Genomic DNA, 143596 nt, shown 5'->3' with positions numbered 1-143596 from the left:
CCACCACCTGAATCCCCCAACCTCCCACCCCCGCCCCTTCAAAACCCTCAGATTGTTTTTCAGAGTCCATAGTCAAACTAATGTTAAACATAGACTGTCTGATTTATTACGACTATCCTCAAATGGGAAAAAAAAAATAGCCTACTAATGGCATATGATCCCAGACTGAAATCTCAAGCTTTCCCCACTAGTCAGTGTTGATGTTCTAATCATAATTTACAGTGTACTGGAAAATCCATCCTTCAGAGAAACTATTTTTCTAAGCATTTTTATGGTATAATTAAACACATCTATATCTAGATTATATTTACTTATAAGAGAAATCAATTTTATTTAAAAATAGATTCCTTTCTTCATATATTCAAAAAAAATATATATATTATTTTTTATTTGACAGAGAGAGAGATATCACAAGTAGGCAGAGAGGCAGGCAGAGAGAGAGAGAGGAGGGAGCAGGCTCCCTGCGGAGCAGAGAGTCCAACGCGGGGCTCGATCCCAGGACCCTGGGATCATGACCTGAGCCGAAGGCAGAGGCTTTAACCCACTGAGCCACCCAGGTGCCCCTCAAAATATATTTTTTTGAACCAACTGCTTCCCAGGGCAAAGGTGAATGTGGTTTTCCTGCTCATATTTACCAGTCTTCAGAGTCTTTTTATCTCGCGGCTGGCTTTAGGAGAGAAGTCCTCCAAAGAAAGCACACTCCCCCAGGGGCTGAGTTGGCCTGTTTTTGCTTTTTTTTTTTTTTTTTTCATTAAAAGGGTGATCTTGCTCATGAAACTTTCCAAATTTGAAGGGCAAGGTTGCCATGGCAACCAGTGTAAATGGACAACTCCTATAACGGGATGAAGAGCTGCCTGGAATGGACCTCCCACTGGGGGGCTGCTTTGCACCCCCATCCCTGCAACCATTGCCTTATGGGGGCTTTGCAAGAGCTCAGGTCTATATTCCAACCCCCAAAAAGATCAAACCTAAAGACCCTGTCATTTGCAATGTTGGTACAAAATCTGTGCGTGACTTACATCTAGCATTTTCACCCACAGCTTTTATTGGCATCGCAGTAGAATGCGCCAGCCAGGTAAGACTTGCATGATGGTGGGATCAGTGTTCTACTTGGCGAGATGAAAAACAAAACAAAACAAAACTTTTCTAGACCCATGGGAGCCTGAAGATCCAGAGGAAAAGATGAGTAAAGCTCAAATTTTCTGATGCTTTACCTTTTACAAGATGGATGGCTCTAAAAACACAACCAACTGTACTTACTGATAGGTAGCATGAAGTAGGGACAAGAGCATGGGCAATCGCTCACTTAACAAATGTTTATTGAGCACCTACTATGTGCTGGATGCTGGGGATTCAAGTTTCTGGAGGCTCCAGTTAGCATTTTGCTAACCGTGTGTGAACAAGGGTGCTTTGTGACTTTCTCAGTGGAGAGAGGGCCCTGGAATCCATCTTGTATGGTGTTCTGTACACAGTAGGTCCTTAACAAACATTGCCAATGACAGTCATGAGGGTGAGGAGCAGCAGGCTGAGATAGAAGGAGCGAGGAATTTCAAACCAGGAGGTCTTGGGACCCTAAGCAAGTCACATGGGCTTCTCTGAGCCTGCTTCAACTGTTAAAAAAAAAAAAAAAAAAAAAAAGGAGGGGCGGTAATAATAATATCTCCCTTGCAGAGGTGTTGAGAGAATTTAATAAGATGATCTCCCTGGAAGGGTCTAGTGTTGTGGCTGGCAGGGAGGAGCTCTCTGGAAGGACGTCTGTAAGGCTAGAGCAGGTGCAGAGGGGAGGATAGAGAAGTAGCAGGGGCCAGATCATACAGACCACCAAAGGGGTCATATTAGCCATTTTGTACTTTCTGCTAAAAGCAACTGGGAATCCCCAGAGGGTTCCAAGTGACTGGGACAGGAGTGGCTCTGCCATTTTGGAAGCACCTTTTGGCTGCAATCTGGAGCTGGGCTGGACAGATGGCAGGCTTCTGCCCTGATGCAGATGAGTCGTGATGACAACCTGAGCAAGGTGGTGTGGCCTGGGCTGAAAAGCAGGGGGTGGTATTTAGGTGGGTGCCCTGGGAGGTGGAAGTTGCAGGACTTGGGGTCTGGTAGATAAGGCTGAGAGGAAGGGGCTGTTCCAATGCAGACAGGTCATGCTGGTATCCCGAGTTTTTGCTTGTACAGCGGACTGGAGAGTGGCACCTCCCATCCCAATTGCTGAGTAATGGTGGAGGAATGTGTTTTTTGGACAAAATGTAAACTTTAACCTTTCAACACAGAGTGTGAGGGGTCTGCAGGCTGACCCAAGTGGGAGGCCCAGGAGCTTGCACCAAGCCAATAAGCCCCAAGAGAGAATGTGTTTCTCCAGTGAGTCTGGAGTGGGCTGGTCTGGGCTTGTGTCTCAGCCACATGCTTCACCAGTCCCATTGCCCATGGTCCCACAGATACTATTGAGCACCAAGCCTACAGGGCCACAGGTGAAAGGGACAGATCTGGACCCCCGAGACTTTCTGTTGCAACATGGGAGACATAGAACACACACACGACCAGGATATGGACAGGATAATTTGCCCCCATTTGAGAAGTGGCTGTCAAGAGGTTGGAGTGTTTGACAGTAGCTGGTATGGGTGGGTGGTGGTGTGACTTTATGTAAGGTGGTCAGGGAAGACATTTTAAAATCAGGTCGGAAGAAGGAAAGACCCTGGGCAAGTCACAGTGTCTCCTGGAGCCTCGGGTTCAGCATCTTGTGTGAATGATGGTGCTTTCTTTCAGATCAAAGGATACCATCCATCAGTGCAACTTTAAACTCCACAAACGTGCTGTTACCCAGTAACAGTGGGCGGCGTGGGGAGGTTTGGGCTCTGTCCCAATGTCCTTGAAGGCACTAGAAAGAGAGAGGGGCGTTTGCTTACTGCCCAGCATTTTCCTTAGAATCAGAAGTCCTGGCCTGGTGAAGGAGTCAGGCTTCACGTTAAGACTCTGAACCCCAACTCCTCCGGGACTGGGGTGGGGTGGGGTGGGGTGGAGGGGTGGTTAAGTCCTTGGCTGTACTGTGCTTTGTGGCCACAAGAGGGCTTACAGCCAACAAACGTTTCTTCCAGCAAATCTTTCACATTCTCTTTTGACAGTTTCACTGAATGGGGCCAGATCCAGTAACGTTTGAAATTGCTATTTCATTATGCACAATTGCCAGATGATTATAAGCATTTCTGTAATAGCTAAACATTAACTTTAGCATCATAATTTTATAAATGTTTAAAAGTATTTCTCATGCAGAGTTATTCAAATGCAAAGAATTAAATCAAATGATTGCATTTATAATTTTCTGGAGGTTTTTTTAACTTCCCCATTAAAAGTTTCCTTTTGTTGTACCCTCCAATCAGCTGTTGGTTCACGTTCACGGCAGCAATTGTTCTCTCCCGACCATGTGCACGGTTGTGCCTTCCTCTCAGCCGCTGAATTTCTTAGGCACCTGTATGTGCATAGACTTCTGCTTAATGATTCACTGTGTGATCCTCCAGTGTCAAGCTGGAAATATGCAGGAACAGGACTCTGCAACAGTGGGAACTTCTGGAGATTAGCTATGTGCATCTCGCAAGATTCCACAGTGAGATTTCCAGGTTGGCACAAGTGTAGGCAGGGACATTTGGATGCAGGTCCATCTTTCGCTTAGATGGAAAAAACATTCAATGTTCATGGTGATGTCTACTGTGGATAGGAGGTCAGCAGACGGTTATGTATTTCCCTCTCTTGAGCATACTTTCCTGCGTGGTTCTCCTGAGCATTGGTCATGCTAAGAGGGGTATGCCCAAGGCAGTTACTAGGTGGAGAAGTTTCCAGCCCACTGACTCCAGGAGCATTCAACCATCATTATTGGCCACAGGACCGCCATCACTTACATATCTGGATGGGACTGGGACCTCAAGTTCTCAGAATCCTCCTGAGTATAGGAGGCCTTTACACAAGGTGACACTGGTGACACTGACCCCAAGGAAAAAGACTTAAAGAATGGATGCCTTTTTTTTTTTAAGTATTATTGACATTAGTGTCAGGTGTACAACACAGTGATTGGACAACTCTACATAATTCAGTGTTCACCCCGAGTGCAGCTCCCATCTGTTACCATTGGATGCAACAATGCACAGACTATATTCCCTATGTTGTACCTTTTGTCTCCGTGACTTATTTTTTCCATAACTGGAAGCCTGTGATTCCCATCTGCCCTTGTCCATTTGGCCCATCCTCCCACCCTCCACCTCTCTGGCAATTACCATTTTGTTCTCTATACTTACGGTTCGGTTTCTGTTTCTGTTGGTTTGTTGGCTTGTTGTTTCGATTCCACTATGAGTGAAGTCATGTAGTGTTTGTCTTCCTCCGTCTGACTTACTTTACTTAGCATGATACCCTCCAGGGCCATCCATGTTGTTGCAAATGGCAAGTCTGATTCCTTCCAACAGCTGAGTCTTACTCCCTTGCATATACACCACCTCTTCCGTATCCATTCGTCTATCAGTAGGCACTTGGGTCGCTTCCATACCTTGGCTATTGTAAATAATGCTGCACTAAGCATAGGGGTGGATATATCTTTTTAAACTTTTGGTAAATACAGGAGTAGATTTGCTGGATTGTATGGTATTTCCAATTTTAATATTTTGAGGAACCTCCATTGCTTGTGCCAATTTGCATCCTCATCAACAGAGCACAAGGGTTCCCTTTTGTCACATTGTTGCCAACGTGTGTAATTTATTGTCTTTTTGATGCTCGCCATTCTGACAGGTGTAAGGCGATAGCTCCTTGTGGTTTTGATTTGCATTTCCCTGATGATTCAAGAGGAGATGTCTTTAATGCTTAACTATCTCCTGAAAGAGGCTTGTTGGTGCCCTGCTCACCTGGATACCTTGCTAGCTGTTTTTATGCTTTGGCACCCAGGCTAGCGGGTTGTCAGGACCTTGGCCGACCTGGCACCATGGCGTGCTTGTTCCAGGTGGCCTCAGCAGCTGTTGTGGGTGTTATGAATTTGGGAATGGAAGGGAGAGCATTGTGTGAATCTCGGTGGCAGAAAAGATTCTGCCAGAGATGTAGAAGTTGAAAGAGGGCTTGTCCCTGGCCTAGACTCAGCCAATCGGATACCCTCCCCTGAAGTTGTGACACACTGATGAAGGGACACTTTGAGGTAACTCTCAATCAATGGTAGCTTGGTCAGGGACAAGGTGCAGTTGAGGGTCCAAGGATAATCCAGACCATCCTTTGGGTGTGACAGTGTATTTTCTGTTGCTTCTTTCTCACTTGTTCTCGTCTTTCTTTCTTTCTTTCTTTCTTTCTTTCTTTCTTTCTTTCTTTCTTTCTCTTTCGAGACTGGTTCTTTATCTTTTCTGTCAATGTGATATAATCCATCCAAAGAACTACTTATTAGGTTAGCTAACTTTGCTTTCTGTTCTTTGCAACCAGGACTCTTGTGCTCCGGGTAGAACAGCTCATCTTCTTCACTGCTCAGTTCTTTTTTCTCATCTGAGACAGAGTTCTTTTTCAGCACCAGCAGCAGACCTCAAGTTCCAGCCCTTTTTTGTCTAATGCAGATCAATTTCCTGACCTCCAAACCACAACACTTTCCTAGCACTTAATGAAACTTCCAGCCGATACCTGCTTCCTGGCCCTCCCCGGATACTGTCCATCTTCAGGCCTACATGCTCCCTCTTCCTGGAAACATAGTGCTTGGGAGGGTGGATTTTCAAGTCAGAGTCTCAGGGTTCGACTCCCTCCTCTGCATTCACCTCTGTGTGGTATTGGGCCCAATGCTGAATTTCTTTATGTCTCAATTTCCTCATCTGAAAGATGGGCATAATACTGAGTAGCCCTTCTAGTTGTAATAATAATTAAATTCATGAAGACCTGTAAAGGGCCTAGGACACTGCTTGGCACGTGGGGAGTGCTCGTTAACAATAACCATTTTATTAGCATTGCCTTGTCAGTTTGTTGTGAGGATTAAGGGAGGTGATGGGTGTACTGCGTTCAGCATAGTTCCTGGAACATAGTACTCAGCTATGGTTAGTTATGATTGTCCTTTGTCTGATGTGTCTTTCTCATCCTTCAGATATGGTTCCAGTCACCTCTGTGCAAAGTGTCCCAACTTTACTTGCCACTGGTTGACTTAGCCCAAAGGAACAAGTTGGAAGAAAAATGAAGTGATGGTGGTTTGGGTCAGAAATTCAGATGACATAGAAAAAGACTCTGCCCATTAACTGGGCTCCCTTCAGTCGATGACATCTGTCTTTAGGCAGCTCAGAGAGTTCATTTTAATGGAAAGAAACCAATCAGCAGGTACTTGGTGAGCTTGTTGAGCTGGTTTTCTGGGGTTTGTAGTTTTTTCTCTGATTTGATCATGTTTATTTTCCTTTTTCTCCCACTTTGTCTCTCTCCTTTGGTTTTAGTACAGTTTTGGCTGGAAAATTTCAGCCTGCTTGGGAGGACATAAGGGAAAGGTGTGTGTCCAGGAACAGGAGAGTAGCACGTTTGAAAGGCCAGATCAAGGTGGCTCTGGAAGGGCAAAGGTGAGGAGTTTGGGGAGGGTTGTGGGTGGAGGCAGAGGAGGGTCTGCCTGGGAAGGGTCCCATCCTCCTTCTTCATCCCTGTCCCAGTCCAAACTGTTCTCCTTGCTACCCCATGGGCTCCCCCACTCACTCTCTTCAAAGAGAGCTGGAGAAGGATCTGGCTGCAAGTATCTATTAAAAGGTCATCTCTACATTCTAGGGATCTTCAAAGCCAGGGAGCGATGCTCTAGGATAACAGTAGGGCCATGAGAGGAGGGGTTTGGCCAGGCAGACACATATTTTGAACAAGATGGGCTTGGTCTACACCCTTTGCCTGGGTACCCTCTGACCTGTAGAACTGGAATAACTCTTTTTATCTTAGAATTCCTACTGAGGACATAATCCTTTTAAAATAGTGCTTATCAGGACACCTGGGTTGCTCATTCAGTTACACGTCTGCCTTTGGCTCATGTCACGATCCCAGGGTCCTGGGACTGAGCCCGGAATCTGCTTCTGGCTCCCTGCTCAGCGAGAAGTCTGCTTCTCTCTTTGCCTGCTATTCCCTCTTGTGCTCACTCTCTCTCTGTCTCTCTCAAGCTAATAAATCTTTTAAAAAAAATCTTTAAAAAATCTTAAGAATCTTAAAAAATCTTAAAAAAAACTTCACCTACAATTTAAAAAATAAAATAAAATATTGCTTATCAAATGCTACCCTACCCATAAAGACAATGGCAGGAATAGCACCAGTGTGGACATATCTTGAACAGCGTTCTAAGTGTACTCTCCCCATTTAGTCCAGGTAACACCTAAGAGATTAGTCTCAATATTCCCATTTTGCAGATGTGGAAACTGAGATTTCAAGAGGTTCAGTGACTTGCCCAAGGCCGCATAGGCAGTAAATTGCAGAGCCAGCATTGGATCCCAGGTAGGCTCTTGGAAAGCTAACTGATGGCGGGGAGTGGACATGCAGTTTTCACTGTGGTGTGCACTGTGTTTGCCTGTTCCTTTCTAGTCCAGTCTTCTCAAATCGAGAGTGCTTGCCACAGAACACTGGGCCCTAGTCCACAGTTCTAGATTCAGTAGATCTGGGGTGGGCCTGAAAATGTGCATTTTTCACATGTCCTCAGGTGATGCTGAGCCTGCTAGCCCGGAGACCATGTGGTGAGAACCATCATCCTAGAGCAATATCAGCCCATGACTGTGTGTTGACTGGAATTACTCGATTATAAGGACTTTGTCAGTTTGGACCCAACTTGTAGAGATTCTGCAATCATGTGACTAGGGCTGGGGTATCATTTTGCACAAAAAAATTTAGGTCTTTTCAGTGAGTTAATAGCACACATGACTGTCAAGAAGAGGGGAAAAGAAAAAACCCTGCCCTTAGGTACTCCTAGCCTGGGTGTGCTAAGCACAAAGCAAAAATTTGTCAGTAGGTTCTTTTCCTGAAAGGAACCCTAATTGCACCTTTCGTGGCATTAAATAGCATTGATCCATGAAGTAAGAAAGTTTCTCATTTTACAAATCTCTTTCAGTTCTGGTGATGTCAGTGACATCTGGTGATGCCCTTGAACACTTTCAGAAACTGCTCCTTCATCTCCTCCTGCAACCAAGAGAGAGGAAGCCCGAGGACAGGCCACAGTAACCAGAATTTAATACACTGTTTTTATGGATGTATTTTCTTTTGCCATTAACTCATCTATACTGTATTTAAATAGCTTGGAGCCAGTTATGGTGACAGACTGCCGCGGCTTGACCTAGAACTGCCACTTACCAGCTGTGTGACTGTGGGCAAAGTTCTGAGTGTCTCTGGGCTTCAGTTGCTTTGGTTCTAAATGAGGATAAAAATAGTCTCAGCTTCAGTGTTGTTATAAGGATAAAATGAATTAATATTTATAAAGCACTTAGGAGATTGTCTTGACCACAAAAGTGCTATGTAAGTACTTGTAATTACATAAATCAGCAAATAATTCACAGAGGTGTGAATAGCTTTGTCTTAAAGCAATTCAGCAGCAGAGAAGGGGGGTACTGGAAACCTGAGGCTGTCCTGCCCCTCTCAGCCCGTGTCAGACATTGCAAATCCATGGAGGCCGGTCCTGACTCTGCTTTCCCCTGGCCACAGCCTTCAAGGTATCCACAAACAACCCCTGGTATTTAGACTCAAGATGAAGACCCGTTGGGCCACCCTAGTCCAGACACTCCAGTGGACCTGGAATGGGGGCTCTGGTTGAACAGGGTGTGAATGGGCAGCAGCTTTGGTCAGGGCAACCCCCACAGAGGCAGGGTCAGAGAAGCTGAAGGAGGGCCATTGGCTCCAGCATCCTCTCCAGAACCTTTCCATCTCCCCAAACTGAAACTCTAGTGCTAGGTTGGGTCATGGGGTTTTTTTTTTTTTTTGCCCTCATTAACTGGGTCCTGAGGGAGCAGTGATCTACTGTCCCCCACAAAGCCAACCAGTGGGAGACTCTCAGACACTGGAAGCGGGGAGTTGGGGCATGTTTGCTCCTCACCTGGCCAGTCTGGACATGAGAACCTACGGACTACAAATGAGCTTCATCTTATCTGCCATCTTGCCTCAGTCAGGCCTTCGCTTAATTATCTCTGGGGCTTATTTAATGAAAAGCAGACCCAGGGCCAGCATTCCTTGAAATTCTGATTCAGTAGGTCATTTGTTTCTGCAATAAGCACATTAGTGATTCTGATAAAGGTACTTCATGGAGCACGCTTTTGAAAATCTTGCTTCTGTCTCTTTTTAAAGGGAGCTATTCCTTCGCTTTTATTGTTTTAGGATCTTCTGTGTAATTCTTTGCTGACATAAAAGCCCCTTTGAAAGGAAGAAGGTGAAAAAGATGCCATAGATAGATATGCGTGATGGCATTAAGACAAAGGATGAATTTATAACGTGTAGAGAACTTTAAAACATTGTCCCTTTCTCTGACCGACCTTTTCAATTTCTTCTGTATTATGAGGAATTATATAAATTGGTTATTAACAGGAAGTTGTGTGTGCCTAAAATCTTTAACTAAAAAAAAAAAATCCAGAGCTTTTATTATTCTATATTAAAAAGTTCAGCCCAATATGAGTTTCTATGCCAAAATTTTAAAATAGGAAGCCAAGAGTGTTTGAATATTATAACGGTTTTTGTTTTAAATTTTCCCCCTTTCTTCTTACATCCAGTGGAAAGTCTGCTCCATTGGGGCTTCCAACTTAGAAAAAGTCAGTGGCCAAGGAAGTACACCAGTCAGCTACAGGAAAAAGGAGGTGAGCATGCAAATGAGAATGCAAATGTATGCAAATAAAAATTTAGAATGATGAACAAGATGAGTTTTGGGGGATGCTGGGAATCATTGCTGTGCTTGGTTCTTGGGTTGATGTAAAGAGATTAAATTGTTCCCACAGGGGATTTCTTTTTTGTTGTGGTAACTACAAATAACACAACATTTACTACTTAGATTCTTCCTACACGCACAGTTCTGTGGCATTAAGCATATTCATACAGCTGTACAGTCGTCACAACATCTACTCCAGAAGCTTTTCATCTCCCCACACTGAGACTCTACACCCATTAAACACTACCTTCCCTTTCTCCCCTCCGTAGTCCCCGGCAGCCACCATTCTACTCTCTGACGCCACCAATTTGACTAGTGTAGGGACCTCATTGGAGTAGAGTCCCCCAATACTTTGTCCTTTTGTGTTGGTTCATTTCATTTAACTTCATGGCTTCTAGCTTCATCCATGCTGTAGAGTGAGTATTTCCTTCTTTTTAAGGCTGAATAATCTCACCCCATTTTGCCTACCTGTTCATCCCTGAGTGGATTCTTGCTTCCTTTCACCTCTTGGCTATTGTGGATACCGTTGCTCTGAATGTGGGTCTACCAGTTGTCCAGCAGCTGATTTTATTTTTTTATTTTTATGTTTTATATTTACTGTAGTTTTAATGAGTTAAGCACAAAGCTCTCCCCTATCTTTCAACACATATGTTTACAAACACATATATCTTAAGGAAAGAAGGTTTTACCTGAAAGGTAGATCACACACATTGTCGTTTCACTGAGTTGAGCATATGGCAATTTCCAGATGCTTCTACACTTAAGTTTATAAACACTTATATCTTAATGAAAGAAGATGTTACTTGAGACAATGATTATACACAGTGCAGTTTCAATGAGTTAAGCACTGGGCTGTTGTTCCCATCCAGCAGGGGGTTTTAATAATAAAAAATGATGACTCTCTTCTGCCTCCCTCTGCTGAGTCTGGTCTGGTATTCCAGAGTTGGCAAGGGACTGTCCATTGCTCAGAGACACTCATCAGGAGATGGGCTGACACTCTTTATGGCCAAGCTCTTCATAATTTCACTTGGGGCCAAGTTTTCTTATGAAGTCCTTCAGGCTAGAAGTTCTCAGCTTTTCCCCTGCAAGTAGGCACTTAACAAATCCTGTCAGTGGTGTTTTTTTTGTTTTGTTTTTTTCCCAATTGAATGAATTCCAAGAATTCTATTACATGAAAAAAAAAAAAAATTCCATCAGTCTTTCTGATGGAGGCATAATACTCCATAGTGTATATGGACCACATCTTCCTTATCCATTTGTCCGTTGAAGGGCATCTTGGTTCTTTCCACAGTTTGGCCACTGTGGCCATTGCTGCTATAAACATTGGGGTACAGATGGCCCTTCTTTTCACTACATCTGTATCTTTGGGGTAAATACCCAGTAGTGCAATGGCAGGGTCATAGGGAAGCTCTATTTTTAATTTCTTGAGGAATCTCCACACTGTTCTCCAAAGTGGCTGCACCAACTTGCATTCCCACCAACAGTGGAAGAGGGTTCCCCTTTCTCCACATCCCCTCCAACACATGTTGTTTCCTGTCTTGCTAATTTTGGCCATTCTAACTGGTGTAAGGTGGTATCTCAATGTGGTTTTAATTTGAATCTCCCTGATGGCTAGTGATGATGAACATTTTTTCATGTGTCTGATAGCCATTTGTATGTCTTCATTGGAGAAGTGTCTGTTCATATCTTCTGCCCATTTTTTGATATGATTGTCTGTTTTGTGTGTGTTGAGTTTGAGGAGTTCTTTATAATTCCATCACATGATTTGAAACCAAAGAAAATAATAATAATGGGGATGGGGACAATAATATTATTGTCGGCTTCAGTCTTTTGGGTTAAATGTCACTCCCTGTGTGGGTGTTGTCTTCGCTTTTCTCACAGTGTGTAGTTGCGGTCCACTAAACCATGGTGGAGTGGAAAGGAATTTCTGGTGAATTTTATTTGGTGTGCAAGGGGGAGGCATCTGCTGCTGGCTAACTATCCCATAGATTTATTCTGTCGTAGGTATGAGAGTCACCAGGTAACAGTGACATGCATCATGGAGGTTGGGTTGTTTCTGAACAACCTGTAGGAATTTTCCCCTCCTACCTGCTAATGGCTCTGTAGGAGCAAGAAATCAGATGAGAATCATAGTGTTCTATGCCTCCCTGTTTCCGAGGCTGTGACGGAAAGGAAGGGTCGTCAACCTATTCCGTTTGAAGGGAAGGTTTTCAAAGTTGTAGAACTCTCCAGAACAGTGGTGTGTGGTCAGACCAGAGCACCTGCTTTAAAGGATGAATTTCCTTCTGGTTTTGGCCCCTTCAGGGTGCCTTGATCTCATTCCTCCCTTTAAACTGGCCAACAGAAGCCCCTGCCTCCCCCTCCCCAGGCAGCACTTCCCAGGAGGCTGGGCTGTTTACTAATTCAGGTTTTGAAAAGGGCTTCAAAGACAAAAAAGCAGTGCCTTCTCTTCATGCATCTCCCCTCTTGATTCAGTCTGGTCTCAGCCTCTCCCTAAAACTGGCCTCAGCCGCTGCAGCAGAGATGCTGCGGGCCTGCCCCAGCTGCCCTCTGCCTGGCCTGTGGCTGTGCTAATCCAAGAGGCAAATCAGCCTTCCTCCCCAAAACCATCCCCTTGGGCCTACAGCCATTTCTCTTCTTGAGTTCTGAGCTCACTCAACTGGTTTAGAGCTTCCGTAACGAGCAACCCTCGTTTCCCCAGCTCTGCCGGGGCCTGGATAATCCAGATCATGGAAATAGACTCTTCCAGAGCATGAACTTGGACACTGCTCAGGGTGCTTGTTGGCAGTCTTTCAGCAACCACATTACATGCTTATGTTCCTTCTAAAAGAGGAGCTTTTAAAACTTGATGTGATTACTATCGTGGGGCCTTCGTCGGGAGGCCGAGCAGGCCACAGTGGGGCTGCCCCTGCCTGCCCTCCCTGAGCGCTGACATGTGGGGCGTTTTCTGTGTCTCATCTGCCACGGGATAGAAAACAGAGTAACAGGGTAGTGAACATCGTACATGAGAATGAATATGACTGACATTTGGGGGAGCGACAAGGACAGAGCTTCCCAAGTCTGTTAGCTCTGGGTTTGAGGGCTGGGTCTATGCTGTACGGGATGGCCTCACGGGACTCGTCATTCAATCTCTGTACGCCCCAGTCTTCTCATCTGTAAATTAGGGGTGAGGTTGGCATGAGGATCCCACAAGATGTCGTGGGCAAGGTGTCTGGCACCCAGAACCATTATTAAAATTCATGGAGGGGGAAGTAGCAGGTACTGTCCCAGCCCCCCGACCCCTCCTTACTCACCATCTCTTATGTAATGGGTCTCCTGGCTTCCATCTACAGACACCTGCAAGCCAGTGCTGATGTCTCTCTGGTCGTCGTCGCCTGCTTGGCTAGAGCTCAGAAAAGGCCAGAAGTGCCGAGAAGTACCCTCTTATTGTCCCAGGGATGATGCCAACTGATAGATGGCAGAACCCTGGCTCCCGGGCTGGGTGGGGGTGGGGGCGACTCTGGGACAAGCTGTGTTGGAGTCCCCAACAGGAATTGCCCATAGCGTCACCTGCTTGATGTTAACCTTGCATTGGCTGTCCTCCCTGTTCTAGCCCATGTGCTCACTTTTTCATGGACTTCCTGGGATCACTTCCTAGATAAGCTGCAAGCCCTCAGACCCTTGTCTTGGGGTGGGCTTCTAGAGGAACCCAAACTAACGATGTTATGACTGGTAGATGCTGCCTCGTTTTCCCCTCAGCATCCCACTCACGCTGTGTGTTTTTTGGATTGCACGACAGACAAAATTCTGTTTCTACATGGAAACATAGTTACAAACGCTAACAAGGGATTTTTAAGATCTCACTCTGTGGGAGCTTGGGTGGCTCCTTCAGTAAAGCATCTAATTCTGGATTTTGGCTCAGGTCTTGATCTCAGGGTCATGAGATTGAACGCTGCATCAGATTCTGGGTTCAGTGCTGGGTCTGCATATCCCTCTGCCTCTGCTCCTCCCCCGACTCGTGCTCTCTCTCTCTCTCGGTAAGTACATAAATCCTTAAGATCTCATTGTGCAATCACCGTATTTGTTCTTCAGTTAAACTTCCAGAAGCAGGAGAGATGTTCTGAAAACAGTTCTTGTTTTCAGAACTGAGTCATTAACAAGATCTAATAACGACTTGTTGGGGAAGGCCATCGAGAGGACGTGACCTCAGCTTCACCGGAGAGCAGGACATCGAGAAGGCTCCTCATGCCCTCTCCTGTCATTGGAAGGTGCGTTCTGCATGCTGCCCTCCCAGTGGGGCCCATTTTCAAGAACACAGCCTTGAGAGAAAAGGCACATGTGACTGAGCCCAGTTTGGACCTCTGTGTAAACTTTTTAAGATTCTGGCAGGCCGGTCTGGAGAGCTTCTCCTCTCCCAGCTCCCGAGACGTGGCTGCATGTAAGTTCCTTTGCTTCTCAAACGTGCTGCCCCTTCCTTCCAGCTCGTCCTGCCCTCCAAGGAGTGGGGGCCAGTTTCAGGTTTCAGTGGGAAGCCCTGGAGTTTTGGAACCAACGCCACTTGCACTCCAGAAGTCTTAGTCAAGCAAGAAGGGGTGGAACCTTCTGGAAAATGAGAAACCTACTCTGGCATCAAGGGTTGCCTTGCTGAGACGTCTGTCCAGTTTGCGCGGTGGGAATGCCCGTGCATTCACCTGTCGCTGCCCAGCTGACTCACGGCTGCCAAGTGACAAGGACATGCACGGGGCCGACAGTGGTGTCCTCGTTGGTGCGTTCGGTGCAAAGGGATGTGCAGAGGCCAGAATTTGTAAAACGACCAGCGCAGGGTGCAGCACTCCTAGGCACTGACACCTGCCTGTGCAGGTCAGATGGAAGACGGGGTTTTCCCCAAAGTTTGCATGAAAATGAGCAAATGTGGCAGCAGCAGTTCACACACTGGTTTTCTCCGATGTGTCAAGATTTATTTTATTTTTTCTAAGATTTGAAAGAGCGAGAACGCGCATGAGAGAGAACATGGGCAGGGTGGAGGGGGCAGAGGGAGAGGGAGAAGCAGGGTCTCCACTGAGCAGGGAGCCCAGTGTCACGGGACTCTGTCCCAGAACCCCCAAGATCACGACCAGACCCAAAGGCACACGGCTTAACCCACTGAGCCCCCGCCAGGAGCCCCGGGTGTGTTAAGATGTAGCATGTGACTCAGGGAGGTGTGTGTACTTTCTTATTACAGCTTTCAAAGTGGTTAAAATGTAGTTTAAACCCACACCCATTTGACTGCAGCCCATGAAGTGGAGCCGGGTTTGAGACCCTCACACTTTGGCCGGCGGCCTGCGGAAATGGCAGCCCTGCCCTCCTTCCATCTGCAGCAAACGCCGCTCCGTTTTCCCGGCACTGACCATGAGCCCCGGGAGGTGCTCAGCACTGATGTGCTTCTTCTCACCCGGTGCCCCAAAGGCTGCGCGAGGCAGCTGAAATGACCACAATCATTTTATAAAGACCGAAGCACAGAGAGGTCGGGTCACTTGCCCAAGGTCACACAGCAAAGGAGGGACAGAGCTGAGGTTCAAACCCAGGTCTGTCCCATTCCAAGGCTTCGTCAAAACCACGCCCCTGATGGGCCTCATTGCAAAGTGTGTCCTTTTCCTCCTTCCCTCTGTGAATTTATTAACTGTTCCTAATGGCACAAATGAGGAAAGGCTAAAAATGAGGGACATTGTCCCCTGGGAAGAGCGTGTCTTTTTTGTTGAAGTCATGCAGGTAGGACTTGGTAAAAACTGGTGAAGAATCATGTGCAATCCTCTTCTCTTTCCTTTTTTTTGAACAAGCCATTTGATATGTAGAATCTACAGCATCTTTCTCCCATAGAGGTCCAACCTCCCCCAATTTTTGTCTATTGCCAATAAGTCTTTGGGACTGTGAGTGTTTATAATAGAAACACCAGGGCAGTGGTCACTGGTGCTGGCCAACACCCCATGGCCACCCCATCCCCAAGGGCCCTGCTTTGGAGATGACTCTTAGTGATTACAGGGCCCTCAGGCTGCCCTACCTGGTGACAGAGCTGGGACCTTGGCCTTTCATAGGCCTGTTTCTGCTTACCAGGACAAAACCAGAGAAAGTCTTCTGGGTTGTGGGCCTCTCCCTGTTGTTTTTCCATGTGTATATTAAAGATGTTGTCAGTATTTAGATCTAATGACAAGGAACTTGACAAGGAGGGAGGGCTGTCACCTTGCCACTTGGACAAAGGTTGGGAAGAGGGGAGGTACGGCACCCACTTTCATTAGCATCCTTTGCATGGAGAAGGGGAAAACATCTTGTGAATATCACTTATTACTCAAGTGTCAGAACATCTTGTGTCCTGGAAAGTTGTAAAACAGACCTGTGAATTGAATAAGGAGATGACGTTCAGGTAAAATGGGTAGGGGCCAGCTTTGGGCTGGTGACATCAGTCTCTCCTGCTTTCCTGCACTGCCATTCCTGGTCATGCACATGATTGCTAGAGGCCATGGAGGGATGGAGTCACTCTGGAGTGGGATTTTATTCTATGACTCGTGGATGGAAAGAATAGCCACTTTCAATGATTTTCCCCGTGTGTACCATTTAATGTAGGTCCCAGTCATTAGGTTCTTGCTTTGTGGGTGTTGATCTTGCTTTCCTAACAGAACCCTGGTGGCCTGTCTACCGTCTGTGTCCTCCACATATCCCCCAATGGTCCTTGGCACATGGCATCACACTATGATGGGTATAAAGATTCAATCAGGTCTCAATGACAGGAAAAAAAAAATCCCAATAAAGCTGTCATAAACAAAATTGGGAAGGTGATGGCCCACATAACTGGGAAGTCCAAGTGTTAGCCATGTTAGGCAGAGCTTGTCTCGAGACCTCATAAGATGGCAGAGGTGCTTGGTTCCTCCAAATTTTACCTCCTCTTTCCTCCATGTTAGCTTTGTTTTTGGCATCCCTGTGATGGCAAGATGCCAGCTTTCTGAGAGATAAAAATGCTGTAGCCTCATAGGAAAAGAAACACATATTCCAAACTTTACAAACAATTTATGGGAGTTTCATGTACCACTACAATCCCAACATTAAACATATATCACGATTAGGGAACTTTCTAGCTTTGGGAGTCACCTGTGGAGAAGTTGGCAGAAAGTCAGATAAGGCAGACCTTATTCTCAGGAAGGAGGAAGTTTTGGGTTCTATGTCTAAAAAGACTATACAGATACAGGGCCATAGCTCTGGAAATCCTGAGGCCCATGCTGTTTGGGACCACTGTGTTGAGATGTCTATCTGTCCATCCATCACGGTTGTAAACACATTTTCTCCCTACCGTAGACTGTCCTTAATTTCTTTGAGGGAGAATAGAGAGTGGAAAGCAATTTTTAGAAGCTGGGTTCCAAAATGCACTCAGATATATATGAAGGATATATCTATATATCTATCTATATATATATCTATATCTTTATGAAACTCATTGATGTCACCTGTACCATGACAGAAAATACCATGTTGTCTCCTTTAAGCTCAAGGGGCAAATGGATGTTCAGACAGGTGAGACAGGTGTAGCTGCTGGGTGTAGTCGCAGACCCAACTCTTCCCTAAAATCTGGGTTGTCTGAAGGAAGAGACGAGCAAGACAAAATCATGTAAAACTATAGTTAGCAGATTCCCCCGATGCTTGAAGCTGCATTCACTTATACGTCACTCCACACGACAAATACTGATACTTATGGAGTAGCTACACTGTGCCAGTTATTGTTCAAGGGGACACAGCAGGGAGTGGAAGAACAGTCCTATGCTAATGATGACCATCTTCCAGTGAAATCTATGTGGTGGGCATCTTTTGAAATTTGCCTTCCCAATATCTTTTCACCCAAAGTAATGGACTTTAGCTTAAGGCTTTACTCCTTTTCCACTTTCAATCCTCTTGGTTTGAGAGATGGGTCTATGACTCAGAGTTCTCCTAATCAGCCCAATTACACCCCAGATCTTTAGCCACAATGGTCATGTGACCCACACTGGTCCCATCAGAGCCAGTGTGAGGATTTTTGTGGGAGCTATTGAGACACACAAACACACATACACTTTCTCTTTTATCTCTGCTGAACTTGAAGCTGAGAGCCTGTAAGCTGGAGCCATAGGAGAGAAGAATCTGAGGATGGAGAATAGAAAAGTAGCTCTGAGTGATAGTGCCAGAGACACTGAGGCTTCATATGTTGTTTGAGTTCCTGATCAAGCTGAGCCTGATCCCAGAGTTCCCCTCTGGATACTATCGTCCGGGTCCACTTGAGTGGGGTTTCCTATCAATCACTACTAGAGAAATCATAATTGATTCATCTGCTGGCCTTGAAAACTTGAAGTAGTTTTAGCTACAAGGATATTCTGAGAACCTGGCATACACAAGGTTCTCAGAGAACAGATAAGCCAACCTGTGGGGCAAGTGAACACGGAATTGGTCACCCTTTCCTTCCCATCATCAATCCCTGCTACTTACACCCCAATCCCCCATCCCACGCACCCTTCATCCCTTCCCCAGGCACTGGTCCTGGGTTCCAGGTCCACTCCCCCCACTGGAGAGTGCAGGCCAGGGGCATGTCATGCGGCAAAGGGCACTGACCTCTTATGGGAAAGCTTGCCCTGGGCTTCTACTCTGTGCCTCACTGTCTCAGTGGTCTGGGTGGGTCATGCAACTGCCTGAGTTTCATCTTCCAAAAAAAAAAAAAATGTGGCTCTAACAATAACAACAATGAAACATCTCCCACAGGAGCTGGTGCTGAGGGTCCCAGGAGTCCATGCACAGGGCAGGGCGCTGTAAACAGCAGACTGATAAGGAGAAGACATCTTTGTTCAGCCTAAGGTGTGAGTTCACTTGGGAGAATTTGCTCTTCAAAAGTGGATCTTTGTTTTGTTTTTCTAAGATTTTATTTATTCATTTGAGAGAAGGAGCGAACTCAGAAGCAGGGGTAAGGGCCAGAGGGGGAAGGAAAAGCAGGCCGAGCAGGGAGCCCAAAGTGGGGCTTGATCCCAAAACCTTGATCATGATCTGAGCCGAAGGCAGACACTTAACCAACCGAGCCACCCAGGCGTCCCCGAAAGGGGGTCTTTGAAGAAGAAAACCCTCATCGCTAGAGTCAAGCTAGAATGTGAAATGACAACCTTCGGCAAGGACTCATAAGAGTCAGAGATCCTGCCTACCTCCCCACGCATCCTGTGTGGACACCTACTCCCCCAGCCCTTGCTGACTGGGCGCCACGGCCAACCCCATTCCCAGGAGAGTGGTTATGACCTGGAGCTCCTGCTCCTAAAGGGGAGCACTTTTCTTTCCCTGGGTGCCTGTTTTTGCAGCACTCTTAAGGCAGAGGTGGTGTGGAGGGAAAAGGACTGACAGGATGAATAGGGTGCTTTCCCTTGACACGAGAAGATGAAGGTGACGTGGCGTGGAGCTGTCCATGCCTTCCTCTGAAGGTAGAAAGTTGGCCAGCCCGTGACGATACCAGCAGGAAGATTTCTGGATATCAGGGCTAGGAGCTTGAAAAGACTCCGAGAAACAAATGAAGGTTACAGAAGGGAGGAGGGTGGGGGGATGGGGTAACTGGGTGATGGGTATTAAGGAGGGCAGGTGTTGGGATGACACTGGGTGTTACATGCAACCAGTGAATCGTTGAACACTATGACAAAAACTAGTGCTGTACTTTATGCTGGCTAATTGAACATAATGAAAAATAATGAGGAGTTTTCCCCACAAGAATGGCCGGAAGTACCGAGCTTACGGGTACGATCAGGTCAGCGGTGGGGGCAACGACTTCTACTACGATCGGAGTGCCTCCTTGCAAGGCGCATCGAAGCAGCTTCCCAATATTTCCTAGAAGCAGCACTGCAGTTTTGGTCTTTGAGAGACCACCATGGCGTTTGTTTGTTTGTTTGTTTTGTTTTTTAAGATTTTATTTATTTGACAGACAGATATCACATGTAGGCAGAGAGGCAGGCAGAGAGAGAGGAGGAAGCAGGCTCCCTGCTGAGCAGAGATCCCTATGCGGGGCTCCATCCCAGGACCCCAAGACCATGACCTGAGCCAAAGGCAGAGGCTTAACCCACTGAGCCACCCAGGCGCCCCGGGTTCTGCTGAACGTATCCGACCCCACAGCAGGCAGGGTACTCGGATGAATGAAGGAGTTGGCCCGGTTTGCCTGAGGGATCCCACTGAGTATTTCCTCCATATCCTCTGACCTATTGGTTTTCTTTTGTTCTTCCTCTTAAAAAAAAAAAAGAAAAGAAAAGCCGAGCCCTAACGTACACACGATGAAATACACGCACAGATTTAAAGTGCACAGTTGGATGAAGGCTGACGAATGTGTGCTCCCTTGTATCCAGCATCTCAGCGAAGTACAGACTATTTCTAATACCTGCAAATTCCCCTCGTGCCACTTTCTTGCTTCTACGTAGAGATAAACGCCAGTTTACTTCTATTGCCAGGGCCCAGTTTTGCATGTTCTAGAAGCTCTTATAAATGGAATCATATGGTATGCTCTCTTTCATGTCTGGTTTCTTTTGCTCAAAATTATGCCTTTGAGATTGATTCCTGTATTTGCATGTATCAGTAGCTCCTTCATTTTTATCAGTGAATAGTGAGTATTCCATTGCGTGAACACACCATAATTTATCCATTCTCTTGCTAATGAGCAGGTGTGTTGTTCTCAGTGTTTGGTTAGAGTGAGTCAATCTGCTATGAACATTTGTACACATCCCTTGGGCTTGGCTAGAACAGAGCAGGACCCTGAAGAGATGGGTGGGGGGAATGAAAAGAATCAAGGGGAGCCCACGCAAATCGCCACTTCTCGACAAAGCCGCTAAGGCAATCCATTGTGCAAAGATGGTATTCTTTACAAGTGAGGGAGCCACTGAACGTCCTAAGGGGAAGAGGAACCTCAGCTCTACTTCATGGCATGTGCAAAAAATTAATTCAAGACAGAATATAAACCTAAATATAAAAGCTAATATCACAAAGCTTCTAGAAGAGAACATAGGAGAAAATCTTCACAGATGTGGAGTAGGCAGAGATGTCTTGGGACACAAAAGTAACAACCATAAAAGAGGAAATCGATAAATTGGGCTCCATCATGATTACTAATATGTGCTTTGCAGAAGGTACTGTTAAGAAAATGCAAAGTTAAGGCACAGATGGAGAGAATATATTTGTAAGGGCGTAACTAACAGGGGACTAGTGTTCAGAATATATTGAAAGTTGCTTCAAATCAATAACCACAAGTGAAAACCCAATTTTTAAAAATTGGCAAAAGACGTGCATAGGTTCTTCCCCAAAGAAGATGGCAGAATGGTGCAAACATGCATGGAAAAGTGTTCGACATTACTCGCTATCGCAGAAACACAAATCAAAACCACAAGATGATTTCAAACAAGATGCAACCGAGTGTCATCAAAGGGGCATGACTATGAAGGACAGTTCTGGTCCTGCCCCTGGCCCTGACCCTGACTCCCCGGGTTGAAGCAAGGGAGAAGAACCAACTCTGTCCTAGGTGTATAGGCTTCTTGATCTTCAGTTTGTTTTCTTGCATTAATATCCCAGGATCCCAGTTTGTGCCACAGCATCTTTGTGAGCGAGAATCCTGCAGTGGGATCCCACACAGAGGATTGTCTTTGGATGAAGTAAAGGCAGTGATATCCTGACTTTTCACATGATGAATTTGAAAATAACAGACAAAATCCTGCTAGGAAAGAAACTTCCTAACTTAAAAACTTCTAAGAAGTAAAGGAATACTTTTTCCTCTGAAAACATCATTAATTCATATATTTTTCTCCTTAGATGGAATTACAACTAGTCTAAAGACATGAGGGGTCAAATCATTTTCAGTGTGCTTTATATCTTTCCTGGAAGCAGGAAAGTTTTCTTTCATTAGGTAGAATTTGACTTAATACACTTCAGTGTTAAATCTATAGAGCTAAATCCTCAAAGGTCTTATAAATATTATGACTTGAAAAGGTGAAGGAACTGAGAATATTTAGTTTGGAAAAGAGAAGCTTCTCTGTCTCTCTCTACCTTTCTCTGTCTCTCCTCTCCCTCACCCCACCCCATCTCCGGGTCTCCATCTCTCTTTCCAGTTGTAGAATAATTAAAGGGCTGTTGTAATGTAAAGAATAGGTGTTAAATTCACTCCATGTTGTCCATAAACCACCATTTGGACCTATGGATGTAGGCTGTTTCTCCTCCAACAAACAATACCAGATCTCTCCAGAAATGGAATGAGTGGTGAGTGAGTTCTACGTCCCTGGAGGTGTTCAAGAAGACAGATACTTAGTAACTATTAAGGAAGACATTCATGGACCAGGTTGAACTTGATTACCTCTCCTGAAATTTCTCTTGGCTCCTTGGTGTTTTAGGCACATCAGCAAGTCTGTACCAGGCAGCCACAGTGGAAAGCCCAGATCTGTGGGTCTCCAAAGCTGAGGGTCACCGTGCTGGCTGCCCGAGCCATGTAACACTCTTAGAGCAGTTAGGTAGCTGTCATTGAGATACAAAGTGTAACTTATGGAAATGAGGTTATAAGACATTGTCGCAAAGTTGTGTTCTCCAAAGGTGGCTTTGGTTTTTGGAAATAGCTGAAAGTCTGGTCAGTAAAGATACCGTATGAGGATTAAGCAAATATCCAAGAGCAGAAGCAGGATTATGGAGGGATGACGGGGACTTTCTTGACATGCTCAGAAGCTCAATATAAAATATGAGAGGTTTCCCCAGAGTGGTACTTTGAAAATGTGTGTGGTCACAAAAGCACTGGGGGCTGGGGGGTGGGGGGTGGGGGCGGAAGCAGTGGTCATTTGAGTGTTTACATCCTGATGTGATTTTTCAAAGATCAGGCTCAGGCATGGCAGCTATGGTCCTCACTATGTTGAGGCAAGGGATGGACATTTTTATGTTATTTCTTATGATCGAGTGAGACTCTAAGACTGCTCGAGTCTCCAAGAGCACTGGAAGCTCTGATCCATGAGTCCTTCCCCGCAGGGCACATCACATTCCATGGGAGTCTTAGGAAGACCCAGCAGGAGCTGCTAAGCTGGGTATCCAGCTCCTTTGGCTGGATTGCTTTATCTGACCTGCTTTCATTTCTTCTCTCCCTTGTCAGCTCATTTATCTGCTGGGGTGGCAACATGGCACTTCTGGAGAGCTCTAGTATTTGGCATGTAGCCACAGCTGTATGGCTGCCGGAGCCAACCACCTCCAAACCCATGGAAACGGCTGCCTGCTCTGTGGGATGTGGGACACCAAGAATGTCATCTTCAGTCTCCTTTCACTGGATAGAGAACCTGCCTGCCCTTTAAGAATGACCTTCCTTAAAGTATAAATTCTTCCATGAGGGAGAGCCCACAATGTGTACAGATCCCAGCTTATATAATGAAGAAGGCTAGAGCTTTCCCTTGAAGCCAGCTTTGGTAAATGAAAAAGGAGATCCTTGGGGCAGATGACAGAGCTGCTGATGGGAGTACGGAAGGAGGGGAGGAAGAGAGAGGACAAGCCTCAGGTGACATCAGGGCTTTGATTAAAGGCAGTTCTGCAAATCTGTATTGACAAAGGCAGGCGCACCCAGAATAACTCATTCACTGGTGCAAGATCCTGGGCTTACACAGGAGCTCATGGGGTGTGTGAGCTGTCTTCAGTCTGCCTGTGTCTGGCATGGAAGGGAGTGTGCTGGCCTTTGTTCCTTTGCTCCACATCAATTTCCCTACTCCAAACTATCAGTCCCTGCTTGTTGCCCACATTTTCCATTCCAGCTCAGGGGCTTAGTGTGAAATTTCCACTCCCAGCTTTGGGATCGAGCCTGTGACCCAGGCTTGAGACCATCCCTCCATCACGATTCCCAGGCCACCGTGATTGGTTCATGTGGGGCAGTGCCAATGACCGTCAGTGACACTTTTGCTGGGAGCGCTGGGGTCAAGGTCAAGGTCGTTCCCATCAGATTTGATCCCGAGAGCATGTAACACTGGGATTCTTACAGCCAACTTGAAACTGCAAACTACCCAGGAACCTGAGATGGAAGCCAGTACAGTGCGGCTGGAGCAGACAGGTGGGAAGAACCAATAGAAAAGAGTCAGGCATCAGATGGGAGGTTGAACTGCTCACCTCTTTAGAATGTATGTGTTTCAAAGTCACTTCTTTTTTTTTTTTTTAAGATTTTATTTGTTTATTTGACAGAGAGAGATCACAAGTAGGCAGAGAGGCAGGCAGAGAGACAGAGAGGGGGAAGCAGGCTCCCCGCTGAGCAGAGAGCCTGATGCGGGACTTGATCCCAGGACCCTAAGATCATGACCCAAGCTGAAGGCAGAGGCTTAACCCACTGAGCCACCCAGGGGCCCTCAAAGTCACTTCTTAATGACTACAGCAGTGAGATCACTTGCGCTTTCAAACTCCCTCTGTAGGCGTCTCAAATACAAACACAATGATAAACAGAATGTGGCACAATGATTCTAATTCTGTGATCTTGGGGATGGACTCTGGTGCGCAGCATACTACCACTAACTCTGCACCATGAGCCTACCCTCGCTTTTCCCCTCTGCTCTGCCAGGGAGGGGGACTGACTGTGCCCTCCAAACCCCTTCCGACCTTCTGTACCTACACTCTTGCCCTCACCCAGGATCTCCTCCTTTAGTGTTTTCCTACTCTGCTTATAAGAACCAACTGTCCTCTACAAGGCTAGGTCCCTGACTGTCTCAGACCCAAGGAATGACTCTTAACTTTTGACCTCTGAGTGATCCAGTTTTCCGAAGCACTACTTTGGACTTGGTAATAATGCTTTGCATCGTTCCTTGGCATTTCTTCATGACTCTTCGGCTCCCGATCTTCTTGAGGAGGATAGGGATTATGATTCTTAGCACCTAGCACTCAGCATTGCACCAGCTGCACTTGGCTGATGTTTAATAACATGGACTCTTGTTAGTATCCTCTCCTGGAGCACGGCCACCTGCCAGTCTCAGTTCTGGGTCATCAGAGTTTACTGGGTTGACTAGGGCATCTCCTACACCATTTTGCCAACCGATGGGATTCCAGTTGTATCCAGGACGTTGCAGGGCCCAAGACACAGAGGAGACAGGACCTCACCTCCTTCCTCCAAGTTCTTCTCACTCCCCCCATACCCGGCACCTCAGATGAGGCGTATAGTGCATTCATTCATTTATTCATCGAAGACTCACGAAGAACAGTGTGCCAGACCTTGGGTATACAGTGATGGGCAAATCAGATGCAGTTCCTGCCTGCCGTCTTGATATGAAGTCCCCTCCACACAGAACTAGGATTGCTTTTCCTCTGCCTGCTTCTCTGTCCCTAGACCCTGAGATGTCTGGGCTTAGGTACTTGCTTGGGTCTGTCATCCCCTTGGAAGTAGGGTCTGTCTGTCCTTTGCTCATGCAAGAACCCTCCTTGGAAGGTCTCTCTCCCTACCTACTCCCTCTTTTGTCCAAGACTGAGATACGGCTCCTCATTCTCAGGGACTACCCTCTAATCCATTTCTCCTGCTCACAAATTCCTGGCTAGGTCTCTCCTAAAACCCATGAAATCTGGTCTCCCCAGGGACAAATTAATGGTTAGTTTGAACTTTGCATCTTGAGTGTCCATTTGGTTTAAATTAGTAAACCTAAGGAAATACACATAATCATGACAGGTGATGGGAAAATAAAGCCAAATTCCCTCTGGGCTCTGGCTTGAGGCAGTGACCCCCAGGCCACCAGCCAGGGGTGATGGTCTGGCCTTTGACTATGAACCCCCCAAGGATGGCGCTCCAGGTCTAACCTGCAGCTTCAGCTGCCTCAGGTGCTCAGGACTGAACGCTGTGTCAGCGACCAGCGACCCTGATGGCCTGTTGTGGGCAGGGGCTGTGCCAGTCTCTTTTTTTGATTTTCACAGCGCAGCAGCCCAAAAATGCTGAGAGTGGGGGTCGGAAGAACTCGTCCCAGGGGCTGCCTGGTGCTGGTGGCTTGGCGTGGAGCCAGGTTCACCTTTGTCCCCAATCCGTGTGCCAGGGCGTGGAGCCTGGCTGGCAGTTCTGAGGGCAAAACGAAGCTGCGAGTCTTCTCAGGGGAACTTCCTAGGGAAGGGGGGGAAAAAGAATTTCAGGTCGGAAAGGAGTAGGGAGAGCAAAAAGCGGGAGGGAGGGAGCTCTGTTCAGCAGGGTGCCGGGGCTTCCTGGGCCGGAGTCTCCCCGCGCGCCTCTGCCATCTGCCCACGTGCGGGCGGTAGCCGGGAGCCTGGGGCCGGAGAGCGGGAGTCGGAAGCCGAGCCTGGAGCCGCAGAGCCGCCGCAGGCGGGGACCCAGGGAGCGCGCTGCCCCGGGAGCCGAGCGCAGGGGCCGCCCACTGGCGGAGGAGCCGGGGAGCGCGCAGGGGAGGCGGCGGGGCTTCCCCGGGCTTCCCCTCCCATCCCCGGGCCGCGGGCGCACGGCTCGGACCAGGGCGCGGAGGCGGCGCTCCGCGCCAGGGCGCGGGGAGTCCCCAGGGCGCCCCCAGCTCGGCGCCGGGCCGCGGGGCGGGGAACGGCGGACGCGGCGTCCGCGAGCCCCGGGGCCCGCGGAGGCTGGTGGTTTGGGCTGAGCCCTCCCCAGCGCCCGCCCGCCCCCGCCTGGCGCCCGCCTCCCGCCCCCGCCCACGGCCTGGAGCGCGCCTCCCTCGCCGCCCGGGGTCTGGCGAGCCCGCGCCGGTCGAGCTGCGAGAGCCGCCGAGAGCACCGCCGCCGCCGCCGCAGCCCCGGGAGCTGCTCCGGCCGCACCATGCGGGAGCTGGCCATCGAGATCGGGGTCCGAGCCCTGCTCTTTGGGGTCTTCGTGTAAGTAGTGGCGCGCCGCGGGCGGGAGCGCGCGGGCGCGGGGACCCACGGACCGAGCATCTCTGCGCCCCAACTTTGTTTGCGCCACCGCGTCCCCTCGGGGCCTGGATTCGAGGGATCCTCCCCGCCCAGTGCCGGGGATGTGTTCTACGGGACCCTCATGATCCCCTTTCTGGGATCCGGGCCGCGGAGGGACCCGCGTAAGCCAGACTAAGACACGCTCCCGCCACCCCCACCGCGCCAGGGAGCGGGACGGGCCGCCGCTAGGTCTCCTCGCCGGCGCCTGTCGCGGGCTGCTCACCAGCTGCCCGGGGAATCAGGCTGCTCCCCTGGAAGCAGGCGCGCAATCCCGCTCGCGCCCTCGGGAAGTTTCTCCTTGGGTGCGATCTTCGGAGCCCGACGTTTGCAGTCCTTCCTCCTGGCTCTTCTAATATAGCCCCTCGCCGTGCCCGGGGCTGGGCGCCGTCTCCTAACCTGTGCCTGGCTTTGGTGCCCCAGGGTTCAGGTGAGCGTTTTCCAAAGAGACGTTTGCGGTAGTTCTCCGGCTGGAAAACTTGCTGCGGGGGCTCCGGAAGTCGGGGGCCGCAGCCCGAGCTACGGGCTCCCTACGCCCTGAGCTCAGTGCGGAGCCCTTGTCCGTTTAGGGTGCGGGCGGGGGCTCATGGGGACAGCAGCGAAATGCCCCTCCTGTCTCCGAGCGGCTGGTACCTGGAAATAGCGATCTTGGAAAGAGGAGGTGGCCCTGGCACAGACTCTTTCAGAGATGTCTGAACCCCAGGGCGCCCCAGGGACACGCTACCCACTGGCCTCCCGGGCCCAAGTGGCTGGGAGCGGTCGTGTCTCTGCCTTTCAGCTGCAAACCCTGAACACGCCTCAGCTCAGACCCACTCCACAGTCCCTTTGATCTCTTGTGACAGAGGTTCTCTTTTCCCATCTGCCCATGGTTGTTTTCTGACAACGCTGTAAATATTAAAGTTGCATGAACTTTCTGGACTCGCTGTCTTCTTTTGAAAAGCCCAGGCAGCGGTTCCAAACAGGAGGCCCCTCTCTGGATTCCTGCCCCAGTCTGGAGTCACTGATGGCAGGTGGGAGGCTGTGAGTTGACTTCTGTTCCTGCAGCCCAGGGTATACACATGGAAAGAAAGACCCTTTCTTGCATGTTTTTCTTTCCTAGGGGTCAAATTCATCCAGAGTATTTATTCACAGCATCATAAAGGATGGTGAGTTCCCTCAGATGCAGACAGGCCCCCTCTCCCAGCTTCTGACCAAACACTGCTGTTATTCAGTGCGAAAAAGGAATGAGAATTTCAGTTGGGTATTGATGCAGTTTGGAAAACAACAACAAAATAAAACAAAAAACACTTTTCCCTTCTCCTTCTCGATTTTTCTACCTTTGGAATAGACGTTAAAACTAGTGATAGCGTGTGATCAGATGGGGACAGTTTCCAGTTGGCAGCTAGGCTAAATCCCATTAAATTATTATGTGATGGAAATGATAAGTGTTCTGTACACGGTAGGATTTAGCATTTATTTGGGGAGTGTGTGTGTGAGTGATGCTGAAATAAAGTGAGGTGGGCTTGTAGGTTGCCTGGTTTGATTGTTGCTGGGAATTGTCAGATTAAAAAAAAGACCTGACGGTGTGCAAATATTTATATTGTTTACAGATTTCTCTTCACATATTCCCCAAAACATTCATGAGCTGTTTACAAATAGATGATGGTCTGTGCCGTGGATTTGAAGATGTGATAATTATTGTTTTATGTGCTTTTTGCTTCCTCAAAGAATGTTATGTAAAAATCAGACAGGCGGTTTATGTTTTTTCCAAACTTCCCCTTTTATTAATTAATGGGGCATCTGCTCTCACCCAAAGGGAAACACCTGGGCATTGATGGTGTTTTTGGATGATTTCCTGATTTCATATCAATTGGACATATTAACAGTGTGTCCAACGTGTGGCTCTTTGACCTGCAACGACCAGCTTTGGTGTCAGTGGGAGACTCCCTGGGTGGGTGGGAATCTTGGATGTTTAGAGGCTGTTATCATCAAGTAGAAAGCCACTGTCGGAAGGACAGACTGGACGCTCACAGATACAGATGACCCTTTGTTTTCTTAGATAAGTTCTGGTGAGATGACAGAGGCTGACTTTTGGAGGAAGTTTTATTGTTCCTTTTGCCAGTGCTGGTCTGATGGCAAGATTCCGAGGTTTGTACCCAACTCTGCTCGTGAAGGTGGTGATCTCAGTAGCAGGCCCTCACCTGAGTAGGTAAGAAATTTCTGGGCAAGCTGCATCTACTTTCGCTGCTGCTGAGAAATTCATTATCTGCTGCTCCTGCTTGGCGTAGGTCCCCTATTTCTCAGGATAAGAGAATCATCTTTTTGGGGGGAAGATACCTTGCTTCTCTGCCAACTCATGCCTCTGGGGGAATATCACCTGTGCACACACTTGTTCTTGGATTATATTTGCTCTGAGTAAGAGCAGGATCCCACCAGGTGATGCCCACCTGCTCCTAGGAGTTCTAAGTTAGCTCTAATGGAATGCAGCTTTGGACCCTTGGGTTGTAGGTTATATGTTATATGGCTATATGCTTTTTCTTTTTCCTTAGGGAACCAGTTCTCTGGCTCTAGACCAGGTTTAGTGCTGAGGTTTGGTGATTCAGGGTCCCAAGAGAATGCTCTCCAGGAAACCCCCATAGATCATCCAAGAGGTGCGCACTGCCTTTTGGGCAGCCCTGCCTAAGAAATTCATGCCACTGGAAGAAAACTAGGAACGGGTAATGCAAAGCAGGGCTGGCACATAAAGCTTAACCTAACAGGAAATAAATTGGTTAGAGGACCCCAGTGTTTAGGAAAAATCAAAGTATAACACGTAGCTTTGAGGCTGCATTTAGTGTTCGGAAGCTGGTGTGGAGGACCCTTTGCTCTTTCTTGTGGACCGTGGGCGGGGCAGAGAGCAGGAGCTCCAGTGGGCTGCGTCTGTCCTGCTGCCACCCAAGACTCCAGCAGAGATCCTGGGAGCTTTGGTGGACATGTGAAGCCGGCCTGGGACCTTGCTGAGCCAGCACGGTGTGGATCTGAGGGGGTCAGCCAGCAGCCCCGCAGGCAGGTGCCCTAGGACTGGAGTATATTACCTCCCCCCACTGCCCTCGTTGGCACGTAAGTGCTGTTTATTGAAGACTTAGTATGTGCCAGGCGGTCATGAAGCCAGTCACACGTACCACCGAAGCCTTGTACATGCCCGATGGGAGGGTACATTGGCAGCTGTGCTCGTGCATGCAGAGGTCAAAGCGCAGACTGAGGAACCGCCCCAGTCACAGAGCTAAGAAGGGCAGCTCTGAGATCTAAATCGAGGTGCTCCTTCTAGTCATCGGGACACTCCGTCACCTCACTGTACTGCTCCGGAAAGAATAACTGCCCGTGAGGGGCACTTGGGTTTACTGTGCAAAAGGCGTTCTGTGGGATGTCTCCGGTCTCGTCGCGCTTGAGATGTTCTCCCCACTTTACAGGTAAACCAACGTTTACAAAGGGTAGGTAGCTTGTCTGAAGAGACTCAGTGGCAGGAGGTGTAGTCTGGGTCTGAACAGGCGGTCGGCCCCGTGTCCCCGGGCTGCCGGCCACTGTTACGGAATGGGTCCAGCACCAGGCTTCCAGGACTAGAGCAAAGGTGACCGCATTCTAGAAGCCATCTCCTTCTATGACCCATTGTCTCCGGGGAAGCAAATGAATGGCTTGGAATGATGTGTGGAAAGAGCTGTCACTCTGGTTCTCACATTGGAGTCTCAGGGCGACATTTCAAAGGGGGGTGGTGGTGGTGAAGGTTCCCGTTCCCTAAGAGATGGAATTAGGACACGTTACAGATTTTGAAGGGTCTTCCTTAGGTCTCTGGATCCCAGAGGGTGAGATGTGGAGAGAAAATTGCAAGTCAGAACCTAAATGGTAGGATTTAGAACCAGGAGTAGGCCAGTAGGCTTGTGTACCTGTTGGCCTTTGTCTCCAGTACATCAGTCTGTCCGGAAAACCCTTTGTTTCTAGCGCTGCAGAATGGGCTCTGGAAACATGAGAAATGCTTCGTCAGAAATGCTGACGGAGGGGGAAGGTGGTCGACCTCTTTCACCCGTGAATCTGTGTTCCTTGTAGTCCTCAGTCCCGCCCTCTTCCTCTCTCTCCCCTTTGGGGCTCTGGGTGGCCCCCTGGCTGGGATGTCCCTCTTGGAGCTTTGGGGCTGCTTGGGACACTGGCTTGCTCAGGGAATGAATGGCGTTTGCCTCAACTCAGATCAGTCCTGCATCCCCTTCTTGGAGCCCTTTGTGGGCTGGGGGCCTGTGCCGGGTGCTGGGGATATTTGAAGAAGGAAGCCTGGGGGCGGGGGGCCTCCCCAGAGCTCACAGGTTGGTCGGGTGAGCACAGAGTAGGCTGCTGTTTGCTATTTTTCCCGGTATAATCACTGGCTTTGAAAATTTTGCCTTCATTTTTCTGGGGGCGGGCACTTGTGCTGGTTATTTTCTTCCCCTTCGTTGGTACACTTCTGTTGGTAGGATTCGAACAGACCTGGGGAAACCTGGCACTTCCGCTGGTCCAGGCGGTTTGTTTGAGGGCACTGGCTGTCAGGTAGGTTTTTGGAGTATTGGCAGAAGGGAACACACTTTCATTATTACCCCTCAGAGTCCCGTCTGGGGCTGTAGGCCGGGGACGGTTGTGGTAGTAGGACAAAGTGCTCAGTTTATTGAGAGGGAGGGAGTAATGAGTCCCGGGAGGGAGAGAAGGAGGAGGCAGGGGCCAGGGAAGGCTGCCCAGAGCTGGCATCCCACCTGAGTCTTGAGCATCAAGTGGCAGGTGTGGAGGGCCTTGCCCGAGGACATCTCTGCAGACTGTGTGTCCGGGAGCCAAAGCTGCAGGGTTTAGGGGCGTATTTTGGGTGGGGATCAGGTCACTAGGTGTGGCCTCAGCACAGAATGTGGGTTTGGAGGTGGTTGGTAAGAGTGGCAGGAGGAATTTAATTCAATTTAAATTTAATTAAAAAAATAAAAAAGAGTAGCAGGAGGCGCGTCTGGGACGAGAATGTAGGTGCCCTGACAGGAGGTATGGACATTCTCTTAGAAGCAGTAACTGGGGAGCCCAGGGAGGTTTGAAATGAACAAGCCTCATGCTCAGATGCTTGCCCAGGATGGAAAGCGATAGCTCCCTTTGGTATAGAGGCTGCTTGCTTGTGTGACAGTACCCAGCCCTGCCGCCGCTGCTGTGCCCCCCCGGGGGCTGGTGTTCTCTTCCGCCTTGCATTGTGGTCAGCCGCCTCCGTGGCTGGTTCCAAACTGCAGACTGCTGGCCGGTGGGGGCTGGGACTCTATTGTTATCTTAGTTGTTTTCTTTGTACTCCCAGCCAGGCCTTCCTTGGCATGAACGTGGTCGGTGCCTCCTGAGTGCCCTCCGGATTGCATGCGATTTCTGGCGGTCATCCAGCCCTCCGAGCGATAGGCCTCAGTGCAGGACGAGGCCTCCTCAAGTGTGGTTTGCTGACCACCTGCGTCAGAATTGCCTGGGGCTCAGTTCCCACTTAACAGAATCTGCATTTGGGGATGACATTCCTGGGAATCTGCATTTTTAACAGCAGCTCCTCCTGTCCATCACATACGGGCTCTCCTAACATGCAGTCTACACCCTCTTGTGGTAGGAGGGTCTCCTCTGGTTCTTTTCTCCTTTCTGGCCACACAGGAGACTAGCCTTCCCAAACCCCTGCCGTAAGGTGGGGCCGCGTGGCACATCAAAGCAGCGTAAATCCTGTAGTGGCCTGTCATTGTCCCTCTCTGACGGTGGCGAGCATGGAGCTCCGTGTTGTGATGACAGAGCTGCAGCATGTGAGCTGTGGGACAGCTGCCCTGGAGAGCCATGCCCTTGGCCGTGGGCTTTGTGGGATAGAAGGAAACTTCGTGTTAACAATGATATGGGGGCTTGATTAGCTACTGGAAAACAAGTCTGTTCCATCTGGCTAATATACCCGGAACAGTTTTGCTTGCTCTCTAGAAACAAAAAGTCACTGAGGCAAAGTGGGATAAGGGAAGCTCATGGACTTTGGAGCTAGGCAGGTCTATGTTTGGAGTTTGGCTGTGCCCAGTGATTAGCAAGTTGCCTAAAATTTCTTCTTGTGGGAAATGGGAACCATACTCAGCGTCACTGGACGTTAGTAGATAAGATGCTCTAAGTGCCGACAGTACACAGAACAAAGATTAGATGCTTCTCCCCACTCCTGTGACTCTCAGTACCCATGAGTGAGAGTGTTAAATGAGGGCATGTTCAGCTTATCACAGGTGCTCAGCAAATGGTAGTTAGGACTACTGTCCTTTTATTGAGATGAATCCTTAATGTACAATGAAGAGAAATGCTATAGGCAGTTAACGATACTCAGATTCAAATGTTTCACTGCAGGATTTCTATAAAATAATAAACTTGTTTAAATATGTTTCAAGGGATTCCTTTTAGCCCCCATCAGTGACGTACGTGAGTTGCCATGAGCTCATTCAATGGCATAGAGCAGTGTGGTTGGCTCGCTGTTTAATGAAGGGGTGGCCTCAGCACTGTGCTTTCTCGTTGGTCACTTAAATCGCTGGCCGTTTACAACAGTGATTTTAGGACATTGAATCAGAAGGGGTATTAGCAGAATTGCCTCGGGCCATGGGGAGGGAAAATGCTGCATTCCTATCCTTTACTTCCGAGTCTGTGTTCATCACCCAGGGCTCCGTGAGAAGCCCGGCACAGGGACTTTTCCATCAGACACCCTGTCCACCCCCAGTCGGTGCTGGGCTGAGTGTGCCGAGTGCCTCTCCCCTCCCTGGGGAGGCTTCTGCCTTGTCATCTGATAAATGAAGCAGCCTTCCATTTGAAATATTATTCGCCACTGTAAAGTGAGTCTGCTGAACCCGGAATTCTGAGAATTGATGATGTTTTGCCACAGGGAGATAAATGCTTGTAGCACGGCAAAAAAGGAGAGCATTAGTTTCATAACTTGTGGGTAAAGTTCTCTCAATTAGTTATAAGGATTATGCCTTTTATGACCCACACAAGGCTCATAAAAGCTCCCTACTTTTATTGTTCTGTGATAGTGTTTTTAAATATGAAAATCATATTAGTCATAGTTATTTCCTTAAAAAATATAATCTTGGTGTTCCATGGATGGATTAGGAGCCCTGGTTCGTGGCAAGGATGTGGACTCACACAGAACCAGACCTGTCTGTGTGTCTCATTGTTCAGCTAAAGGCACAGAGGTATCGAGGGGCTTGGAGATGTCCGGGACAGGCGAGCAGGAGGCAGCTCTGAGCCCAGGGATGGCTGCATCACCAGCTTTCAGGATGACTGTGAAAAACCATCCTGCAGAGCTGAGGGATGAGTTGATTTTTCTGTCTCCACCGAAGACGAAGGAATGAGAAACAGGGTCAGAAGCCTCAGGAGCATCTAGGTTGGTTGTCAGAAAGGTAGCAGTCTGCCAGTCAATGCTAGACATTTCCTTTCTCCTTTACCAGCGGGTTTTAAAAACATTTCTATTCAAGCGTTAGTTCGAACCATATGCAATTGCTGATATTTGACTGTCTTGACCTACAAAAAGAGGAATTGCATTTTGCTCAACCTAAAAATAATATACACAAGGAAAAAAATGCATGATTTATAATTGCACGGCTTCCCAGAATACGCTTTACCCATCAAGCCCCATCCCCCCCCCAAACGGGGGCGCCACCACCCTGACTTTGAACATCATTTTTGAACTCCGTGTAAGTAGAATCATACAGCGTGACCTCTTGTGTGTGACCATCGTGCTCAGTCTGTTTTAGAGGTTTATCGGTGTTGCACTTGTACCTTGTTAATTCTGATCTTTGTAGAGCCTTTCCTGGTATGACGGTACGTCTTTCTTCTTTCACTGTTTATGGGCGTTTGGGTTATCTGTTGGCTTGGGTTAGCAAGCATAATGCTGCTGCTGTTTCTTGGGTGAACATACTTTGTAATTTCTGTTGGGCGCATACCTAGGCGTGGAAAGGCTAGATTATTCATTTGAGGTTTTTAACGAAGGATTTGGCCTTTCTTTATCTACTTCTGACATAAGGATGTAGTCTGTATCCTGCTTTACTCTCCATCTGTCGAGCAGCTATTCTGTGAGAGTCTGTGGTGGGTCTGGTGAATGACATGGGGGGAGCCAAGGGCTGGGTCCCCACTTGGCAGGCGGGCGGGCAGCGTGGCTCAACAGGAGGGCTTAGGAATTATTTCCTGACTGCTGATTCTAAAGACGAGCCTTAGCCTTCTCATCTGTAAAGTGGGGACAAGAGTATCACCAACCGGGATGCTGTACAGTTGAAATAATGCAATGTGTGACAGGTGTCTCCTACAAAACTGACACCTAGGAAGTATTCAAGCCAATCTCCATCCCTTGCTCCATCTTCCTTCCTGTGGGGAGGTGGAGTTGGTCGTCAATGCAAAAAATACCCTAATACCCCGATGAAATAATAATGAGAACAATGCAGCTGTCAGCCCTACAGGAGAGCTGAACCTTGAGCTAGGATTTAGAAAGTTTCAGGGGACCATTCTAAATAATCTTCCAAGAAATCATTGAGAAGAGGACATGGCCAGTACATATATATGTGGAGATATCTTTTAATTGAGCTGTATCTCCAGCTGTAGAGGGAGGAGAGGAGACAAGCTTTAACACTTCCTGTATATCCACTTTGCTCTAGGCCCTTGTCACACCTTGGATGATTTAATCTTTGCAGCCTCCCAAAAGGCCAATGTTGTCCTCATTTATAGAGTGAAGAGTTAATGCTCCTCCTATACAAAAAACTCTCACCAATCAATAAGAAAAGAGCTCTTTAAAAGAAAAATGGGCAGCAGAACTAACAGGGAACTAACAAGTATACAAGTAACTAATGTGCCTTTAAAACTGTGCTTTCCATAGAAATTCAAAATACGCATCTGAAAAGAACAAAATAACATTACATATAGATTAGCACATGGTTTTTATTGTGCCAGGACAAAAGAATGCACCGCCATCGGAATTAGTGAGGTAGGCAACTATCTGTTGGCATGGGAAAATACCCATACACTGTCGTTAAGCGATAAAAAGTAGGTTACGTAAGTGTGCAGAATGTTACTTTAACGTGGTAGTGTAATAAAATCAATTTGTGTTTATATCTGTAAGAGAAAGAGCTGTAAAGATATACAACAAAATCTTAATGGTGGTTATTTTGTGCGGATGGGTTGTATAACATTTACTTTTTTCTTCATACTGTTTATTGTCTGCATTATTTTACAGTAAACATTTATTACTTTCATACATTATCAGAAAAATCAATATAGGAGTTTCCTGTTGTGGGGGGAGAAAGAAGCTAATGAAATATCCTTCCGTAGGGCACTGGGTGATCCTCTGGTGACTGCTTTAGAAATATCTGAAGTGGGAATGTGTCGAAGTCAACCTTTCTATATATTTTTTAAAAGATTTATTTATTTGAGAGGAAGAGCGCGACCACAAGAATGGGGGACAAAGGGGAAGAGGGAGAGAGAGAGACAGAATCTCAAGTGGACTTCGTGTTGAGCGTGGAGCCCGACCTGGGGCTCAATCTCATGACCCCAAGATCGCAACCTAAGCTGAAATCAAGAGTTGGACATTTAATCAACTGAGCCACCCAGGCGCCCCTCCACCTTTCTGTATTTAATAGCAACTAAAATATCGAAAGGAAAACCAGAAAGTAAAGAGTAACATCAAGATGTACAAGACTGTGGTGAAGCAGATGTGATGGGGCTGTAGGCGGGATATAAATGGACATAACCCCTTAGAAGAGTGCTGTTGCAATGCATGGACAGCCGTGAAAGTATCCTGCCCTCTGACTTGAACTCTTAGAAAAATATCTTGAGGCACTGATGTAAAAATGTAAAAATCCTCATGTATGAAGATATTCATTGCTGTAGCCCATACAAAGCACATCTATTTGTCAAGCAAAAATAAAATAAATTAAAACTCAAATGGTCAACACTTGAAGAATAATTTGATAAATTATGAACATAAGAGAATACTATATGCTACTTAAAATAATAATTTTGAGAATCAGAAGAAACATGGTAACATTTTATGGTGTGATCATTGAGAGGAAAAAGTACTATATGAGAATCAATCTCAGAATCAAATCTATGGGGAGTATGTTTGATTTGCACAAATATTAGGAAGGATTACACAAAAGTGCATGTGTGTGCTGGCAATGAATGTTTGTCCTCAGGTTCACATTTTCTTTAAATTATAAAATAGTTGTGAAAGTTGAAACAATGCAAAAGTATAAAGACCTACTTCGCCTCTGTGCCAGTTCCATTCCCTTGACTTTTAATTTTGATTTATTTTACTTTTTTACAACTTTTTTTAAGTAACATGGGGCTCAACATGGGGCTCAAACTCACGACCCTGCGATCTACAGACTGAGCCAGCCAGATGCCCCTCCTTTCACTTTTTAAAGTCAAATTTTTAAACAGTGTGTACTCTTTTGTGTGAATATTTTGCTTGGCACGTACCTGAGATTCATGCATGTTGTGCTTTGCTGTAGTTCATATATATATGTATATATTACACATTTTAGTTAATATATACATACAATAAAAATATCAGTACACATAACAAAATAACAATGGAATAAGAACTGAAAACACATTTTATATCTATGGTTGACATTTTTTACTTAGTTTACATCTACTTGAGTCTTTTTACTGGCTATGCAGTGTTTCATCATATTAACCTATTCACGGAATTTGCAGGTGTTTTCATTTTTTCCTGCAGCACACAATGTTACGATTGTGCTTACACTCCGTAGCACACCTGTTAAAATATCACTGTGATAGACTTTTGCAAATGAAATTTCTTCGTCAAAGGCCATGCGTATTTTAAATTCTCTTGGACACTGCCAAATTGTCCGTCCAAAGGGATATATACACGCCTACATTCTGTTTTTCGACATCCTTGCCAATACTGGATGTTGGTAATGTTGTATATTTATACAACATTTTTATCTTTTCACTCTGGTATTGGCAATTTTTCTTTTTTTCAATTAAGTTTTACTTTTAATTCATACAGTTATCATACAGTCTGGGACAGGTACACAACATAGTACTTCAATAACTGCATACATGACCTGGTGCTCATCATGACCGGTACCCTCCTTACTCCCCGTCAGGTGACTACATCCCCCACTCATCTTCCCTTTGGTGACCATCAGTTTGTTCTCTATAATTAAAAAAATCTGTTTCTTGGTTTTTTTTTTCCTCTCTCTCTCTTTACTTTGCTCATTTATTTTGTTTCTTAAATTGCACCTATGAGCGAAATAATATGGTATTTGTCTTTCTCTGACTTATTTCAATCAGCATAATACCCTTTAGTTCTTTTCACATCGTTGCAAATGGCAAGATTTCATGCATTTTATTGCTGAAATTATATCCCATCATATATATATACCACATCTGCTTTATCCTTTCATCTCCTGATGAACAATGGATGAGCACTAACCTTCTGTTCTGTCTCCGTGAACTTGGAAGTTCCTTTATCTCTGTCCTTCAGTTCCCTGTTCTTCAATATGGGAGAGTGGCTTGTGTGATTTCTGTGTTTTGTAATTTGTTCTGGTTTCCTGTGTGGTCACATACGTGGGCAATTTTTTGTGAATTTATACAGCTTGAACATAATAGTCTGTGTTTGGTGGTTACAGAGCTCTAAATATATTAAAGCAAGTTAACTGTATTATTCAGATCCTCTATATTCTCACTTTAAAAAATTCATTCTTCTTAATTTGGTCTTTTTTTTTTTTTAAGATTTTATTTATTTATTTGTTAGAGAGAGAGAGAGAGCATGAGCACAGGCAGACAGAGTGGTAGGCAGAGGCAGAGGGAGAAGCAGTCTCCCCGCTGAGCAAGGAGCCCGATGTGGGACTCGATCCCAAGACGCTGGGATCATGACCTGAGCCGAAGGCAGCCGCTTAACCAACTGAGCCACCCAGGCGTCCCTGGTCTTTTCTTTGTTAAGTAATCTCTACATTCAACGTGGGCCTCAAACTCATGACCCTGAGATCAAGAGTGGCATGCTCCACCCACTGAGCCAACCAGGTGCCCCTAATTTGGTCTTTTTAATGTGAAGATATGCTACCTCTCAACCTAGGGTAGTTAGAGCATTTACATTTTGGGGGGAAATAACTAATATTTTGTCATATTGCTGCCAGCTTATTCTGTGTTTTCTTTTCGTGGTACTCTTGTTCTTTCCCCCCCTGATTTCTTGCTTTTGGCTGAAGAGTTCAAGTTTGCTTTGCTGTCCTCCTTTTTTTCCTTTAGTGATTTGGAGATCAGAATTCCGATATCTATATGTCAGGTTGGTGTTCTTAAATTTTATCTCCTTCTGATGAACCTTTTAGTATTAGGAAGTTTTCATCTTTGTGTTAATATTCCTTATCTTGAAGTATGCTTTATCTAATACATAGGTACATTATATTTCTTGAGATTAATGTCTGCACAGAATATATTTCTTATCCTTTTACTTGTAACCTGTCTGTATTTTTAATGTATCCCTCTTATAAACAGCATTTAGTTCTACCTTTTAATTTTATTCAATATGGTTCATCTTTGCCATTTAATGGGAATGGTTAAGCCACTTACATTTGATGCAATTATTGATATGGTTGAGTTTAAGTTTACCAGTTTGTTATTTGTTTCTTATTTGCCCTATCTGCTTTTTGTCCCTTTTTTCGCTTTTCTTTTAGGCTAATACTTGTTAATATTCCATTTAACGTCTTTATTGTATTTTTAGCTACACCTCTTCAAAAATGTTAACAGTTTCTCTAGAGATTATAATACACATTTTTTAACCTATCACTATTAAGTCAATATTACACCATTTCAAGTACAATGGAAAAATCTTATAACAACATATTTTCAATTCTTTCCTTATGCCTTTGATACATTGTCATAGAATTCACTTCTATGTATAAATCACATAAAACATTTGTCTTAATTGATATACTTTTATAGAAATTACATAAAAATATTTACCCACATACTTACCATTTCCAGCGATCTTTATTACTTCTCTCAGATTTGGTTTTTCCTTTAGGATTATATCCCTTCAACCTGAAGAACTTCCTTTAGCTTTTCTTGGAGGGCATATTTGCTAGAAATGAATTCTCTTGGCTTTTGTTCTGTTCAAACTGTCTTTATTTTGAAAGATATCTTTGTTAGATGTAGAATTCTAGGTTGACAGTTTTCTTTCAATAATTTAGATATGGCTTTGGAATTGTCTTGTAGATTCCGGAAGGTTATTTCTGATGAGAAGGTACCTGTCATGGTCATTGTTGCTTTCCTGAACGTCATGTGCTTTTTTCATTGGCTGCTTTTAGGAGTTTGTCTTCATCTTTGGTTTTTAGCAGTTAGACCATGATATGTCTAGTTTGGTCTCGTTGTATATTTCCTGCTTGGGTTCCTGGACTTTCTCAGAGCAATGGTTTGATGTCTTTCTTCAGTTAAATATTTATAAGACATTATTTTTTCACATACTTCTTCTGCCCTGATCTCTTTCTCCTTTCTTTTTGTTTTTTTCAATTATACAGATGTTAGACAGTTTTTATTACTCCACAAGTCTTGGATGCTGTGTTGTATCTTTGTTGTTGTTGTTATTATCTCTTTCTTCCGTGTGGCTCAATTTAAGCTAAGTTCTACTGACTTATCGTCACATTCACCTATTCTCTATTTTCTACTCTGTCTATTCTGCTGCCAAACCCATGCAATGAATGTTTTATTTCTGATGTTCATTTTTTTTCAGTTACAGAATTTCTATTTGGTTCTTTTTTAGAGTGTTAGTTTTTTTGTTGATGTTTTCTTCTTATGCATCCATTCTCTTCACCTTTCCCTATAATCTTTTAATGTATTTATAATAGAAAGTCCCTTTCTGCTAATTCCAACATCAAGGTGATCTATGGTTCTGATATTTTTTCCTGTGGATTGTGGGTCATATTTTACTGCCTTCTTCACATGTGTAGTAATATTTCATTTCCTATTGGACATTATGGATCATAGATCATAGGAACACTAAATCATTACTGTCTGTTAAAGATTATTGGATTTTATTCTTATAGGAAGTTGATCTACTGTTAGGTTACCTTCATCCTTAGAACCTTGGTTCTAGGCTATATTTGTGTAAGTCTGTCTTGGTTTTCCTTTGATCCTACAGTGCATCCTTTAGTTCTGGAATGTGCTTTTTATTACTGTACTTTGGCTCTTCTGAGGTTTCAGTAGAAAGTCTAACTTGGAAAAACTTCAAGTCCAAACTCTATCTCCTGGGACTGACTAGCTGCTGAAATTTCTGCTTCACTTTTAGACTGTGGCTGTTACTTCCCAATGGGGTCTTTGGGGTCTTGTCTTACATATTGCAGTATCTGAGTTAGCCAGTAATTTAAAGGGATTTGTACACAGAATTTTAGGTTTCCCTTTTCTGGCTAAACTCCTTTTCAGGAAGGTTTCACCTTTGTTGTATTATCTGGTATTTTATTTCTATCTGCTTTTTCTTTTTCGTAGCCCCCCCCCCTTCTGCTTTGCTGATGGTTATACCTTAAGGCTGTTCAGACCAGCTTTGCTGATTATTATACCTTAAGGCTGTTCAGACCAGCTATGGATTTCTTTAGGTTTTCTTTCTTTTCAGTGTTGTTTTTTTTGAGAGGAAAGAGAGACAAAATGAATGGGTTCAATCAACCATCTTGGGCTGGATGTCTTTTTAAAAATATTTTGCAAATTTTTCTTGGATACAATGTTCATGTTTTTTAATACATAAAATTTTATTTTTTTAAAAAAATTCATTGATTCTTACTTTTACCCGTGAATATTTTTGTGGTTTTCTGAGTCATGATTCACCTGGCTTCTTCTTTGCCCACCTAAAATCCTACCGGTATTTTCCAAGGCTTGGCTCAGAATTTGCTTTTCTGTGTTATCTTGTCTGAACCTTTTAGCCCTGAATGAATATGTATATATAAAATGCTGATGACAGAGTCATATAGAAGACCCATATTTATCTTTTCACTTAATGATGGAAATATTTTGCTCCTGAATATGTTGTGCTATTTTTTTTTTTTTTTGGTAAAGATTTTATTTATTTATTTGACAGAGAAAGAGAGACAGCGAGGGAGGGAATACAAGCAGGGGGAGTGGGAGAGGAAGAGGTAGGCTTCTTGCTGAGCAAGGAGTCCGATGCGGGGCTCGATCCCAGGACCCTGAGATCATGGCCTGAGCCAAAGGCAGATCCCTAATGACTGAGCCACCCAGACGTACCATGTGTTGTGATTTAATTGAGTTTTGTGGAAAAATGAAAAGATTTCAGTCATGTAAGGAGAACATATTAAACTTTAAAAATATGAACACATACTCATGAAAAATAACATGAAGCATAGATGCCTTGCTTTGACTTTTTTCCTGACAGAGAAGATCCTCTTACTGTTTGCTGAAAGTAGCCAGCTGGGGTGGTTTGGCTCTGGGGGTGATGAAGATGATGACGATGATAACAACTAGTATTTATTGAGCACTTACTGTATGCCGAGTAGTGTGCTATGGCATTTTGGACTCCTTATGCCTTCACACAGCCCTGTGAGATAGAAATTTACAATTCTTCTTATTTTTGGATGAGAAAACCAAGGCTCAGAGAGGTTAAAGAACATGTCCAGTGTCATACTGCTAATCAGTGAGATGAAAGCGCTTTCTGTGAAAAATTTAAATTGAGTATTTTAGGAGTTGGAACTATTCACAGCAGATTTGGGTGCAGAGGGGAATCGAAGGGATTGGTAGTGTGGCTTTCTGATAATGAGATGACCCCGGCAGCCCCCTTGAAGTCACGGACGTGAAGGGGAGAAAATGGAACATTGACATTTTACCAGAAGGCACCACTGAGTGGATTATATTATATCCAGTGTCTGACCTGACCGGGCTCTAGGCGTTGCTCATCCATCTTCCTCTGTATTGTCTCCTAGACGGCCTTACTCAGATCCTCTTTATGGTTTAGGAGCAGAGCTTGGCCTAGAACCTCATTCTCTTGACTCCTGGCCACAGGCTGCTGGGGCGGCTGACTTCCTGTTCTCCTTCTGCAGCATCAGTTCTTCACAGTTGGGCTTGTCCGTTCCCCACCCTGTTGGGATCCCTTCAATGCAGCTGTATTTCTTTTCCTTTTTCTTTTTAAAAAGATTATTTATTTGTCAGAGACAGAAGGAGAGAGAGCACAAGCAGTGGGGAGCGGCAGGCAGAGGGAGAAGCAGGCTCCCCTCCGAGCGAGGAGCCCGATGTGGGACTCGATCCCAGGACCCTGGGATCATGACCTGAGTCAAAAGCAGACACAGAAGCGACTGAAACACCCAGGCATCCCTGCAGCTGTGTTTCTAAACAGCCTCTGGAGGGCAGCTGGAGAGGAGAGCTGCTTTTTATCAAAACAAGCTCTTGCTCAAAAGGAAGTCCTTTGGCCAACACTGGTTTCCCTACCACCATCCAGGTATCAGATGAGTAAGTTCTGGAAACCCAAGGCTCGGTGTAGTGGTTGTAATTAACAGTACTGTATTATGTATTTGAAGGTAGCTAAGAGAGTAAACCTTAAGTCTTCTCATCACAAAAAAGAAATGATGGTTCCGTGCCATGATGGAGGTGTTAATTAACACTAGAGCGATAATCATTCTGTAGCACGTAAGTGTATCAAAGCAACACACTGTGCCCCTTACACATACGCAGTGTCCATTAGATCTCAGGAAAGCTGGAAAAAAGGATTCTGTGAATTTATCACACTTCTGTGGCACACGTGGGAGAGACGTGTCCACAGGCCCAGAGCATGTGAGGTGACAAGTGAGTCGTGCCTTCGAGTCTGTCCTCTCCTCATGGTTTCTGTGACCTGAAGTTTCCTGTGGACTTTGTCTTAAGTATCAGGACGAAGGATGAACCTGAAGTTCAGGGGTAGTTGTTAATGGAGGTGTTTTTTGTTGTTGTTTTGTTTTTGTTTTTTGTTTTTAGTGAAGTCCAGCTTTGAAAGCTGGAGGGCACTGCCCGTCACACTGAGAATACCTACACTTTGGACGGAGTATCTGCGGTTGGTGACACAGCACTTTCCTTGGTCCTGTTCCCTTATCCTGGGAGCAGCAGTGGGTCACACAGGGGCGGAGACTGCACTCCCCTCACTTCAGATGCTGTAGAAATCACCCCCATCCTTCACGCCGGCAGATTCAGATGTGCACTGGTTGTGTCCCATACCGAGCCAGGCCCGAGAACGTGAGATGAGGAATGGCACACACCTGCCTCACCAGGCCGTTGGGACGCAGCAAGGCCAGTCCTTCTGGCTTGGGGAATTGGCGGTGCAGGGGGACTGGCCAGGAGGTGGGAGGGTCCAGTGGAGTTGGGGTTTGGGTGGGAAGAATGGCAGTGCTCGGAGATGGAACACCAAACGGGGTGAGGATGTCTGGAGCAGCGTTGCCCCGGCCAGCTGTGCCCTCTTCCACTCCTGGCTCTCCAGCCTTGGGGGCTGCCCTTAGAAGTGCTTCTCCAGGAGTAGTAGCATCTTTCTTTTTGGATGCTTCCTCTGTGCCAGGTGAGGGTCTTTTTTAGCATTAGCACATTTAATTCATTTTAAGAAAATCTAAAAAGTGAAAAATCACGCCTAAAATCAGAATGACCTCATTAATATATTAAGAATTATATCATTCAACATCAGAAAGTATCTTTATTTTCGCAAAGAAACTCAGCAGGGGTAGCTGGAGAACAGCACAGCCTAATAATTTCATTGGCCACATTTTTCACTGTCAAAATCGGTTTTGCAAAATACCATCTAACGATTATTGTTCCACATCACTGTTTTAGATGACCTGGAGAGGTCTCTATGGAAATTAATGAATACTCAGAATATAGGATTATTTAAAAGAAAGGCAGCTTTACGACTTTACAGAAATACAGTAATAACAATCCTACGTTTTCACAGTGCAACTGGGTGAGGTTCTCAGGCTTTGTGTTCAGTTAGCTCATCTAGTCTTTATGATACCAGCATGAAGGGAATGCTGTTACCTCTCTCCCTTTGCAGGTGGGGAAGGGCAGGGCGGGCTTGGTGATCTGTCTGTGCTCATTTGCCAGTAGGTGGTGGAGGTAGAATGGAGTCCAGGTCTGCCTGGCTTGGGTAGCTGGTTGTTTCTGTTGCTCTCTTGCTGGGGTTGGGTGGGGTGATAGCTTCGTCTGCAGCCATCCACATGCTGGTCTCCTGGAAACTGTGCCCGCCAGGGGTCTTGGTCGTAACTCTTGGGGAGTTGCGTGTCAGGGATCCCGGGATCTGGAGCCAGACTGCACACCAGATGCTGTCTCCATCTCTGCTTGGATTACTTCAGCCTCTCCTTTCTCAGTTTGTGGATCTGCTAAGTGGGGATAAAAATAGAACCTACCCAAAACTGTCAGGGAATAAATTCTGGCAGGCTGGTGCATGGCAGGCAGGGCACGTGCTGTAAACGTAAGCCATCATCATCATGGCAGTAGGTGTTCATCTAGAAATTTCCCCACCCTGCTTCTGGTCCCATCTTCAGAGCAAAACGTCTCTTTGGGCGCATTTCTCCCAGGGGTCCTCTGGTCACCTTGACCTCATCTTGTCTGTGAGAGCCACATGTTTATAAGGTAAACCTGTTTTAGTCTACCATAATTGTTGTTTCTTTCTTGACCAAGTAGAGCTTCTCTCTGGATGTCAGCGGGCCATGTTGGAAAACAGTGCTGCCTTCGAATAAGCCAACATAAAAAGCATCAAGAGCCTTGGGTGAAGCTTCATTAATTATCTGTGTACTTGATGCCTCAAATGTGAATCATGGTTTTCATTTTCCTCTCAAGAACGTGAGCTGCCTGCTTTGAATTAATACAGGACAACAGTGTTTTAAAAAAATTTCCCTACTGCTTTGTCAGCATTCAGAATTACTGCCTGAGGGCTTTCTTCTTCCTCTTCGGAGAATCTAAAGGTAGGCTGAGTACTTTTTGGATTAAATTTAATTATTTCAAGTTTGAAAAAAGAAGAGAACAGAGCTTTGTGAAGGTGGTACTCCAGAAAAAAGTGTTCCCATTGTCAGTTTTTTGTTTCTGAGGTGTTTTTAAAACCAGGCTCCTGGGTTTTTCTGCTGGTTTTGTGGGAAGTCATGAGCCCCTGCCTACAGAGGGAAGTCGGAAAGCAGGTCTCATTCTGGAGTGAGCCAGGTTCGACTTCACACGGAATGGAGTCAAGTCCCAAGTACAAATCAGTGTCAGATAGAAATGAGTCCAGGCCTCATTTCTCTGTGTGACTTTGGGTTATGAAAGCATTTGTCCTGTTCCATTGCGAGCTTCTTGACAGGAGGGCTCTGACTTTTGTGTTCACCACTGTCCCTCCCACCCCTGATATATGCCCGGCACATAGTAGGTGCTCATGTAATATTGAGCTTTTGCTGAAATCACCTCACTATGGCTGGCACCTATGTCTGCTGTGGGAAGGAACTCTTCCAGTTGGGATCCCCTGGGCCTATATACAGGAAGACAGAGGTCAAGGCTTGTTCTTTAGATGTACAGAGAAACTCAAAGGAGAAGTCGGGGGAGACCATGGGGCACTCAGGTTGGACTACTTTTCCTCTTGAGGGAGAAATACAGTGAGGAAAAGTCCAGATGCTATAGTGAGATACCCTGTGGGCTTGTGGCTCTGTCAGGTCCCCAGGAAAGGTGACTTCTGACCTTCTTCCATTGAGCTCTGTCATTTAGAGGCTGTGCAGGCTAGCACCGAGCAGGGAGATGGCAAAGGTGACAGTGCGATAGGGTGGCCATGTGTGTGTTTGATTAAATGTCTGGACACACACTGTAATCTGCCAGGTCTCCATCCCTGGCAGGGCCCATGTCCAGAGCTGACTCTCCACAACCTTCTTGTGTGGGGTCAGACCCATTTCCTCAGGCACAGACTTCACACTCAGTTACTTCCCATCTCTTCCTAGGGCGTGGGCTTTTTCACATGGCTGTGTTACCTCTTAGCCAAAGTTTACCTCTTCCAGAACCACAGCATTTCAAAATGTTACCTTTGCTAGAATTTTTTCCTTTTATTTTAAATAAGCAATATCTTAAGATTATAACACAAATAAATGTAAGCTCAGTGCAGGAAACTTCTATAATATGGAGAGGAAAAAGGGAGGAAAGTGAAATTATTTATGATCCTACTAGCCAGAGAAAAACCACAGTTAACATTTTGGTTTGTATTCTTTTAGTTTTTTTTTTTTTTTTTCCCTCCTCTGCCATAACACGTAATACTTTTCTGCACAAAAGGTCTGCCTTGTCTAAAATATAATTTTGTAGCCTGTCTTTTCCATTTGGCATTATACCCTCATTATCTTCCTATGCTAATAAATATTCACCCTCAACTTGTTTTTGTAAAAGCTGTGAAGGTTGGCAGGATACACCACCCCAAAATATGCCACTTTGACATAAAGATTATTTTGAGTCGAAGGCAGCTGAGACAGATGAGGAAGGCTCCATGCCTTCCCCCTCTTTACCTAAAAGTGGGGAATAAATTTTCAAGAGTTTCCCTCCTCCCTTCTGTACCAGGAAGGACAGAAATTAGTCACTGGAGACAGCTTTGGACCCTATCGGTTTGGAGATGGCATTGGAGGAATTTGCACAACAAACCACCAATAGCTTTTATGTGCCATTAGTTTTCTCTCATATATTGACCTTCCTGCAGTTTGCTGCCCTTGAAAGTGCTAAAAACTCTTTTCCTTTGTCCTTTCATTTCTCTACAAATTTATTGTTCTTTACAGGGGATGCTGTACAAGCTGGAGTTCTAAGCACAGCTTTGAGCTACTCATTTTTCCTTGGGTATCTCCCATGTGAACCTATAGGATACATGTTAATAAACTCTTGTTTGTCTTTCTGTTGTTAATTTGTCTTTTGGAATAGGGGTTCCAGCCAAGAACTCAGAAGGGTATCTCCCCTACAGCTGCAACACAGTCCATTAAACTAAGGCAAATAATTCGATACAGTCAGCTTGCTGGTGGTGGACATCAGTAGGCTGTTCCTGGGTTCAGGTTGATGTGAACAACACTGAGTTGAACCTTCTGGCTCATGTGTTTTGTGCACATCCCTGATTATATTCTTAGACTTAATTCCTGGATGAGGAATTTCTGGGGCAAAGCGTGTTTTTCGTCTACTTCTGCCAAAGTGCAGAAAGGTTATACCAATTGACATTGCTCTTTGCAGTGCCTAATCTGTCTTGTTCTTCTCATGCTTTCTGCTCAAACGTCCCTTGCTGGAGGAACCTTTGCTGAACATTTTGTTCAATGTCCCATCCCCCACCCTATTGCATTATCATATCCCCTGTTTTAGTGTTTGAATATACTTATTTTAATCAGAAATGATGCTGTCCATTATATATTGGCATCCTTGTTTATTGTCTGTCCCCACTCAGCAGGTTGTAAGCTCTGTAAGTACAGGAACTTTGCCTGTTGGGGTTGCTGCTACTGGTGCTACTGGAGTACCACCTTCACAAAGGCAAGGCCTTTCCAACCCTCTTCCATTTCCACCCTACCTGTGCATCTTGGTGTGCAAGACAAGTTTGCTGAATGAATAAATGTTTCCTCACACTGCAAATAACTCATATTATACATTTTTTAAAAAAAAGTTGTTACCTTTATTCTAAAACAAAGGATGACAAACATAATTTAATTTATTGCTGGTGACCAGTGGCCTCAGGTGGTTCTGTGGTTCTTTTTGGTTTACTAAGGTGTAAGGCACCTTTCCCATGCACTAATAGAAGGTTTTAATTAATGTGGTTTTTTTCTTATAGTTTCCATGTTTTTCTCTCTATGTGAAAGGCTATGGACACTATGTTTACTTAAAGAAAGTGTTATTTCTACTACAATTTGCGGCTGCTAATCTGCAAAGGGCCTTGAAAGGAGATAGTCATCTTATTAGAACTGTGTGTAAAGTAAGAGTGAATAGGTTTAGCTTCAGGTCTAAATAGCTCTTCTGTGGTTAAGTGCTTGAATATGGGGCATGCCTGAGGGCTTTTTAAATTGTTCACTGGTTCTTAGAGAGGAATGGTCTTGATAGTTGTGTTCTGCATGAGTGAGATACTACAGTTCTTGTTACTGAGTTTGTGTTTCCCTGGAGTACAGCAGGAGACTATATCATCTGGCTACTGTAGTAGTTAGAGGTTGAACAAGTAGCTCGTCCAGAGAATACAGGCAATGGCTGTGCATCTGGGGCACAGCTGGGCGACGCTGTCAAGGCCCATGCCTCAGGACTCTGAATCTGACCTGCTCTGTCCAGGGTTTTATCAGCTACTTGGATAAAGACATAGACAGCAGGCTTATCAAATTTGCGAATGACACAAAACTGGGATGGAAGTCTAATATGTAGGATAATAGAATCAAGATTCATAAAAATCTTGGCAGGAATGATGGGTCTGAAACTAACAAGGTAAACCCTAACAGGATTACATGTGAAGCCTTGCAGCTCCCTTCTACAGGGCCAGCGGCAGCCGCCGGCAATGGGAGAGGCCTGGCTCAAAGGCAGTTTGAGTACAGAAGACCAAAGAAGGACTTCGGGCCTCCTAGATGCTAATTTTTTAAATTAATTATGCCTCATATGCTTTTTAAAATTAATTATATCTTGTATGCTATTGATAGCAGTAGGACCTCGAGATCTGGAGGATGGTAAATCTCCTCATAGCACTTCTTTCCTGGAGTACTTTTCTAGTTCCTCTCTCCCATCCCCTCTCTCAAGCTGTACTGGCTTCCAGCCCCCAGCTGAGCTCTGACTTTCTCTGGGCAGCTTTCCCTGAACCTGCAAGATGGACAGCGCCCCTTCTCCCCATTACAATGCTCGCCAAACCATGTGGCTGTTGTCTGATTGTCCATCTTCTGCTTTGCATCAAGGACACATAGGGCCTCTGTCTGCCTTATTAGATGCTCCTCCCTGAGCAGTGACCCTGTGATTGGCTCACAATAGATGGATAGTGGATGCTCTGATTGTTGGTATGACCCCTCTCAGAGTATGGGGCAGGATTCTAGACCTCATGCTATTGGATCTTGTACCCCGCTTGCCAGTGACAGGTTTGCAGACCCTGTGCTGTGGGGAACAGGGCATGGAATTGTAGATGCTTAACTAGACCATGCCCAGGTGTGGACCGCCAAGGAAGGAGAGTGTAGACCATCCTGGGGGTTCCAAGACCTCACCGGGGATGTCAGAAAGAAAGGACAATGCAGTTCCTCGAATGAAAGAGCTTTAAAACAGGTGGCGCTCTCCAGCCACGTCCCGCTGCTTGCCTGGTAGACATCACCAATTAACCGTGAAAGCGGAGTGCTGGAGGGTCGTTGAAAGCCAGTGATCGTAACAGCCACCGCATCAACAGCACACCCTGCCTGGGCTCTCCCTGGCTGCCAAGCACTTTGTGTCACAGTGCCCCCGGCCTCTGGGTGGGGTTTGGTGCTCCTGCTGTCTGTGTGGGACAGATGAGGACACTGAGACCTTCTTCCAAGTCAGCTAGTAAGCCCCTGATAACTGAAATCTGCTCCTACTCCAAGGGACACTGATGCTATGATCCTGTGGCCTTGGGGTTTAGTAACAGCCCCTCCAATGTCTTTAATTACAGAACTTCAGCGGTTGGGATTTTGTGCCTGCCTTGTAGAGGCCCCTTCTGCCTCCTTTGTCTGTTTTCAGATGGGGAGCTGACCCTCTGGTGCCTCAGTGTATGATCCTGGGAGGCTGGTGCTGGATTTCCCTCTTCTCCCAGGATGGCAAGTGGCCCAGCTCATCTGCATTAACACACGACACTTGTCCTCTGCAGGCCTTGAGGTGGTGTGGGGTGATGGGCAGAGCTCCCAGGCCCGAAGCCAGACAACCCTGGGTTTGCGTCCCCGCTGCCGCTTAACTAGCTCCAGAATCGCCATCCGATCACTTAAACTCTCTGAACCTCAGCTGTGAAATGTGGAATTAGTCTCCAGTTCTGTAGAGCACTTGACCCCGGGGCCCACTTGACTAAAGATGGCTCACGTTCCTGTCTGCTTTCAGGTTCTCAGCTGTGTAGCCCATGGGCGAGGTTGTTAGAAAGCTGTTGTCTGGATGAGCTGAGCCTTTCCATGAAAACCAGCTGACTCCGGATTTCCACCTGTGTGGGGCTTGGGGGCTTTTCTGCCTTGTAGGGGTGGGGGTGGAGGCGGAGGGAAGGATGGAATCAAATCCTCAAACTCTCCCGGCCTCATGCAGCCCAGGTCGGGTCTGTGTCCAGGCCTCTCTGCCCCTTGTCATCCTGGCCTGGCTATGCTTGGCCTTCCCAGTTGTCATGTGCATGTGCGTGCATGCGTGTGTGTGTGTGTGTGTCTGTGTGGGACACCTACTTCATTTTCCACAACTCTCTCTCATAGCCAGAGATATGATTACAGACCATTTGTTGGAGGGGATATCAGCAAATGTATGAGTGTTTTCTTTGTTGTTTTTGTTTTTGTTTTTATTCTGAACTCGTGGACAGAGAACATCCATTCCTCAACTGATTCTTTCCTCTGTTAGATGCCAGGTGAGAACTCTGGGTCCTGGAGACATAGCAGCAACCAGACAGAGAAAGTCTTTGCCCCCGTCGAGCTTGTATGCCAGTCCAATGAGAAAGACTAAAATAAGCACAGAATTAAAAATATAGTCTGTTGGATGGTGACGAATGGTTGATAAAAAGGCAGCCGAGGAAGAGAGGGAGGACTGGTTCTCAGTGGGTGCTGCTGTTTCATGTGGAAGTATTTGAGAACACTGGGCTGATAGGATGCTATTTGAGCACCAGCCTCCCAGTGAAGCAAGTGAAGGGCGAGCCTTGCAGGTGTCTGGGAGATACGTTTCAGGTAGAGGAAATGGCAAGGACAAAATCCCCATGTGGGGGCACTTTGGCAAGTTCAGGGGCCCCGGGGGAAGCCGTGTGGCTGGAATCAAACAAAAGAAGCACAAGTCCGGGAGGGATGTGGATTGGCCAGCCTGTGGATTCCAGACCCTGTGGGGAGGGCCAGATGCCATCCTCACCTCTGCTAGTCCTCACTGCTGGGCAAGTGACAGCCCCAGGATCACAGCTTCAAGTTGCAGTTCAGGGTCTAGTGCGGATGCACATGGCTCCCAAGTCCTCGCCGTTCTCGCTGACGGGACTGGAACACGTCTTCCCCATCGCTGTCCCTGACCACATCCTCACTGTCCTGGTTCCCTGTGCCCCTGCCCCCAGTCTGGAGGACTCCTGGCCTGCAGAGGGGTGTCCCCCCTTCCCTGAGGGGCGCTCCCTGCTAGGGCTCCACGTCGTCTTCATCCACGTGAGAGCTGGGTTAGATTGGACATATTGTTCGAGTTCAGGACATGGAGTCGGTGCTGTCTTCCATCAGCAGAGGGGAGCGACAGTGCCAGCGACCTTTCCCAGGCCCCAGGGTGGTTTTGAGCGAGGTGGGCTGGAGTAGTTTTGATCAGGTGCAAACAGCAGAGCTTAAAATAATGCCGAGCTCTGTGGGGATCGTGAGGACTGAGTGCTGTGGCGTGTGTGATGCACTCAGGAGGTTCTGGGGCAGCGTGAGTCCTGTCCAGTGTCTGCCGTGGTCACCATGGGGGCCTAGGGTGGAGGGACATAGACACGGGCGCTGTGCTCACGCAGCTTCCAGCCTGGCGGGGACCCCGGCGGTCCCCGGATATCGGTGTGGTAGTAAGTGTCACACAGGAAAGTGGACAAGTGTGATGTCACAGTGACTGAGCAGAGGTCACCTGTGTTATCATTTTCGGGACTTTCTTTGCATCTTTCTTCTTTTCCTGTTCATGTTTGCATGTCATGTCAACAACAACGACAAAATAGGGGCGCCCGGGATTTTCCCTTCGCCTCACAGCGCGTCGTCACAGTTGTCACTGTAAATGGCCAGCATGTGGCAGGGTCATGTCCTGCAGGGACGTCCACAGCATAATCCCTGAAACTGTGGACGTGTTACTTTACATGGCAAAGGGATTTCAGGTCCCAGAGGTAGGTAAAGCTGCTCGTCGGGTCACCGGGTGTTGGGGAGTGTTATCAGGTGGGATCCGTCTAATCATGCTGGTCTTTGAAGCCAAAGGAAGAGGAGGCAGAAGAGGGGGCCAGAGAGGTGCGGGGCGCACAGTTTCAGACCTACTCTTGCTGGCCGTGACGTTGAAGGGGGTCATGAGTTAAAGAACGAGGAAGACCTCTAGAAGCTGGGAAAGGCAAGGAAGTGATTATCCTCTGAGCTTCCAGAAGGGAGTGCAGCCCTGCTAGCACGTCCATCTAAGCCTAGCAAGATATGCATCAGACTTTTTTTGTGTGTGTGATTTTATTTATTTATTGTAAAGGGAGAGAGAACACTCGCAAGTTGGGGGGTGGGTCACGGATGGAGGGTGAGACAGAAAGACTCTGAAGATATTCCACACGGAGCCCAGAGCTGGACCCGGCGCTTGATCTCACAACCCTGAGATCGTGACCTGAGCTGAAACCAAGAGTCGGGAGGCACCCCGCATCCCACTTTTGACCTCTAGAACTGGTGTTGTTAAACTGACTAAGTTTGTGACCATTTGTTACAACAATAGGAAACTAAAACAGTGGGGTTTCAGTTCCTCCCACCCGCTCCCTGGCTCCCTGGCGATGTGCACTGTGCCTTGTTCTCTCTGAATTCCCATGCCCGGGGCTGCTTTGGGCTCCGCAGACGTTTATTAAACCCTTTGCGTGTGCTCTGGGTTGTGCCTCCGAGGTCAGGGCTGGGGTGTGTCCCTTCATCTCTCTTTCCAAATCCAAACCTTCTTGATGCTCCCCACTGGGAGTGGTGGCCAGAGCTTAGGGACCTGCTGCCGGCCCAGGCCAATCTCAGCCCAGGACAGGGCAGCGCAGACCCTGGGGACCGCGGTGCTGGCTTAGCTCATGGCTAATGAGGTCTTCGGAGGGGACTCCCTGCAAAACAGAAGGGTTCGCGGGTGGAACGCAACACAAACACACATGTGTTTCGGTGCCGGAAGCTGGATTCCTTGTCACATTTTCAGAAGGACTATTACGGATTGAGAGGTAACGACAACATCAAAGAGAAAAAACACAGAAAAGAGAAAGGAGCAGAAGTGAAAGGAGTAGTGTCCCGTGGGCCCCTCGTTGCCTCCTGCCTGTCTCTTCCCTGCAGAGCGGCTCCGGAGCAGGGACCCACCATGGTTCCCCAGAGATTCAGTTTGGGTTGGTCTGGGACAGGGCCAGGCCAGGGCTGTTCTTACAAGTTTCTCGAGTGAGTGTGATGTGCAGCTTGGGGTCAAGAGGCGTCCCCAGGACCTACATCAGAAGCTCCTCAAACCCTAGAAGTCATTCCGTGGTATTGCTTAGAGGCCACCCAAGGACTTTACACATGGAGAGACGGAGGTTAGAGAAACACGTGCCCTCTGGAAGGTTAGGAGGCATTCTGGTGGCCTCGTGGAGAGCAGGGCCTCCATCTGTAGACTTCCTGATCGGCGTTGCCAAAAACCTCCGACCATGATGCGCCACCAGCTTCCCTCGGCGAGTGGCTTTCTTTCCGATTCTTTAAGGTTTTCTCACTTCTTCCCAAATCCTCCTTTAAAAGAGCAGCTGACCCTTGGATGGGAACAGACCCCTCTGTCCCAACCTTTCCTTTGATGAGGCAGGAGCATCTGGTGAGCATGAGCTCGGGTTCTGAAGCCACGCAGAGGTGGCTCTGAGATCTGGCGGCATGGATGCTGCGTGGCCTCTGAGAGCCTCAGTTTGACCCTCTGTAAAATGAGGGAATGTTAGTCATACTCCATAGGGTTTGTGGGGTTTTTTTTTCCTTTAAGATTTTATTTATTTAATTGACAGGGAGACCTTGAGCGAGAGAACACAAGCAGGGGGAGCGGGACAGGGAGAAGCAGGCTTCCTGCTGAGCAGAGAGCCCGACATGGGGCTCGATCCCAGGACCTGACCTGAACCTGAACATGATCCCGGGAACATGATCTGAGCCGAAATCAGATGCTTAATGACTGAGCAACCAGGCGCCCCTTACTTTGGAATGCACTTGGTGGTGGTCGGCAGTGTACGCACATTGACCTGGCGGGGAGTGAGTCCTCTCCCAGAGGGAATGATTGTGAGTTTCCAAGTGCATGCAGGGTTCGAGGACCTCTAGCTTTGAAGCAGAGGCTCCTTGGGCATTTGCGCCTCATTTACACCACCTGTGCTGAGGTCAGCCTGCGGGGTCCATCTCCTGTAGGAGCTCAGGCTCTCCGGGAAGAGCCGAGCCCCCTCGCTGTAGGATTCAGGGGATCAGCTGTCTTCCTCTGCATGTCTCTATTACATAAAAATTTTCCAGGCAAGTAATTGCAGAATGGGGTAACAAGGAGGATAATAGGGGGAGATAATTGTGAATAAATCAGCTTGATTACACTTTTCCCCAAACTCGATTACCCAAATTTGCAGCGCCATGCAAAATCTCGAAAGCCAATTAAGACCTTCCAGTGAGGACTGTGGAATCTGGGGATGCCTCTTCGATAAGGCCAGCTGGCTGCCCAACAGGTTGAGAATGGCGAGAATCCCCCTTCTGTTTCTGCTTGGATATATTTTGGAAACAGCCAGGAAGTTTTATTGTTATGTTTTTGAACAAAGCGATTACATACACTGGTGAGAAGGTACTGTCTCTTCTGCTGAGAGTGTGTAGAGCGATTTAGAAGCACCTGCGGAATTTTACAATGCAGTCATTCTTCTTCTTTTTCTTTTTCTGTGTGCTGCATTTCTTTTTTAAATTTTAAAAAATTTAAATCCAATTTACTTAACATACAGGGAATTATTAGTTTCAGAGGTAGATTTTAGGGATTCATCAGTTGCATAAAACACCCAGTGCTCATTCCATCATGCGCCCTCCTTCATGCCCATCCCCCAGTCACCCATCCCCCCCCTCCAGCAACCGTCAGTCTGACTGGCAGTATTGCCCCGCTGCACTGGGTACTGATTCATGTGAAGATGCATGATAACACTCATAAAATAACCAGCTCAAAGACTTGGAAATCATTTAAGGCAGAGAAGCAACAGTTGACTTCTTTAGCAGTATACTGTTAACCTCCTTTTCCAGTATTCCTTGGTCTTTATACTCAGTGTTTTCCTAGCTTTACTGAGCTATAATTGACACATAACAGTGTATAAATTTAAGGTGTATAATATGTTGCTCTGGTACATTTGTATATTGAGAAATGATTTTCACTGTAGTATTAGCTAGCACCTGCACTGTGTCACATAGTTAGTGTATCTTTTTTGTGGTAAGAACATTTAAGATCTATCTTAGTACATTTCAAGTATATAATATAGTATTATTAACTATAATCACCATGCTATACACTAGATCTCTAGAACTTATTCATCTGATAGCTGGACGTTGCTACCCCTTGAGCACTGTCTCCCCATTTCTTCCACCCCCCACCTCCAGCCCTTGTTAACCATCATTCTAGACTCTTTTTCTATGAGCGTGGCTTGTTAGATTCCACATATGAGATCATACAGTATTTGTCTTTCTCTGTCTGACCTGTTTTGCTTAGCATAATGCTCTCAAGGTCCATCCATGTTGTCACGAGTGGCAGATGTCCTCACTCTTATGGCTGAGTAGTATTCCATTGTGTGTACATAAATATATACCACATCTTCTATCCATTCATCCATTGTTGGACACGTAGGGTTCTTCCCGTATCTTGGCTATTGTGAATAATGCTGCGGTGAACATGGGCGTGCAGATGTTAGGGATGAAGATGTCAATTTAGAAAGACCAAGTTGGGCTGGCATGGTCCTGGGTATACCTGTTGTCCCCACTACAGAAGAGCCCAAGTCCTGGGATGGCCTCCTGGGGCCAACATTATTCAGGGAGGGCTTGGAGGGAGGGAGAGAAACTTGGGAAGGAGAAAGTGGGCAGGGAGATGGATCAGAGCACAGGAGGATGGTGCCCCAGGAGCCCAGGGTCAACACTAGGCCCTTTGAGTAGGGTCACAGAACCTTCTCCTTAGGCAGGATGGTGAGGTTTGTTGAATGCACGAGTGAATGAAGGGGGAGTAAAAACTAGCATTTATTGGGCCTCCTTCCTCTGTGCCAGTCATCTCATTGATAATAATTCTTTTCCAGATGAGAAACTGAGGCACACAGAAATAGAGTGATTTGGCCAAGGTCACACCAAAGTACATGTATTTCAGAATCTGTGCTTCTCATTTAACTACCTTGCTGTACTGCAAACGAATGGATGAGTAAGTGAATAGATTTCCACTTTATTGATAAAGAAGCAATGCCACTGTGGGAGAGATCTTCCTATAATTAGAAGCTAATCAGCTCTTTTGATTCTTGGTCCAGTGTGCTGCTACCTAAAGCCAGGCTGATTCCTGTGTTCTGCTGGCAGACTCTGGGTCTGTCCGCTGCTCCCGGCACTCAGTGCTGCTGTCTGTAGCCTCCCATGGTTGGTGTCCACAGCAGTGTCCTCTAGCCCATACTTCCAGAAACAGGGACCTTGGAAATAGCCCAGGATCATGCTTAGAATGCCTGAGTTTGAGCTTCAGTCTTGTTGCTTGTCCTGCTGAATACCCTTGGGCAGGTCAAGGAGGCTCTCTCGGGCCTCAGTTGCCCTCTCTGGACAATGGGGATGGCAGTGCCTACTTTTTCATTGTGAGGAGTGATTGAGGGAAGGTGTAACGCATGCCCAGCAGGCTCCTGGCAGGTAGGAACTACTCAGAAAGTGATCAGCTGACCCATCCTCCCTCGCTCTGCTTCCTCTCTCCCCTTCTTTCCGTCTGGATGCCTCTGAAGACAGCATCTCATTGACTGTGTTACTAGGAACCATTCAGACAGTCTGTGTGGGATCAAACCCAGTTCTCAGCAGTGCCAGCGGCTGGGGCCATGATGTCGCTTGGGACAGAGGAGAAAGCGAGGCAAATTGGTGTTTCCGCAGGGGAGGGGAGCGGTTGCTGATGGTGCTGGTAGGGGTATAGAGATGGCTAAATACGCAAGTGCTGTGACCCTATTCGTCCTAACAAGCCAATCAACAGACGAGCGCCCCACAAATCCAGGCTTCCTGAGAAGAGAGGGACACACTTGTCCACTGGGGGCTCTGGCCTCATAAAGTGGGGGATCCTGGAGACTGTGAAGTGCCCCGCACTCGGGGCCCAGCCAGCAGTCAGCCTACAGCAGCCACAGAGATGAGCCCAGATGTCACATTGCACAGTCGAGCTGGGGGATTCACAGCCACAGTGTGGGTGGGGAGCAGCTGGGGGTGCTGGACCCCCGGCAGGCTTTGCCTTCCCAAGTGGGCAGCTTCTTCTTAACTCGGTCATCAGCGGGTTGCCCTGGAGGGATGTGGGCCTGATGTTGCCAGATCAAATTCTTCACTGGAAGCCAGAGATTCAGATTTTGCTGTAAGAGCTCCTGGTTTTTAAATATTGGCCATGAATTATACATTAAAAAAACAAAACAAAACAAAACAAAAAAAACCACTGAGCTGCCCAGACTAAATGTAGCCGTAAGTTCCTTTCAGTCCAAGGGCAGCCAGGTGCTAGCCTCTGGCTGAGGATTCCGTGTGGCAGAAAATTGGGTCTTTATCAAAACAGCTGCCGTGGGTTTGTTTAGTCCTGATGCAACACGTGTTTATTGAGCACTTACTGCATGCCAGGCACTGCCCTAAGCCCTGGGGCTACAGCTCTGATCAGAAGCGGACAAGAATCCCTGGTGCCCTCTTGGAGCTGGTGTTGTGCTGTGGACCTTCCACTCAGCCCGAAGCCGCTGTATCTTTGCAGCAGCGGTGATGACCCGGCTGTTCTCGATCCTTGTCTTAGGATGGTTTCAAGCGAGCGGATGGATCCCGGCCATAGAGCCGAGTCGTACTAACAGGCAGTGATTGCTTGGTCCTTGACTCTAGCTGGCCGTCTTTGGGGCCACAGAAACCAGCACGGGGGTGTCTGCGACTGTGCAAGGTCAAGCCCAAGTCCACAGGCCAATTTGACTCTGCATTAAGGATTTGAGGGTTTGTGTGCAAGTGGCCAGGAAAACACTTAAGGATGCCTGTAGACAACCAAAGGCTTTGGGGACCAACGTGAACGTCCTTTATCTGCTTAAAAACTACAGGCTTGGCCATGCCTCAGGGTAGAAAGGAAACGTCTTCTGCCTTCCCCAGACCTCAGCTTGTCATGCCAAGGGCAGGTGTACCCCAGTGTCTTGTCTCATATGCTCCCCACATGCTCTCCACCCTGACCTGACCCTTGCCATCAGCCTTTCCTTAGATCGTGGCTGCCCCCAGCCCTTAGCCTTCCAATCTGTGGCTTTTGTGTGTGTGTGTCACGCATGTGCCTCCTCTCACTTAGCAGCCCAGCTGAAGATCATTCTAGAACGTGGACAAGCAGGTCATGGAGAACATGGTCAGGAGCTTCGTTCAAGTCAGGGCTCTGCTGCTGTCTACCAAGGTCTTGGGTAAGAAAGGCCTGCTGCCTCCCTGCCGGCTGCTGACTGACACCAGGAGGAAGTCCTATGAGGCTGGAAGGAAGGAACAGCTCAGAGACACTCCAAGGGCCCCTGGCTGGTGTGTCTGAATGAAAATTCCAGCCCAGAAGCCCCTTCAAATTAAGTTCTGTCTTCACTGGGTTTTGCCCTGAGTATTGAGTGGCATTCTGTTCTGCCCAAGTGTTCTGCTCAGTGCGGCCTGGTCCATGCAAGGTAGGGAGAATGCTCCAGAGTGCTTTACGCTCTGGCTCCATTCCTGAAAACTTATTTAATCCAGGAGCGAATGCTTCATTGGGCATTCTGGAGTCAGAGCTTAACTGGAGATGAAGTCTGTTAGCAAAGAAATATATGCTTCCCTCCCACTTCTTTTACTAGGTTGTTTGTTTGATTGTTTTTTTGGAGTGGCTTTTGTTTGCCTCTGGCTCAGACACAGTGTGAGCAACATTTTCTGCTAGGAGATGTGTCTGGCTCAGAGGATGTTGCAGAGGGGAGAGCTTTCCTGGGGGAGGGAGGACTCTGAGCTCCAGGAAGCCCTGCATGCAGCCAGTGGAAAGCAGATTCCATGGGTTTCCTGGAGTCCCAAGCTCGGTGGCCTGGCTCTACCCATAGTCACCTGTCACCCACGGCTCACTGTCACTGACCTGTCACCACCCTAGTTTTTAAGAGCCTGCTTCCCGACATGCAGTCTGGGTAGCATCTGGGCCAGGGAGAGGACTCCTCATTGCCTTGGGCTTGGGGCCCCTCAAGCTGAGGTCTAGGGGTACAGGTTTTGGAAGAAACCTCCTTTTGTGAAGGATGTGACCTCATCCCTTGTCTCTCCTTTCTTCTTGCTGAGTTTTTTTCATTACTCTTTGTGTTGTTAGACTTGCCTGAAATGATGCTTTCCAAGAGCATCGGTTGGTTTGGTTGATAAAACACTTAATTTTGTAAGTATCTTTTGGGCCAATGAGCAAAATCACTAAAAAAAACTTTTTAGTGTGGAAATTGTCAAATACCCTCCATCAGTTACCAGCACTTTGATTTCATCCATTCCCCCCTCCCACACTATTGGTGGAGTATTTTAAAGCGAAGCCCAGACATGACATCATTTCATACGTCAATGCTTCAAAAACTTCAACCAATGAGAACTTAAAACAACAACAACAAAACTGAACCAGCTCCCCAGGAGCTCCATACCATTTGTAAACCCTGATCAAAAGAACACCAGATTTCTTTGAATCAGGACCTAAATAAGGGCCACACATTCTTATGTGGTAGGCATGCTTTTAGGATTTTTTTTTTTAAATCTGGAGTTTTCCAGTGATAAGTAGTCTTCATGCCAATCGTTGACTGCTTCTCATGGACCCCAGTTATGATACCCCAATTCTCATGACATTTCAGGTGAGTGTGCTGCTCATTTTACAGATGGGGAGGGGCCTCTGCCACTTCTCCAGGTCATGAAGCCCCAGCTGGACCCAATGTATTCGCTTTTGCAGGCTGCGTATGTGTAGACCAGGATTTTCTGTTTGAATTCAGACAATTAAAATGTTTTCCATCTTCTGTTTACTTCCAGAGGGGAGGCACCCTCTGCAGAAACGTTCCGAAATCAGTGGATTAAATGTTTGGAGTTAAAAAAAAAAATGTTTGGAGTTCCGGAGTGATGGGCATAGTTTTGAACATGGTGCTTCTGCAAAATAGACTTCCATGTACGCCCCTGCTCTGTGGCAGGCGGGTTTGGGTGTGTCCTGCTTTTTCCTTGCTGTGGTTTGAAAATGCTGTTGTGACAGAAGATGACTGTTGGGGAGGGGGCATCTGCTGAGCGCAGCACAGTGGGCTCTCTGTGGAGGTCCTTGTGCACAACCTCACTGTTCCTTCCTCACTGCGGCCCTGAAGCTGGGGCAGGGGTGGGGGCGCAGGGTATGGTTACCTGCACTTCTAGAAAGGGCACCCAGGGCTCAGAGAGCAGGTGTTCTGTGTCTAGGGTCACACAGGTCGTAAGCGGCAAAGGTAGAACAGAAGCTATTCAACTCCCCAGCTCTGCTAACACTGTATTTCCATTGCTATATTGCCTCTGTGCTATTCCCCCCTTTGGGGTTCCTCTCCTGGACTCCTCTATACCAGCCTCTCGTCCTGACCAATTTCCAGTATACAGAAAAGTTGAAACAGTAAAATGATCTTCCATCCACTCCCCATAGATTGGGCAATTAACATTTTACGCTATTTGCTTTATTCTGTAGTTATATGTTTTATGTACAATTTTCTGAGCTATTTGAGAGGAAGTTGCTGACAGATCATTATCCTAAGCTCCCTAAATGCATCTCCTAAAAATAAGGCATTCTTCTCCATATCCATGTGCTTACGACACTGAAGGAAATTAGTACTATTCCCTGATGATCACCTGATACCTGGTTTGGTCCAGTCCTTGTATTACCTTAGTTACCCTCCAAATTTCTTTTTATGGCTTTTTTACTTTTTTGACCCAAGATCCAGTCAAATGTATGTTACATTTGGTTGTTTTGTCTCTGCAGGTTCTTGTAGTCTGGAACATTCCTTCTAGCTTTATTCCTGGACTTGTCTAATTATTTGTTTGAGGGCATTTGACTTGTTCCCCTGCCCTTATACTCTGGAAGTTGGATCCAAAGACTTGATTAGGTTCAGAGTATACGTATTTGGGAAGAATATTCTTTGAGGTGCCGCGTACTGCGTGCGTCAGAGGCACACGGGGGTCTGTGGTTGCAGTACTGGTGACCACAGGTGGGGGAGGCAGGATAGGGCTGTGTTCCTAAAAGCTGAAGAAAAGCTGGCATGAATAGGGAGTCTTGGGGTGGCGGCTTGGTTTTATTCATGCTGCCTCCTCTTGGTCTTTTCTCTTCCTTCCTGGAGCTGGGTAGATCAAGGACATTCCCAGGCTTGGCCCACATATTTCCACCACGGTCTCATCCCATAATGTTCAGGAGGGCCTCGGCCAGAGGTATGTGCTCTGATACCCTGTCTTTACCCCATTGACGAGGAGGGGTTCCTACCCTGGGGTTCTGGGGATGGCCGTAGTGACACTGAAGATGGGGCAGAGAGATGGATGGAATTTATTGGTCGCATATACTCACAGCAGGAAAGGAAGATGCCGCCGGCTGGGCAGGGCTAGGATCGGGGGAGAGCAAACCAGCAGGGCCTGTGGGAGGCGGGCTCTGTAGTACCAAGAACGTGGGGTGTCCCCGGTGCCTGCAGGAGGACGTGATTGGCCTATTCCTGGGTTGGGAAGGGCTGGAAACCCAACATTCCAGGATAAGCAGAAATTGCACCGGGTCCCTCGATAAGGAGGATTGTTTGGTGGCGGGACCTTACCTGAGGGAGCAGAGTGGGGCGGGGAGCTTGTGGTCAGGCTGTTTGAAGTCCATGTGGTTTCAGGTGTCAGGGCAGGACACGAGATTGGGCTGTAGTTTAAGGCTTTCCCCCGCAGGCCAACAGCATATGCCCGTGCCCTCTGGTGCTTCACATCTTCACCCTGTTTAGAATCTGTCCAAGCCTCCTGAGATAAGTGTTCTTGTCAGCATTACTACAGAGTAAGGAGACCAAGGCCAGGAAGGGAGGTGCCTTGTCTAAGGTCATGCAGCCAGTAAGGGAGAGTGGAAATCCAGCCCAGGCTGCCCTCCAGAGTCTGTGCCCACGGAGGGGAAAGGGCATGAGCGTTGGAGCCTGGCTTTGCCGGCACCTCGGCCCCGGGTGGCAGTCGCCCTTGCTCAGCCTGCCTTCTCATCCTTCACGGGGCTCGCTGCAGAGAAGAGAGTTCTTTTTCTGGCCAGGGCTGGTCTCCTGGGTGACGTTCTCCCAAGGGCAGGTGAGTGGCAGGTAGCTTTGGTGCAGGGGCACCTGCTGCTCCCAGGAGCCGGGAGGAAGGGGCTGGAGGAAGCACCTTCTCGGGGGCTTCACGTCTCTCGTGATTTCTTCCCTTCCCTCCTTCACGACAAACGTCTAGCTGATCTCAGTCTTCCCCCTGACTGAGAACTGAGATCCCATGTTGCTTTTCCCAAGAGTAAGGCTATATTTCTAATTGTGGAAAACGATACCTCTTCCTAAAATAATTGCAGATGTCTTTACAGTGGTGGGCAAGGCCTGCGTGTGCGTGTGTGCGTGTGTGTATCTGCATGTTCCTTCCTTAAAGTTCCAGAGTGTGCTCAGGAGGGTGTGGGATAGTGGACATTCCATGGCACATGGAGCTGTGATGACTTAGGCAAGAGACCCTTCTCCTGGTGGCGTCAGTTCCCCCATCTCTAAAATGGGGATAACAGCAGTTGCTACCTCACTGGGCTCTTACAGAGAGTAAATGAGTAACATTGGAAAGCACCCAGTCAAGGGCATGGCGCAAGATGGCTCCGAACATGGTAACTAGCTATTTTTATAAAAATTGTTACTCTTGTCTTTGGGGCAGCCAGTGGCCAGACTCAGGAGAAGGCTGTTCGAGGGCACGTCCCTGGCCTGCTGGCTCATAGAGATGATTTATCAGCATGTTCTCTCTGTAGCTTCATCTTACCCCTGGCCCCGGGACTAATGGTAAATCCAGTCCCCTCCTCCCTCTGTAGCAGCTGCCTGCCTGCTGACCACATCCAAAGCCCACTTGTCCATGTTTTCCCTCTTGCACGAGAGAGGCCCACTAGAGAGGACAAATCAATAGTTCAATTAAGAAATGGGCTTTACTTTGTTCTTGCTTGGAAAACTTCTCTCTCATGAGTCTTGATTTTCCCTCCTGCATGTTGCAAGGTACAGAAGTGACTGCCCAGGTCCTTGTTGGCTCACAGAATGGCCCCGTGGTGAGTGGTCGTTGTTGACATCCTGTCTGATTCTCTTCCCTGGGCACGGAACCTCATGCCCCCTGGTAGGGGATCATGGGGAGGAGTGTCCTTCTCAGACCCACAACGTGTCCTCAGCACTGTTCAAGCCCACGTTGCAGGAAGAGCATTTGGTTGAGGCCTTCAGTGCCCCAGACACCATGCCAGATGCCAGCTTTTCTTACCACTAATGATAGCAGTATTATTACTGCCCTGGAAGGTATGGTCATCCTGGGAGGGGCTAGTGGGGAGGGATATGAGGTCTCAGAGAGGCTAAGTGACTTTTCTCAAACCACCCAGCAGTCAAATGCCAAAGCAGGGATTTACACCAAGTTTAAGGGTCTGGTTAAGCTCATTTTCAGTATAATCTTGTGTTGTTTTTGGTTGGGAGTAAAGGAGGTAGAAATCTGTGCCTAGTATGTGACTGAAGTGTTAATCTTTTCTTCTTCTTCTTCTTCTTTTTTTAAAAGATTTTTATTTATTTATTTGACAGAGAGAGAGATCACAAGTAGGCAGGAGGCAGGCAGAGAGAGAGAGGGTCAAGCAGGCTGCCCGCTGAGCAGAGAGCCCGATTCGGGACTCAATCCCAGGACCCTGAGATCATGACCTGAGCCGAAGGCAGAGGCTTAACCCACTGAGCCACCCAGGCACCCCAGTGTTAACCTTTTCTTGAAAACGGTATGTTATCAAGGTCCATGACTTAAAGATCATTGGCAAGTCTGTGGAGACTTTTAGAAGATGATGGGGAGATTCTGGGCCTTTGAAAACTTGACTTTGATTTAGAAGAGGCATGGGGGACAGAGGCATCATTAATTCCTTACTAGTGTGATGTCAAGATGGGCCATTCTTCTGATTTCCTAACTCTGGGCTAAATCTGTTGGCACATTCAGCATGTGAACAGTGATAGATATACATCCTATAACATTTCTGGGGGTCAAGGTCCTTATAAGTGGCTCTAGGCTAGAGGCCATCTCTTGGGTCCAACTACTGGAACACTCCTAAGCTGGCATCTCCTCAGATCAGGGTGGGCTGGCGATCTGTGTAGACAGCACTCTGATACCTGTAATTGAAGACTTCAACATCTCATTCCCCAATCAGTGACCACTTAGGGTCCCTTGACTGTAATCTTTGCAAGATTGGGGACCACATATGTTTTGTTCACCAGGGTTCATAGAGCAATACCAGGCATATCACAGGCACTCAGTAAGGGTTTGCTGAGCGAGTAATAACCAGTAGGCAAAGTTGATGGTCTGCTGTCTGTCCCCTACTGCACTCCTTCTTATATAAGCAGATATCATAGGCTGCTTGAAGTCATGCTGGGCTGTGAAAACAGGACTGGCTACCAAGAGAAAAAGAAAGACAGAGAGAGAGAGAGAGAAGATAGAAACCCAGCCTAAGGAGGATGTACACATGAATTAAAGAGAGAATTGCCCAGCATAAAGTTGGAATAACATCTTCGAATCTTCCCAATGTACGTTTCCCAATTTCTTCAGACCGCATTATCAGAAAACTGGGGAGAAGACAGTAACACTGTTCTCCTCTGCCAAGAATTGATATGTAGTTTGATTAAGATAATTGTCAAATTCAAACAGCCAAGAAATGAAAGAAGCATGACTTGGATCCACATCCAACAGCAAGTTACCTGACTTTGGGCAGTTAGAATTTTCAAAAAAGAAAATTGTATGTTTACTTTAGTAGTAACTCTTTTCTTTTCCCATCAAAATGTTTTGAACTGCTTCCATGACCACAGCTGTGCTGGAGAGAATTTTATGGGCTTGTGAGGTGAGTTTAGAGGACAGACAGTGTGAGTCCCCAACTCCATAGTCACAGGGAGGGCACCTGCCGTTGGTCCCTCTCACCTGTCCCTCCGTCCTCGCTGCCTCGCGGGGAAGCTCTGGAGGTCCCAGGCAACAGTGCCAAAGTAGAATTTAATAGCAGTCTTTGGTTTTCATTGTATTTATTTTGATGTTTACCAGCTGTTTATGGAGGGAACGCTGATTTCATAATTAAGCTCTGACATGAAGTTTCTTCTAGGCTTTTAGTTTACAAAGTCTCACGGAAAGTCATGGTCTGGGAGGAGGGGGGATAAGGCAAAATTGACTAACTTGGTTCTTAAAAGGCCAAAGCTGGGAAGCACCCCATTTCCTGCTTGAGAGCTGTGTGTGTCTGACTTTAGGGCTCCTGTGCATGCCCTGGGGGGGTTATTAAAAATGAAGATTCTGATTCAGTAGATCTGGGCTAAGTCCCAAGATTCTGCATTTTTCATAAGTTTCTTGCCTGTGAGGCGGATGCCCTGGCCCCTTGTGAATCAAAGGTTGACCACAGGTCAGTGGCATTGGCACCACGGGGCAGCTGGCTGGAGATGCCAGCTCTCTGGCCCCTCCAGGGACTGGCTGTTCTGTAAGCACAAGACTTCTGCCCTGGAAGCTGGGTTTCCATTGCCTGGCTTCCAGACCACCTCCAGAGAGCGTGTGGAAGGGGGTTTCCAGGCCTGCGATGTCCTTTCGTGGTAACCACCCTATACTGTCTCCAGAACTTTCCATCTCACCGCGGGCCCATCTCTTCCCTCGTTTGCTTTCTGAGACCCAAGTCCTCTGCGTAGCTGCCTCACTGTCTGGATTCTCGTAGGCAGACATTGGTGGCTGGAGCGTGGCTGGAGAAGGGACATCTATCTTTCTTGGCTCTGCTGCTCCTAGAGGATATAATTTGCTTGATAGATGCGTTCTGGCTGCAGCTCCTCGGGGTGGGGTGTGGAAGTGTGCAAAAGGCTGGGTGCATGAGGCTTTAAAAAATAGCCAAGAGAGTTATAACATCTGGGGGACAAGCTGGCTGAAGAGGGATGTGCTCAGTGGTGTGGGCAGCTGCGTGGGGAAGGCGTGGAGATCAAGGTCCTGGGGTCTCTGAGAGGGGAGTTGTGGGCCCATTACAATGATGACAACCGGGGGTTGGCATATCATTATTTTAAACCCAAGTCTGTCATCTTAAACAGCCTCTCTCTGGTGGGACCTTGCTATATCCCTGCCAAGAAGGGGCCTCCATTCCCTTCTTGAATCTGGGCTGACCGAATGACTCACATGTCACCAGATGACACCACAAGACCTCCGAGACTAGGTCCGAAAAGACATTCAGCCTCTGCCTGGCTCTGTTGGACCCCCATTCTGAACTGAGTTCGCCAGCTGGAGAACTGGGCAGGTGGATCAGTCTGACAAAGCAAACCATACTCCTGCGGGCTCTGTCCCCCCGGCCCCCTCTCCGCCCCATTTTACTCTTGGTGGTGTTTGCTTTCCTTCCGCCTGGGTGTTGTGGGCTTCCGGGGTGTGGGAGGGGTTGGGAGGGTGATGAGAGGAGGATGTGGGTGCTTAATGCTGTCTGGTTTCTTAGCAGCAGCCCTAGAGTCCTCCCCATTTCCCTTTTCCTGCCTCCCTTCTTTTCTGTGTTCCTCCTGCCCAACCTAGTCTTCTCTTGGAGGCTTTTCTTGCTCACTCTGCCCCCTACTGGTGGAGCAGTGTCAGGGCGCCATCGGGGTGAGGGAGGGAAGGAGCCCTTGGTTTGTTCTTCTGTGGTTCCTGGCCCTCCTTCACCTTTGCTCCGTGTTGAGCCCATTTCCTTCCCAGAGCTGTGCTGCTGGCCTGGCCTTGCCCCACTCTGAGACCCCCCCCCCTCATTCTGCCTTCGGCTCCTAGTTCACTCTGCAGACCTGACTTCTATGGTTTTTGTATGTCAGCTTTGCCGCTGTTCTTTTATGCCCAGAATTGGGCTTTGGCTGACAGAAGGTTCTACAGAGTCTCAGTAATTCTTTCAGTCCATGTTCCCCTCCCAGGGCAGCCTGTTATTCCCTTCTCCTCCCCCAGAGGCTGGATTCTCCACTGAGGGCCTGTGGCCGTGGCCGTCTCGGGAACTACCGGCGACAGATGAGCGCTCAAGCCCTCACACGTCTGTCTTTGTTTTGTTTCAGTTTCACGGAGTTTTTGGACCCATTCCAGAGAGTCATCCAGCCGGAAGAGATCTGGCTCTACAAAAATCCTTTGGTGCAGTCCGACAACATACCTACCCGCCTCATGTTTGTAAGTACCGTGATTTCATGGCTGATTTGACCAGTCTCCCAAGTATGAACCAAATGGGTTTCCGTTTCTGCTCTTCTGTCCCCTGCTGAAGACCGTGAGCTGTCCAGAAGAAAGAGGAGGGCAGCAGCCCATCACATGAAACTCAGTTCCAGATCATGACGGACGCTCCTTGGTCATGTGAGAACGGGTAATCGACCTGCCACTTTGGAAAGAGAAGGGACCCGCTTACCTGAGCTGGGCCGAGTTGTTTCCCAAGTATTTACAGTAAAACAAGACCAGAAACCGATTTCCCTGCTCCATCTCTTTCTAGGATAAAACTCGATTTTACCAGACTCGGGCACCATAGAGGGTCCTGTGAATGGCTCTTCTGGTTCTAGCTGGTCAGGCAACCACGGATGAGACTGCCTTGTATGACTCAGTCCCAGGATAGTGTTTTGTGTCTTTCTGCCTCTAGAGTAAATGGGCCGGCATCCAGAGAGCTGGTGGATATAATGGCCTTACTTTTACCTCTTCACCTTGACCCCCCCATGGCAATCAAGGCCTTGTATATTTCATTTCCGATGTGCCAGACCCTTTGCTGAGAGCTTGAGAAAGAAGATTATCTCATTGAATCCCACCCAGCATTCGGTGAGAAAGTGGTTAGTCTTGTCCGCATTTGCAGGTGCAGAATTGCATCCCAGAGAAAGGAGGGAACATGCCCAGATCCACACAGCTAGTGAGTGCCAGAGCCAGGATTCAGATCCAAGCAGCCACCTCTGAGCCCGGTCTCAGCCATGAGGCTGCCTTGTAGGGTAGGAGCCCAGTGTCCAGGACTCCTTGCGGATGCTGATTGCCTCCTAGGGAATTGCCATCAGGCCTTTCTGTAGCAGAGGAAATATTTAAGCTCCTCTTTGTTACAGAACAGTAATGCGACTTTTGGTTGGCCAGCCTTCTGGCGTGAAGTTTATCCCTGCCATTGTGTCTCGTGCCTCTGGGAACGTAAGTGATGGGGCCAGAGATTTCTTAGGGCACACGAGGAATCTTTTGACATTTTGAAAGAAATCCCTCCAATGTTATGTAAGGAAATCTTATTAATTAGTGATGATTAGAAGGATCTTTGTGTCTGCAAACATCCTGAAATGCCCAGAACATTACATCAGCTTTGAAGTAGTATTTTGATTACTCTTTTCAAAAATTTTTTTATTAAAAAAAATTTTTTTTAGATTTTATTTATTTATTTGATAGAGATCACAAGTAGGCAGAGAGGCAGGCAGAGAGAGAGCGGGGGGATGCAGGCTCCCTGCTGAGCAGAGAGCCTGATGCGGGGCTTGATCCCAGGACCCTGAGATCATGACCTGAGCTGAAGGCAGAGACTTTAACCCACTGAGCCACCCAGGTGCCCTTTAATTACTCTTTAATAATTGCTTTTCCACTGGAAACTAAACTGGGATTTTGTAAATTTCAGGGAAATTGAAGAGTTCAGGCATTACCTAACACTTGAGTATGAAAATTAGACTTTTTCCATTTCTTTTTTTTTTTTTTTAAGATTTTACTTATTTATTTGACAGAGAGAGAGAGATCACAAGTAGGCAGAGAGACAGGCAGAGAGAGAGAGAGGGGGATGCAGGCTCCCTGCTGAGCAGAGAGCCTGATGCGGGGCTCCATCCCAGGACACTAAGATCATGACCTGAGCCGAAGGCAGCGGCTCAATCCACTGAGCCACCCAGGCGCCCGACATTTTCCATTTCTGCTCCAACTCAAATCTCCTATAAATCCTAGACATAAAGGAATTTGTGTATGTCTAACTAGTTTACTCTATGGTTTTGAAAGGGGGAAGCTCCTATTTACCACTTATCCACATTCCTCCCAGATTTCACATTTTATGTGCTATGAAACACAATTTGGAGATGAGTGTTCATGTGGGATATGGTGAGAAATTTATGCCTGTGTCCTAGATTTATAAACAATGGATTGTTTTGAAGTCTAGATACCAATTCCACAAAAATTCTGGCTGCAGACACAAGTAGGAGGGGGCGCATTTGCATGTTGGCAATGGAGGACCCAAGGCAGTAAAGGAGTTATTCAGTGCTGTGATTCTCAGAGAATAGAAGTGTATTCAGCCTCAAATCCTGATTCCTACCCTCGAGTCCCCTAATGAGATAAGTTCAACCTTTTGTTTTGTTAATAGTAGTTGATGCATTTCATTCATTGGGTCACAAGATTTAATGTGATTCCATTATAACCCAAGGAAAGCAGTAGATACGTTTATAATACATGTAACACAAAGAGGAAAAATACTTTGTTATTGCATTAATTAGATTTTTTTTCTCCTAGATTTTAGTAAAAGTTTAATATAAAATATAATTTGTTTGCTTTGATCCTTTAAAGCCTTCAGATATTTATGGAAGACTGTAATAAAACATGTTTTTATAATTTTTTTAATAACTATGTTGGTTTCATTAGAAAGCTCAAGTTTTGCTACTTAATAATAAAAAAAAGTCCTGGGGTTTCTTACTTTTGGTTGGAATGTTTTAATTTAAAGGCAACATTTTTAACTTTTTAACCAAAGTGTTACTGGAAGACAGCTCATAATAATCCAGATGTCTTTTGATTGGGAAATTAGGCCTCTGGAGGGGTGTGTGTGTGTGTGTACATGTGTGCATTTTAGAGGAGCTGCTTGTTCAGATCACAGTGGTCAGGGATTGAGTTAAGCAGAGTGAATGGTGATCATATCACCCAGAAGCCCCTTCATTTGTTCTGTCTTTGGCACTTTGAGTGAAGATGACGATGTCTGACAGCCTGGAAATTGAATGTAGTTGGGTTGTTTGATTCTGAGAGTTTGTTTCTCATGATGACTCTGGGTTCCTGCTGAGCAGAGAGACAGGCTGAGATTTCTTTTCACATATACTGAGTCTTGAATTAGCATTTCCTGGGTGTTTACAGACCATTAGCTGTCTTTATGGTAGGCTGCTCCCTTATTCAAAAGATGTCATGGTTCCTTCCTGAGTGTGTGGCATTTATCATATCATGTTTGGAAATCTTCTTTGTGGTGTAGGAAGACTTTGTGCTGGATTTTGCTTTTTAGTATACTTTTTGTTGCTGTCTTAGTTGTTGTGTCTTTGTACATTCAGGGAACACTTCCAGGAACCTACTGTGGGTAAGGAAAGCCATAGGAGTTTCAGGTGATGGGAAGTCAAATGAGAACTCGGAATGGGGGGTTTCTTTAGGGATATCCTTAGAGGGTATCCTGGGGGAGATTGCACTCTAAAGAAAAACAGAATTTAGAAAGGGCTAGAGGCTCAGGCAAACTTGTAGGGAGCCTCATCATCACGCTTACCCATATCATCACCACCATCATCACCACCATCACTACTATCATCATTATCATCACCGTCATCTACCACCATCATCACCACTACCATCACCCCATCATCACTATCACTGTCATCACCATCACCATCACCATCATTACCTCATCACCATCATCATCACTATCACCCCATCATCACTACCATCATCACCATCAACATCATCACCATCACCCCATCATCACCACCATCACCTCATCATCACCACCACCATCATCACCATCACCACCACCATCATCACCATCACCATCACCACCATTATCATCATCATTGTCATCACCATCACCCCATCATCACCACCACCATCATCACCATCACCACCATCATCACCATCACCACCATCATCACCATCACCACCATCATCGCCATTACCATCTTTATCACTACCACCACCATCATCACCACTACCATCATCACCACCACCACCACCATCATCATCATCATCATGGCAGTAATAACAACATCTAACATCTCTTGAATACAGGAATTGTGCTTGCCACTTTGCAGTGGCATCTCAGATAATCTTCTCACCATCTGTTGAGGTCAGCACTTTTGTAATCCCATAATTTCAATGGAGAAAATGAAACTGCAGTGAGATTTAGCAATTTGTCCAAGTTTATACAGTCACACAGATCTGAATGCCAGCTGCCTGAGGGCAGACCCTCACAGACCCATTCAGCTGTGATGTCTCCGTGAGGACTCAGGGGATGTGGAGAGGTGGTGAGTAGCAGACTGCACATAGAAGAGCTGGTGTGTAAAGGCACAGACATGGGAGAGCAGGGGCCATGTGGGTTCAGTGAACAGGAGTGTGTTTAGTGCATCTGTGTGTAAAGGGGACAGAGGAAGGCAGGGATAGAAGCAGACTCTGGACAGCTTCAGGTCAGTTAATTATTACTTAATTCGACCGACAGTTACAAAGCACCTGCCTGAGCCAAGCATGGTGCTGGGTGCTGGAGGAGCACTGCTGAACATTAGACGGTTCCTTGTCTCATGGGGGACACAGACGTGATTTTGGATGGTCACAGCCAAGCTCGGGAACAGGTGAACTCAGGTAATGAGTTGAAGGAATGATCAGTGTTCCCAGTTGCTCTCCTTGGCTTAAAAAATCAAGTCTACCCAAGACCTGTCCTTTGTCCTGGCCACAGTGGGTCCAGAAGATTTACTTCTGTAGGATGTTACTGACATCGTGTTGATATGATAACAGGGTTTCCTATTTTAGTAGAGGATGCTTCTGAGGAAGACGGAAAGTCAATTTTGCAGGGAGGAGGAAAGGAAAAGAGACAAAGCTGGCTCGTGATAGACAGTTTAATTTTTAGACTTTTTGGTTAAGTCTTAGACAGCTCTTTTCTCTGCAATGGGCTGTCATTGTTTACCCACAGCAGGCCCTTTCAGCTGTCTGCACTGCTTGTCCTGAGTTGTCTCTATAAGCACTTTTCAGCACACCTTTCTGTCAAAAGCCAGAAATTAAGGCACTTTGCACCCATTGTTTGATATGAATGAATCCCAGTGACAAGCTCTTCTCCAGCAAACATCCTAACATCAGGGCACTCTGGCTTTGACCCCTTTGGTTGTTAAAAGTTCTTGATATACTTATGCCACTCCCACTTCAGATGTGCTAGTCCAGCTTTGTCATTTTCCAGAAGTATCTTAGCCGCACTGTGCCTCGCATCAGCGCCCTGGGTGGGGACTGACAGCACTTCCTGGGTTGGTTTCATTGGCCGATGCACAGGCAGGTCCTTGGTGGAGATGTCGGTCACGTAGGGAATGGCAGAGAGCCCAGGCAGATGAGGCTCTTCTCTGTCCCTGACCTCCTCCCTGGCTGCTCAGACCTAAGGGAATAGTGGGCTGGAACTTAAAACGCTTTGTTCCCAAATGTCTGGTCTCAGGATCCTGGTCCTTCTTTACTGGTTTGGGTCATTTGTTCAGTTCTCCCTGGGAAATAATGACATTGTAGACAACAGCCAGCATTCGCCGGAGGCTAACTCTGCTGGACTCTCTGAGTGGGCAGGTTCCAGAGTGGATGGCCTGAGATCAACTTTGTAGCTTTGTGGCTTGGGAGAATGACCTCCCCTCTCAGTGCCTCAGTTTCCTTGTCTATAGAAAGGGGCTTTAATAACATTTGCCTCTCCCTCCTATGGTGCTGAGAGCATCAGATGAGGTGATAGACTTACAGCACTTTGCTTAGTGTTTGGGGCATAAGCAGCATTCAGTAACTGCTGGTGAATTCAAATCTTAGCAACAATATTTGTTATGGATGTCATTATACCCCATCTTATGGATGAGGAAACTGAGTCTCGGAGGGGAAGAGGTAGAGTGACTTGCTCACGGTCAGAAAGCTGGTAAGTGTCAGGGCTGGAGCTTGAACCTGGCTTTCCTTAATCTGGGTCTGTTCCCTACATTTCCCTCTGCAGAGCTCTGGCTTCTCAGCCCAGGGCATAGCATCATGCAAAACCAGCTGCATACCAGGTCCTGCCTGATGATTTATATGTTATTTTGACATGTGGGCTGTGTGGAGTACAATTAATCAGTAGCTTACAATTTTTTTTTTTTTTTTTTTAAAAAGCCTACAGCACCCAGTATTCCCAGGCGGTCTCCCATCCAAGTACTAACCAGGTCTGACCCTGCTTAGCTTTCGAGATCAGACGAGATTGGGCACATTCAGGGCGCGCTCAGTCCGTAGACTACAAAATGTTTCTTAATGCAAGAATGACCTCAACCTCAGTTTTCTCATCTCATGCCAAGATGAGGCATTTGGGCTTAGGCGATCCCTGTGATTCAAGACTCCAGTCCAGGCAGCATGGCAGCCCAGGTTGGGGGTTTCCTAGGCCCACCGCGTACATGCCTTCGGGAATTCACTTATTGCTCAGAGTTCTAAGTTTTGTGGGCTGTGTAAGAATAATGTTTCCCCCAACAGAGTAGGGGCCCCTCACATGTAGTAGGTGCTTAATCTGTGACACCTGCCACTGACATTTCTGTGGCTTATCTACTATGTTCCTGGACATGAGCCCTTACTTCCTCCTCCATTTCTAGAGAAATGGCATTTACCATGTTTTATTACTTCTAAGGTGAGAACTTCTATAACACCATGGTTCAAAGCACAGAGCTTAGGGGTGCCTTGGTGGCTCAGTCATTAAGTGTCTGACTTTGGCTCAGGTAGTGGTCCCAGGGTCCTGGGATCAAGCCCCTTGTCAGGCTCCATGCTCAGTGGGAAGCCTGCTTCTCCCTCTCCTATGCCCCCAGCTTGTGTTCCCTTTCTCACTTTTTCTGTGTCAAATATATAAATAAAATCTTTTTAAAAAACCCAAAAAACTCTGACTTATTTTTAACATTAAAAAAATAAAAGCACAGAGCTTCATTTAAACAGTTTAGGTACAGATCTTCACTTTAGCACTTATTAGCTGTGTGACTTTCAGCAGGTTGTTTAACCTTTCTGTGCCTTAGCTTCCTATCCATCGAGGAAGGATGTATTAGTGTGTATATTTGCCTCAGGTGCCTAGAACAGACCATGGCCTTTCGTAAGTTTTCAGAGCACGTTAGCCCGGTTATCTGACTTATGTACATATACTGAGCAGCCCCATTCTCATAACTAGTGAGGGAAACTCAAGCCTGAAGAGAGTTCCCTCTGTCCCCTGCATCCCGCAGCAATGATTGGCTGGTTGTTCTGTTCTCTCTCAGGTCCCATTTAATAAGCACTAACCATTCACTGTCTTTCCACTGGGCTCGTTCCCAGGATTTTCAAAAGAATTTTGAAGCCATGGAAAGACTAACCTGAGGGAGAACTGTACCAGGGAAATTTTCCTGCCCCCTTTTGCCCTCCATCTCCACATCTGTTTGGAAGTAGAAGTAATCATTCCCCACCTCCCCGTCTCAGTGTCCATCTTCCGCTCATGGGCTCGGCTGGCAGAAAAGCGGCCTCTAAATGCTTGTGTGGGATTTTTTTTTGGGGGGGGGGGCGGTACACCGGTGTAATTCAATCTGGTTTGTCAGGTGAAAGGAGGATTTATTTCTCTTTTATTCAGTTCAGAGGTGCTTTTGCCCAGAAGGAAGTTGTTTTCCTAATGTGTTGGCTTCTGGGGCTAATCTCTTAACTCCTGTCTTCTAGTTGGAAAATATTAGTAAAAAGGGGAGCACATGGTCAATGTAAATATGTCTCTGTCTGTGCTGATTTGAAGACCATGCTGTCTGAGGATACGACAGCTATGTATTCGGGAAGAAGAATTGAGACTGGAGCCCAAACATCGTTAGGATGATGGCAGGAGAGAAAGACGGGTGCACGGTCATGCACAGAGATTTCTGCAGCCTTCTGAGTGGGAGCTTCGTCTGAGGGATTCCCTCTCGGGGAGCTCATGAGCTGGGGAGCCCTGGCCCTTCTGGGTGCCTAGCACTGGCCCAGGAAGCTGTTTGTCAGTGCTTCTAGAAGAGAAACCAACATGAATCTATCTAGGAATTCCTAGAATGGGTGAAATGAAGTGCAGTCTGGTTGGGCCATCAGAGTGAGGATCTGGTGGAAGCAGGGGAGCTGGGGCAGGGAGCAATGCTCAGGGAGACCCCCTTGGCCACTAAGTTGCAGCCTGGAGCCACTGGGTAGCCGTAGTGCCTTCTCCAGCCCCTCTTCATGGGCCTGGAGCTGTCGGTCTCCCCTGTGGTGTCTCTGTCCCCTCTTGGCTGGTATATTCCTGCTCACGATCTCCTGTAGGCAGCCTCCGAGGTAGGGAAAGTCTTGCCAATTTATATTTTTTCTGGGGTTTTATTCACTCTAGCCTTAGAGTACGTCATCTGGGATTGCCTTGGAATGTTTCCTTCAGTCGCACGTTGTTCTCATCTTTGACTGTCAGTGAGGTCATTGCCAAGCTGTTCACTGCTCAGTGAGCTGCTTTCCCCTGTTTGGGAGTGTGCGGCCTGCTTTGCACGGCTGAGGTGAGAGGAAACAAGGAGGTGGGGGTTTTTTTGACCTTAACCATAACTTTGGACGTCAGCAAGCAAGGGCTTCAGTCATCACTCTTCCACCACTGAATGTGTAATTCGAAACTCTGACGCAGTGTTTCTCAGTCACCAGCAACAGCATCATTTGTGATGCTTGTTACAAAGTGTCGATTGCCAGACATGACCTGTGCGTATAATTGAGGGACTCAGCATTGTAACAAGCCTGACTGTTCTTCAAGGGTGAGAGCCACCGAAGCACTCAGGGGAGCTTGCCCGTGTTTGCCAGAACTATTAATTCTCAAGTGAGTCTTGTCTTTTCCAGTTGCCTTTGGGGGAAATTCTCTGCTTCAGTTCTGAATCTCCTCTTCTAAAGCTGCCCTTTGACTTGCATTCTTCCAAATACCCTCCATGGTGATAGGACTTGCCCATTTGGTGTTTAAACAGCCGATTCATTTAGGGCCACAGCTGATCAGGAGGCTCAGCAAACTGGTGACTACCATTGTGGTGGGAATGAGACTGGCCAGTAAGGAGAGGGCTTTTCTCATGTCTCATGAACTGCCTCCAAAGACAGTTCCCAAAGAGGAGACCCCAGGATGTGCTGAGCTCTGGCAATCTGGTTGTAGCAAGTGTGTATCACATCTCCAGTCATTTTGAAAGACTATGTTCATTTGGGTGATTTCTGTTTTTATAACAGAAAAGTGTCTCCCAGCGGTGCCTTAGTCCGATTAGAAAGCCCCTTTCCACAAAGTGGCATTGCATTTGAGTACAGGTGGAGATTTCCAAAAGTGTGAGCATTGGTTACCATACCCCACCCTTCCTGCCGCTGTTAGGCCAGTTGTGGATTTGCAAGATATTGAGTCCCCTCTGATACTGTTATCCTTGGATGTTATAGTCATAAAGATGTAACTGAAATACTTTTCTTGGTTGTTGGAAAGTCAAAAACGATTTACTAACTGTAGAATGTTGAATAAAGGCTAGATATGGCAGGCAGAAAACCTGATCTCCAAAGCCTAGCCTTGCTACTCCCCAGCTTTATGTCCTTGGGCACATGATTGAGTCCCCAAACCTGGCAAAGACACTCACAGAGTCATCATGAGGATTTAAGAGATGCCAGTACCTGATGCTACCCAAACACAGTTCCTGCCTTATAGAGGGTTCTGTAATGAGTGCTGCTTGCATCTGAATTCAACCAGCTTGATTCATTAAGCACTTATTGCACTTTTGTGTGCTTTGGGCCAGGGGAGGGAAGGTGAGGGAGGAAAGGAAGAGAGGTGGCAAGCAAAAGGATTAAACTCTGCTTTGAGGAGGAAATGAAATTCAACAAAAGAACACCAAAGAAATGGATGAAATGGATGAATTGACTGTAAGCAAATCCACCGTACGCCCATGTTGCCAGAGAGCTGGGGATGCGAGGCCAAGGGTTCCTGCACCATTCTGCTGGGGAGGATGTGAGGGGGTTGCTGGCAAAGCTGAGTCATCATGATTATAGGCTGTGCGTTTCTGTTTAAAAAGCCACCACTTTAAACATGGCTTCCAGCAATTACAAATCAATTATAACCCACAATCAGATCTCCAATTTTTTTTTTTTAAGTCTTCAGAGTCTCTAAGTATAGATATAAATCCTCTTTCTTTGTTTGAGGTCAGGAGTTCAGTAAGATCATTCAACTAGTGAGTCTGAATGAAACTAACTTGAACTAATTATCAGTCAGCCCTCTGATAACAAACTGCTGTCCTCATAAGGGATTATTTGTTATTTTTTTTCCAGGCAATTTCTTTCCTCACACCCCTGGCTGTTATTTGTGTGGTGAAAATTATCCGGCGAACGGACAAGACTGAAATTAAGGAAGCCTTCTTAGGTAGAGTATTCACAGTTCCTGCTCTAGGGGATGGGGCTGGACTTAATTAGATCAGTAGATTTAAAAAATCTCTGTTGCACCCAACTGATTTTTCTCTTGGTCAAATTAAGCTTGGGAGAAATAAGGAAAGATAAACTTTTAACCCTAAGAAAAGCTAGTGTACAAAAGTGAGCATCGCACCTTCAGCGGCAGCCTTGTCGCTGTCCATTGTGCTGAATGTGAATGTCCAAGCGTACCTCCGAGCTCTGTGCTGCTCAGACACCGCAGCCGGGTAGCTCTCAGCCATGAAGCAAAGAGAATCTGAAACTGTTGCCATTGACTGTCCAATCCCACGTCTGTGGCTAATAAGTCTATATTACGGGCAATTCAGAAATCAACCATGGACTTCTTGACCAGTCATCATTGGCTAGAGGCACAAAGGTCAAAAGCAGATGTAAAATACAATAGAAATTGGAAATAAACTCCATAGCTCATTTTTTGGGGGAGGCATTTTGGCAGTTAAGCAGTTGTTATTGTATAAAGAGTGCCACAATCTTTGCCATTGACTATGATGCCGTTGTTAGAAATTCTTTCCAAGCTAAGCCATAGCTGCCGATGACACGAGCTTGACATTTTAAAGAAAAAACCAGGGACGCCTGGGTGGCTCAGTCCCTAAGCTTCTGCCTTTGGCTCAGGTCATGATCCCAGGGTCCTTAGGCTCCCTGCTCAGCGGGAAGCCTCTTTCTCCCTCTCCCATTCCCCCTGCTTGTTTTCCCTCTCTCACTGTATTTCTCTCTGGCAAATAAATAAAGTCTTAAAGAAAAAATATTTTTAAAAAATAAGATAAAAACATTTTTATGATCTTCATATTAGTTAAATGACTGAGTAAATGACAGTATTAAGAGAAAACAAAGCTAATTCACTTGCTTAGTAACAAAAATAAACTACCCAATAGTCAGGTTTTCAGCTTTCTGATCATTAGAAGTACTGAATCATTTTTATTTTTTTGATATCCCAATAAAAACTATCCAAACCCTCACATAAACCACTTTTGGTATATTGTATAGACTTACCATTCATTCAGTTAGATATATCTGAAAAATGAGATTTCCCACCTCCAAGAGTATGTTTGTAAATTACTGGGCTTTGAGGAAATGGAAATGTAGCAAAATATGGTCTTCTCTTTTCTTGGTACAGGAGTGGGGGTGGTAAGGGCAACATCTGGGGTATGCAGAGCAGCGAAGGGGATTTGTGCTCTGAAATAGAACAGGGAATATTTCTTACATAACCAGGCTTTGGTTGGGCTCTAACTGAGCAGAACAGAATCACTCTCCAATTAGCTCATATAAATTAGGGGTCAGTTATAGGACTATATGAGCAATCTCACAAATACCCAAGAATGGGGGGAGAATGGACAGAAGAGCTTCGTGGGGACTGGAGTTGGGAGCTGGGCCAGCGGGGGTGGAGACACACTCCTCTCTATAACATGCCTTCCCTCTTCCCGTCACACATCCTGCCTAATCCTGCCCCTGCCTTTGGTTTCTATGAGGTTTGGGCTTGCAGGGGTGGTTGCTCCTGGCCCACACCCGTAGAACCATCATCTCCAGGACCCACCTCCAAGCAGCTCTTTGTCTCATAGACGAGACTTCCCAGGCAGACCCGCTGGCTCGACTCATTTTTCACGCTTGGACACAATAGTCACGAGTCTCTGGTCGTTTGTGGTTATGGTTATAATTTACTGCCAGCTGTTGGAGTTGGGTGTTGTTGTGGCAGTAAGTTACTTCTCTAGACTTTTTCATTTTCCACGAAATCTCCCTTAGATGACATTTCAAAATTGCACACCACACCTTGCCTTGTATATGTTAACAGAGAAGGGTAGAGTCTTTGGATGTTCTGTTTGCCTAAATAGATGAAAGCCTGCCTGGGGAGCCTCCTGTTGTACATGACTTTTTTGTTTTTTAAATCACTTCTTTTAGGAATCCTCAGAAGTAGGGGGTGAGGGACTGATCTTTAAAAAAGTCAGGACAGAAAACCAGGTGTAGCCTTTCCAATGTGATCTAGAATTCAGGACTTTCTCAGTGAGAGTGATTTGGTGCTCAGGTCCCTGAATCCCAAGACTGCCTCTTACCTACACGTCCACAGTGGCCACCTTCACGCTTCTGCTGTAGACGAGACGGGCGAGGCTTGCCCCTGTGCAGCATCCTGCTTTTAGGAATTTCGGCTGCAGAACAGCCAGTCGATACAACAGAGTCTCCTGTTACAGAAATCCTGCAGCTCCAAATTCTCAACAACAAACAAAGTAACAACAAAAGCTCTCTAACCTCTGGGATGTGTATGACCAGTAGTGTTCTCCATACAGGCCACTTGTGGGCTAACTCACATGACACATTATTTTGAATTTCTTTATTGGGCACAGCCTGGTTTGTCGGTTTGTCTGTTCTCTCAAACCCACAGTGCTGTGGGATGTTGTCAGCATGACTCTTATGAAAGAGACCCACTGGGTTATTGTTAATCGACAAGCGTTCCTGATTGGGGCTGTTCATTTCCTGCTCAGGCAGCCCTTCATGCCTCTTGATCTGGTCCCAGCCTACCCTCTGCTATCGGTGGGAGTTCCCCATAGTGGTCCCCTAGGGGTTGTACTATTCAGATGAAAATAATCCATTCAGTTTACTTCCAGAATGATGAGAGGACTTTCACCCTAAATGTTGTCAGTCAGTAGCCCCATTGTTTTCTGTCTCCTTCAGGCTTCTGGATCAGAGAGTGAAGTTGCCGGCTGTTGGCAGTTACATCACATCTACAGGTTTTCTAGCTCAGTTACTTGAAACTTTTCAAAGAACTGCTCTTTGCTACAATAAAGCCAACCCAGTGCTGAGACTGGGGATGTGTATGGTGTTCTGCATTGATGTAGCAGTCTGTGAAGTTCCCCAAGGGCACTGGGAGATCAGCTGGCGATGCTTGTTCCCAGAGACCTCCTCTGTGCTAAGGCCATGCTAGGACCAGGATCAGAAGGAGGCCGGCCCTGCTGGGAAAACACAGCCATGAGCCTGCCAAAGCAGCTCTACCAGGAAAAGACCCCAGTCATGCCGGGTGATCTCACAGCCTGTTAATTGTCCTGGCTCTGGGGAGAATATGGCAGTGAAGAGAGCCCAGGGCATTTTCCCTCCTCTCTGCAAAGGAGACCTCTCAGGGGGGCTCTGAGCTGGCTAGAGAGAAGGAAGGTCAGCATTTTAGAAGGAAGGGTCTGTGCATGCAGAATGGTATCACAAGATCTCTCTGAATTCCTACACACTGGTTTCCAATTTATCCGTCCCAGTTGCCTGCTTGGTGTGTTAATGGCAGTGCTGGGCTGTGACTCCTGCTTGGCTCTCCCCGCACCATCCGTCCTCACTCAGATAGGGCCCATTGTGGCCCATCTTGCGCTTAGGTGATTAGTTTCCTTTTGACAAAGGTTTTCATTTGAACTGGCCCCTCTGTTCTCTCTGCTTCTCATGACTTGTTAAAAGCAGATAGGTTTTGTATCAGTCTCTGTGGCCGGTGCCCTTGGTGACGGTGGCGGCCATTGCGCGGTACTTTCTGTTCAGAGAACACGTTTGTCTCCCTTAATGACCATGCATTGCTCTAGGCAGCTCCTTCCTGGAAATATCTCTCCACCTCTGTTTTCTTACATAAATCTCAGCTACTGTTGAACAGTTAATGGCCTGCCAAAGGGAAATGGTAGCTCACGTGCTTTGTTATTCAACAAAGCATTGGAATGGGGCATCTGTAGGTTTTTATGCAAGGCATTTGACCTTCTATCACATTGATTCACCCTTTTTGCAGTTTTGATAAAATAGGAGAGACTTGTGAGGTACCCTTTGAATGATCTGTACTTTATCCAGCAATGTCCTTCCGAGCTACTTAGAAAAAGTCCCCAGGCTTTATATTTTTAAATAATGTAGTCCAGAAGTTCCTATTGCCTCAGGTGGCAAAAAGCACCACCTAGGCAAACCTTCTCAGAACCCAGGGAGGTGTTGGGACTGTTTACCTTCTCAGAAAGTGATTTGTTTGATAACAAAGGGACAGCTGTCAGCAGGTGGTGGGTCAACACAGAGATAATCGCGGAGCGGGAATGTCCTACTCTAAAGGAGTCCAGGAGCTGCTCTGATTAGAGTTATGTTTGAGAAGTTGCCAGAAACAAATCAAAAAGTTATGTTTTGTAAAGAACATGTGAAAGAAACTCGACATCCTGTAGTATTAAATCTGTTCATATCAGGCCAAAACATAATGGATAGTTTCCTTTCCAGTATTAAAAATTTTAGTCAAGGAGAAGAGATAAATTTTGTGTCCTAGAAGCTTGAGATTTTATGAGCCACTCTCCAAAGTCTTGCCTTAATTGTATTTTACTCTAGCCACTCAGACTTCCCCCTGTCTTTTAAACTATTGGCTCATATGTCCATAGTCATAATGAGTAGTATGATGATGTAACAGTGATGACGATGATAACGTTGATGGCGATGATTGTGGTTTGAGAGCCAGCTGGTTATTCTTCTATCTGTTGGTTTTGTTTTGTAGCGGTGTCCTTGGCTCTTGCTCTGAATGGAGTCTGCACAAACACTATTAAGTTAATAGTGGGAAGGTAAGTTCCAGAAAGAAACAAAGGGTGGCTTAGACTCTCAAGGTCATCTGTGGATTGGCATTTGAGCTTTGGCTTAAGGAACACTTCTGGTTGCCCCCAGGACATGATTTCTGTTCTCCATTTATCTTGCCTTTTCCCTCCACTGCTCCAGAAGTGAGCTAGTTTCCATAGAGATGAACAGTCAGAAAGACCTGGATCTGAGGCCTGACTTTGGCCGTTGGCCTTGGACAGGTTAGCTCCCATCTCAGAAGCTCCAGCATTTACTGATTATCTGCCTGGGGGAGGGTGCTAGCCAGGCACCTAGGGGGCAGAAGGTGGCTACAAATTGGGCAGTGCCTGACCATGGAGCAGTGGTGTTCTCCCAACTTGCTGTGTTAAGAGTTGCCTTGGGGCCCCGATAAAATGCTGGTTCCCAGGTCTTGTCTGCTCTGGGGGTTTTGGTTCAGTAGGTGAATAGCCACACTTGGAGAAACAGTAGCCGTGTAGGGGGGAGAGAGTACATCAGAAAATCTGAGAGATTTTTTTGATACTGATCATTGATATTTTATTGATATTGACAGATTATTATTAGGCCTAGATCTCAGAGCTGGAAAGAGTTGGTGTGACTCACTATGTGCATAAAAGGGGCCGTGTGTTTACAGCACCAGCAAAGCCTTGCCCATGGCTGGCCTTCAGCAAATATTAGCTGAATTAGTGGGAAGGGATTGGCCATCACTCATCTGTGTGAGAATCCTCACCAGAGGAAGGCAGAAAAACACGGGGGGAAGTGTGTCAGTGCAGGAATCCAATCACTGGGGTGCAGGCTTGTCTTTTCCTCTTGCAGATTGGATGTGACCTTGGACAGGAGTGTAATCTTTCTAAACCTTCATTTTTGCCCCTGTCAGATGAAGGAAGTCCCAGAGTTGGCATAAGAGCCACGTGGTACGATGGGGGTGCCGTGCTTGGCACTGTGTATGGTACCTGGTAATGGCTCCATAAGTACCAGCTGTGCCTGCGGCAGGGGGTTCAACCTTGGGCCCCACTTCTGCCCATGCCCCGTGAGGTCTGTGTCCCCAGACCTGGGCCAGGGAGGCCAGCCTACATGGCCATGCGCTCTGTACCATGGAGCTGAGCTGTTGGGTCCTCGGTCTCAGTGAGGTTACGTGAGACCCGCTATTCGAAGAGGGGCAACTGACCATCCAAATTCAAGATGTGGGGACATGAGGAGCCTGGAGTCTGGGCTTCTGGAAGCAGCCGCTGAATGGGAGCTGTCATTGGAGGCAGGAACTACCTTCTCCTTTGGCACCATGCTTAGATGCCTCCCATCAGTCCTCTCCTCCAGCCCTCACAACCTCCCCTGGGGGCAGGTGTTCATCTCCCCTTTTACAGATGTGGAAGCTGAGGCTAGGGGAGGCTGTGGGACCTTCCCAAGGTCCACAAATGAGTATGTGGCAGCGTGAGAGTTCCAACTCAGAGCTTTCTGACCCCGAAACCTGAGCTTTCCCCAAGATCACTGAGTCTGGAGTGGTGCCGGGGGAGCGCTGGTGTGGACGGCAGGAGGAGGAGCTGGGGGCAGCAGGGAAAGGTGGGGTCAGCTGGGGGTTCCTTTGCGATGCAGCATTTTATATTGAAAATGTCCATGGTGTCTTTTGTAGACCTCGCCCCGATTTCTTTTACCGCTGCTTTCCAGATGGAGTGATGAACTCGGAAATGCACTGCACGGGTGACCCTGATCTGGTGTCCGAGGGCCGCAAAAGCTTCCCCAGCATCCATTCCTCCTGTAAGTTCCGAGGCTGGGATGACCTTTAATTCCTGGTCATGTCTCCTGACCACTTTCCTTGGGAGTTTCAGTGGAGAGGAAAGTGCTAGGACACGAGTGTTGAGCACATTTCATGTTTCTCTCCCTGTAGGCTTAGAAACACGAATTCAACAGGAAGTAATAAACCTGGGGATGAGGCTTTATAGAGTTTACAAGACATTGTATACGTTGCTTCTGTGAGCTCAGTGGAGTGTGACATGGGACACTTGGCCCTTTGGCAGTACAATTCAGGAGCTTAACAGGGCAAGGCAATTTACCGTGTTCCTTGGGAACTTGCTTTTCAGCTCCATGTTCCCTCTGGCATATTCTTTCAGCGATGGTACTGTGTGTGTGTACATGTACATACACACACAATACACACACATGTGTGGGTGCACGCCTCACTACGTAGTCTGGTTATAGATATGTGGGCTGGGACCAGCCTTATAGCCAAGACTAAATATTACAATCAGGTGTAGGGTGTGTAGTGGAGAGGATACAGGTCTTTGTAGTGACAGACCCTGCTCTGCCAGGTCTTAGCTCTGTGACTTACCCACTCTTTCCTCAGTGCCTGCGGTGTACCATGGGAACGATGATGCCTCCATTCCGGCTGGGGTGAGGGTTAAGATAAGGACTGCTGGTTGCTGACATTTGGAGCAGCTGCCATGCCAGGGCGTGTAGGGCATTATCCCATCTAATGTAGTCACTGTGTATGTGAAGTACTCAGGATGCTGCTTTAAATCAGCAGGATGTACCCGTATCGTTGTCTGTAACCAGAGCTGAGGTTCCGGAGTGTCCTGGTTCATTTCAGCAATGTTTGTTGAGTGACTGAGGTGCCAGTGGTGCTAGGTGTTGGGGAACACAGAGATAACTAAGACACAGCTTGTGTTCTGGGGACTCTAGAGGCAATGGCACGCTGTATATTTAGGTTGGTGACCCTGGGATCATTGGAAAACTGTGGCCACAGGCGGCCACTTGGGAGAGGCTGTTCTTATGACCCGAAGTCCTTGATTTCTCACTGGTGTGACATTATCAGCCATTGGCAAGCCTGTTAACCTTGATCTTGTCTGTTTTATCTAAGTATGTAAGACATTTCCTGAAAGTGGCTTGATCAAAGAGTCTTTGGATGCCTTTTCCTGCCGTGTTTGTTGAATATTTTTCTCGGAGCCTTTAGAGACTGGAGCCCTATCAACAAGATATTGGGGTGCCAATCACTCTACGTGAATGACTGTTAATCTGTACAAGGGCCTCACCAGGTTGGGTTATCCCCATTTCACACATAAGGACAGTGAAGCTCAGACAGACTCTAAATTGTTCAAGGACACTTAGTTGACCTTCCTACCAGCCTCTAACTCAGTAGTGTCTCAGGGCTTACCATGATGAAATACAATGAAGTATCCCATGTTCATGTAAATAAATAACTCATATTCTTGTCTGGTTTGTTGGACTACAGGGAGTTGAATAATGTTCCCCCTAAAGATATGTCTGAGTCCTAACCCACGGAACCTGTGAACGTGACCTTATTTGGAGAATCACCTTCGCAGGTGTAATTGAATTAAGGACCTCAAGATGAGATCATCCCGGTTTTAGGGTGGCCCTAAATCCAATGACAGACGTCCCCATTAGAGAAAGACATAAGAATATTTGAGACACAGAGACATAGGTGAGAAGACCACGTAAAGATGGGGGTAGGGATCGGAATGGTATAGCCACAAGCCAAGGAACGTGGAACCACCAGATGCTGGAAGGGGCAAGGAATGATCCTCTCCTGGAGCCTTCAGAGGGAGCATGACCCTGCCCACACCTTGATTTCAGATTCCTGGGCTCCCGCATTTCTCTCTTGTCTTAGGGCATGTTTTGTCCTCCCAGAGGCTCGGTGCCAAGCTTGAAGGGGCTTCCAAAGCTCAAAGCTGAAAGAAGTGAAACTCTGAATGCTGGCTTTTAGATGGTTGACTGAGGCCTACTAGCACAGTTCAGTGTCCAGTGCTGCATTTGACCTCTGGCAAGAAACAGCTGTCATGTGAGTAACTTAGCCCAGAAGACTGCCGGTCCTGAAGAGTAGAGCCCAGGCCCCACAGAAGGGTTCCTTGTGGAAGCACACCTTCCCTATCAGATGCGTTTTCTGAGGGCTGCCTGCCAGGTGCCACATCAAGTGCGTGGCTGATGTCCCATCTGTACTCCACCAGCTTTTGGACAGAGGCTGTTATTAGCTTCTGCTTAAGACACTATTTAAAATGTTATGGATTTTTACTACTTGGCAGACATGGAATTCTACCCACCCTCTAGGCTTCGATGAGAGTATTTTTATCTGTTCTCTTTCTTAGTTGTGACAGGTCAGTGATTGCCTTACAGGGAGCTGCCACATCCACTTAGAAAAGCCACCAGGGCTGTTGTTTGGATTTTGTGGCTACAAGAAAGTGGTTGGCATGACTCTTGGCTCCTGGAGGAGGTGCTGGACCCCGGAGGGATGACCTTAGTGGACCCCCGGGGTGATACACACACTCCTTCTCCCTTCAGTCAGATCAGCTTTGTAGGTTGCGCGGGAGTGAGTGGACACAGGTGTTCTGGGCCACGGGATCTCTGAGGATGAATTCCTCATGCTCAAGAATCACAGGCTTGCTTTGTAGATAACCAGTGACAGGAAGGTAGTCGATGTCTACATACCACCCTGCAGAGAAGTTGGTTTTCTTTGAACCTAAGAACCAACACTGGTTTCTTTTGGAAACAGAAGATCTTGTGCTTAATTGACCAGAAGCAGCCAAAGAGCTTTCTACTAACGTGCTCATGTGGCATCCAGCCCTTCGATGGCCATCTTGTGCAACTTGCTCTGTAAGGAGTCCCAGGCCTCCTTTGTAGGAGAAATGGAGTCACAGTTTCAAAGAGCAAGTGGTTTCCTCCAGAAACCAAGAAGTTACCAGAAACTTGGGATTTATTTTTTTATTGTTTTTGAAGATTTATTTTGGACAGAGAGAGTGTGTGTGTGCGTGCATGAGCAGGGAGAGGAGCAGAGGGGGAGAGAGAGAGAGAGAATCTCAGGCAGGCTCCCTGCTGGGCACAGAGCCTGACGCAGGGCTTCATCTCATGACCCTGAGGTCATGACCAGAGCCGAAACCCAGAGTCGGACACTCAACCCACTGAGCCACCCGGGTGCCCCCAGAAACTTGGGATTTAAAGCAGAGAAAGTCAATATAGCTTTAAAGCAGGGATATTCTGAAAAAGGAATTTTCTTTCATTGCAGTCTTGGGCTTTTTGATCGGGCATTGTTTCACATTCCAGAAAGAGGATAGCTTTCAGAGAGAAGAATAGAAACTAAATGTTCTTGAGCATTTACTCTTGTAGGTATGGGGTTGGTAGTCCGGGAGGGTGCAGGACGGCCAGACATGGCCAAGTCCTCTTTAGGGCAAGGATGAATACCAGTTACATAATCACAGTGGTCCAGAACTGGGGACTAGGAATTCCAAGGAGGGGACAGGAAGAGCTTTGGGAGGAAAAGCACTTTCTCCTATCATTTCCCAGGAGAGGACATATGAGCTACAATGTTTTGAGATACTTATGTTTGAAGTGTTTTTTTTTTTTCCCCCATTCTTTTGCTGGATGCAGAATTCTAGGTAGAAAAATCACTTCGGCTCAGGATTCTCATTTAGAGAGTGTTTGAGAGAAGCCTTGTAGCATTCCTTTCCTTGATTTTATTTTTCTTTCTCTCTCTGGAACCTCTTAGAATCTTCTCTCTGTCTCTGGCCATCTGAAGTTCCGCGGTCATGTACCTTACTGGGATTCTTATTTAAGCTGGAAGCACTAAGCTAACAGAGCCGATCTCGTTAATTAAGCTTCACTGAAGGATGAATGGTGAGTGAGCCGGGCTTTCACTGGTTGACCCCAAGTGTTAGCATCTGGCCTTTTCTTTGAGGCTATTTCTTTCCCCAGCGGAGGTTCCCTAGGCTCTGGGCAGGTGGACCTGCACCTGGCATTCTGGAAGCTGGGCGGGGAGGCTGGGGTTCTTGTAGGTCACCTTGCGGACTAAGCCTTCACCCTTGTTTCTGTCTTGTTCCTCAGCCCTGAGCTCTACTTGCCTGCTTTTCCAAAGTGCAGAGCCTCACATCGTTTAACCTTTTATCTTTAAGAATCAGGGAGGTGGCAGTTTCCTTCCTGGTTTGTAGGATGGGTGGAGAGTTTAACTGGTCATAATAGGAACTTCCCACCTGGTTCTCATCTCCATCCCCTGCCTTCCCCTCCCAGTCTGCAGTTCCCAGGGCCTTCAGCTCAGAGCTTTGCAGGCCCTTGCTGGTGAATAAGGGACTTCCCACTTCCCATCAGCACCAGCCTCTGCAGGCTTTAGACTCTCCTTTTCTGGCTCTGGGAGGTGTCGTCTCTGTCAGCTGCTTGCCTTGGCATTCCTTGTGGTGTGGACTCCAGGTGCTTCTAGCTCCATCTAAGATAGAATGTATGGTCCTGTTTGCATCAATCATGGTTCTCCAGAGAAACAGAACCAACAAAGAGTATGTGTGTGTGCGTAGGGGGACAGAGGAGAGGAGGAAAAGGGAGCAGTTGTTTTAAGGAATTGGTTTGCATGGTTTTTGGGGCTGGCCAGTCTGAAATTTGTAGGGTCAGCCCGCAGGCTGGAAGCTCAGGTAATGGGCAATATTGTAGTCTTGAGTTTGAAATGGGCAGAGCCAGCCAGCAGGCTGGAAAATCAGGCAGGATTTCCATGTTGCTGTCTTTTGAGGTAGAATTTTATTTGGGAAACCTCAGTCTTTTCTCTGAAGGCCTTTGACTGATTGGGCAAGGCCCAGCCCAGCTGGGGAGTGTGAGTGAAGCTCCTTAAAGTCCACTGATTGGAAATGTTCATCACATCTAAAAATACCTTCCCAGCGACATCTAGACTGATGTTGACAGAACAACTGGGCACCAGGGCCTGTCCCCGATGACACGTAAAATTAGCTGTCTCACTATCGCTCTTTCCTCCTTCTGACATTTAAAAATCCGAAACACCACCAAAACGCTCAAATACCTTAGTTACAGAGATACCGCACGTCAGAAGGTTCTCGATCAGCCTCGGTGTTACTCTGATGATAGAGTCCTTGAGAGTGAAGTGCGCCCACTACGGCGTCTTTGTAGGCTGAATGTCTGGGAATTTGCTTTCCCTGAACAAATCTGAATGCATTTTAAGTATGGACTGCGAAACGATCACAGGGTCCCATGTATGCTCACTGGCCAGGTGTGACTCCATGAAGCATGAATATTCAGGATTATAAACCAGCTGGTTCTTCAAGTGTTAGGCGAGCCTTTGCATAAAGACACAGGAAAAGCAAAATAGGAAATTCTAAGATTCATTTATTTTGCATCATCGAGTTAATTGGAATTGCCATCCAGGGGTTTTGCTGGGTGGGTTTGAGTAGATGAGAAACCTGAAAAATGCCCCCTTTATCTTCTTTTAGAAAGGGTATATAATGGCATGGCTACTGAGGTCATTGTTCTGGCCAGGACTGACCCATGGTCATGTGTCTGAGGTCAGCTCAACTTGTGTGGTTTCCATTAGAACTTTTAAAGGGAAGCTTCTGGCATGTCGAGGGACAGCCTCAGACCCAGCAAGAGCCCCTCATGGCTTTTTTCCTACATTTGTATTTTCCTACATCTCAAGTTTTGAAGGCAATTTCGAAGGTTCTGGAAAGTAACTGTTTCATCTGCCACATCTTTCTCAAGCAGAGGAAGACTCCCCTTTCTCTGGGGATGCCAGACGCAGGGAGGGAATGCTTGCTGTCAGTGGGATGCTAGACCTCTTCATGGGAGAGGTTTCTTAATCTCTCTTCCATTATCACTCCTCCTCCTCGTTTCAGATCTTTCTCCCACGAATTCCTCCTTTCTTCTGTGAGAGTTTAATGCCACCAATATTCTGTCTGTGTATGTACCATGGCCCTTTTTTGGGGGGGCCACCAGCAATGATAATCCCTAAGACTTTTTCATCTCCCCAAGAGCCAGTTTTTAACCCCTTGGCAGGGGGCAGTGCTGTCCTGGTTGAGGATGCCTGGTTTGGGTGGGAGTTCTCAACTTTACAGTTTTACCCACCGGGAGACTTTCGGGTATGTCTGAAGAAAGTTGTAGTTTTCACAAGTCGGTGGCGGGGGTGGGGGGGTGGACCGAGAACGTCAAGTACACAGAGGTCACCCGTGCTGCTAGACATCAAGACACAGGCCCCATGACACAGACTTAGGTTGGTCCAGATGTCAGTAGTGTCCGGGCTAAGAAACCCCCGTCTCAGGGAATTAGGTAGACATGTGGCAGAAGTCAGTCACTCATATGTGAAATTTGTCCCCTTTACAAGGTCCCGGTCTGACTGAGTAAGATAGGTTGAGAAATGGGCACTGTTTTAACGAATTCAAAATACTCTCCCCCTAGAACTCGACCCACTATTTGATTTCTATTTAAAAAAAAAAAAAAAGCAGGGTATGAGGAAAAGCTAGATACAAGCTAAATGCCTTTTTCTTTATTATTATTATTATTATTTTTTGCTTTTTTTTAAAAAAAAAGATTTTATTTTTATTTATGTGACACACACACAGAGAGAGACAGTGAGAGAGGGAACACAAGCAGGGAGAGTGGGAGAGGGAGAAGCAGCCTCCCTCAGAATAGGAAGCCCGATTCGGGGCTTGATCCCAGGACCCTGGGATCATGATCTGAGCTGAAGGCAGACACTTAATGATTGAGCCACCCAGACACCCCTCTTTTTTCACTTTTTATGATACAAAATTTCGGACCTGTAACAGAAGACAATTTGACTGAACACCCACAGCCCCAGTCTGAGGTCCTGCTCTTCTTGCTTTCTGCTTTTCTTTGTCCATTTCCTACCACATTCAGTACTAATGATACTTTGGAAGAAATTATTTTGGTAATTTAAGGTAAAATTTATATCACAGTGCTAAGTCATCGCCATTCAGTTCCGACAGGTGGACCTATCACGTAACCCTATTCCTGCGTCGATATAGAATATTTCCTTAAACCTAGAAAGAAAAGTTCGTTTACGTCCCTTTTCAGTCCATCCTCATTCCCTCAGGATAGCCGCTGCAGGTTTTGTGTTTTTGTTTTAGCTTTTAAACTTCCGATTTGTTTTGCCTATTTTAAGACTTCATATAATTGGAATCGTACGGTATGTCCTTTTCTTGGCTGGCAGCTTTTGCTCAATATAATGTCTTGAAATTCCTCAGGTTGTCATGAGTATCAGTAATTTCTTTTTTTTTTTTTTAAAGATTTTATTTATTTATTTGACAGACAGAGATTACAAGTAGGCAGAGAGGCAGGCAGAGGGAGAAGGGGAAGCAGGCTCCCTGCTGAGCAGAGAGCTGGATGCGGGGCTCGATCCCAGGACCCTGGGATCATGACCTGAGCCGAAGGCAGAAGCTTAACCCACTGAGCCACCCGGGCGCCCCCAGTAATTTCTTTTTATTGCTGAGGGAAGAGAAGGAGGGGGCCCTGTGTTCTGGGATGTTCCTACCTGGAGTGGAGTTTTCTATCATACTAGGGTTCGAGTGAGGAGGAGGGAACGGGTCAGGTTCAAATGCCGCAGATTCTTGCTGTTCTTACTGAGTTTTAGTGCATTTTCTTGAATAAATGTTTATTTAGTTTTTGAACGTTCTTGGGACCATCCAGAGACTTAAAAAAATTTTTTTTTAAATAATTTTCCTCTGTTTTGCTTGGTAGTGGGTCCACACAGGTCCTCACATTGCCATCCTAGAAGTGGAATTACCTTATGTCAGTTTTAATCATATTTTTAAGGAACTTATACCTTTCATCGAGGTTGTTGGATGTATTAGGATAAAGTTGTTTATAATATTTTGCTCTTGACTTTTTTGATGTCTGTACGAGCAGTGTTGACAACCCTCTTCCGTTTCTGTTATAGTAATTTGTATTTTCTCTACTCTTTTCTTGATTAATTATACGTGGGGCTTATCAATTTTACTAATCCTTCCAAAGAACCAACATTTCTGTTTGTTTATTTTCTCTGTTTTTTGTCTCTTTTTTACATCATTGATTTTGGCTCTTATTTGTATTATTTCGTTATTTTTAATTTTTGCTTAATTTGCTCATAATTTTCTTATTTCCTAAGTTGAAAATTTAAATCATAGCTGTTTAAGACTTTTCCTTTCTAATTTAAGCATTTACAGCTTTAGATTTCCCTTAAGCTCTGTGTTAGTGGTGCCCCCACAATTTGGAGTATTGTATTTTTTATTGCTGTTATGTTCAAAATATTTTCTAACTACCCTTGTTTTTTGTTCTTTGATCTTTGGCTCTGTCTTTGACCTTTTTATTTAGAAATGAGTTTTTCACTTTCCAAATGACTTTTCTAGCTATCTTAATGTTTTGAGTTAAGTCTTCATTTTATTGTGAACAGAAAACATGTTGAGTATTTTGAAATTTATTGAGATTTGTTTTATTCCCTACTGAAAACTTTTTCTTAAGGAGCTTTCCACGCACACCTGAAAATGTATTTATTTATGCACATGTTGGGTGTGTCAGTCCATATGTGTCCATTAAGTCACCATGGTGTCATTCGGAAATTTTTGGTCATTGCTTTTATTCTTTTTGTCTCCGTGTTCTCTAAGAATTCTCAGTGTTACTGGCGCTGCCTGGGTGGCTCAGTGGGTTAAGCCTCTGCCTTCAGCTCAGGTCCTGATCTCAGGCTCCTGGGATCGAGTCCCACATCGGGCTCTCTGCTGGGCAGGGAGCCTGCTTCCTCCTCTCTCTCTCTCTACTTGTTATCTCTCTCTCTGTCAAATAAATAAAATCTTAAAAAAAAAAAAGAATTCTCAGTGTTACTAAGAATATGGTGTGAAGCTCTTCAACTAGGACAATAGAGTCATCTGTTTCCTCTTCTAGTTTTACTGGGTTTTGCTTCGTATATTTTAGAGGTCTGTTTATAGGCACATACAGATTGATTGTTGTGGATTCTTGGTATTTTGACTCTTTTATCATTAGGAAATGTCCTCTGTTCCTCATCCTACCTCTTCCCATATTATTGAATGACTTCTTGGAGGTACAGGGCTCTTAGGTCTATCAACTGTGAAAAAAATTTTATAATAGATACCTTGTTCTTAGCCCTTGGAGAGGGAATAGACTTGAATTGTAAAGGAATTATTCAATAGACACCTCTTTTGTGTGGGCTCCTTTTATCTTTATATCAAACCATTGACTCTTTTTTTTTTTTTTTAAAGATTTTTATTTATTTATTTGACAGAGAGAGATCACAAGTAGGCAGAGAGGCAGGCAGAGAGAGAGGAAGGGCGGGGGCGGGGGGGAGGAAGCAGGCTCCCTGCTGAGCAGAGAGCCCGATGCGGGACTCGATCCCAGGACCCTGAGATCATGACCTGAGCCGAAGGCAGTGGCTTAACCCACTGAGCCACCCAGGCGCCCATCAAACCATTGACTCTTAACACAGTCTTCTGAATATGGGTCCAGACACCATCAAGATGGTAGCTGGATTCCAAAAATAGAAATTCAAATCATCACATGTCCTCTGTAATGGACATCTTTTGGGATATGTGTGTATGGATGGAAAGACACAAAGAGAAAGGGAAAGAAAAAAAAAAAAGGAAAGAAACCAATCAACCAGTTGATCATGAGCCAACACTGTCCCACAATCCCCTTCTCTGGAAATTGTCCCATTTCTGAGTGGATACCCTTCCTTAGATGGGGCCCTGCCATAGAAACATTACCTTTTGGGTTCAGAACCACCAGCCTTTTTCTTTGTGTCTTCTCAGATTCACATCTAGCATGCATTGTGTTTTCTCTTCCTTTCTGGGTAGAACTCATAAAAGTATGTAAGTTATTCCCGTGGGGGTCTCCACAACAAGCTTTTCATTCCAGTCTTGCTTCCTATGTCTCCCGGTGGGTCTGGGGGCTGCCTCTCCTACCTCTGTTGGCATCTTCTTGGGAAATGCAAAGTCATTTGAATGTTAGCTGGAGCCAACTTAATTAAGAAGTGAAGTCTGCCGAAGGAAAATGAAACAGGATGATTCTCCAGCCAAGTCTGGGCGGCCTTCAGATGATTCAGACCAGTACTTCTTTGCTCCCATCAGTCTCTGGAGTCTGCTAATTAGTGCTAAATAGCACCTTCCTTCTGGGGGTGGATTCAGCTCTGGGCATCTAGAAGCAGGAAAAGCATTTCAAGCTTTTGAAGAGTATGACATTCTAGAAAGCTGATGTCAGGACACCCCAGAGCTTCAAACTCTTCAGTGACTTCCCAGGCACCTAAAGGATAATCCAGCCCAGATGATGTTCGGGCCCCGGCAGCTTCTTCAGTCTCATGTCCTTCGCCCCTCCCAGCCTCACTTCCTGTGGTCCAGCTGCTCTGTCCTTTGGATGACACAAAATGTGTCAGGTTCTGCATTAACAGCTTTAAAGGACTTATCCCATTGAATCCCCACAACATACCTATGAGGTCAGCACTCTCATTCGTCCTCTTGTGCAGATGAGGAAACTGAGGCTGAGGAGGAAAATGATTGGCCTCCACACCACACAGCCTGTGTGTCACAGGGCTGGCATTTATACCCAGAGTGTCTGACTTCAGGGCCAACTTTTTTTTTTTTTTAAAGATTTATTTGAGAGAGAGAGAGAGAGAGCATGAAAGTGGGGAGGGGCAGAGGGAGAGAGAGAATCTTAAGCAAACTCCCCACTGAATGTGGGGCCCTATGCAGGGCTCCATCTCACAATCCTGAGATCATGATCTGAGCCAAAATCAAGAGTTGAACCCTCAACCAGCTGAGCCCTCCAGGTGCCCCCAGAGCCCAACTTTTGACAGCTCCCTCCAAATGAGACATTCTTTCCTTTCTGGGCATTTGCACTTGCCCTGCTCTCACTTCTCAGACCCTGTCAGAAGCCTGCCCACCTTCCTCCACCCTCAGCCGCTGACTCACACGCTGGTGTAAAACTATCCTGGCTCCCTTGCCCCGTAGGTGGACCAGGGCTGGAGGGTGGATTTTACCGTCTCCTAGAGCCCCAGCGGGGGTGGGCTCCTGCCTCCCAGAGTGGTAACATGTGTTACCAATGTCATCCATCTATGGCTTCCTTCCCATCCAGGTCTTTCTTCCCCACTGGTGTTTTCTTGAATCATCTTCCTAACAGACAACTTGCACTTGATCCACCTCAGGATCTCATCCTGAGGGTATCCAAATGAAGACATTACCTTGGCTAACTCCTATGACTTCCTTGAGTTTCAGCCTCTATGTGGCCTTAGGAAAGCAGCCATCCTGAACACCCCAGATGTTCTAGCCACTGTTTTTTGTTGTAGCACTTAGTTGTGTCTGTACTCAACCTGGTGGTTTGCTTGTTTTTCTCTACTCCTGCTCTGTGAGGGCAGGAACCTTGATCCTCTCCAGCACTGACGTGTCCCAGGGCCCAGCACTGACGTGTCCCAGGGCCCAGCACTGCGAATGCTCAGGATTGGTGCCCCAAATAGTTACTGAACTAACCAATCTGTTGTCTTAACTGAATAAAGCTTTAACGGAAGCTACGAAGATGCTACAAATGTGTGAGCCCGACCCCAAATTCATCATCGATGCCAAGTTCCCAGAAGACCCCACACTTTCCTTTGTTTAGAGTGAGAGAGACCTGAGCCGTTAGGGTCAGGTGCTCAGCTGTCCTGCCGCCCAGCTGTGAAGTCTAGCAGCAAGCCCTTGACCGCTCAGTTTTCCCCTCGGCTCTTAGAACATGAAGGGGTAGGGGCGGGTAGGGCGGGATAGGGTGGCGTAGCTTACTTTGATTTTTGAAGCTCTGTGGTTCTCCCTTGGTGTCATCAGCTTTCTGAGAGGGTTCAGCTTCTCTGCCAGAGAAATTCCTGTGAGATTGAAGGGGCTAAAGGCAGGGAAGCCCCTTGCGTGGCAGCCGGCTCATAATCGTAGTCTGCCTCCTCTGGTGGGGCTGGGAATCTTGCTAATGACGGGGAAGACCACTTGTGTCACTGGTGTCTGGAAGCCTGAGCGGGACCTGGGGACTTGGGTGCGTGTTGACGGGGGAGACAAGTGGGCTTCTTTAGTCCAGAACATTGACACTCACAAGTCCTTTTTTTTTTTTTTTTTTTAAATAAGCAGACATTCAGAGGTTAAAAGTGTTTGGGGAGCCTCTTTGTGCCTGTTTCCACCATAAATGGACTCGGTTTCAGGCTACAGCTTGTTCTTTCCACAGGATTATTTCCCTTCACTTTTGAGTTATGAGGAGCTCTGCAGTATTTCATCAGAAGGAAGGAGAAAAGGAAGGAAGGAAAGAAGGAAGGAATATTCTTTTTTTAAGATTTTGTTTATTTGATAGAGTGAGAGAGAGCCTAAGTAAGAGGAGCGGCAGGCAGAAGGAGAGGGAGAAGCAGGCTCCCCACTGAGCAGAGAGCCCGATGTGGGGCTCGATCCCAGGACCCTGAGATCATGACCTGAGCCAAAGGCAGAGGCTTAACTCACTGAGCCACCCAGACGGGAATATTCTTGAGAGCCTCTACCCAAGCCTCTCCACATCCCTTGGTGATTAGTAACCTTGTAAAAAATATGGATCATATTTCTGTCCTTTACGAATATGGCCTTTTGGTCCAATGTTCGTATATTTTGCCTGGGTATTACTTATCATATCTTACAAATAAAACAAGCTTCCATTTATTTCCTTCTGGAAAAGAAAAGTGACCGGCATTTGCTGAGTCTGGCTAGAGTGGGGAAGCCATATGAGCAGCTGCCTGTTCCTCCCTGTTCCTCCCCATGGCTTGGTGCCATGGCCCCAGGGGTTGTCTCCTCCTGCTGTTGAACCTGCTGTCCTAGCTGCTGTGACAGGTGACAGTGTGGCCATATGATTCACAATGGGGACTTTGTCACCACATCTCAGGTAAACCTTCCAGGACTCTCTAAATGCTTTATAAAATATTCACTCATTTATGTCGTGAATCAGTCATTTAGTGCCTACGCTTTGATTGGACACCGAGTTCGTGCCAGGCCTGTGCATGGTACCGGAAGAGATGGTGGGGGGTAAGACAGACCCAGTCCCTGTTGTGGCGGAGTTCAAGGCCAGGGCCTCTGTGAGCCCACAGGGTACTTGTGTCACTGAGGAGAACGAGTCTCTTTCAGCAGATGCAACACCAGGTACAGGGTGTAGTTGGTAGAGAGCAGCCTACCCTTGTGGGGGGGCGCTCCAGGGCCATGAGCATCCCCAACAGCCATTCTTGATTGTCCCGATGGACAGCACTGGCTATTAAACAAAAGGCCATTTAATTACACTCCTGACACGCTGGTAGGAAAAATATATAATAGCTGGTAATTAAAGTGGTGTCTCTTACATAATCAGAGGCGTCTGGGACAGTTCATTCTAGGGGAAGGGTGGGGCAAGATCAGAGAAGAGGGGGTAAGAACATTTCTTACCGGAAAGACCCTGAACTCCCCTGTCCCTTGTCACGATGCGTGTGGAGGAGAGGGCCATGAGTCAGCTGGGGATGGGAAGAGGGCCAGCACGTGTAGATCATTTTATGACTTTCGGATTCCCACTCAGAGTTCCGGGCATTCATTTATTTCCTCTTTCTCTATATGTTTGTAGCCACATATTGTTGGATGTCAAAAGAGTGCCATTTTAAGAGCTAGCCTGGCACTAAAAATGGCCTATTTGTTTTTGTAATCATTGGATTGCTCCACATAAATAAACACTTTCATGTCCAGCATTTCTGTATTGACTATGATAGAGAAGAATGATTTTCAGACCCCGACAGACCCGAGTTTGGCCTGGCTCCAGTCCCTACAGTGTCGCGCAGATCATTTCAAGACTGTGTGTCTCAGTTCACTTATCTGTAGATAGAGTCCCAATTCCTACCTTTCAAGGTGTGTGGGGGGGGGGGACATGAAATGAGATCCTTTATTGTCCTTCCCCTTTGAACTCTGATTCTAGGGAAGATCAGAGAAGTCTGGTCTCTTTCCCCTTTGGCAGATGAGAGAACAAGGGAAAAACGTAACCCCCTGTCCCCACACCAGGTGTCTGTTTGAATGTGTTTGTTCCTAAGGCAGCGTGACTGCAGGCTGCGAATGGACCTCCCAGGTTTATTTCCCAGTTTCTGTAAGAATTCCTCGGGGAAGTTTCATCTGGGGATCTTCCCAAACCTTGCTTGAACTCGCGTGAGTGTCTTCTCTGATTAGGGTTCTCCAGAGAAGCAGAACCAAGAGTGTGTATATATAATGAGGATTGGCTTTCGTGATTATGGGCTCTGAGGGGTCCTGTGATCTGCCGTCTACACACAGCAGACGTAGGACAGCTGGCCACATGCAGTCTGGTCTGAGCTGGAAGGCCTGAGAACCAGGAGCTCTGATGGTGTGCAGCCTGGTCCAAGGGAAGGAGAGAATGGACGTCCCCGTTCCAGCTGTCAGGCAGAGAGGAGAATCCCCTCTTCCTCTACCTTTTGTTCTCTCAGACCCTCAGATTGGATGATGCCCACGCCCGCTGGGGAGGGCTAGTTCGGAAGCCTCCTCATAGACGTACTCACGAGTAATGTTCAGCCAGATATCAAGGCTCCCTGTGATTCTGTCAAGTTGACCCACAATATTAGCCACCACGTGCTCCTACCCCCTTTGGGGAGAGCATGCCCCTCTCCTTTCCAGCACATACCCTTCCAGCCAAGCAGTCTTGGGCCCCCACAGCCACTGCCCTAGCCTATGGCTCACTGTCTTCCCCTCCAAGTCATGCTTTCCTGGCTCTTCCCATATTCCCCTTCCACCCCGCCTGGCACAGAGTAGTGCTGAGAAAGTGAGTGCACATCCTGCCTCCCGATCTTTCAAGGCCGGACTCATTTTCCCAGCTCTTCCTGCAAGCCAGCTGTGGTGAGGAAGTCCCTCATTCACTTCTCCATCGTCATCCACCTTGTTTCTCTTGCAGAGCGGCTATGTGGGTGATGCTAGAGAGATCACAAGAAAACCGTTTCCCATTGTAAATTCAGATGCAAAGAAGAATACGAAAGCACCATTCTGTGTTTTTCGCATGGCATGATTTGTTCTGTGCATTGAGTAAGAGGTGAAATGAACAGCAGCCGTTTACAGGGAATAGGACTAACATGTGTATCCAGTTTCCTGCTAGAGTTCAGGGAAGCCAGACAGTATGTATTTTCCTAAAATGGGTACTCCTGAAATAACTGCCTTTTATAAAAACAATCTTTAGGAATGACACGCAAAGATAATGGAAAGGAAAATTATTTTTCTCTATTGTCTAACACAAGACACTCAATAAGAACAATACTGAAAATAGTGTTTAGTTAATCCCTAGTATTTTTTAACTAAGACAAAATAAATGGTTTTCAAAGAAATGTCTAGAAATGAGAAGGCAAAGCCTCATTCTATGAGGACCTATTACTAAAACAATGGAAATGACATTTTGATCAAACATCGCATGTCACAAGCTTGCAAGTGACATTTCCCTTCTTTATCAATCACAATTTTTGAAGTGAAAGTTGAAATTATATTTATTTTAAAAAATGGTAATTTGGAGGAGAAACCCAGTAGGAAATGATTATCAAAAAGTCAAAAAAGAGCTACAACCATTTAGACTTGACCAAAGTGTTGCTTCTGTAATTTCCACCAATAATAGCATTTTGTTCAGTATGGTGTGTCCCTTCATGGCCATTTGAAAAAAACGAGGGACATCTTTTCTTCTCATGTTCCTTTTTCCATCTGCATTTATCCCAGTTCCATGGGGAACCTTTCCAGAGGCAGGGTGCCGGATGCTGGTAATACGATCCTGAGTCATTTACTCATGGCAACTTTGCGGTTGAAGTGGGAAGTACACAGGTGTTGGAATCAGAAGGACGTGAGTGTGAATCCAAAATAGCTTTTGTGACTTTGGCAATGGCTAATTTCTCTAAGCTTCGGTTTCCCCATCTTTGAAGTAGCTATAATAATATTTCATATTGTTGTTAGGATTCTTAGATCACTGAACTTTCAAAATGTACTAATCTTTTCATGTGGTTTAGTCACATGCTGTTGAATTTCTTAGGAATAACGACTGCATGTGGGCCAAGATGATTGGTGTTAGATTTGGGGATTGGTTTTCATGGCAATGGTTGTTTAGATTTATTTATTTATTTATTTGACAAACAGAGATCCCAAGTAGGCAGAGAGGGGGAAGCAGGCTCCCCTCTGAGCAGAGAGCCCAATGCGGGGCTCCATCCCAGGACTCTGGGATCATGACCTGAGCGGAAGGCAGAGGCTTAACCCACTGAGCCACCCAGGCACCCCTCAACAGTTGTCTGGAGTACCAAAACTTTGAGGTAAAAGACTTGCAATACCACTGGACTTGCCCTTCTTGTTATTTCTTAAGATTTATAGAGTTGATAAACTCCTGGCAAGACTGATAAGGGCTAATAGAACACACAAATGACCCATATCAGGAAAGAAAGCAGAGTGCCTCTTAAATAGCCTGAGGACATTAAAAAGATAATAAGGGCATTTGTGGACAGTTGCCTGCCAACAATTCAACAATGCATGTGGAATGGTCAAATTCCTTGCAAACCACTGCTCATCAGAACTTATAGAGATGAAACCAAAATTCAATTTGTAGTTCAAAACCTTTGTACAAAGAAATCTCTAGGCTCAGATGGTTTCTCTGGAATTTGCAGTCAAATATTTAAGAAGTAATATCAAACTTCCACAAAACTTTTGAAAAGATAGAACACTTCCCAGCTAGTTCTATGAGACTATACAAATACGGTTATAGAATAATCCTGATAACAACATATGACAGAGATATTAGGGAAGAAAAAATTATAGACCAATATCTCTCGAATATAGACACACAGCTCTTAATAAATTAACAAGTATAGAAATGTATACAAAAGAATTAGAGTTTATCCTAGGAATGTAAAGTTGATTTAAAAATTAAAAATTGATTGTTACAATTCACCAAGTTAACAAAATATTGGAGAAAACTATGTAATCACGTCAAAAGATGTAGAAAAAACACTTTCATGGTAAAAACTCTCATTGAACTAGGAAGAAAATGGAACTTCTTTAGTTTGATAAAAGACATCTATGAAAAACCTACTGTTAACTTGATACCTACTAATGAGAAGACTGAATACTTTCCCCTTTGGATTGCGACTATCATAAGAGATTGTCTATTCTTACTGTATCTGTTGAAAGGTGGGTGGGGTTGGGGCGCCTGGATGGCTCAGTGGGTTAAAGCCTCTGCCTTCGGTTCAGGTCATGATCCCAGGGTCCTGGGATCGAGCCCCGCATCGGGCTCTCTGCTCGGCCTGAAGCCTGCTTCCTCCTCTCTCTCTGCCTGCCTCTCTGCCTACTTGTGATCTCTGTCAAATAAATAAATAAAATCTTTAAAAAAAAAAAAAAGAAAGAAAGGTGGGTGGGGGTTCTAATCAGTGCATTTAAGCAAGAAAAAAATAAAAAGCAAGGAAGAAGTAGTTCTTTTTATTTGCAGATGACACTATTATTTATTAGAAAATCTTAGGAAATCCATAAACAGAATTAACAATCAGTTGTGAGAGATCATAGGTACAAGGCCAATCTAAAAATCAACTTTATTTCTACGTAATAACAAGAAAGAATTAGAAAGTGCAGATTTTAAAAGTACCATTTACAGTAGCATCAGCTTATGAAAACATAAGAATAAACTTAACAGAAATTGAAAACTCTATTTTTTTTTCTAAGTTGAACCATAGGGTTCACAACAATCCTATTTAAAATTTTTTTGGTAGGAATTAAAGCTGTTTATGAAATTTATGGAAAAACTCAGGGCCTAAAATAGCCAAACAATTTTGAGAAAGAAGATAAAAATTTGAAATACTGATAGAACTTGATTTCAAGATTTCATATAACTCTGTAGTAATCAAGCTAGTATGGCTTAAGGATAGGTAGGTAGATGAATGGAGCAGAGTAGAGCCAAGAAATAGATCCACACATACATGATCAATTTATTTATTTATTTAAAAATTTTATTTATTTTTTTGACAGAGAGAGAAAGCATAAGCAGGGGGAGTGGCAGGCAGAGGGAGAGGGCTCTGCACTGAGCAGGGAACCTGATGTGGGGCTCGATCCCAGGACCCTGGGATCATGACCCAAGGTGAAGGCAGACACTTAACCATCTGAGCCACCCAGGCACCCCAGGTCAATTTATTTTTGACAAAGATGCCAAGTTAACTTAGTGGTGAAAGGAAAGATTAAAATCAGTGATACTAGAAAGTCTGAATAAAGTATGAAAAATAAATTAACCTTGACTCCTACCTCATACAATATGTAAAAATTAACTCAAAGTGAACCATATAATAGAATTTAAATCTATAAATCATCTAGAAGATAATGTGGAAGAATATTTTTGGTATTTTGGTATAGTAAAAAAATTCTTAGAAGGAACACAAAAACACCGATAATAAAAACAATGACAGGGGTTGGCACCTGGGTGGCTCAGATGGTTAGGTGTCTGCCTTCGGTTCAGGTCCTGATCCCAGGGTCTTGGGATCAAGCCCCACACGGGGCTCCCTGCTCACTGGGGAGCCTCCTCCTCCCTCTCCTGCCCCCCCAACTTGTGCTTTCTCTCTCTGTCAAATAAATAAATAAAATCTTTAAAAAAATGATAAATTGAACTTCACCAAAATTTAAAAGTTGTGCTCTTTAGAAGACATCATTATGAAAAGAAAAGAGCAAGTCACAAACTGATAGAAAATACTTGAAATTTAAAAAAAAAGGAAAAAAATACTTGCCATTCATATGTCATACAAAGGACTTGTGCACTCATATCCAGAATATGTAAAGAGCTCCTATAGATCAATAATAAAAAGACAACCTCGTAAAAATGCAGGCAAACGGCTTGAAGAGAGACTGCATAAATAAAGGCGTATGACTGTCAATAAGCACCTGAAAAGGTGCTCAGTTAATCACTTATTAGGGAAATGTAAATTGAAACCACAGTGAGAGACCACTTCTTAGCCATTAGCTAATGGTTAAGTTTAGAAGAACCGGCAACACCAAATGTTGTCGTGGTCGATGCAAGTAGAGCTCTCATATATTGCTGGTGGAAATTGGTGTAACTGCTTTGTAAATTGGCAGTCAGTTTTTTTTTTTTTAATAAAATTAATCATATAGTTACCCTGTGACTCAGCAGGTCCATTCTAATGTATTTACCTAAGAGAAATAAAACCACACGTCTGTGAAAGGACTTAGATTGTTGCAGCAATTTTATTTCTAATCAGCCCAAGCCAGAAACAATGCAGGTGTCTATGAGTAGGAGAACAGAGCAGACTACTGATGAATTTGGCAGTCTAGGTGCGTCTCAGAAATGCTATGCTGAGACCAGGAAGCAGGACACAGCAGAGTATCTGCTGTAGTATTCTGTTAATGAGAAGTTCAAGAACAGTCCAGACTGGTCTAGGGAGTAGAAATCAGAGAGGCTTGTTCTGAGTGGGGCATCAGAGACTGGGGAGGAACTCACTTGAAATGGTTGGAGTATCTTTTGGGGGATTTTCCTTATGTTCTTATCTGCGTATCTTCACCCACAGGATTGAAGATCTATGCGTTTCACTGTGTATAAATTTTATCTAGTAAAAAAAAGGAAGACCAAAAGCAGAAATTTTCAGACATGCAAGATGTACTGTCCACATATTCGTGAATCTCAAGGATATTTAGGAACAGCTTGATCATTGAGGAAGCCTTTCCCGTAGCATTTATTTTAACTTGAAAACCCAGCAGGCTATCAATTGTGATTACATTCAAGTGGCATTTGAAACGACACTGGAAAATAATAGGGTCACCTGAGGTCACTGTTGTCCGCTGACACAGTGATTCAGACCTGTGGGCTCTTACTGTCTTCTTTTGCTCATCATCGGGTCATTCGCAGCAACCAATGGATTTGTGATTACTCTTTCTCTTCAAAAGTGTTAGAATAACTGTGTGCCACAAAGCCCTATAAAAATCTAGCCCATGGCGGGCCTGGGTGGCTCAGTTGGTTAAGCATCCTACTCTTGATTTCAGCTCAGGGTGTGATCTCAGGATCATGGGACTGAGCCCTGCGTTGGTCTCCATGCTCAGCTGCTTGGGATTCTCTCTCTCTCCTTCTCCCTCTGCCCATCCCTGCCCAGCTCTCTCCCTGTCAGGGAAAAAAAAAAGAAAAATCAAATCCATCTCCTGCCTAACCCTCTAGCTTCATCTAAAGCCATGACCTACTCCAGCCACACTGACCTGACCGTCCCTGGTTGTGTCCGCTCTGCCTTTCGGGGCTCCACTGCTGTTCCCTACCATGGACATTCTCTCTGATGCTCTTTGCATATCTAGCTCTGTCTCATCTTCCAGATTTATACAGAGAGGTGCCTTTGCTGACCCCATCCATCCTCCTCTCTTTCAAAAGCCCATTTGTTCCTTTCCAAATAGTCCACAGTTTATAATTATTTTTATCTTTAGATTCCATAAGACCAGGAACCAAGTCTGTTTCTTTGTTCCCCAGGTCTGAGCATGACATCTGGTCAGGCATGTAGCAGGAATCAAATAACTATTTGTTGAATAGCTTTGTGATAAAACTCTCAACCTCATAACCCCAGGTGGTGATGGTGATCATTATTTCTAGTAAATGTGTGTGCGGTGTGCTTCTGTGTCATGTGGAGCCCACAATTTCTCTAAATCCTGCAGGCCAGGATCTTATTCAACGACAAAAACTTGTGTCGTTGTAGGGAATGAAGTCAACTTTTTCTAAATTCAGATATTCAGCCGCCGCCACTTGCATGACCTTTCATTGAATCACAGCATCTCTGATGGCTGAAGCATTGAATCTGAAATCAGGGCACCGTGTCATCCTCCCTCTCTCCGGAGAGAAAATTGCAATCTGACTGGATTGCAGGGTTTTGACATTTTGCTCTCTTGTTCTATCACTTGTTCTAACGCTTGGAAGACTCAAGAACTTTATCATTCCCTGTATCCCACATGCACATATCTTTATGCTCATTCCCAGGAAAGCAGCTGGCTGGTGGACCAGATGGACCATTTGACTGAATTGGCAAGGACAGGTGGCTGCCTCCTCCCATTCTTCCTCCTACTCCTCCCCTTCCCCCACCCCTTCCTCTTTCTCCTCCCTTTCCTTGTCCTCCTCCTCCTCCTCCTCCCCCTACTTTTTCTTCCTCTTCTTCTCCTCCTCCTCCTCCCCCTATTTTTTCTTCCTCTTCTTCTCCTCCTCCTCCTCTACCTCCCCTCCTCCCCCTCCCCTTCTCCCTCCTCCTCATCCTTCTCCCCTCCCCTCGTCTTTTTCCTGCTCCTCCTCCTCCTCCTCCTCCTTCAGCTGGACTGAATCCATGACCTACTTTGGCACAATAGAACACAAATGAGCTTTCACCTCTGGGCTTCATTTCCCCAAAGCTGTAGGCTCGCATCAGTGATTGGAAAGGTATCTCAGCTATGCTGATTTCTCCTCTTCCAAGGATCTGAGTGATAAGGGCAGCAGCTGCTGGAATCCACGCAGGAAAAAGCCTTCAAAAGCTGCAATAAAAAGAAGCTGGGACCCCGGCCCTTAAATTCTCTTCTTCTGGTGATTGGTACAGTATAGACTGAGCCCACAGCATTTGAGAGGAGCAAGGACGTCGGGGTTCTCAACATCCAAATTACTGTTGTCTGATTCTTTGCAATTAAGAGACTTCATGGGGAAGCTGTCATCAATGTGCCACAGTAGTGAATCAACCACTGAAATTAATCTGCTCTCAAACATCTATGCTCTTGGTGGGAACCTGCCACCCCTGCTTGGTTCTCAGTGGTTATCGGATGTCTTAATAGGACGGTGTGATGCCAGCACATTGCAGGTGGGTGGTGGAGGCAGACTGCACATCTTGAGAAAGATTCAGGATTTCATGAAGTCAGTGAAAGTGATGTTTCAGGACTGCTGGACCAAAGAGACCAGTTTAACGATTGAGAAGAAGCAAATCCAGTAGGATGAGGCCAGTAGAGTTGCTTCAGAAGAGACAAATTTGATTATCAAAGGATTATGAAATGGAATTGAGGGGAAATGATGAATACAAACGAACAGAAACTTCCTCCTAGTGATTTTGAGGGCAGAATGGGCACTATTGCTACACACTCTTTATTTTCTACATTGTGTCAAAAACAACCAAAACTTGATTTATTGTTTGTTCTAGAAATTCATTTCGTTGCAACAGTAACCCGACTGTGTTAAATATAGATAAAGTTTTCCTAAGTTGTAGTTCAATTTTTTTGAGCTGGAACCTCAGTAAAACTCTTCTGCACTATTTAATATGAAAAGTCGCTTTCAGTTGTGAGTAGACTCACTTTAACTAACGTTTTGTTGTCAGTGAGATTGCCTATCCCTGAGAATAAATTTCAGACCTCCTGAGGCCCATAATGGTCTGAAGCTCTTAGAGAATCACAGGGAGTTAGAGAGAGAGATCTGACATGGCCTGAGCTGCTCTCCCGACTTGGCCACTCCCCTCCCCACCTGTTCATCTGGATGCATGGCAGCAGGCTCTGCCCACCTACTCTGGACAGCATATGACTTCTTCCTGCCTTTAGGAAGTTCTGAGAGTGCTGATAATCTCTCAGAAGCTGTTAGTTAAACTGAGTGCCAAATTTCAAAGTAGATGTGGAAAGGAATGGAGAATAGTACCAGTAAAGGAGAAATAAACCCAAAACACCGTAAGAAGCAGAACCCAAATAGCAAAGCCCTTAGTTTTGCTTCTAGAGAAAAAAAGAAAAACCTAGCTTTTTTGTCATTTACCAAAATAGCACCTCACACTGCTCCCCACCCCCAGCCTCTTGCTCACTCTTAAAATTCTCAGGGGAGATTTTGGCAAACATACTTCATTAAAATTTAGACTCACTGAGAGTGTCATTGTGCAAGGCAGAAAGCATGGGATTTGGGAAGTCTGACTAGCTTCATGCCTGCTTGAATGAATGAATGTAATTTGGGTTGTATGTCTGTCACTTTCGGTGGTGACCTTGACAAGATTGACATTCATTCATCCAGATGACATGTATGGGTTCTTCCTGAGTGCGGCACCAAATTATGTGTCAAAGTCCAGTAAAGAAGTCAAGACAGTGTAGGAAGGAGCCTTCCAGAAGACCGACCAGGCTGTAGAGGTAGGCATCACCCTGATCCTTGGCTTCTGTAGATGAGGGGCTTGTGTGACTAACTCCCTCTCTTCTCTGCCTTGGGAAAATGGTGAGCACTGTCAGGAGATCATACTCCAGGCTATGAATATTGCCAGAGACCAATGGCAGATATTTCTATCATTCATTTCCAGAATTCCAATTTTCTCTTTAAGCCTTTTTTTTTTTTTTTTTAAATTAAGTATTTCCAGGGTACCTGGCAGGTGCAGTCAGATAAGCGTCTGACTCTTGGTTTCAGTTCAGGTCATGATCTCAGGGTCCGGGCATCGGGCTCTCTGCTGAGTGTGGAGTGTACTTGAGATCTCTTTCCCTCTCCCTCTGCCCCCCCCTTGTTTGCATATGCTCCCTCCCTCTCTCTAAATAAATAAATAAATCGTAAGGAAAAACATTAAAGTCTTTCCTTGTCATCAGGCTTCTGGCATCTTTCTTGTTTTCCATGTTTTAGCAAAGTTTCCTGGAAGTCATTTTCAGTCTCATAGAGAAGGGTTTCCAGTGTCTAGGGAGTAGTTATTCTCTTTTTTCATCTTGGAAATCGCAGTGGGAAAAGAATTGTTAAATTATTTCTGGGCCAAGCACCTGCTTATGGGTGCAGGTTGTGGTCTAATTTCATGGGTAGGACATCAGATGGTGTGGATATGAGTATAAAATTTAAGCTTGCTGTTTGCAATAGAAGGGACACAGGGAAATTCAGTTGTTTGTGGAGGATATTGAACTAAGCATAGAGGCTTTCTCCTGACTCTATACAGCTACCATTTCTTGAGGATTTACTGTATTCTGGGCATGCACTGAATTGTTCTAAATGCATTGTCTTGGTCAATCCTCAGGAAAACCCTGTACGGTAGATATTCTTAAAAATCCCATTTTGCAGGTGAGACCCATAGGGTTAAGTATCTTGTCCAAGCTTCCATAGATAGTAAATAATGAAACTAGAATTCAAACCCAGGCACTTAGATGTTACTTTGCATCAATACATACCTACCTTATATTGAGTTTAAGATGTTAGCTGAAAAAAATCTCCAATTGATCATGTATGCACAAAGTAGTTGTTTTCTTCCTCGAAAACTTTGTAACAAGATATTTAATGTTCGTGTTTGTGGAGCATGCTTCACTGCTAATCAATTTCAAAGAAAATAAACAATCCACGTCCTGATTTAGCAGATTTCTGAGCCTGTGTAGATCTGGAACAAAAGACAGAGTTGTAGTTGTGTGTTTTGGGATGTACAGGAGAAAAAGGGATGAGGTCTGTCTTTTCACCCTCAAGAAATAGTTACATTAGAAAAATAAAGTAGCAATGAAGCTTGAAAAATGTCCTAGTGTAAAATCTGTAACAGGCAACCTGGCCAGTTTCATTTATTCTGTATTTATTCTCATTACAAGCCTTGAGCGCTCCCTGGGCTCTCTCTTGCTAAATCAGTGTTTTCAGAATTCTCATTGGCTTGGGTTTTATAATCTGAGAAATCAATCAAGTGCCTCGGGAGAATGCCGTGTCTTATTCTACTGGCAGCCTCCGAACGCCTCTTGTAATTAAGTATTAGTTGGAGTTGGTTGCACTTGAATAATGAGGCGATGTTCGGGTAGGTTTCCTTTGTTGCTTTTTCTTCAGGAGCATTGCTTCTGTTTTCTAGTTAAGCAAATCACTGTTGTCACAGAATTGCAATTTAAAGTCTCCATTATTATGATACTTAGCATCTCCTAAAACCAAATCCAGTACTTTGGGTTCCCTGGTGTGTGACTCAAGCTGACACCTGTACCCTGGTGTGCACAGTGCCTATCCTGTGATCATGGCTTTTATAGGTAAGCTTTCCAGTGAAAGGAGACCAGGGCAGGGGACTTGAACTTGGTGTCCCTTTTTTAAGTAGCCTGACTTACTCGATGACCAAATGAATGGCCAAATCGTTCACAATATAGGGCAAACTGTTTGGTGGCTGGCTCTCTGTGGTCTGATCTGCACTTGTTTCTAGACTAGATCATTTTCTTAGTACCCTGCTGTTGTTTTATAGGGGTGGTTAGTTAACAGTGAGATATAGGTACAGAGTCACAAATAAAACCTATCTGTATGGTTTTGTAATAATATTAAATGTAATAATAGTTACAACAGTAATAGTAATAAGTTAAGTAATAGCATTAATAAATATTAAATCATAACAGAAAACAGACCCTCATGTGCCCCGCTTCTTGGATTAAGAGAAATAGAATTGAAAAATACTCTTAGAATTCTGGTAGGACCCTTCATGGTGACTTATTGTTCTCTCTTCCACTGTTGCCATTATCTTGAGTTTTTAAAAATAAGTTATTTCTTTTCTAGGTAGTCTTGCACACATGCACACACACACACGCGCACACACACACACGCACGCACACAGACACACATGTATGCGCGCGCACACACACACGCACATCCCTAAAAATATTGCTTAGTTTTGCCTGTTCTTGAACTTGACATAAATGGAGTCATATAGAATGCATTATTGTGATTTGTTTCTTTTGTTTACCATTGTTTTTGAGATCTTTCTCTTTATTAATGCAGACGGTAGAAGTTCATTCATTGTCATTGCTGTGTAATATTCCAGGGCGTGAATATCTCAGTTTTTGAAAAAAAAAAATCATTCTGTTAACGGACACTTGGGTCATCTCCAATTTGTACCAATTATGAACAGTGTTGTTATGAACTCCTGGTGCACTTATTGCAAAAATAATTCTTAGATATATTTCTGGCAGTAAGATTTCTGGGCATTTGCTCATCTTCTGAGTTTAAGAAATAATGCCGAACTTTTCTTATAATCTCACCAGCAAGTTAGGAGATTTCCTCCAGCCCACAGCCTTGTCTGCACTTGGGGCCATCAGAATGTAGGTTTTGCTGGTCTGGGGGTGGGGGTCTGACGGCAGCCCTGGGGTTACCATGTATATCTTCCTGATGACTATCGAGCTGGACCATCTTTTCCTCTAAGTTTAATGGAATTTAGATTTCCGCCTTATAAGACGTTACTCTTCCTGTATTTTGCCTATTTTTCAGTTAGGTTCCCTGCTTTTATTTCGCTGACATCCAGGTTTTTTGGAAACAATATTCTAGATATTAGTTCTTTGTTGGTTATTTGTGCGTTAAACCTCTTCTACCTCTCTGTGCCTACCTTTTTCATGATCTTTTTGTTTTGCCCCCCAGATTTAATTTGTATGTTCATTCTTCTATTAATTCATTCATTGTAATAATTGTTTTGTTATTATAGAAGTAGTACATGCATACAATGGAAAGTTACTACTTCCCAGAAGTCAGCAACATTAAAACACCTTCGTGCATATTCTTCTGGGTTGGACAATGTGTGTGTGTGTCTGTGTTCAAGATGAAAATTCAGTCAATAATGTCTCCCTTTCCATTTGAGAACATGTTCATCTCATGACATATGCAAACCATCTTCAGATATTTTCAGTGTTCTTTACAGTAGTGGTCAAGCCAGTATCCAAAGCAGGATTTTAGAGGAACCAGATACTCAATAATAAATGCAGTCAGTTTGATCAGTCCTTTCTTTATGATTACTACTTGTGGTGTTTTTATCAAAATATGTCTCCCAACCTCAAGACTCTGCTAACTTCTAGTTGCCCTTCAGTTTTGTTGTTTTTTTAGGTTTGTAATCCATCTGGAATTGATTTCTGGGTATGGTGTATGCTCTACAATAGAGGTTCAGTTTTATTTTTTCCATATGGATACCCATGTTTCCCAGCGCTAGTGACTTACACTGATCTATAACCCAGCCTGTGCCAAATTTCCTGTCCATACAAGGATGGGTCTTTTCCTTGTCTCTCTCTGTTCTGACCCATGGATCTTTTTTGCTTATTTCTATAGCAATGCTACAGTGTTCTAATCACTCTGCATTACAATAATGTGAGATTTAGTGGAGCAAATCCCCATGTTGGGCTAGATTGGGCTGTCTTTTGAGTGTAAATTTCGGTGGCTTAAAACTTTTTAAAGAAAGGTTTTCTGGGGGGCATCTGGGTGCTCAGTCAGTTAAGCATCTGACTCTTGATTTCAGCTCAGGTCAGATCTCAGGGTTGTGAGATTGAGCCCCATGTGTGGCTCCGTGCTGGATGTAGAGCCTGCTTGAGATTCTCTCTCTCTTTCCCTCTGCCCCTCCCCACCCCACTCATGTGCACACTCTCTCTTAAAAAAAAAAAAAAAGAAAATTGTGTCTTGCTTATGTGACATGTATAACTGTTGTCACTCAGGGGCCTAGATACTGTTGTCATCTCACTATGTGCTCCCACTTGGAGGATCACGTCTTAAATGCTTAGAAGTGACACATGTCAGTTTTGCTTGTATGTCATTGGCAGAACTAGTCACATGACCACATCTAATTTCAAGGGGGTTGGGGTATATAATTCTTTAATCACTAGAATTAGAGGATTGACTACCACATCTCTGACCTTGTTCTTCTTCAGTAGTGTTTTCGCTGTTCTCAACCGTCTGCTCTTCCATATGCATTTTAAGAATCAGCTGGTCAAGTTGCATGAAAATCCTAATTGAGACCTTGATTGACATTTTATTGAATCTGTGGTTCAATTGGGGAGCTGTGATACCTTCCTGTCTAAGTGCATGGCATAATTGTGTATTTCAGTCTTAATGTCTGTGAGTAGTTTTATTTCCACATCATTTAGCACATTAATTTTAAGATTTTATTTATTTATTTGACAGAGAGAGATCACAAGTAGGCAGAGAGGCAGGCAGAGAGAGAGGAGGAAGCAGGCTCCCTGCTGAGCAGAGAGCCCGATGCGGGACTCGATCCCAGGACCCTGAGATCATGACCTGAGCCGAAGGCAGCGGCTTAACCCACTGAGCCACCCAGGCGCCCTAGCACATTAATTTTAGATAGTTAAATTCATATTGCTACCGTAAATTTTATTTTTTAAATTATGTTTTCTGTTATCCAGGAATATAATTGACTTTGGTATATTGATATTTTAATGCAGAAATTCTTTCAAACTCCCCTAGTAATTCTGATTACTTATATGTAAATTATTTTGGGTTTTCTACAAAGAAAATCTATTTACCTACAAATAATGACAGTTTTATTTTTTCCTTTCCAATTCTTAAACCTTTTTTATTTCATTCTTTTATATTCACCAGCTAGGACCTCCCTATAGTGTTTTAGAAGTGGGGATTAGCTAGCATCCACGTCCCATTACTGATGTAAAGGGGATGTTTTAAACATTTTACCACTAAGTATGACTTTTTGTAGACATTTTTTATCAGGTTCCTTTTATTTCTAATTTGTAGCGATGAGTTTTGAATTTTGCGCATCAACAAGTTGTGTGTTTTTCTCCTTTAGTTTGCTAATGTGGTGATTTATAGTCATTAATTATTAAAATATGAAAAAAGTGTTAATTCTTGTAATTAACCCATTTTGGTTATGCTGTGTTCCCTTTTTTTCTTAATGCTAGATTTGGTTGATAATATTCTGTTAAAGACATTTGTAAATACGTTCTGAGTGATGTTGGTTAATAATTCTCATTTCTGGTACCGCAGTGGTCTGGTTTTCTAATCACTGTTACCAAAAGCAGACTGGAGTACAAAAAAGAAAGACCTATAAAATCCACCAAAATTGTTGGAAGCCTTATTCTTTATTTCAGTGACTGACAAGTCAAACATAAGTGGGAAAATATAGAAGATCTGAATAGCACAGTTAAGCTTCATAAAATGAGTTTTCCCTCATGTTTAATTCTTTGTAAAGAGTCCGTGTAAGATGATTTATTTCCTTTTGGGATGTCTGACAGGTAGGCCCATAAAATATTTGGTCCTAGAATTTAAAATACTGAATCAATTTACAGTTATAAAGCTCTTGTGTTTTACCTGTTTTTTCTTGAGATATTTTTGGTAATTTGTATGTATTTTTAGATTAGCTTAGTCTTTTCACATAAACTTTCAAATGTATTGATACAGAGTATTTCATAATATCCACTTGTTCTCAAGTAATATCTGTATTACTAGTTTTTGTATTGGCTATATGTGCCTTCTCTCTCCTTGTACCCTGAATTCTTTTCTTGTTTATCTTGTCAGTTTAATTTGTTACTCTTTTCAATATGCCCTTATCCTATGAGCCTCTGTGCTATGTGTTTGCTTTAAGTTTCATTATTCCTGTTGCTATCTTTAGTATTTCCCACTTCCGACTTTCATTTTATTCTGCTCTTTTTTCTTTTAACTTACTGAGTTAACATTACATGCATTGCTGTTCTTTCTTCCTTTTCTAACTTAAGCGACTTAGGCTATGAATTTTCCCATAAATTTTGCTGAGCTACATTCTGTAAGTTTTAATACACAGTTTTCCTTAAATTTACTTTTGAAAATTTTCTAATTTTCATTTTTTTCTATGACTCATAAGTTGATTACAAGGGCTTTAAAAAAAATCCTAAACATATGATATTTTTCTTGTTATACTTTTTAAACAATTTATAGTTTAATTGCATTGTGATTGGCTTATGGGATCTGAAAATTACCAATCCTTTGATCTTGAGGCTAGCTTTGTGGCTTAGCATATGGTCTGTTTTCATTTCACATGGTTTAAAAAGGAATGTAAATTTTAAAATTGCAAGATCTAAAGCTGTACCTATGTCCAAGCTTGTGCTAGCCAAATCTCATGTGTCTAATTTTTCTTTTTATGCTTAATTCATTAATTACAAAAATGTGCATTAGAAAGTTCTACCCTCAGAGTCGATGTCACAGTTCTGGGATCTTATAATTTTGAATATTTTTGCTTGTATACTTTGAAGTGCTGTGTATACATAGTTTAGAATTGTCGTATTTCCTAATCTACCTTCTTCTTCCTTTATAATTAAGCCATGACTGTCTTTATCTCTAAAGTTGTTTTTATAATAAACAGTATCAGACTTTACCATTGAAATCAGCTTTCTCTTGGTTAATATTTACTTTTTACATCTTTTTCTATTCTATGCCTGTGCTCCGAGTTTTATGTATGTATTTTTTTAACTTTTAGCTAGGGAGCTAATTTTAATTACAGTTGTTGTCATTACTCTTATGTTAGGGTTTATTTATATCATTCATTACATAGTGTTTTCTCCTTCCTTCCTGTACAATTTTCATGTTATAATTTCATTACTTTCCTCTTTTCTTCAGAGGTTCTATCAATTCTCTGGGTTTTTTTTTTTAAAGATTTTTATTTATTTGACAGATCACAAGTAGGCAGAGAAGCAGGCAGAGAGAGAGAGGAGGAGGAGGCAGGCTCTCTGCTGAGCAGAGAGCCCGATGTGAGGCTGGATCCCAGGACCTTGAGATCATGACCTGGGCCAAAGGCAGAGGCTTTAACCACTGAGCCACCCAGGCGCTCCCAAATCTCTAGTTTAACACACATAGTTAACCAAGTCTTGAGTCATTTAATATCTTTGGTTTTCCCTTCTGAACATTTAGTATGGAGACACTGAAAGCTTTCTCTCTGACAATTGCATTCTCACTTACCTGGTAGATCTCTGGTATTTTCATCCTACCTTGATTCTTTCTCTCTCTCCCCCAACAGAACCACCAACCCATGTGTGTGTAACCCTTGTACAACCCATGAGCGTGTAACCCATGTACAACCTGGGTACGTGTGAGCCATGTACAACCCATGCATTTGTAACCTGTATATAACCCATGAGCGCGTAACCTGCAGACAACCTGTGTGCGTGTGACCTGTGTGTGTACCGATACTTCTGCTTACCATCCCTTGTCCACCTCAGCCCGTCCACCTTCTGCCTCAAACAGAGCCATTACATTTCCTTCTTTGGTATTCTTTTTTTGGATAAATGCCTTGTTTGTTTTTGATTTTTCTAAATTTCCTTTGTTTGACCTCACGCTTGGCAGATGGCTTTACTGTGGAGTTCTAATTTGGCAGTTACTGTCTCTCTGAACTCGGACGATTGTATTTCACTGTTCTCTTGCTTCAATTTTTTTTGGTGTTTTTGGTGTTCAGTTGTAAGTCTTACTGCTGTTCCTTTGTTAATACTGTGTTTTTCCATCCCAGGTCCTTTTACCATCTTGCTTTTCTTGTGTGTCATAAAGTTTCATTATTATGTGCCTTGGCATGGGTTTCCTTTCTCATATCTTGTGCAAGATTCACTGGGCTCCCTAAATCTCAGGTTTGTGTCTGTCAATATTCTGAGAGGCTCCAGCCGTTGTCTCTTGAACGTTGCTCCTCCCTATTTTCTATCATCATCTCCTCTACCCTGGAGCCACGGTCCAATTTTCTCACTGTATTATCCACATCACATAACCTGTCCTGCGAATTCTGCACCCCACCCCCACCCCCATCTTCTAACTGCATTCTGGAAAAAAATTTGAATCTGTCCTCCAACTTATTCATTCTCTATTCAGCATTGTCTCACACGCTTATTTAATCTATCAAGTTTTTAAGTTCAATTACTCTATTTTTGTATTTATAGAATTCTATTTGGTTCTTTAAAAAAATCTGCTTCATTATTTTTTTTATAGTACATGTTCTTTGTCCCGCTTTTCTTGGCTTCCCTATAATTTCCTTAAACACATTGCAAATAATTATTTTACATTCTATGCCTTATAATATCTGAAGTTGTTATGAGTCTGTTTTTCCTATAAATACCCTGAAATCTTTTGTGTTTTAAGCTTTCTTACTCTTGCTTTTTTTGTTTGTTTTTTTAGAAGATTTTATTTTTTTAATTTATTTGAGGCAGAGAGAGCAGGCAGTGGGGAAAAGGGAGAGAGAGAATCTCAAGCAGACGCCCACTGAGTGGGGAGTCCCGTGCAAGGCTCAGTCTCACGACCGTGAGATCAGGACCTGAGCCAGAATCAAGAGTTGGGTGCTTAACTGAGCCCTCCAGACGCCCATTAACTGGGCTTTTAATTTTTTCCTAAAACTTGGTTTGGGGGAATATTTTTTATGTCTGGATTGAAGGCGAATTTTTCCAGAGATCACTACCTGCTCCGGGTCCATCCAGACTTAATTCTGCCCATTATGTTGTGTGGGGACCATACGAGAAGCACAAATTGGACACCAAAGTCCTGCGAGAGGCGTGTCACGGTTGTGAGGTCTCCACACAGCGCAAAGACGGAAACAGGCAAGGCTCCTTATTGTTTCCCCCTTCTTTACTCTGAGTAAGCTTTGTTCTGGGGTCTCCTGTTAGACTCGCCAGCTGGGTTAAGCCTGGGTCTGTGTCTCTTCACCCCTGGGCCTCATGGCAACCTCAAGGCAGGGGCTCAAGGTCTGCAGGTTTCTGTGAACACACTCAGGGCACAGTCTGACTTGGCCGTTTCCCTGTATCTAAGACCGACGCTTTCCTTTCATTTTGAGGGAACTTGCTTTCATTAATTCTTCTCTGTGTGTCAGTTCAGTGATAAGTGGAAAAGATTGCTGCTCGCTTTTGTATTTCACTCAGCATTTAGTTACTTCCATCAGCAATGAAATCCTGGGTTGGGGACGTGTCAGCTCTTTTCTGTGCTTGGGAAGGAGACTCGTCTGGGGCCGAGAAGCAGACAGGTCTGGGTTTGAGGCCGGTGCAGCGTTTGTTATTGGTTTCCCAGCGTCTCTAACGCCACCTTTCCTTTGTACAGTGGATTTCTGTTTACCAAGTACTTTCACAAAAATCGTGTTTTGAGACTTGGGTGAGACAGATCACTGTCCCCATTTGGCAACTAGTAAGACTGCTGGCAGGGTCCCCACTCTGATCAGGAACCCAGATCATATAACACCTGGAAGAGTTCTACTTTTCTTCTATTTTGGGTTGTCTCAGAGCGAAGGATTCAGAAGAGCCCCGCAGGTGGGATTCAGTTTGCCGTGTAGAGCAAGTTGCCACTTCGATGTTGTCTTAAGGAAGGTCTTCTGAGATCAGAGATAAGGCCCGGGAACTTCTGTCTGCATGGAGTTGGGGTCATCCTCCTGGTAGGTTCACCAGCCTGGAAGCTCCCTGAACCCCACAGTTTGGGGGTATTTTCATGGAGGCTTGATCATATAGGCATGATCGATCACTGACTCTGTTTCCAGCCCTTCTCTCCTTGCTGGAGAATGGCAGGTGGAGCTGAAGGTCCCAAGCTTCTCTTCATGGCTTGGTCTTTCTGGTGACCAGCCCCCATCCAGGAACCCAGCCAGAGCCCCCGCACTAGAACAAGCGATGCTCCTAGGCCTTATCACCTGGGAGTTTATAAGGGCTTTAGGAGCTCTGTGCCAGGAACCAGGGGCAAAGACCAATATATACATAGTCTGTCATCTCACATGTTTTCCTCTTGTGTGAGCTGAGATCCCCGATCCAGGCTACTGCTGGGGGCGGGTTAGAGGGCAGTTTTCCCCTAACAACTGCAGGTAGTGTAACAACTCACAAAAGGTCATGTCCTTGACAGATAGCTGGGCAGTAGCCATCGTTAAGACTTCCAAGGCTTCTCCTGAAGTTCATGCACCCCACGGAGAGGCTGATATCCAGTGAACACACTGGGCATAGTTATGGCGACTGCCTTTTTAGTTGCTTCTCCAGCGCGTGCATGGCTACTGAAATTTCACCATCAAACTTATGTTCCACTAGGCCTTTGGAGGCAAAATAAAATTACTTTTCATTAAAATCTTATCTTGATCTGAAGCTGGCCCCTGCTTTTATCAGCTCCCCTGATGGTGTTATGGAAAAAGGTAATTTCCCCATTTTGAGGGCATATTTTTATATTTATGTTTCAGATCATTGTGGCATATAATCACGGTAAAAAAAAGCAAAAGTTGTCTTGGCAACTTGGGCCTTCTATAGGTCAGGGTGCTCTGGCATGCAAAACCACTTACCATCTTGGTGACTGTTCATAGCTCTGTCTAGGGTGACAAGCACCGTTTAGGACTCCTAACAAGGCTTTGTCATCAAGCAGCGTAGGGTGTGTGTGTGTGTTGGGGGGGGGGAGCCAGAGTGACTTCTGTCATTTAAAAATCCTTACTCCTTCTCTGCTGTTTCCCCTGTTCCCAGGATGGTGCCTCCGAGGACTAACAAAAGGACCTTTTTCCCCCAGAGTCCCTTTCCTCCCAGCCACTGGAGCTCCCCCCGCCCCCCGCACATCTTGTGCATTGTGCCTGAGCTGGTTGTGGGTTTTTTTTCTCAGAACAGAATCCTATTTGAAGATGCAGGACTGGGGTTACACAGGGATCTCCCAGTCTTCCCCTCTTCTGTTTGCATTTTCTATCTCTGACATTTGCTTTCAGACTAATTATGAGCTTTTTGGTTCCTTTTCCTTTTCCCCATTGCTCTTCCTCAAACAAGACAATACTTTCATTTCTATCATGGGATGGGAATCTCATCTGGCTCAGGAAGTTTAAGTATCTCCCTGCGTAGAAATAGAGGAGGAAGGACATGACCTTTCATGGCCGTAATATTTTTCTGACCCCGAGGACCTTGGCCTGTTGCCGGAGTACTTGATAAGAGTACAGTTAAGTTTGTGAAATGAATAAATGGTCTCTACCATTTATATATTCATTTGGTTACCATGTGTTGATTACTTTTCTTGCCAGGCAGTATGCTGCGTCCTCTGGCTTTGGTGGTGACCCTGAAATGTACATGCCTCCCGGGGGTATCAAAACAGATAGGCAGTTAGCACTGCCGTAACTGTAGTCATGCTAAGAAGATTGTGATTTCTTGCTCCATGTAGAAATAATTCACTATTGGGTGCCCAGGTGGCTCAGTTGGTTAATCACCGGACTCTTGAGTTTGGCTCAGGTCATGGTCTCAGGGCTGTGAGTTCGAGTCCTGTATTGGGCTCTGCCCTGGGCGTGGAGCCTGCTCAAGATTCTTTCCCCCTCTCCTCTGCCCCTCCCCATCAAAAGAAATAATTAGTCCATTTTAAGGGCTGTATTAACCTTCAGTTAGTAATTGGACCTGTCTGGGCCTCCATTTCTCATCAATAAATTGGGCCTAATGCCTATGTCACTGTGTTGTCCCAAGGATGAAGTAAGGCCAGGTAACGAAATCTCGCACAGTGCCTGGTGGGTGGAGTCCCTCCGCACCTGATGGTCTTGCCGTCCTGACAGAACATTCTTGGAACCTGCTCAAGTCAGCTCGGGGTCCTCTTTCCTTCCTAGCTACTTTACTGAAACACTGCTCCACCTGTCTGCCTTTCAGACACTTGGAATCTTGTGTTGCTTCCCTTTCTATAGCTTCACTTCATCTGAGAACGCTGTGAGCATCTCTCGTTGTTCCCTGGAATCTAGCCCAGATATCTGGGGTGGGGGGGCGGGTGGCTGTCTGTCCCTGGGGAACAGAGGGACTTCTGTTCAGAAGGCTCCAGGAGGATTCTGGGGTTATCCTTGTAGGAAGAACCTTGTAGGAAGTGTGTGTGAGAGACGGAGAGAGACTGACTATGTATATATCTGGAGGGTGGGATATGGCAAGGAAGAAATGCATGAACCCCCCCCCCCAGCTTGTCTCCCTCACATATGTTATTCTGAGCCAGTGCCTGACTCTACCCCTTCTCCATCATTGGGTGCATCCTTGCCTCCTCCTTCTTTAGTGAAACCTTCCCTGCTTGTCAGAACTGCAGCCATTTATTCACTGTACACACTTACTGAGCACCTAGTGAGTGCAGGCACAGGGAGCACAGCCTCTGTCCCCAGAGAGCTTCAGAATCCAGTAGAAGGAAGGTAGATGCTAGGCAATCACATAAAAAGAAGAGTGTGGTGTTAAGTGTTATGAAGGCCCAGTGCAATGTATAGTAAGAGCCCAATACACCTGATGGGGGGCGCCAGGGAGGGCCTTGAGGAAGTGACATTTAAGCTAAGACCTGAAGAGTGAGTAGGAGTTAGCTAGGCAGAGAAGGGATGCTCAACACTGTGCTGGCATAGAGCCCCCTGCTCTGGCTTCTGTATTATCCTACCATTCCTTCCTTTCATTAACGTGTTCATTCACTTGCATTTTTCGAGCACCCATGACTTGTTTGGCACTGTCCTTGCTGTGGGTCATATAATAGCAGAGGATGTAGACACCGTCTTTGTCATGGAGCCATCCTGGTGCCACGGGGTTCACATCCTTGTTATCTTGGTACATGCGTCTGCTTCGTTTCCTCTTCCACACTTGCAGATTCACTTGGGAGGCAGCATCCTTTTGAGAAAGAGCATGAGTAGGAAGGAGGAGGGAGGGGGAAAGGGATCAGACGATCACCGAGAGCTTCATGCCTGCCATGCAGTTTGTCCAGCGTATCGTGGACACGCTGTGATTGGTTCTTATAATCACTCTGTTGGACAGCTGCTGGCTTGTCCATTTTACAGATGGTGAGCCTGAGTTTTAGAACTTAAGCACCTTACCCTAGGTCACATGGGTGGCAGGTAGTGGGGTCAGGACGCATACGTAAGTGCACCCAGCTGTGCTACAGAGCTCTTCTCACCTGTGCTTAGATCTTCACTCCATCTCTGACTAGCTGTAGGTTCTCAATTCATGTCGCATCTCTGGAGTTGTATCCAACAGGTCTGTGTGGCCAGCTGGCCTCTTGTAGTGGGTCAAGGTGGTTCTCTCCATCCCTCCAGAGCAGACAGTCGGGTGGTGCTGACTTCAACAGTCCCAGGCTCAGCCTGTCTTCCCAAAGCTGCTTAGAATCTACCTAATCTCCTTCGGTCTAACAGATGGCTTTCAGTTTCTCACCAGCACACCAATTCTTACTAAATCTTAAGGCTGATGGTACTGGAGTAAGTCATTCTTCCTGAGGCTGACATAGCCACTGTGACCATCCGTAGACTCACAGGCAGTTCAGTGACTGGGTTGAATGATATTAGCCCCTGGATCCCAGATAACTGAGGTGGTTTTGCAGAAGCCCTTCCTTCTGTCTGTCTGCCAGCCTCCAATTTTATTTCCTCCATGGAGCTTCCCTTGTTTCCCCATTTTTCTCTCCAAACAAAACTCTTCCACGGCAAGAACTGAGTCTTATGCATTTTCCCATCACTGTGGTCCAGCAAAGTCCGAGGTTCCTTGAGGCCATCGGTAAATAGGTGTTGAGAGAGTGAATGAAGGAATGTGTGACAATAATATACCTTTGTGCTAAGTCCTCCCTCCATTCAACACATATTTATTGGGGCCAATCCCTGTGTAGGACTGTACAGATCCAAGGGTGAAGAAGATAGTGTAAGTCCTGCCCTCATGGAGGTTATGGTCTAGTGGGATCTAGGTCTGCCTGGTTATACAAACAAAGAAAAGGAATTATGTGTAGATGCTTCCAAGATAAATCAGGACCTAAATCCTTTCCCTTCAATTGTCTAGTTGAATTAGTTGACACTTTTGGGGTTATTGAATTATATTGATTGTGATGAACTCTTGGCCTCAAAAGAAATTTTAGAAGAATCATTGATTGATAAGATTAAAAAGATTTCAAGGATTTTGACAATTCTCTTTCTTCCACCAAAGGTAGACTTTTTGCCTCCTTCATCTGAGCCAAAACAATCTCATTGCTCCTAAACTGGAGAGAAAGCAGGCCACTTTTTAAAAATCACTGTGATGGGGTGCCTGGCTGGCTCAGTGGGTTGAGCAGCTGCCTTCGGCTCAGTTCATGATCTCAGGGTCCTGGAACGGAGCCCTGCATCGGGCTATCTGCCCGGCAGGGAGCCTGCTTCCCCCTCTCCCTCTCTGCCTGCCTCTCTGCCTACTTGTGATCTCTGTCTGTCAAATAAATAAACAAAATCTTAAAAAAAAAAAAATCACTGTGGATACTGAGTCTGCTCTGTAGGTTTCATCAAAATTGACCCTTGAAATTGTAACCCTGTTTGGGTAGTGAAATCCAATGTTAATGATCTTCTGTTGATAATTTTATACAGAATAAATAGCTGTCATTCCTTAAATTCCACTGAATGGTTTTAGGCTACAGATGCACTGTAGATCCACATTCTCCCTAGGATTTGTAGCAATCTACGTTCATCTTTTTTTTTTTTTAAGTAAAATCTCTTAACCAATATCTTAGAGTATTAATGAGTCTAGCTTGTCATAGAAAACAGAACAAGCATCTTGGCTACACTGAACTGTGAATTAAGAAATGATGACATCAAAACTATGGAGGAGAAACTAGTCACATTAAGGCATTGGGGGCCACAGGGACATCAAAGTAGGTTCCGACACAATGAAGCTTATTCCTAGGGAGTCCTAGGAGAAAAGCTCTGTGATGGGTCACTTAGCACACCCACAGCCTCCTGGCTCTCTGACCCTCTCACCCGAGAGCTTCAGGCATCCTGCAAAGTGGGATCAGAAAGATATATCCCCTGACTCATCTCCCTGAGTCTTCAAATCTATTCATTTTACTGGCTAAGATCATTTTATATCTACTGAGAGCCTTGGGGGATGAATTGTATCAGCCTGATACCTAGCTCTAGAAGTCTCTCAGAGCAAGCATGCACTTATATAACTGGAGAACTGCAGATTACAACAGTAGACTTTATGAAGGCTTTTCTTGCAGAATGGAACTTTACGGAACCAAGGCTATGGGTTAGACAATGATCACTTGGTGCCAAGCACTAAGCAAAGCATTTTACAATTCCTCATGAACTAATTTGCAAGATAATTTTGTAAGGCAAGTGCTAGTAACCCTATTGCACAAATAAGGAAACTGAGACCCCAAGAGGGTGAGCTTTTATGGGAGTTAGGTGGCAGAGCTGAGTCCACACGGGTTTGCCTCAAAAGCCCACACTCCCCAACAGCACACAATACAGATTTTCCTCAACTTCTGATAGGGTTACAACTCAATAAATCCATGGTAAGTTGAAAATACCATAAGTTGAGAAATGCATTTAACACATCTAAGCTACTACACTTTATAGCTTAGCCTGGCCCCCCCCCTTGACCATGCTCATACAGCTGGGAAAAATCATCTAACACAAAGCTTGTTTTATAATCAAGTATTGAATATCTCCTGTGACTTATTGAACACTGATCTGAAAGTGAAGAACAGAAGTAAGTGTGCTGGTGGTTTGCCCTGGGGATCGTGGGGCTGACCAGGGGCTGCGGCCAGTGTCGGCCAGCATCATGAGAAAGGGTCGTATCACAAGTCACAAACATGGGAAAAGGACAAAATTCAGAAATTGAAGTGTGGTTTCTTTTGAATGCATGTTGCTTTCTCACCATTATAAAGAAAAAAAAAAAAGTAAGTTGCACCCTTTTAAGTTGGGGACTGTCCATCGTCCCTGCTGTTGAATGGATTCCTGAGTCCCAAATCTCCTGTGTCACTTAATTTGCTGTTGCTATTGGTTTAAACGAAATCATCCCAAGCTCAAGTGCTTCTTTGCTTTAGTGTAGAGAGCAGGGACAAATGGACTTGTGTCATTTTCAGCTCAGGCACAGGAGGGATTTAACCAGATGACACTGAAAGATGGGGGTCAGGTGACCTGTCAAATTGGCAGTCCGCAGATCCAACCCTGTTGGCTCATAGATAAGCTTCGTTTGGTCTGCACTGTATTAATTTTTGATGAGCTGTTAATATGTTAAAATGGAGACATTTACCGCACACATTGGGATTTCCTTCCTTTGCAGAAGATCAAAACTTCTAGGACCACAGAGCCCACATTTCCACATGGCAGACACCAGCTGCGTTTTTAAAGCAGGTGCATCGTACATGGCAAGGCTGCATCTTTTTTTTTTTTTTTTAAAGATTTTATTTATTTATTTGAGAGAGAGACAGTGAGAGAGAACATGAGCGAGGAGAAGGTCAGAGGGAGAAGCAGACTCCCCATGGAGCTGGGAGCCCGATGTGGGACTCGATCCCAGGACTCCAGGATCATGACCTGGGCCGAAGGCAGTCGTCCAACCAACTGAGCCACCCAGGCGTCCCAAGGCTGCATCTTTAAATAGGCAGGTGTTCCCCAGTCCTCCCCACTCCCAGCTGTTGTCCCACCGCGGGGTCAGGTGTTAGTTATCATTTACCATCACAAATGAGCCATTGATTTTTTTCAGAAAGTAAAGTGTTTCTTATCTGAGTGCCCAACAATAGTGGAATAATAAAAGACCCAGAAGGGTTTTCTGCTGCAAAAAGTTGCCTCTAATACCAGTTACTTTACTCCTGTTCCCTATCTGCCTGACCTCTGTGGGCATGACTTGGTGGCCCCCATGGTTCAGTCTCTCAATTTATAAACCAAACTGTGGCCCAGAGAGGGAAAGTGACTTGCCCGATGTCATGTATTCAGTTCATGACAGAGCCGTGATGAGAAATGTCCAGGTACCAACCAGACATGCTCGTTCCCATGTCCTGGTTTTGGATGGTCTTGTAGAGATGCACTGATGTTCTCAAAACCCCCTTCAGTATTAAGATTTATTCAGCCATCTGGTATTGCCCTTCTCCCTCTTGGAGAAGAAAATTCTAGCTGTTTGAGCATCATAAAATGGAAAATTTGTACAGATTACTTCATCAGGGTACAATTCCATTTTTGGTGCCAGGAATGATCAGTTTGCCTGGGGAAATTCATTAAAATTAGCAAAAGTGAAAAACACAACACGCAAAGCAGAATCTGTTTCCCCAATTCTTACCTCATTTTATTTTGAAATCTTTGTGTTTGTGCGTGCCAATTTTCTTATTTCTGGCAATCATTGGGGTCCGAAAGTCTTCAACTTGCTTTAAAAGTCAATTGAGGGGAATGGGTGGGGAGGGAAACCACATTATCTCACCTAAGCTAGCTCCATAAATAGAACTTTCTTTGCAAAGAGAGAGTTATAAACCTGTGACAATTGGTCTATGAAGCCTGGGAGAAGAACCAGTCATTCCCTTTCAGAATCCCCAGGCAGGCAGAGAGCCCTGTACAGGGGAGGCGACTTGAGATGTCCTGGGCCAGGAGTTGTATTGTGATGCTTTGCTTATCTCCTCTCGTTGAGGACCGTGCCAGGAGTGCGGCTGAAAGTGCCAGAAACAGGGTGGGGAAATCATTCTCCTTCATCTGCTTCCTAGTGTACAGGCTCCAAGAACATTTTTGCTTTTCACAGCCAGATCAACATATAAATATTTACAATCAGCTGTTTCTAGTTCAGACAACCTGCTACGGGCTCTGAAAGCAAGGAGCATATGCTCTTCCTCATAGATCACTGTGAGAGCTTGTGTGTGTTTCAAACTCTGGAGAGCAAATGAAAGAGTTTGGAGCCCCAGGGACAGCTAGAATCCCAGCACCCTCTTGCCCACTGGCTTGGGAGTGCTCTAATCATATTTCTGTTCATGATGTTAGCACAATAGGAACACATTTCCCCTACTTTATGATCTCCATCTTCTGAAGGTCCGCCGCTTTGACTGCTTTGCTTTCAGTTCCGTTTCTTAATCATGCTGGAAGGGTGGGGGGGCTGTGTTTAAGGGGAGAGGCCGGCGGAATGAACCAGGTCTCACCTGTTCTACATGAGCATAAAAGGTTTTTCAGCTCTGCAGGGTCTCAAGTGCATGTTTCTTTGAGAAGAGAATAGGGTGTCGCTTGGCTCGCCTTGGAAAGCCTTTAAAGACTTCCCTGTTTTCTATCTCTCCCAGTTGAATCGAATCTGAGCCCCAGTGAGCCCCAGGATCTGAGAGCTGGACGGCTCCCAGGAGATTACAGGCTGGTCCCAAACCCCCAGCCTCACGGGAGGAGGTGGCAAAACAAAATGTGGGATGGTATGAATTCAGTGCGATTTGGCAGAGCCTAGTTCTAATTCGGACAGTATTCGGGAAAGCAGAAATGCAAAGTGCCCATGGTGTCCGTGGCTCCCATGTGCCTTCCAGGCCACAAGGCAGAGCCTCCGAAAACCTTTGGCTCAACGTGAATGCCACTGAGAAAGTAACAAGCATGAGGTTTAGCATGAATTTGGAGCCTGTCGTATCACCTAGAAAAGTCAAGGCATAAAGTGCTGCTTTAAAAATGTTGCCCAAAGGCCCAATAGAATATGTAGAAAAGCAGCTGCTGCTGGGTGCCGGCAGGATCTGGACGGTCGAACCCAGCCTTTAAAAATGCCTGTGAGTCCCTGCTCCTTTTCAAAGCAGCAGACACTCCCACACTTTGGAGGGCTGGGGCGTGGGTCCCAGGGCATGAGGGAGAGTACCTTTTACCTGCTGTCCAAAGAATGAGTGCCAGTCCGTGGCTGCCAAAGCTGGCCAAATTCGAGTTCCAGGGGGACCAGGAGGTGATCTAGTGCAGCCTGAGGGCCTGGCCTTGAGCTACCTGCCCCAGGTCTTGACCTTGGAGGGTTTTCAGCTGCCCCTTCCCTTGCCCGTGTTGTGCCTCGAGGCTCTGGTGGCTGCTTGAGCTGGGATTTGTCTGTCCTAAAGTCTCCAAATAAATTTGTTTTACGGGGATACAGACAAATTCCTGCCCTCATCTGCCTTGTACTCGTGGACGTCCTCTTTTTGGTTGTGTTTCTTTTCCCAAGAGATGCCAGTTTGGCAACACTTAAGGCTACCTCTCTGATTGAAATCTTGGAGACTTTCATCCATAACCCTACACAGCCCCAGGACAGTTCTTTTATGCTCCCACATTCAGCATAATTAGCCAGATAGACTTGCTAAGCTGTCTGGTTTGAGTGAATTCCATTACTCCTCCTTAAGAATTCAGGATGAGGCCAGTACCCACCAGAGCCAACTGTCCAGCCTCCCCCTCCCATTCTGCTACCTCAGAGGAGGGTGTAAATGGATAGAAGAAGCAGAGCAACGTGGGTAAGGACGGGAAATTAAGAACCCATTGTGCTTGCTAGGATGGAGGCCAAATGGGACCACTCTCGAGTACCCGTAAGTCACTTAAAAACCTTCCATCGTAGCAAAAATGTAAAACAGGCCTGGACGATGAAGCTTCTTACATATTCTTCTTTTAAATGGAATATTTAATATGCATGGGCACTGCTCTGCTGTTTAAGTGCTAATTATTGTTCAAAAATGTTTAAGTGCTTCATTTTTATTCCTGAGATAAACCTGATTTAATATTGTTTAAAAAGGAAAAAAAAAAAACAAAACCAACCCCTTTCACTTACCTTAATTTGGTTGTTAGAAACATTCTTACTTTGGCACAAGCTCATGTTTGTGCCTGGGGGATCCCTTTTAAGAAGACACATTATGGGGGCACCTGGGTGGCTCCGTCAGTTAAGCATCTGACTCTTGATTTAGGCTCAGGTCATGATCTCAAGGCCGTGGTATCCAACCCGGCACTGGGCGTGGAGCCTGCTGAAGATTTTTTCTCCCTCTTCCTCGCCCCTCCCCAACCCCACTTATTCTCTCTGTCTCTCTCTTAAAAAAAAAAAAAAAAAGATACATTATGAGAGATAATTTAGTAAAGCTACAGTTTAGCCATTTTTACATGCTGTGGCCACGATTATCTTGAACCTACAATTTGAGGTCCAGCTTTTTCCCCTTAACATAGTACCGTGAGGATTGTCTGTCGCCCTGTGTGAGCTGTGGTTTTCCTGGGTGCGTCACAGTCCCCTGAATGGAAATATCACGGTTTGCTTCTCTGTGCCTCTGCATTCCCCATCTTCCATTGTTCTATGATTATAAATAACTCTTCTAGAGCTGTCCATATTTTTGGATTACTTCCCTGAGGTGCCCTCTTAGGGAGTCTTATAAGAGGCTGAGTGTGTTTGAGGCAGGCCCGCAGACTGGAGAGTGCCCTCAGGTCTCTCGTGGACCCTGGGAGATGCAGAGTCTAACTCAGCAGGTCTGGGCCAGCCTGACGTCCTTTATCCGTCCCTAACTCAGGAACACTGAGGCTGCTGCTCTGGATCGGGCAGTCTCCCCCACACCGCTGGTGGTCTGTCATCCGGAGTGTTTGCAAGACGGTTCTTACCAGGTCCCTGTGGGGGCTGATTACCAAGCAGTCTGCCCCTCTGGAGGATTTTCTCTCCAAGAGGAAAGCTTTGATCAGGCTGGTGTCTAGAGGAGGCAGGGGCTGTGGCTTCTACGAGTGTGCAAAGCTCAACCCTGGCTGGCGCTGGAAGCACTTGGGGAGTACACGCATGCATAGTCACACACGCACACACTCACATATACATATGCATATGCACACACATGCTCCTACACACACACATGCGCACACAGACATGCTCGCTTAGGCACACACGCATGTGCGCACACATATACATGCTCACACATACGGCTCATGTGTACTCACACACTCACATGCATGCACACATGCACCCTCAAACATACACATATACTCACACACTTATACAGACACATTCACACCTATACACACATACTCACATATACACACATGCACGTACTCAAATATACGCACACACATACACACTCATATACAGCTATACACATTCACATGTGCACACTCACTTAGACATGCGTGCACACACACTTATACATGTACACACACATACACACTCCCACACACATACATTCTCACACACTCACACTCACACACGTGCTCCAGACCAGCAGACCGGCAGCAGCAGAATGTTCAGCGGCGAGACAGGCTATGAGGATTTTGTAAAGCTTCCTAGGTTTTTTAGGTTTTCAACTTCCTACTCCATGGGTAGCCAGGGTTGCAGATCATTCTAAACCCACGGAAGACTAAACCCACACAAAACTTGCTTTAAATCTCACTGAGTTCCAGCTGTGTTCTAAACCTGACTGGGTAAGAAGTCTTGGAATTACACAAGCTACACCTGGTCTCTACGCTTTCAAAAACAGATTTAGTGCAGTCATGAGTTGTCTTTGCAATTCTAAAAATCAATAGCCATAATTTTTAGAAGAAAACGAGACATTTGTCACTGCCAACCTCTCCATCAAACTCACTGCTCCATAGTTGTGCTGAACCCATCTTACTGAGCGCCACCAAGCCCCAACTCTCTCCCTTTCCCTCACTCTTCAAATCTAAGGAGTCATCATAGTCTTATATTCTGTGCACACTTTTTTTTTTATAGAACCCAACACATTATATTGAAATCCTCTCTACACATGGCTGTGTCTTTCAACCAGACCTTGAGACCCTTGACACAGAAAGAGCATTGGACACACTTTGTTATTCCCCCACCTAGAGCAGTGTCTGTCTAAAGCACATAGCTACCCATTAAATCATTGTTGAGTGAATGAATGAATGAATGAATGAAATAGAATAGATTTTGATCAGACACAAGTCTGGAAGGTCATTCTCATTGTTAAAACTTTCATACCAGCGTGGTTCTAGCAAGAGCACAGATTGCCTAGACCGTGCCTGGTGCCAGTATGCCTTGGCCCTGGGGTGTGCAAGATGGTAGACAGGATGCCCAGGACATGCTGTGTCCCTGCCACTTACCACCTGCTAGTGTAACACCTGCTGTTTCTCTTTGGCAGTTGCCTTCTCTGGCCTTGGCTTCACGACCTTCTACTTGGCTGGCAAGCTGCACTGCTTCACCGAGAGTGGGCGGGGGAAGAGCTGGCGGCTCTGTGCCGCCATCTTGCCCCTGTACTGCGCCATGATGATTGCCCTGTCCCGTATGTGTGACTACAAGCATCACTGGCAAGGTGAGTCCCTGCCCAGGGCCTGCCTAGTCCTCATGGTGTCGTCTGACACTCTCCTGAAGGGAGGGGTGTAGAAAGGTACCCATTCAGGGGGAACCAGCTGCCCACTGTCAGACCAGTGTAGGTTGAAATAACCACAGATACAGTTTTTAGAGAAAACCTGCCTGTGCGTGTGAGCTCTGACCTCCATACTGCCCTTATTGGAGGTAGCACGGAAGCTGCCCCTTTCCCTCTGTGCCCAGGTTCCAGCAGGAAGGCAGACCCTGGGCCTCAGACCCAACTGTGACTGCCCTGCTCCATCACTTGCCTCAGTCTTTAGACTTGGTGCCAAGTGGTTTTTGGCTCCTTTCACATCTCACATCTGTCACGCAAGGACGTATCTCTCACCACAGATGCACTTCCAAAGGATGGGTCCAGCCCAGGGATCAACGCCAGTGGCGTTCTGAGCCGCTGCTACGAGGCTATTGTGAGGTTTACCTGTACGTGACTCCTGGAGTATCTGAGACAAGCAAAACTAACAGCCAACAAATGCGGGGCTGGAATAAAACTGCAGCACGCCCTGTCTCCCAGCAGATAGGCTGCTGCTCACAGCCAGCTGACCGTCTCTAGCAGCTGCCATGGCAAGCAGGGAGCAGGGGCAGAGGGGACGTCCATGGGACTCCGTGCCCCCAGCAGCGCAGGATGGAGGGCCACGTTCCCCACAGGGCGAGCCTCAGGTCACCTTGACCAGGCCACCCTGACACAGGAAGCCAGCTTGGGGGGTGGGTCTGGAGCAGTGGCCAGGCGTCTGCATTAACATGCAAGTCGGTTATTTCTGATGAATTCTGAGCGGCTTTGGGGAAGAGCTCTAGTGTGTCGACTTTAAGCCAACAGACTGAATTATACATGTGCCAAATCCAGTTTCCCGCGATCTGAATGACTTTTCCCATCAGCCTGTGGTCTGCCCATCCTCTCCCTTGCCATTTCCTGCTGCCCTCAGGCGGTTCTCCTCCTCCCCCTTTCCTGTCTCTGCAGCCAGCTGCCTTGTGTTCCCGCGCACTTCTGGCCTCTTCCCAGCTATTTATTCCAGGGGTGGTGATGTAGCAGATGAGGCCAGAGGTAAGGGGTGCTCCTAGCTGGGGACACCATCTCTCCATCTTTTCTGGGGCCTCCCACTCCTCCTGGTACTTCTCTAGCTTCTCCTGCTCCTTCCCTGGCCTCAGCTCCACTCTCCAGCCTCCTGGAGCTCATGCTCTGGGCTTCCTTCTAACAGCAGCTTTGAGCTAAGAGCCAAGGCTTCAGGGTAAAGAGAGCGACTGATGCATGGTCTCCGCAGGTGGATGGGTCAAGTAGGGATGAGGGTCTTGAGGCCCTCCTGAGGGGGGCAATCACTAGAAGCCATAAGGCTGAGCCCTGAGCCCTCCCTTGCGATCTGCTGAACAATGACTCGGACGGAGCTCCAGATGACACAAAGCTCCATCATGGGAGGGCGGCAGGGGCAGAGTCGCCGAGGAGCAGCACCAAGGCCTACCCACCGTGCACGGCACTAGTTTCCAACAGAATCATTATTGCCCAGATGATGAGGGCGTCTCTCTATGAAGAACAGGACGGACTGGCTGGTGTCTTATGGACGGCTCTTGATTTATCCCTTGTGAGCTGTAGTTTCTTCTTCTGAGCTTGGGAACAATCACCCCCCAGTACTTCACAGGCTCTTTTACAGACCGAATGAAATCATGGATCCAAATGTATCTTGTGAGCGAAAACATACTACACAAACACAAATTGGTATTGTTGTTGCTTCCCGCATTGTTTCTGGAGAAGGATGAGTTGTGTTTCCCCAACAACTGATTTAGAGGCAGACGTGTTTTTGGAACGCAGTCTGTTTGTGAGCCATGAGTCCCTGGTTTGCACTTTGATTGGGGCACTTTAGATCTGTGAAATGATGACGGGTTTCATCCTTGAATAGAGCGCTGCTTTATCTTGCAAGGCAGTCAGGGCCTTTGTGAAGTAAACTTGTCCTGAAACCCTCAGACCTGAGATCGGCCTCTCTTAAATACTTGTGGTCCTGATTGGTTTTCCCTCATTACCTTGCTGGGGCCGGTACATCAGGAAAGGATGAGGACTCGCAGTCCCAGGCTTTCCAGAGGTGGTGGGCTCATGATGCACCTGCGGCCTTGAAGGCCTGCTCACAACAGGGCTTGAGACCCGTCTTTTCCAGCGGACGCAGAAAGGAGCTTGGAGCAGTAGAAGGAGACTAGTAACGCTCTGTGGGCTGATAGGAAAGCAGAGCAAGAGAATTTATGTTCAGTGATGTTTAGGGCCAGACTTGAGCTATACTAGACTCCCACAGGCAAAACTGAATGTACGTGGGGTGTTCTAGGTCATTGATGTGGCCTAAAGACCAGTTCACTGGTGTCGTCTGTTCATTTCTTAACCCCAGAATCAGCCAGGAGAGGAGCATGCGTGCTTTTCCTTGGACTCTTTAACGGGCTCAGAAAGGAGTCTGGCTCATTTGACCTGAATTCCCTTTTATGAGGCCGTCTGTCGCTGTCTACACCCGTGGTCTCAGCAGGGGGTGACTGTACCTCCAGGGGACATTTGGCAATATCTGCAGATATCTTTTTCGTCTGTACAACTGGGGGCTAGTGGTGGATGTGGTTGCTCCCGGAGCCTGGTGGGGAGAGGCCAGGTTTACTGCTAAACCTCTTACAATGTACAAGACAGTGCCTCCCTCATAGCACAGACCTCCCCGGCCCTGGATGGCTGCTGCTGAGGTTGAGAAGCCCTGATCTAAGGTGTACCTCGGCGCCATCTTTCCTCCCCCTTATTACATGTTAGGAAGCGGCAGTGTCCAACGAGCGGGGAATTTTATTCATTGAACACTCACTCATTAAGGGAGTCATCAGGGAGGCCTCCCAAGTTTCCAGCTTGGAGAAGGGATGGGCATTGTGGGTGTGCGTTTGAGGCAGGATGCCTGATGGAGAGAAATAAGTTGTTTTCCTTCGCAGACTGAGCCCAGTGACCGTGGGCAGGCGCCGCCCGTCATGATGGGAATCCATGCAGAGCCCCGTAGGCGTCAGCAAAACCCAAATCCCTCCCATTATAGACTTTAGTTAACAGCATTAATATTATGAGATTTTTATGACTCCATTTCAGTTTTGACTTACACAACTATGTCTAATATAGAAGTACATCCAATTACTTGATTATATATTCTTATCCAATAAATAGCCCATAATCCCAAATGCCTCCCTCTTTCCATTACCATGGTTATTTTCTGTTATCAACACCCTTCTCATCTTTTCTGCCTTCCCAGCTCCACTCCAAACAGACAAGCCTGTTGTTTTATTAAGTGAAGAAGATGTTGGGCACAGGCCATGGCAGGAAGAGGCCTGTGAAACATTTAGCAGGACTTGTGCAGAAATAAAGCCAGATGGATGGGTCCTGAGGCCGTACATGGCTGAGAGTCTCCATGTCTTTATGATATGCCGCCTTTCAGGTCAAGTGGAAGCTACAGGATTTCATGGGTGATGCTAACAGCCAAGCCCAGCACCTCAAAAAGAGGTTAATCTTTGTGATTAGCCACATGTTTTCAAGAGTTAAAACTTACGGAACTCCCTTGCTGAGAAAAACGTGTGGAGAAAAATATAGAGAAAGGGCAGAGCTTCTTACTGAACTCACTTCTGCCTCAACTCCTAGGCTTGTGGGTTTATGATTTCTAGTCAGTGAGAAATCACAGGAGTGGCAGGAAGGTATTATTTGTTATATGAGTGGACATAATCATGAGTTCACTCTGCCCCTCAAATTCCTGGATCTGGATCTAGGCTTTCCTCATGCGACTCTACATTTGGGAGTAATCTTCCAACCGACACTGGTTTCTGTAATCATAATGTCGTTTAAGTGGCCCTGGGTGCTTGTGTGGTGTTTCACTCTAAGAAAGAGCATCCCCTCTGAATGTAATACAGAAAAGTGGGTCTCAAGGGAGGAAACGGTCCTTCGTTCCCACCCAGCCCGAGGTTAACAAGCATCCGTGGCCATCACAGACGCCATATTTGGCCGGGCTGAAGTGTTCGGGGGCTGCCACTGCCTTCCCCATGTTTCCCTGACTGGGCTGTGAAGGGTTTGTGATTTGAAATGAATTTTTGTGTAGTTACCAGACTTCAGGAGATGATCAGCCCTGCAGATGAGGTGGTTGGGAAGAGCCAGGAAGAGGCTGCTACCCCTTCCCTGCTAAACACACACACACACACACACACACACACACGGTTGAGGGATACACTCTGTTGACCAGCTGTTTCCTTGGTCTGTCAGAAGCAGTCTCTAGATTTTCTAAACAAAGTGACTTGAAAAGGAGCCCTTGGCACTGGGTGTGGTGCATAAACAATGAATTTTGGAACACTGGAAAAAAAAATTAAATTAAAAAAAAAAAAAAAAGCAAAGCAAAGGAGCCCTTGAAATTATATTACTGTTCCTAACAGGATCGCACCACCTTGAGTAAAACAGAAACACTGAGAGTCTCCCACAGATATTCTCGGTCTGGAGCGACCTGATTTCAACCCATTTTCCCTCCATGGTGGGCTGCCCTCTGTGGCAGGGTCTGTATTCACATTCAGCATCAGCTGCGGAATGTAGCTCAGGGTCTGGGAGCTTCTCCGCCTCTCGGCCTTATGAATCTGCCCACCTCTGCCTTCCTATCCTAGGCATCCCCCACAGGAGGGCTGAGGCTGTGTGCAACCCCCGGTTGTCTGCCCCCCTCCCTCAGAACCCACTGGACAGCGCTTTGGGCCAGGCCAGAGGAGCATGAGTCAGGCCCTCTGCCCTCTTGACCTCCAGGTTAGCCCTTGCTTTCCGCTGTTGCTCAGTCCCCAGGGATGAGGGATGTTGGCTGCTCACAAGGCTCGTTGATGACCTCCAGGCTTCACGTCATTCCCATCCTTCTCCCCTCTACGTCCTCTCATTTTCTCTGGTGTTTGTTGTGGGTTCTCTGCTCAGGGTATTTCTAGAATCCGACTCCCTCTATAGGTGGGCCTCGTTCCCTTCCCCCTCCTAGCTTTGGCTCAAGTGTCCCCTTCTGGGTGAGGACGTTTCGTGATGATCACTCTTGGAACCGCAGCGCTTTCCCCACGCTCCCTGTCGCTCTCATCTTGCTCATGCATCTCTGTCTAACAAACCGCGTAGTTTGCGGTGTGTTGATCATTGTCTGTCCTTATCCACTACAACAGAAGTCTGCAGGCTTTTTCTGCAAAGGGTCAGACAGTAACTATCTTAGACTTTGTGTGAGCCGGACGGTCTCTGTTGCAACTCCAGGATTTGGCTGTAGTCGTGTGCAAACAGCCGTGGACAACACGGAGCCGGTAGCTCACGCGATGCGTAGTTGGGAAACACCGCACTAGAGTCCAGCCTCCATGTCGGCAGGGATTTTTGTCTCTTGTTGCCGTGGCACGTAGTAGGTGCCTGTGTTAGTTTCCTTGGGGTCTATAAAAAGTTCCCCAGACCCGGTGGGTTAGAACAATAGAAATGGTCTCACAGTTCTAGAGGCTGGAAGTTCAAAGTCAAGGTGTGAGAAGGGCCACACTTCCTCTGACACCTGTAGGGAGAAGATCCTTCTGGGCTTCCTCCAGCTTCTAGAAACCCCAGATGTTCCCTGCCTTATGGCAGCATCATTCCCATCTCGACCTCCCGTGTTGAGCTCCCATCATCTTCCTTCTGTGGGGGTCTGTCCCTGAGTCCAAATTTACCCTTTTGTAAGAACACCAGTCACAGTAGATGAGAGCCCACCCTCAGGATCGTTTTAACTCGATGACCCCCGTATAGAATCTGTACCTAGATGAGGCCACGTTCTGAAGTACTGGGCTTAGGACTTCAACTTGTCTTTTTTACAGGGTGGGGAGACACAATTCAGCTCCTAACGGTGCCCAGTCGATGTGTTGAATGAGGGAACGAATGAATGAATGAGTCTTACTAAATCATGTTTCTTTCTTAGTAGTATCATCTTTTCCTTCACACTGGTTTTATTTAAATTTTGGGGGGTTATTAAAATTAACCTTTCCTCTACAAGTTCTTTCCCTTCAAAAATGAACAAAAAAATGTGACTTGAAGCATTCATTCAGTCATTATGTCGCTCGTGCCGGTGTCCCAGACATCTTCTCCCCCCGATGTGTGGTGTTGAGAAAGACAGACATGGCAGCCGCCCTTCCAACTCCCGGTACACCAGCCAGATCTTCTATCCTCTGTGCTGTGGAAATTCTTTCATAGAAGCTCAAAGCCACAAAAATAGAAAGCTTCACTAGTAGTAGAATGAAAGGAACAGAAAGTATCATGTGGGGTTGTTGAGTTTGTCAGAGCTGATTTTTCCTGTAGTGTCCTGGGTCATACAGCCCAAGGCATATAAGTTCCCAAGTCAAGTTAGCTCAGTGATATTGGATGTCACCATGGTGACAGACAGGGATGTGTTCCCCCAGGGGACTTGACAGCACCTCTTCAGAGCCCTTCTGCTTGTTTGTGCCAGGCCCAGTGGGATCCTCTCTTGTCCTTTGACCTCATGAGAAGGGGGAGGGGGTCATGCCCATTTTATAAATAAGATTAAAATTCACGTTGCCTGATGCAAAGCCTCTTTCTACTACCATTGGAGCCCCTCTAGTGTAGTTTCCCGCCCCCCACTTTGTTGAGGTACAATTCGTAACTTAGAATTCACCCCTTATAAAGTGCACAGTTCTGTGGTTTTTAGTATGTTCAGAGTTGTGCAACCATCATCACTATCTAATTCCAGGAAATTTTCTTCACCCCAAAAGAAACCCCAACCCCAGCCCCTGGCAAACACTAATCGTTCTTCCTTTCTCCATGGATTTCCTTATTCTGGGCACTGCACGTACATGGGATCACACAGCGTGGGGCCTTTTGTGGCTGGTGATGTCGCTGGTTTAGGGCTTCCATCTCGTCAGTGTGGGTCGACACGTCCCTGCTCACCGGACATTTACCGAGTAATGACTGCTGGGCTCTGGGAAGCGAAGATGAGGGAGACCATCAAGGGGAAGTGAGTCCTGAGTGGTAGGTGTAGGTTAAGAAGTGTGCACAGTCTCCCAGAAAGCCAGCGGGGTCCCTGGTCCATGCTCGAGGGTACATGAACTACCTGATGGTCAACTTCTGTCCTGTGGAATGATAAAGACACCAGACCTTTGTAAAAGATGGTCGGTCCTTCTGTTTCCCACATTTGCCAAGCCCCTTCCTTCTGTCCTCTGCATGCCTGCTGTCTCCACTTCCCACTTCTCCTGGCTCACGCCTGCCATCCTGCAGGGCTGGCCTGGGGGGCAGGGGGCGGTGCCCTCCATGAAACTCACCTGGTCCAACGGGACTAGCCCGGGCTGTTCTGCTGTCACAGACCCACGCTTCTCCTTCGAGATGTGTATCACGGCTGTGGCTCACGGATAAGCCTGTCGCTAGTCAGGGTCCATCTGGCCCCTCCGGACTGTGAGGTGTCAGTGTTGTTCAGCCTCGTGCCCGAGGGCCAGACGTCGCACCGGACACCTGATACCCATGTGGAACACAGACGTGGAAGGAATGGAATAGCACTGATGCTGAGTAAGGAGACCAGCATCTTGTGCTTCAGGGGCGCTGAGATCCATTGATTCCCCTTTTGAACGCTCCAGTCCCATGCTGCCATATGTAGGGTAAAGTCGATCCCAAGCTGTTTTTCCCATAATAACGTCCTGCCTGTCCCCTGCCTGCTTTTCTGTCAGCACAGGCCGGACAGGATGTGAAAGTGATTTCATCATCATAACAGTGGCCCACTTGAGTCACTTGATGACCGTCTCCCTCCTAAAGGAAGTGAGCTTTTGGATCTCGTTCACCACCTTTGTAATAAAGTGCCACATGACCCAGCCGAGAAGGCAGCTTGCCTGGACCTGGCATTGCCCTGTCATTTCTGGTGACGCCAGTGGACCTGTGATACCACGTTCCCCTCTTCCCGTTCACTGGGAAAGCAGCGTGGGCAGCCCTGGCCTCGCCCTCGCGTGCTGTTCCACCTGTAAGCCTGGAGAACATTTGCTCCGGAGGATTCTATGTCCCATGGCCAGTGGTGCACCAAAGGAGATGCCCTACCCCAGAAACTTGCCAGCCGAATGACATTATTTGTAGGCTTTGCTCTTTGGTCTGGTCAGTGAGTCGGTGACTCAAATGCAGGTGCCATGGGTCATTTCAGACTCGAATAAGAAATCATTGTCCTATGCGGCTGCTCCCTGGTATTAGAGAAAGATCAAAACAGCAGTGGAACGCTCTGGCCTCAGACCCTGGGGTCCTGGCCTATTTTTATAGGTTGCTGGCCACAGGCACTGCGAAGAGCTTCTCCTTTTGAGGAACTTGGTGTAACCCTGTTCATTATGCCTTGTCTTAATTTTATTTTTCCCTCCCTTCCCCATGATCTGTTTTGTTTCTTAAATTCCACATATGAGTGAAATCACATGAAATCAGAAAGGGAGACAAACCATAAGAGACTCTTAACTCTAGGAAACAAGCAGGGCTGCTGGAGGGGAGGGGGATGGGGGGGATGGGGTGCCTGGGGGATGGGCACTCAGGAGGGCCCTTCATGGAATGAGCACTGGGTGTTATATGCATCTGATGAACCCCTGAACTCCACCTCTGAAACTAATAATATGCTATGTGTTAATTAATTGGATTTAAATAAAATTAAATTTAAAAAAAAGAAAAATTATGCCTTGTGACCTCACTCAGGAATCCATGATGCTATTTGCCTCTAAGAGGTGTGTGCAGCCCAACAAGATTAAAAACGTGGAAGCAGAAACCCCGAATGGAGAATGACAGTTCATCCTGGCAGAAATCTTCAAAGGAGTCCCAAATTTCTTTTGTTAGGGAAGGTTTGCCAGTGTGCTAGGGTCTTTCTGGCAGTAATAACCCATAGACACAGTTTAAAATGGCAACACGTGCACATCCACACACACGAAGTGTGGGGTGAGGATTGCTAGGGTGGACTGCTCTGATTCAGTCTCTGTTGGGCATCAGCCGAATGCCTGCTTGGGCAAGGGGCTGCCCCCCACTGCCCTGCCATGGAGGGGCCTGTTCTGGCTGCAGATGCCCCCTCCTGCCCCCACCTCCCCGACCCTTTCTATCCCCCGACTTGATGAGATGCTGCAGGGACTGGGATTCTCACAGCAGAGATGTGTTGAGTTGCCAGTCCTGGTGCACCATAAAATGCTGAGGTTTGTGACTCCGAAGTGTATTTCTTCCCTGAGAAATCACGGACCCCGAGGCAGAGACAGCACTCCCAGTGGGTTTCCATAGCTCTCTGGCAGTGCTGGCCTCCAGCAGGAACTTGCTGAAGGACAAGAAAGCACAGCCCCCCACCGGGTTGTCTCAATCCTATAGACATGGCTGGACTTCCAGAACCTAGAAGTGGTTTTAACATCCAAGAGTGCAAATCTGAGATCATGTGATGTTTGAGTCCATATTAAAGACCTAAGAGCAAATCAAGGAAGCATTTTCAAGGAATCTTTAAGTCCTTGAAATGGAAAGATCTGCAGAGGCCATGGAGATCTAAACCTCCAGCATGGTTTCTCTTTGCTTTAGTCTCTCAAGGGATCCAGCAAGCAAGCCACTCACTGCAGCAGGTGAGCAGAGGGCTTTCTGGAAAACGCAACTGGCCACATTCGAATGCGTCATAACACTTTTCTCCTGTTTTGCTCTTTCTGCCTAGATTCTTTTGTCGGTGGAGTCATTGGCCTCATTTTTGCCTACATTTGCTACAGACAGCACTACCCCCCTCTGGCCAACACAGCTTGTCACAAACCCTACGTCAGCCTCCGGGTCCCGACGTCGCTGAAGAAGGAGGAGCGGCCCACCGCTGACAGTGCGCCCAGCATGCCTCTGGAGGGCATCACCGAAGGCCCTGTATGACCAGGGTCTCCGGGGGATGGACGCTGAGCCCGGGGCACGCTCTCCCGCCCCATACCCTAATGCAGTAGAAGAGGTTTTTCTGTAGCGTGTTTCTCATCCGTTGTTTCTCCAAGTTATCCTTCTGCTTCCATCTTGCTGGTGGTATTCCTGCTACTTTAAATGTGTCTTCTCAACTTTCTCGAATTTGCCAAGAGAGGACGCAGGGAGAATCTGTGAGAGACCTAGGGAAGGAGGCGCCAAGGACAGGGCGGGTGCGACTCTGTTCCTTTAGCTGAAATGTTCGCTGTAACCGCCACTGTCCTGTGTTTTCATGGTCGTAAAACCTAATAAAACCTCCCACTTGGAAGACACGGTGTTGGCTGGCCAGGGTGGCAAAAATCATTCGGAGAGGCCGAGGCCGGGGTGGGGAGTGGGTCCAGGTCTGGCTGTGGGTCATTCCGGGCGCCAAGCTTTGGAATCTTTCTGGAAGGTCAGCTTACCAGGGCATAGGTCCCCAAAATGGAGCTGAAGTTTGAGGCTCCAGCCTTGGTATTTCCAGAGCCTTTGAATCCTGGAATTCAGAAGGAAATGAGACGAATGAGTTCACACAGAGGCTTTCAGCAAATGCAGGGAAAACAAAGGGGCCTGAGGGTGAGGATGGAGAGGAGGTCACTGAGGTTTTCTGAGGGCTGGGGGCCTCTGGATCCTTCACAGGGAGTGGCTGGGTGACCTCTGGCAGTAAGAGGTGGCCTCCGTCCGGGGAGGAGTTTTCCCCTCTAGGACCTGAGTTTTGCAGGACTCTGCTAGAAGTCTTCTTCAGAAAGTGGCGCCTTCCCACTCCAGTCCAGCCAGTGGCGTTTCAGCATGGTAGCCAGGTTCTTATGCAAAGTACAGGAACAGAATCAGGAATGCCCTGTTCTAGCTCAGCCTGTCGAGAACCCTTATCAGTCTGAGAGCACAGCCTGCTGCTCCTTGGCCACTTTGTTCTTTCCAAGGCAGTGAGCCTTCCCTTCATTCTGTTCTGAACAGACACACCTGTGATTCTCCAGGTCCCTGGGCCTGCTGCAAAGGGGCACAACTTTGATGACTAAGGACTGTCCCTTTGCAGCACTTGCTGCCACAGACTATCTCTGGAAAGACTCACGTGGCTATACAGATAGACTGTTGCCTGGGCAGCTCTGGGCTGGGGGTGCCAGTGAGAACCACCAGGTTGTTCTGATCAGTTGTCTACACTGAGAGCTCAGGCCTAGAGTGCACACACCACTGTTCGAAGGGAGCCCCTGTGCGGCCCACTCCAGCTGCAGTCCTTCCAAACTGGGCTCAGCACAGGGCTGTGGGGAGACCCTCCCCTTGTGGGGTGGGGGAACGGAGGGCTTGAGTTGGCTTTCATTTGAAGTCAGACTCTTGATTTCGAAAAATTATAGTAGTTACACCCATAAACAACTTCGAAAACAGATGTGATATACTTTAAAAGCTTAACCATAGCCATTTATAAGACATAATTTGAAATCCAGAGCTCAAGTTCATATAAAATTAGAAAATTAAATATTCTGATTCAACTAAATGTTATAATTCTCAAAAATAGTTGAAAATAAAAATGCAGGAAAAGGAGCCTTTGCTACTGTGAAAACAAACACAAAATCAAAACTACCTGATGTAGGTCAAATACTTATTTGATTCTATACTTACCAAAGTTCTGAGTAGTAAGCAGGAGGAAGGTGAGAGTTACACTTCATACTGAGGACTTAAAATCCTGGGTCGTGTAATGTAAATTTAATATAAATACTTATATTTACAGATCAATGGAAGTATTCTGAAAAGTAATGAAGAACAGAGCATTATTAATGCTGAAAATTGAATGGAAATTCCTCTGATGGGCCATGTCAAAGCTTTCATTAAATTATAAAGTGACAGAGGATGTGATAGCATGAAGCTATGCACAGATTATCACTGTGTCCGTTCACAGAAGGCGGGTGATTTTGTGAATCCGTATATGTTAATTTCGTGCTCTTTGAACGTGAAGGCTAAGTAACACCATAATGTATAATGAGGCATTTCTGTCTGCCCAGTCTCTTCTGGACATGAAGGGCTCCTAATGCAGGCTCGCTGGCAAAGCAGGCGGCACAGTGTTGCCAACAGATCCCACCCTGAAGCTGTGGTCCCTGAGATGTTTCTTCCTCCACTGAGTGAACCTGCTCAGATCAATTCAGAGACCAGCAGTCACGGTCCGACTCCTGCAGAGACTAGCAGAGGAATGACCTGAGGGAGGAGGTCAGGAGTCAGGAGTGGAGGAAGCCTTGCACAACTCAAGCACATGTACCCCAGGTAAAAGGAACTGGCTCTCTTTAGTTCCGGGTTGCTGTCAGGTAGGAGGACAAGCCCAGTGTTGCCAGGTCTTCTGATTTTTCCAGAGAAGTCAAGAACCTGCATTCTCATGTAAAAATGCTTGGTTTTACATCAGATTGCTATTTCCACTGAGATGCTTTAGGATGCAAGTAATAAGAAACCCAGTTGAAAACAGCTTGACCAATAGGAGTTTATTAATATTATAAAAAGAAACTGGGAGGTAGGTGACCTCAGGGGTCCCCAGCCCTTCCCGTCATCTTATGCAATCATCTCTAGTATGCCAGTGATACTCTCCTCATGATCACAAAGTGGCTGCAGTATCCCCAAGAATCACATCTCCAGTCATGCTCAAATGTAGGAAGAAAGGAATCCAGTCATGTGACAAGATAAATGTTCTCATGAGCCTCTCTTTAGAAGGAAGAAAGTGTTTCCCAACACTGCTGAGAAAAATTCCCTTTGCCTACATTGACTAGAATTGTGTCACATGGCAATTATGGCAATTAAATCCCCTAGATTTAAGGGAAGCTTGGAAGAGAAAGTAACCATTTTCAGCCTGTAGGGTGCTGGGAAACACTTTTTTTTTTTTTTTCCTTACCAGAGTTGCTTTCCATTGCTTATGACCAAAACTGCCTCTAAAGAATTTTCATTCCATCAGTCACCACTCTCCAGAACTGGAGGGACTGTTTACAAGGAGTTTGCAGAGATCCTATTGATGACACCAGGCTTCAAGTTCCACTCCCAACTTTCAAACTGGGCTCTCCAAAGATGAGCCTGTCCATCATGCAAACTCCAGCTGGAAATTTCAGGGAATTCCTGGCAGGTGGTAATCTAAACTGGGACATTCCCCAAGTCTCTAGTGGCCGGCGGTTCCAAACTCTGGTGCACACGGAGCAGAACACCCAGCACAGCAGCTAAGACAAAAGGAAGACAAGGAGGAAGTGCTGAGGTGGTGCTTTGATCTTGCTCTCTGCCCCCTCCCCCACCCCCAAGCAAAACAAAACATTTCGTAAGTTTTAAAAAGTGAATTGCTAATCTCAGTGTAAAATTTCCCATGAATTTTAAAGATGTGCTTCTCTGAGGAGTCTTTTTTCCCTTGTATGTTTGTATTTGTGCTTTTAGAGAACTTTGACGGGCAGGGACTGGCTCTTCTGATCGTGCCTCTTGCTTGGGGACATGGTGACCCCGCTCTTATCAAGCAGAAATATTGATACATTTGCAAATGACCTTGATATCCGTGAATACCACCATCCTAATGCAAAGGAATCCAGTCTCAATTAGAGTTAAAATTCAGGGTGATTCGTACCAGTGCTGCTATCTGGGAGGCAGAGAAGATTGAATACTAGAAGTCCAGGGGAAATTCTTTTGGGAGGGAAGAAAAAGAGAAGAGATAACTGATATTATACTGACATTTCCCAAAGGGACTTTCGCAGAACTGGTCTGGCTTTGT

General features: G+C 46.1%; 1 protein-coding gene and 1 pseudogene across 3 annotated transcripts; one reads left to right on the top strand and one right to left on the bottom strand.

Moving 5' to 3' along the window:
• Nucleotides 1-26465: 26465 nt before the first annotated feature.
• PLPP4 (phospholipid phosphatase 4) lies at nucleotides 26466-140053 on the top strand. Of its 3 annotated transcripts, XM_032878454.1 has the most exons (7): nucleotides 26466-26629; nucleotides 67854-67962; nucleotides 77998-78088; nucleotides 82619-82682; nucleotides 84317-84441; nucleotides 129772-129942; nucleotides 139625-140053. In XM_032878454.1, the coding sequence occupies exons 1-7, from the start codon at nucleotides 26574-26576 to the stop codon at nucleotides 139822-139824; spliced, it is 816 nt and encodes a 271-aa protein (XP_032734345.1). In that variant the 5' UTR covers nucleotides 26466-26573; the 3' UTR covers nucleotides 139825-140053. The 3 variants fall into 3 exon arrangements, with proteins under 3 accessions (XP_032734345.1, XP_032734355.1, XP_032734365.1); XM_032878474.1 differs by lacking the exon at nucleotides 26466-26629 and having other exon boundaries at nucleotides 67939-67962; nucleotides 84352-84441; XM_032878464.1 differs by lacking the exons at nucleotides 82619-82682; nucleotides 84317-84441.
• On the bottom strand, nucleotides 73871-73991 carry LOC116858540 (annotated as a pseudogene).
• Nucleotides 140054-143596: the final 3543 nt, after the last annotated feature.

The sequence above is a fragment of the Lontra canadensis genome, unplaced genomic scaffold (assembly GCF_010015895.1).
Source record: "Lontra canadensis isolate GAN:19392208 unplaced genomic scaffold, GSC_riverotter_1.0 scaffold3, whole genome shotgun sequence".
Taxonomy (NCBI): Eukaryota; Metazoa; Chordata; class Mammalia; order Carnivora; family Mustelidae; genus Lontra; species Lontra canadensis.
This window is presented reverse-complemented; position numbering and strand designations above follow the sequence as displayed.

What these genes read in the sequence shown, in the direction of transcription:
- PLPP4 (XM_032878454.1), top strand. Translation starts at nt 26,574, where the DNA reads ATGCGGGAGCTGGCCATCGAGATCGGGGTCCGAGCCCTGCTCTTTGGG. An exon ending in AATTAAGGAAGCCTTCTTAG is followed by an intron (nt 78,089 to 82,618) that starts GTAGAGTATTCA and finishes TTTGTTTTGTAG; the next exon opens with CGGTGTCCTTGGCTCTTGCT. An exon ending in CTACAAGCATCACTGGCAAG is followed by an intron (nt 129,943 to 139,624) that starts GTGAGTCCCTGC and finishes CTTTCTGCCTAG; the next exon opens with ATTCTTTTGTCGGTGGAGTC.